This window comes from Rhinopithecus roxellana, chromosome 12 (genome assembly GCF_007565055.1).
Source record: "Rhinopithecus roxellana isolate Shanxi Qingling chromosome 12, ASM756505v1, whole genome shotgun sequence".
Taxonomy (NCBI): domain Eukaryota; kingdom Metazoa; phylum Chordata; class Mammalia; order Primates; family Cercopithecidae; genus Rhinopithecus; species Rhinopithecus roxellana.
This window is the reverse complement of record NC_044560.1, coordinates 82,912,820-83,026,826: the sequence shown is the minus strand read 5'-3', so window position 1 is coordinate 83,026,826 and position 114,007 is coordinate 82,912,820. Positions and strand designations below refer to the sequence as shown.

Genomic DNA, 114,007 nt, shown 5'->3' with positions numbered 1-114,007 from the left:
GTGGCTCAAGCCTGTAATCCCAGCACTTTGGGAGGCCGAGACGGGCGGATCCCGAGGTCAGGAGATCGAGACCATCCTGGCTAACACGGTGAAACCCCCGTCTCTACTAAAAAAAAAAATACAAAAAACTAGCCGGGCGAGGTGGCGGGCGCCTGTAGTCCCAGCTACTCGGGAGGCTGAGGCGAGAGAATGGCGTGAACCCAGGAGGCGGAGCTTGCAGTGAGCTGAGATCCGGCCACTGCACTCCAGCCTGGGCGATAGAGCGAGACTCCGTCTCAAAAAAAAAAAAAAAAAAAAAAAAAAAAACTCAGGTTTTCTGATTAGGCCTACACAGGTAGCCCTAGTTGAGGTTGCAATTTTATTGGGAGACGAGAAATAGAAAAATGGGGCTAGGTGTGGCAGTTCATGCTTGTCTGTAATCCTAACACTTTGGGAGGATGAGGTCAAAGGATCACTTGAGACTAGGAGCTCAAGACCAGACTGGGCAATACAGTGAGACCCCATCTCCACAAAAAATAAATTAAAAGAAAAAAATCAGAGGGGGGGGCCGGGCGCGGTGGCTCAAGCCTGTAATCCCAGCACTTTGGGAGGCCGAGATGGGCGGATCACAAGGTCAGGAGATCGAGACCATCCTGGCTAACACGGTGAAACCCCGTCTCTACTAAAAAAATACAAAAAACTAGCTGGGCAAGGTGGCAGGCGTCTGTAGTCCCAGCTACTCAGGAGGCTGAGGCAGGAGAATGGCCTAAACCCGGGAGGCGGAGCTTGCAGTGAGCTGAGATCTGGCCACTGCACTCCAGCCTGGGCGACAGAGCGAGACTCCGTCTCAAAAAAAAAAAAAAAAAAAAAAAAAAAAAAAAATTAGAGGGGGATAGTAATGCGCACTTGTACTCGGAAGACTGAGGCTAGAGGATCACTTGAGCCCAGGAGGTCAAGGCTGCACTGCCATGACTGTGCCACTATACTCCAGGTTGGGTGATAGAGTGAGACTCTGTCTCTGAAAAAACAAAACAAAACAAAAACAAAAAAAGAGAGAGAGAGAGAAAGAAATAGGCTGGACGTGGTGGCTCATTCCTGCAATCCCAGCATTTTAGGAGGCTGAGGCGGGCAGATTGCTTGAGCCCAGGAGTTCGAGACCAGCCTGGGCAACATAGAAAGACCCCTGTCTCTTAAAAAAAAAAAGAAGAAAATAAAACAAAAACAATGAGACTTATGCAGTATAGTTGACAGAGTGATTTCATAATCATTATTTCATTTATCCTCACAGCAAGCTCCTTGAGGGCAGGGGTGGGTTCTGTATTGTTTACCACCATATTTCCAGCACCTAGCACAGAATATGGCACATTGTGTGTGCTCCATAAATAACTGTTGAATGAATAAACAAAGGAATGAACAGAAAATTGAGTTACACAGAGCAAGGGATATGATCTCCCCTTTTAGAGATGAGGAAATTGAGGCTCTTATTGTTCATATGCCTTTTGAATCATGGGACATATGGCTAGTACATATCAGGCCTTTCTTTTTCTATGACATGCCAGCCCTCCTGTCCCCCACTTTGACACACAGAACCAGGCTATATCTTCAAGACATAGAGGGATCTATCTTCTGGAAGCAGAATGAGGGCCTGTCACAACAAATTGCCAACTTTGGTTGTGTGCCTGGCCCATTTTCTTGTGGGAAAGAAATCAAAAGGAAAACTCTAGGATGAAGGTCAGGAAGGGGCACACTATATTTCCCTTCCTACTGCCCCTGCTTACAGTGAGACCTCATCACTTTGCCCTGTTCTATATTGCCTGCCTCCTCTCTGGCCTCCTGCCTCCAGACTCTCCAGCTCCCACCCAGTATCTCCTGAAAAGCAGAGACCTGTAATCCTAGCTACTGGGAAGGCTGAGGTAGGAGAATTGCTTGAGCCCAGGAGTTGAAGACCAGCCTGGGCAACATGGAGAAACGCTGTCTCATTAAAAAAAAAAAAAAAAAAAGAGCAGCCGGGTGCGGTGGGTCAAGCCTGTAATCCCAGCACTTTGGGAGGCTGAGACAGTCGGATCACGAGGTCAGGAGATCGAGCCCAGCCTGGCTAACACGGTGAAACCCCGTCTCTACTAAAAAAATACAAAAAAACTAGCCGGGCGAGGTTGCAGGCGCCTGTAGTCCCAGCTACTCGGGAGGCTGAGGCAGGAGAATGTTGTAAACCCAGGAGGCAGAGCTTGCAGTGAGCTGAGATCCGGCCACTGCACTCCAGCCTGGGCGACAGAGCGAGACTCCGTCCAAAAAAAGAAAAAAGAAAAAGAAAAAAAGCAGAAACCTTACAGTGTAACTCTTCTGCTTAGCAACTTCCTACTGCCTGCCCTTAGGTAATGCCCAGACATTTTAATCTGGCACACAGACTGGTCCTTACCTGCTTCTTGGGCTACTCCCCACCATGCAATGCAAGCTCCAACCATATTTGGAGAACCACTTTTCTTCAAATATGCTCCTATCTTCTGATGTGCCTTTGCATATGCTGTTCCCTCTGCTTAGAATGCAGTGCCCTCCCTTCCCCACTTAGCCATGAGAACTACTCACTTTTTTTTTTTTTTTTTTTTTGAGACAAGAGTTTTGCTCTTGTTGTCCAGGCTGGAGTACAATGGCATGATCTTGGCTCACTGCAACCTTTGCCTCCCAGGTTCAAGCGACTCTCCTACCTTAACCTCCTGAATAGCTGGGATTACAGGCATGCGCCACCACACCCGGCTAAGTTGTTGTTGTTGTTGTTTCTTTTTGAGACAGAGTCTAGCTCTGTCGCCCAGGCTGGAGTAAAGTGGCGCAATCTCAGCTCACTACAACCTCTGCCTCCTGGGTTCAAGTGATTCTCCTGCCTCAGTCTCCCGAGTAGCTGGGATTACAGGTGCCTGCCACCATACCCAGCTAATTTTTGTATTTTTAGTAGAGACGGGGTTTCACTATGTTGGCCAAGCTGGTCTCGAATTCCTGACCTTGTGATCCACCCACCTCAGCCTCCCAAAGTGCTGGGATTACAAGCGTGAGCCACTACGCCCAGCCTAATTTTTGTGTTTTTAGTAGAGACGGGGTTTTGCCATGTTGACCAGACTGGTGTTGAACTCCTGACCTCAGGTGATCCACCCACCTCAGCCTCCCAAAGTGCTGGGATTACTAAATGTGAGCCACCGTGCCAGACTCTGAGAACTACTCACTTTCAAGACCCAACTCAGCTATCAGCTGTTTGGGGAAGCCTGTTTTTCCAGATAGGGTACCTGTCCTGTCTACTACCACAGGAAGAAATGGACACTAGTTTTCCTTAGCATTTCTTTTTTTTTTTTTTTTTTGAGACGGAGTCTGGCTCTGTCGCCTGGGCTGGAGTGCAGTGGCTGGATCTCAGCTCACTGCAAGCTCCGCCTCCCGGGTTTATGCCATTCTCCTGCCTCAGCCTCCCGAGTAGCTGGGACTACAGGCGCCCGCCACCTCGCCCAGCTAGTTTTTTTTTTTTTGTATTTTTTAGTAGAGACGGGTTTTCACCGTGTTAGCCAGGATGGTCTCGATCTTCTGACCTCGTGATCCACCCGTCTCGGCCTCCCAAAGTGCTGAGATTACAGGCTTGAGCCACCGCGCCCGGCCTTCCTTAGCATTTCACACCCAAATTTGCTCATAATGTGTGTCCATTTCTCCTTGTTGTCTTTGGGACAGTATCTTCCTTATCTTTGTAACCATCCCAGTGTTCAGCACAGTGTCTGCCTCAATAGAGGCACCAAAAATACTTGTTGAGGTGTGTCTCCCATATACCACTGTGAGCTCGTCTGCATACCTTATGGCCAAGAAGGGCTCAGGGAACATGGGCTGAATAGATGAGAATGGCTGAGTGTCCATGTGTCCTCTCCTTTCAGCCTGAACCCTCTATCCTATGCCCATAGGAGGCAGTGACCCTACAAGCAACTGTTTCTACTCTAGCACGTGACCCTGCTCATACACTTTTGCTAGCCTAGGACTACTGGTCCTCCCTGATCCAGCCTCTGTTGACCTTTCCTGCTCCCCCTTTTTTTTTTTAATCCTTCCTGCTCTAAGATCTGCATTTTGTTTACCTTCCCCAAAACACACCAGGATGTTCTAAATCTATGTGCTACTGCATGTGCACTATTACATTTGCCTGCTTCTCTAACTGAAACACCCTTTCCCTCTCTTGTCCACCTAGGAAGTGGCTAATACAATTCAGACTATCCCCTCCTCCAAGAAGCCCAGAGAAAATTAAACATTCTCTCCCCTCTGCTCTGCTGTACCTTGTAACTGTTGGGCTCATCCCAGTGTAGTATTACTTGCTTGTTCGTGTCTTGGCAACCTCACCATCTACCGTAATACCCAGTAAGGAGGGTCTCAGTGACTACACACTGAGAGAATCAAGACATCACCTTCTGCCAGGATAGCAGTGTCATCTTTCAGAGGTTTTTTATTTTTGAGATGGAGTTTTGCTCTTGTTGCCCAGGCTGGATCTTGGCTCGATCTTGGCACTGCACGATTGCAGTGGCACGATCTTGGCTCACTGCAACCTCTGCCTCCAGAGTTTAAGCAATTCTTCTGCCTCAGCCTCCTGAGTAGCTGGGATTATAGGCATGCACCACCCACCATGCCTGGCTAATTTTGTATTTTTAGTAGAGACAGCGTTTCTCCATGTTGGTCAGGCTGGTCTCAAACTGCTGACCTCAGGTGATCCACCTGCCTCGGCCTCCCAAAGTGCTCGGATTACGGGTGTGAGCCATGGTGCCCAACCTTATTTTTATTTTTTTTAAGACGGAGTCTTGCTGTGTCACCCAGGCTGGAGTGCAGTGGTGCGATCTCAGTTCACTGCAACCTCTGCCTCCAGGTTCCAGTGATTCCCGTGCCTCAGCCTTCCAAGTAGCTGGGACTACAGACATGCGCCACCACGCCTGGCTTTTTATTTTTTTTTGAGACTGAGTTTCCCTCTGTTGCCCAGGCTGGAGTGCAGTGGCATGATCGCGACTCACTGCAAGCTCTGCCTCCCGGGTTCACACCATTCTGCTGCCTCAGCCTCCTGAGTAGCTGGTACCATAGGCGCCCGCCACCGCGCCCGGCTAATTTTTTTGTATTTTTTAGTAGAGATGGGGTTTCACCATGGTCTTGATCTCCTGATCTCATGATCTGCCTGCCTTGGCCTCCAAAGTGCTAGGGTTACAGGCGTGAGCCACCGCGCCCGGCCACGCCTGGCTAATTTTTGTATTTTTAGTAGAGACGTGGTTTTACCATCTTGGCCAGGCTGGTCTCAAACTCCTGGTTTCCAGTGATCCACCCACCTCAGCCTCCCGAAGTGCTGGGATTACAGGCTTGAGCCACTGTGCCAGGCCTTTCAGAGGTTTTATGTCCAGCTCTACCACTTCCTAGCTGTGTTACTATGGGCAAGTCACTATAACTCCCTGAGCTCCAGTTCTTCATCCATTGGAGTGACAGTACTTTATTCCTAGGGTTGCCATAAAAGTTAAATTAAGGCAAGGCCTGAAATACACACAGAGCATCATCTGGTACACAGTGAGCATTCAGTTCACAGTAGCTATCACTGCTACCATGGCCTCCAGTGCCTCCTCATCTCTTCTCTACTGAAGAAGGCAGTACCCACAGAGGCTTCAGAAGCCACATGTGGGGGCTTTCTCAACCAGAATCTCACACCTCTGCAATACGTCTCACACACCCGAAGGGAAAGAACCACAGGACACAGGCTTGTTGGGAGTATAAAAATAGGACTTTTTTCCTTATCACATCAATTATCAAAGAAACAGTACGTAACAAAAATACAAAGCTCTGGTGGATTTTTTTGTCTTTTTTTTTCCCCCCTCCCGCTCCTACCCAACAGCCCCTTGCCAGGGAGCCCGTGGCTGAAGCCTGGACACTGTCCCTGAGGTCACCCCAGAGCTCAGGAGAAACGGTGGTCCAGGTCTCTCTGGGGGCTAGCAGAGTATGAGTAGGCCTTGCCCAATACCAAGCGGTCCCGGAGCAGCTTGAAGAAGGCATAGTAGTTGCTGAAGAGGATGAGGGCCAGCGAGATGGTCTGGTGCCACTTTTCAGAGGACATTAGGGAGTACAGCTGGTAGACAATGACAGCGCCCTCCAGCAGCAGGAGGATGTTAAGGATCCGCAGGGGTTTGCTGAAAAAGAACTGTAACCGGAAGGGGGTGGGCATGGCTAAAAGGTGTGTTCCAGAAACCTTCCTCCTGGATAGGGGTTCTGGGTGGGCCAGTGAAGGGGACAGGCTCTTGGGGCCCCATGCAGACATGGGTGGGGAGGAAGACTTTCTGGGGTTGGATGTGGATTTTGCCACCTCATCTGCCTCTGCTTGTGGTATTCCTCCTGATAGGACTGCTGCTTCCCACGTAAGTCATCTAAGATCCTGTTCAACTTCTACCTCCCCTAGGAAGTTTTTCTTGACAGGTTCTGCTTGCTCTCTCAAACTCTTTTTGTGGTCTAAAGTCAACACCTTTAAAAAAATTTTTTTTTGACCAGGCGCAGTGGCCCACGCCTGTGATCCCAGCACTTTGGGAGGCCGAGGCAGGCGGATCACGAGGTCAGGAGATCAAGATCATCCTAACACGGTGAAACCCTGTCTCTATTAAAAATACAAAAAATTTGCCAGGCGTGGTGGCGGGTGCCTGTAGTCCCAGCTACTCGGGAGGCTGAGGCAGGAGAATGGCGTGAACCCGGGAGGCAGAGCTTGCAGTGAGCCGAGATAGAGCCACTGCACTCCAGCCTGGGCGACAGAGCAAGACTCCGTCTCAAAAAATAAAAAATAAAGGCCGGGCACGGTGGCTCAAGCCTGTAATCCCAGCACTTTGGGAGGCCGAGACGGGCGGATCACAAGGTCAGGAGATCGAGACCATCCTGGCTAACACGGTGAAACCCCGTCTCTACTAAAAATACAAAAAGAAAAAAACTAGCCGGGCGAGGTGGCGGCGCCTGTAGTCCCAGCTACTCGGGAGGCTGAAGCAGGAGAATGGCGTGAACCCGGGAGGTGGAGCTTGCAGTGAGCTGAGATCCGGCCACTGCACTCCAACCTGGGTGACAGAGCGAGACTCCGTCTCAAAAAAAAATAAAAAAATAAAAAAAATAAATAAAATCAATCAATCTATCTATCGATAGATTTTTTAAATTTTTTAAATTTTTTTTAATTTTAATTTTTGAAAATTTTTTCTCCCTCATCCACTGACCCTCAATAACATCAACACCTTTTAATGTCATCTCCTGGCTATTGTTGGGGCTGAACAAATTAGAATCCTATGACACAGGCATGGAAAGTTATTACAGACTCTACAGCCTGAATTACCTACTTCACAGGTAGCATCCCTAGCTAGGCTGGAAGCTGCCAAGGGACATGGCAACAGCTCACTCTCAACAGCAAGGTAGAACGCAGGAACTAAAAAAAAATTCTTATCAGTTCAAAAAACTGCACAGTGTCTAGGGATTTTGATTCCACAGGGGCCAAGGTACCTAAATCTCAAGAGCTGCTTACAGGACGGGAGAAGTGGCAGGAAATGGGAGGCCAAGAGACCAGGATGTCAGGCTCAGCTCTGCACCTAACAGGCTGCAATACTTTGGGCAAGTCCCTTTCCTCTCCGGGGCTTGGATTTCTCAACTGTGAAATGAACACATCAGCCCAGGTCAGTGATTTCTCAGGCTGTGTCCTTTGAGCCCCAGGTTTCAAGGGGATCCTTTAGGAGTTACAGGAGGGGTGAGCAGGAAGTGAAGGGGGTTCTAACTCCTCCAAACAGAGCAGCGCCAGGAGGTCCCATATATTGGATTTTGGCCTCTGATTGTATTTTAAAAAAAGCGGGGGGGGGGGGGGGCGGATTTCATAGTGAAAATTTAAAAAAAAAGAGATCACTATTTTAGATAATTTTGGGCAGCCCTTTCCATAGCTAATTCATGAGTCATTACCATTACATCTCAAGTTTCGCAACAAGGCAGCCTTTAACAAGTTAAACTCTCTAAGCTGATTTCAGTATCTAAAAACAGAGATAACCCTAGCATATCTTTCACATACAAGGTTCAGGGGAAGGCTGACTAGGAAGGTGCATGGAGAGTGCTTAAGGACGTGGCTGGCGCACAGTAACAAATAAAGACAGTATTGTCTTTCACTGCCAAGAGCCCCTTCTTTTACTATCATCTTCTCTCCCTCTGTCCAGTGTTCTGAAAGATCTACAACCAAATGAGCTGCAGTTATTTACTTATTTTATTTTATTTTATTTTTTTGAGAATGAGTCTTGCTCTGTTGCCTGGGCTGGAGTGCAGTGGCGTGAACTTGGCTCACTGTAACCTCTGTCTCCCGAGTTCAAGTGATTCTCCCTCCTCAGCCTCCTGAGTAGCTGGGATTACAGGCGCCCACCACCGTGCCTGGCTAATTTTTGTATTTTTAATGGAGACGAGGTTTCATCATGTTGACCAGGCTGGTCTGGTCTTGAACTCCTGACCTCAGGTGATCCGTCCACCTTGGTCTCCTAAAGTGCTGGGATTACAGGCATAAGCCACCATGCCCAGCCGAGCTGCAGTTATTAAGTGACGATTTGTATGGCTGTCCTTGTGCTACATGTGTGCACTGTCTTCCTTTGGATTGGGAAAATACTGAAAATAGCTTTCTCTTGCAATGACATCACATTCCTGCCCTGCAGATCCTCCCACCCTCTCCCTCAGGCCCCAACCGTCCTTCCCCGGGGAGGAGACTCACGTGGAAGCGGAAGTGGGAGACATCAGAGGGGATAGCCACGTTGTAGTGGCCTACGGCTTTGTAGACATTCTTGCTGTGCTTCACCAGCACGCCCTGCGGCCACATGCATTCTTCAGTCCACCTGGAGGCACAGCCCAACAGTGCCCCTTATCCCCAGCTCACCCATAAAAGGGGTACGAGAAGAATGAATGGGCAGGAGGGAATCACCAGGCTCTACTCTCATTTCTATCATTTAGACACACTGACTTTCCTTTTCTGGGTTTCAGTTGCCTCCCCTGTAAAATGGGGTAAGAATCATGAGGAATTCACTGTACTGTGAGTTAGAAGGTCTAGGGCTGACACTAATTACTAAGAGATTGTTGAGAAAATCCTTTTTCCTCTCTTGGTTCCTTTGCTTCATCTGGTCTCACCTCTTGCTTCCAAATGGTCCACCATACAGTTGTCTGAGAGTGGTCTTTGTAAAATACTAAGCTGAGCCTAATCACCCTCTGCTTAAAACCCTTTGTGGGCTTTTTTTTTTTTTTGAGAAGGAGTTTCGATCTTGTCATCCAGGCTGGAGTGCAGTGGCACAATCTTGGCTTACTGCAACCTCCACTTCCCAGGTTCAAGCAATTCTCCTGCCTCAGCCTCAAGAGTGGCTGGGATTACAGGCACCTGCTACCACGCCTGGCTAATTTTTGTATTTTTAGTAGAGACGAGGTTCCACCACATTGGCCAGGCTGGTCTCGAACTCCTGACCTCAGGTGATCTGTATGCCTCTGTCTCTCAAAGTGCTGGGATTACAGGCACCAGCCGCAGCTCCTGGCCCTGCTTAAAACCTTTTGAAGGCTTCCTAGTGCCCGTGGAGTCAAGGCCCCAAGGATTTGGCATGGCCTCTGAGGTCTTGTGTGGCTTCGCACAACCCTCACCACACAGCTCATGCTGTTTCTCATTCCTCCAGCACTCTGTACTGCTTCATGTCTCTCCCTAAGCTGCTCCCTCCAATTGGATTGCCCTTCCCAAAGCCTAATCCTTCTGGTAAGCTCTTCATCATCTTTCAAAACCCAGGTTCCTCCACAAAGCCTTTCTCAAACTCCCCAGAGTTTGGCATCCTTTTTTTTTTTTTTTAATTATACTTTAAGTTCTAGGGTACATGTGCACAACATGCAGGTTTGTTACGTATGTATACATGCGCCGTGTTGGTGTGCTGCACCCATTAACTCGTCATTTACATTAGGTATTTCTCTTAATGTTATCCCTCCGCCCTCCCCCGACCCCACAACAGGTCCTGGTGTGTGACGTTCCCCACCCTGTGTCCAAGTGTTCTCACTGTTCAATTCCCACCTATGAGTTTTTTTTTTTTAGACAGAGTCTCACTCTGCCGCCCAGGCTGGAGTGCAGTGGCGCTCAGCTCACTGCAACCTCCATGTCCCGGGTTCAAGCGATTCTCCTGCCTTAGAACTATAGGCACCTGCCACCACACCCGGCTAATTTTTCTGTATTTTTTGTAGAGACGGGGTTTCGCCATGTTGCCCACGCTGGTCTCGAACTGCTGACCTCAGGTGATCCGCCCGCCTCGGCCTCCCAAAGTGCTAGGATTACAAGCATGAGCCACCATGCTTGGCCCGTTTGGCATCCTTTAACTGTTCCAGCATCTCCTGCTACTGGTCCACATTTCCCAATGCTGGTCATTTATTTCCCTATCTGTATACCTCACTAGGCTGAGAGCCCTTGAACGGGACGATCTAATCCACCCCTGTGTCCCCAGAGCATGCCGTAAGGCCTGGCACAGAGAGGCCCTAGTGAGCATATGAATGAGATGGTGGGACCAGTGAGCTTTCTTATAATGTCCTGTGAGATCTCCCAGGAATCCCAAGGGCCTGGACCAGAGGACTGAAGTCACAGCCTGTAAGCAGCCCCTTCTCAACCCAATGCTCTTGCCTTGTTGATTCACTCATTTAAAAAAAATAGTTGGCCAGGCACAGTGAGGTTACGCCTGTAATCCCAGCACTTTGGGAGGCCAAGAGTGGGCAGATCACCTGAGGTCAGGAGTTCGAGACCAGCCTGGCCAACATGCTGAAACCCCCATCTCTACTAAAAATACAAAAAAAGTTAGCGGGACATGGTGACACAGGCCTGTAATCCCAGATATTTGGGAAGCTGAGGCAGGAGAGTCGCTTGAACCCAGAAGGTGAAGGTTGCAGTGAGCCAAGATCGCGCCACTGCACTCCAGCCTGGGCAACAAGAGCGAAACTGTCTCAAAAAACAAAAAAGAAAAGTTATTGTGCGACTCACAACATGAATGAACCTCACAGACAATATGCTGAATAAAAGAAGTTGGGGCCGGGTGCAGTGGCTCACGCCTATAATCCCAGCTTCACTTTGGGAGGCCAAGGCAGGCGGATCACAAGGTCAGGAGTTTGTGACCAACCTGGCCAGCATGGTGACACCCCATCTCTACTTAAAACATAAAAAAATCGGGCCGGGTGTGGTGGCTCAAGCTGGTAATCCCAGCACTCTGGGAGGCTGAGACGGGCAGACCACGAGGTCAGGAGATTGAGACCATCCTGGCTAACACAGTGAAGCCCCGTCTCTACTAAAAAATACAAAAAACTAGCTGGGCGAGGTGGTGGGCATCTGTAGTCCCAGCTACCCAGGAGGCTGAGGCAGGAGAATGGCGTGAACCCGGGAGGTGGAGCTTGCAGTAAGCTGAGATCTGGCCACTGCACCCAACCTGGGCAACAGAGCGAGACTCTGTCTCAAAAAAAAAAAAAAAAAACCCACAAAAAATCAGTTGGGCATGGTAGCACGTGCCTGTAATCCCAGCTACCTGGGAGGCTGAGGCAGGAGAATTGCTTGAACCCAGGAGGCGGAAATTGCAGTGAGCCAAGATCGTGCCACTGTACTCCAGCCTGGGCGACAGAGTGACACTCCATCGCCAAAAAAAAAAAAAAAAGAATGATTTCATTTATATTAAGTTCTACAATAGGCAAAACTAACCTCTGGTGAAAGAAAACAGAAAGGTAGTTGTCTTGGGGGAAAGATCACTAGGAAGAGCCATGAGGACATTTTCTGAAGGACTGGAAATGTTCTGTATCTTGATGAGGCGTGGATTACATAAGCGTATATACCTTTATCAAAACTCAAAGAATTGCACACTTTTTAAGATTTGTAGGCCAAGTGCAGTGGCTCATGCCTGTGATCCCAGCACTCTGGGAGGTCGAGATGGGTGGATCGCTCGAGTCCAGGAGCTCTAGACCAGCCTGGGCAACATGGCAAAACATCAAACAAAAAAATACAAAAATTAGCTGGACGTGCTGAAGTGGGAGGATCACCTGAGCCCAGGAGGTTGTGGCTGCAATGAGCTGTGATTGCACCACTGCACTCCAGCTTGGGAGACAGAGTAAGACCTTGTCTCAAAAAAAAAGGATTGGCCGGGCGCGGTGGCTCAAGCCTGTAATCCCAGCACTTTGGGAGGCCGAGACGGGTGGATCACGAGGTCAGGAGTTCGAGACCATCCTGGCTAACATGGTGAAACCCCGTCTCTACTAAAAATACAAAAAATCTAGCCGGGCGAGGTGGCGGGCGCCTGTAGTCCCAGCTACTCAGGAGGCTGAGGCAGGAGAATGGCGTAAACCCGGGAAGCGGAGCTTGCAGTGAGCTGAGATCCGGCCACTGCACTCCAGCCTGGGCGACAGAGCAAGACTCCGTCTCAACAAAAAAAAAAAAAAAGGATTGCGCCGGGCGCGGTGGCTCAAGCCTGTAATCCCAGCACTTTGGGAGGCCGAGACGGGCAGATCACGAGGTCAGGAGACCGAGACCATCCTGGCTAACACGGTGAAACCCCGTCTCTACTAAAAAATACAAAAAACTAGCCGGGCGGCGAGGCGGGCGCCTGTAGTCCCAACTACTCGGGAGGCTGAGGCAGGAGAATGGCGTGAACCCGGGAGGCGGAGCTTGCAGTGAGTTGAGATCTGGCCACTGCACTCCAGCCTTGGTGGCAGAGCAAGACTCCGTCTCAAAAAAAAAAAAAAAAAAAAAAAAGGATTGCACATTTCACTGTATGGAAATTTTACCTTAAAAAGAAAGGCCTAGGCCAAACGTAGTGGCTCACGCCTGTAACCCCAGCACTTTGGGAACTCTGGGAGGCCAGGATGAGTGGATCACCTGAGGTCAGGAGTTTGAGACCAGCCTGGCTAACATGGTGAAACCCCGTCTCTACTAAAAATGTAAAAATTAGCCAGGTGTGGAGGTGCATACCTGTAGTCCCAGCTACTCGGGAGGCCGAGGCAGAAGAATCGCTTGAATCCAGAAGGTGGAGATTGCAATGAGCCAAGATTGCGCCACTGCACTCCAGTCTGGGCAACAGAGCATGACTCCATCTCAAAAAAAAAAAAAGGCCTGAGGAGGCAACTGAGTGCTAGACAGGCAAGGGCCCTGAGCTTCGTGAACTTTCAGTCCTGGAATGACAGGCAAGTAACTCAGCAAACACAGTAGAAAACATTAAATGCAATGATCATGGTATTATGGGCCACTGAAAGGAGGGGCCCCTTATAGGAGGGGGCACTGAACCCATCTGGATGGTCAGGAAAGTGTTCCTGGAGGAAGCAAGTGCTAAAAGATGAATAGAAGTTAACGAGGATAGAAAGAATGGAAAGACCATCCCAAGCAAAAGACACATCACTTGCAAAAGCCTGGATGCACAAGTGCATAAAGCATATGACGACCTGAGGAGATCTGCTTGGCTTTACTGAAGAGCAGAGGATGGTTTGGGGCATGGTAAAAGATGAGGCAGAAACGTTTGGCAGGACCCAGCTGTGAAGCCATGTGAAGGACCATGGTGAGCCATGGACAGGTATATCCTCATGTTCAGCTATATTCTATCTTCCTATTCCTCCCGCCCCTCAGAGCCCAAGGCTGAGCCAAGCCTCCTTTTGGCCCAATCAGCAATGCCCAGTCACTTTTCTGGACCTCCAGGACAGAGCCTGAAAGGGACCCTGACTGACATGCATGGCCAACACCAGGAGGCTTAGCTTCTGTGGCCTTGCTTGCATCTCTGCTCCTTGGTGGGCCTACCTCTGCAAACCTGTCCTAGGGGCCTCCTCTCTGCCAAGCCTTGTCCTGGGCCCAAGACTCGGATGTGCTTCAGAGGTGATCCTGGCCTTGAGGAGCTTCCAGTCTAATGGGAGAATACAGGCAGGAAAATTAGTATAACCTGGGGTGAAAAGTACTTTGAAAAAGGGTCCCTGAGCAGTGTGATTGCCTCTGCTCTGGGTGCAGTACCTTCTTGCAGCTAGGTCTCTTTTGCCCACCTCATCCTTCCCTGGCCAGGGTTCAGCATCAACTAGCACAGCACCACATCCTGGCACCAGGCTGATGATTCTAAAGCACACCTTGGGATGGGTCCCTCCACTGCTAAAAATCCTCTATCCCCCGCTGGGCCTAAGTCAAAGTCCAAGCTCTTTTGCCTGGCACATCCACAGGCCTGGTATGGACTGGGTGGAAGTAAACATCTGCTGAAAGAGTTGGTGACGTAATGACCCAGTGGATGAATGAGCAGGTAAGAGAAGAGTGAAGCATGAGCAAGTAAGGCAATGAGTGAATAAACAGTCAGCAAAGAGAAAGTCAACAAGTCCAAGAATTACCATCAGTCCCCTCCCATCTTCAGTACACTGCAAGTTACCCAAGGACAGGGAACATGTGTGTCAGGCCCCACCATACCCCACCCTGGACGCTTGGCCTAATATACAAGACACGCTCAATAACTATTTGCTAACTGAATACGTTAATCAGCAGGTGGACAAGTGACTCCAGACGCTGACCAGAAGGGATGGGATTGGGCCAAGCAGGGTAGGGTGACTCACGGGTGCTGCAGCACGTTGGAGCACAGTGCTGGGTCCACCTTCTGCCAACAGCCCAGATGGGCGGCAGCCTTGTGCAGCAGGTCACAGTAGCTGGCAGGCAGCAGGTGCTGCATGAGGATCACAGAGGTGCTGATGGACACCAGCAGGAAGAGTTCACAGGACCAGCGCTTGTCATAGTAATGTGTGTTCTGGGGGTAGCAGAAGGTGGGTGAGGCCTGGGATCCCCACAATGGCCTTATTCCCTTTCCCTCCCTGATTCTACCTGACTGAGAGGTTAGGACAGTCCTGGGGAGACCTCAGAATAGCCCGAAACCAAGAATCAAACCCAACAAAGAAGGCTTAGGCCCTGTGCCCACTAGTTGGTTTTCTACAAGGAAATTTGCTCCTACTGCCTACCACTCTGAGCCAGAGAACAGGCTCTGGGGTCCAAGACATCTGAATTCAAATCTTGGCTCTTTCGCTTATTTACTATGTGACATTGGGCAACTCATTTACCTTCTCTGTGCTTTAGTTTCATTTGTCAAATGAGGATAGAGCAACTACTAGGCCCAGCGCAGTGGCTCACACCTGTAATCCCAGCACTTTGGGAGGCCTGAGGTGGGTGGATCACCTGAGGTCAGGAGTTCAAGACCAGCCTGGCCAACATGGTGAAACCCTGTCTCTACTAAAAATACAGAAATTAGTTGGGTGTGGTAGTGCACGCCTATAATCCCAACTACTTGGGAGGCTGAGGCAGGAGAATTGCTTAAACCTGGGAGATGGAGGGTGCAGTGAGCCAAGATCACACCACTGCACTCCAGCCTGGGCGACAGAGCGAGACTCCGTCTAAAAAAAAAAAAAAGACATTAAGTTCTCTCAAGCCCACTGCAGTTTGCAGCTGAGGAGGTACCTTCCCAGGAGACCATATAAGCAATAAAAGAGAGCACAGGCTTTTGGGGTCACTCAAATCTGGATGAACACTGGCTTCCTTACTAAATGATAAAGCCAGACATTGTGACATGTCTGTGTCACAACAATTGCTGAAATACAAACTCACTAGTCTTTGAAATCAAGTATTATGAATAACAACGCCATGTCTCCCTCATTGGCTGGGTGATGTTGGACAGGTCACTTCCCTTCAGTGAGTCTAGTTATCTGCACTCTAAAATGGACACAGGCTGGGGCGTGGTGGCTCATGTCTGTAATCCCAACACTTTGGGAGGCCAAGGTGGGTGGATCACTTGGGGCCAGGAGTTTGAGACCAGACTGGCCAAAATGGTGAAACCCCATCTCTACTAAAAATACAAAAATTAGTTGGGCATGGTGGCACATGTCTATAATCCCAGCTACTTGGGAGGCTAATGTAGGAGAATCGCTTGAACCCGGGAGGCGGAGGTTACAGTTAGCCAAGATCGTGCCATTGTACTCACCTGACTGACAGAAGGAGACTCTGTCTCAAAAAAATAAAAATAAAAAATAAGAAAAGTAAAATAAAATGGACACAGGCTGGATGTAGTGGCTCACGCCTGTAATCCCAACACGTTGGGAAGCTGAGGCAGGAGGACTACTTAAGACCAGGAATTCTGAGATCAGCTTGGGCAGCATAGTGAGACTCCAGCTCTATAAAAAATTAAAAAATTAGCTGGGCATGGTGGCTTATGCCTGTAGTCCCAGCTACTCAAGAGGCTGAGACAGGAGGATCACTTGAGACCAGGAAGTTGAGGCTTCAGTGACCCGTGGTTGTGCCACTGCACTCCAGTGTAGGTGACAGCAAGACCCTGTCTCTAAAAATAAAAAATAAAATGGAGACAGTAGTCGCTCTAGTCCTCCAGAGGAGAACAGATGGGAAATCACATCAAAAACAGCAGAGTTAGGCCAGCAGGAGAAATTACATAGGCAGGCAGCAGGGAAAGGTCCCAGCTAGGCCCTTTCCCTCCCTGGTTTGAGCTACGCACCTTCACGAACCAGACAGGCACAAAGGCCACATAGTAGGCACTCAGCATGGAGCTGACGAGCACTTCCTTCATGCGCCAGTTGAAGTCCATCTTGAGGAACTCCACCTCACTGCGGATTAGGCTGGGCGACAGGCAGCAGGCATGGGTGGGCATGGCGTCTGGGCCATACAGCTGTCTCGTGTGCTGCTTCCACGTCTCCCGCAGTGTCAGGAGATAGTCCCGGCTCTTCGCCAGGCCGCTGACCGCCTCCCGGGGCCCCATGGAGGACATGTGGTTGAAGAGGCTTGTCTTGCGGAGGTCACAATTCAGCTGCAGGAATGGAATGTACATCCCAAACCTGCTGGGGAAGACAGTGGTGAGGGAAGGCCTGTCCATGGGCCAGGATCCCAACTCTCAGCCACTGAGGGGATCTTCTTTCCTCCATGGGCCTCACTCAGCTCTTCTGGCTGCCCAGAGGGGAGAATTTACCAGACCTTCCATCCATCCACCCTCCCATCCAATGGCCAGTCATTTAGCACATGTATTACCACTCGGTACGTGCCAAGCACTGGGGGTATAGCAGAAATGCTGACACTGGGGATACAGTAGGAAGCAAGAAGCAAGTCCCTGCACTCACAGCCTAGGGATGACTCACAACAGCAACAGCCCACATTCGCTGGGCATGGCCTATGTTCCAGGCACTGTACCGAATGCTTTCAGGCAAACTCTTTTCTCATAACACTATGCATTAGTACTGTTACTTTGTCCCCTTTTCAGCTGAGGAAGCTGTGGCTCGGAAAGGGAAGTAAATTCCCAAAGCTTACACGATTAGTAAGGAAGTGACAGGGCAGGTGGGGGTGAGGCTCAAAATCAGAACTGTTTGGTACCAAACATCAAGGCACCTACTTAACAAATCATCATGGGTGATTAGTTAAAAAGTGTACAAAGAGGACAAGCACAGTAGCTCACGTCTATAATCCCAGCACTTTGGAAGGCCGAGGTGGGAAGATCACATGAGCCCAGGAGTTCAAGACCAGCCTGGGCAACATAGTGAGACCCTACCTCTACAAAACAAATTTAAAAATTAGGCGGGTGGCTGGGCATGATGGTTCACATCTGTAATCCCGGAACTTTGGGAGGTCGAGGCAGGCAGATCACAAGGTCAGGAGATTGAGACCCTCCTGGCTAACACGGTGAAACCCCGTCTCTACTAAAAATACAAAAAATTAGCTGGGTGTCGTGGTGAGCGCCTGTAGTCTCAGCTACTCAGGAGGCTGAGGCAGGAGAATGGCATGAACCCAGGAGGTGGAGGTTGCAGTGAGCCGAGATCGCACCACGGTACTCTAGCCTGGGTGACAGAGCGAGACTCTGTCTCAAAAAAAAAAAATTAGGAGGGTATGGGCCGGGTGCGGTGGCTCATGCCTGTAATCCCAGCACTCTGGGAGGCCAAGACGGGTGGATCACGAGGTCAGGAGATCAAGACCATCCTGGCTAACATGGTGAAACCCTGTCCGTCTCTACTAAAAAATAAAAAAATTAGCCGGGCGTGGCGGCGGGTGCCTGTGCTCCCAGCTACCTGGGAGGCTGAGGCAGAAGAATGGCGTGAACCCGGGGAGGTGGAGCTTGCAGTAAGCAGAGACGCACCACTGCACTCCAGCCTGGGTGACAGAGCGAGACTACATCTCAAAAACAAAAAAAACAAAACAGCCGGGCGCGGTGGCTCATGCCTGTAATCCCAGCACTTTGAGAGGCCCAGGCGGGCAGATCACAAGGTCAGGAGATCGAGACCATCCTGGCTAACACGGTGAAACACTGTCTCTACTAAAAATACAAAAAATTAGCCAGGCGTGGTGGCGGGCGCCTATAGTCCCAGCTACTCGGGAGGCTGAGGCAGGAGAATGGCGTGAACCCGTGAGGCGGAGCTTGCAGTGAGCCGAGATTGCGCCACTGCACCCCAGCCTGGGCGACAGAGCAAGACTCCGTCTCAAAAAAAAAAAAAAAAAAAAAAAACCAAACAAAAACAAAAACAAAAAATTAGGCATGTATGGTGGTACACGCCTGTAGTCCCAGCTACTCAGGCTGAGGTGGGAGTATCACCTCAGCCTAGAGGTTCAGGCTGCAGTGACCAGTGGTTGTGCCACTGCACTCCAGCCTGGGGGGCAGAGTAAGACTTTGTCTCAAAAAAAAAAAAAAAAACAAAAAACCACACACAAAAAGACTGCACACACAAGAGAGGTATAAGTAACACAAGAGAGGTGTAAGTAATGAGTTGTTATTTAGTTTGCAGAGAAGCACAGCTCAGGAACAAATATTTATGTGTTTATTACGTACCAGGCACTGAAATGCGCCCTTAAACAGAACAAATCCTTCCCCCTGAGCAGCACCCTGAGAGCAGGGCTCAAGCTAATTAGTCAAGGAGTTTTTGTGCGTGGCTGCTATTGTATGAGAAGAAAACTAGATAGGCCCATAGTCTAGAAGAGTAATTATAAAATAGTGGGTAAGTGCCATGCCCATCATAGTAGGGGCTTTTATAAACGTTCTCTTTTTCAGCTTGCGACCTCTCAATTTCCCCAGGTCCTCAGACTTACACATCCCCACAAGGGTTCCTGGCTGCCCCCAGGAGTTAGGGCTGATCACAATGCTACGTATCTTTTTTTTTTTTTTTTTTTGAAATGGAGTCTCACTCTGTTGCCCAGGCTGGAGTGCAGTGGTGTGATCTGGGCTCACTGCAACCTCTGCCTCCTGGGTTCAAGTGATTCTCCCACCTCAGTCTCCTGAGCAGCCGGCATTACAGCCACCCGCCATCATGCCTGACTAATTTCTGTATTTTTGTAGAGGTGGGGTTTCACCATGTTGGCCACGCTGGTCTTGAACTCCTGACCTCCACCCGCCTCGGCCTCCCAAAGTGCTGGGATTACAGGCGTGAGCCACCGCACTTGGCTGACAGTGTTACATTTCAGGAGGCAGAGGTTGCAGTAAGCCAAGATCACACCACTGCACTCCAGCCTGGACAAGAGTGAGACCCCGTCTAAAAGAAAAAGAAAATTTCCTTTTACTTTTTTCTGGGGGTCCCAAGAAGAAATATCTGAGTGTCCCTGGCAAGTCATTTAGCCTCCCCGGGTTTCTGTTTTCCAATCTATAAAATAGGGATGCTACCATTTTTTCTGTGGTAAGGCTAAATAAAATAACTTAGAGAATTGTGGTCAATTCTACTGTACAGTCCAGAATATAAAACCAGAACTGTGGTCAAGAGCATAACCTTTAGAGTCAAATAGGCCTGCATCAAAATCCCAGCTCTGGGCTGGGTGTGGTAGTTCAAACCTGTAATCCCAGCACTTTGGGAGGCAGAGGTAGAGAAACTGCTTGAGCCAGGAGATCAAGACCAGCCTGGGCAAGATGGCGAAACCCTTGTCTCTACAAAAAATACAAAAAGTAGCTAGACTGTATGCCTATAGTCCCAGCTATTTGGGAGGTGGAAGTGGGAAGATCACCTGATCCTAGCAGGGTCTAAGGCTGCAATGAGCTGAGATCATACCACTGCACTCCAGCCTGGGTGACAGAATGAGACCCTGCCTTAAAAAAAAAAAAAAGAAATTCTAGCTCTGCCACTGACTAGCTCTGTGATTTACGGCCAGTTATTTAACCTCTATGAGCCTCAGTTTCCTTAAAACTTGCCCTAAATTACATAGCTTGTATTGATCCCACTCTCAGCAAGGTATTACACTAGTGTTCTCATAAATACTGTCTTTTAGTCCTACAACAACCCCTAGCACAGTTTCCGGCCCAGAACAGATGATTAATAGAATTATGACTAGAAAAGGAAGAGGCCAGTGATTCTATGGGGACAGGAAAAAAGACTAAAATGGGATTCCCGAAATACTCTTCAGGATATCTTGTGGTAATGAGGGGGTGGGGGCACCTATGTGAACATACAAGGGTCTCCACCTAAACTTAAAAGAATCTCACTGGCTTTGTCTCTAAGAAGGACTGCAGATAGATCCTATGATAAATTATTTGGTGACAGACTGCTCTGACAGGTTAGAAGTTAGAAGCAGCTTCATATGCACGATAGCAGATTCCCTCCCATCTCCTCCACCCTACATGAGAGTCTATCAAAGTAGAAAATAACTGTGTTATCAGCAAAAAAATAAAATGGGAGTAGGGGTCATCAGTGCACAAATGATTCTGACAAACTTAGAAAGCAGATGGAGACATGCTAACAGATGAAGCAGCAGCCATTGTCTACAGCATTGCTTTCCAACAGAAAGATGAGTCACATAATTTTTTTTTTTTTGAGACGGAGTCTGGCTTTGTTGCCCAGGCTGGAGTGCAGTGGCGAGATCTCAGCTCACTGCAAGCTCCACCTCCTGGGTTCACGCCATTCTCCTGCCTCAGCCTCCTGAGTAGCTAGGACTACAGGTGCCCGCCACCAGAGTCACAGAATTTAGCCACATTAAAAAAGAGACGGGCCGGGCACGGTGGCTTTTGCCTGTAATCCCAGCACTTTGGGAGGTCGAGGCAAGCGGATCACGAGGTCAGGAGATCGAGACGATCCTGGCTAACATGGTGAAAACCCGTCTCTACTAAAAATAAAAAAATCAGCCGGACCGTAGTGGCGGGCACCTGTAGTCCTAGCTACTCTGGAGGCTGAGGCAGGAGAACAGCATGAACCCAGGAGGCGGAGCTTGTAGTGAGTGGAGATCGCACCACTGCACTCCAGCCTGGGTAACACACTTCATCCCCCCCCCAAAAAAAATAACAATAAAAGAGATGAAATTATTATTATTATATATTTTTTTGAGACAGAGTTTCACCCTTGTTCCCCAGGCTGGAGTGCAGTGGCATGATCTCAGCTCACTGCAGCCTCCCTCTCCCGGGTTCAAGCGATTCTCCTGCCTCAGCCTCCCGAGTAGCTGGGATTACAAGCATGCACCACCACGCCGGCTAATTTTGTGTTTTTAGTAGAGATGGGATTTTTCCATGTTGGTCAGGCTGGTCTCGAACTCCTGACCTCAGGTGGTCCACCTGCTTTGGCCTCCCAAAGTGCTGGCATTACAGGTGTGAGCCACTGCACCCGGCCTTTTTTTTTTTTTGAGATGGGGTCTCAATCCTCTGACCTCTCGAGTAGCTGGTACTTCAGGTGTGTGCCACCATGCCCAACTAATTTTTATCTTTTTTGTAGAGACAGGGTTCTTCCATGTTGCCTAGGCTGGTCTCAAGCTCCTGGTCCCAAGCAATCCACCCTGCCTTGGCCTCCCAAACTGTTGGGATTACAGGTGTGAGCCACTGTGCCCAGTCTTAGTTTCTTTCTTTCTCTTTCTTCTTTCTTTCTCCTCCCTCCCTCCCTCCCTCCCTCTTTCTTTTCTTTCTCTTTCTCTCTCCCTCTCTCCTCTCTCTCTCTCTCTTTCTTTTTGAGACAGGGTCTGGCTCTGTTTCCCAGGATAGAGTGCAGTCGTGCAATCTCAGTTCTCAGTTCATTGTGACCGCCACCTCCCGGGCTCAAGCCATCCTCTCACCTCAGCCTCCCAAGTAGCTGGGACCACAGGTGCAGGTTACCATGCCCAGCTAATTTTTGTATTTTTGGTAGAGATGGCATTTTGCCAAGTTGCCCAGGCTGGTATCAAACTCATGAGCTCAAGCATTCCGCCTGCCTCAGTCTCTCAAAGTGCTGGGATTACAGGCATGGGCCACCATGCCCAGCCTACTTTCTTTTGTGTGTGTGTGTACTAAGTGTTCAGAATCAGTGAGTATTTTACACTTAGAGCACACCTCAACTCATTCTAGCCTATTTCACATATTCAATAACCACAGGGGGCTAGGAGCTATCAACTGGGTGGCACAGGTCTAGAATATGCCATGAGTGAACTGGACTGGAGGTGGGAGCTTATCTACCCAGAGTGACCCAAGAGAGACTCTGGCTTGAAGTGGGCACATATGATAGAAGATGAAGTGAGGAGCAGGGCTGAATAAATAGGATTAAACAATGACCCATGTTTACTTATAAGAGTCAGTCCCGGCCGGGCGCGGTGGCTCAAGCCTGTAATCCCAGCACTTTGGGAGGCCGAGACGGGTGGATCACGAGGTCAGAAGATCGAGACCATCCTGGCTAACATGGTGAAACCCCGTCTCTACTAAAAAAAATACAAAAATCTAGCCGGGCGAGGTGGCGGGCGCCTGTAGTCCCAGCTACTCCGGAGGCTGAGGCAGGAGAATGGCGTAAACCCGGGAGGCGGAGCTTGCAGTGAGCTGAGATCCGGCCACTGCACTCCAGCCCGGGCGACAGAGCGAGACTCCTTCTCAAAAAAAAAAAAAAGAAAAAAAAAAAAAAAAAAAAAAAAAAAAAAAAAAAAAGAGTCAGTCCCTTTATTCCCCTACTCACCTCATACAACACACCCTGAAGGATTCTTTTCTAAAGAAATTGAGTAAACTGAGAATTGAGATCTCTAATGGGGATATCTTAGAGTAAAACCCCCATCACTCCCTTTCTGGCCTACAGAGGCTCAAAGCCTAACAACTGGCACTTCACTCACTCATCCTCAAAGCAAAGCCTGCCAGTCAGTGTGCCCTGCCCATGTACTTAGAGCTTCTAGTCAGAGCTCCCATCCCTTTAAATGACAGAAAGAAAATGCACTCCTGCTACGCAGTCCTTCATTTTTACATATAAAGAGACAAGCAAAGAAGTCAACTATACTTGGAAAACAAGCAGCATGAAACAGAAAAATTGATCCTAGTGAAAAGACAAAATTGAGGAAAATAACAGATTTTTAAAACAAGAATAGTATGCTATGAGAAAAGAACAATCAGCAAATGTAGAGGCCTTAGAGATGAAAAATATGATTGCTGAAAAAATCTCACTAAAAAAGCTAGAAGACAAAGTTGAGGAAATCTCTCCGAAGGCCATGCACATACAGAGAGAGAGAGAGAGAGAGATTATTAGAGAAATACAGGAGAAAAAGACGACCAGTCTATGAGGTCTACCATCTGATGAACAGAAATCCAGAAAGAATAGAAAAAATTGAGAGGAAGTTATTATCAAAGAAATAACAGAGAAAAATTTCACCAAGCTAAAGAAGTACTCAAATCTCCAGGTTAAAAAAGTCCTTAGAGTCCTGATAGAATGAATGACAAAAGTCCCATAACAGACACATCCTTTGAACTTTCAAGTAATCAAAAGATAAACAGAATATTCCTCAATGCTTTCAGAAAGGAAAATACAAGTCATCTACAAAATAATTGGAATCAAACTCACACTGGCATCAGACTTCTCACTAGCAACACTGGATACCAGAGACAATGGTATAATAACTGCAAAAGTTCTGAGAATGTGAATTTGAACTTAGAAATCTACATAGCGACTGGGCACGATGGCTCACACCTGTAATCCCAGCACTTTGGAGGCCACGGTGGACGGGTCACGAGGTCAGGAGTCTGAGACCAGCCTGACCAACATGGTAAAACCCTGTCTCTACTAAAAGTACAAAAATTAGCCAGGCATGGTGGCGTGCCTGTAATCCCAGTTATTCAGGAGGCTGAGGCAGGAGAATCGCCTGAACCCCCCAGGAGGCGGAGGTTGCAGTGAGCTGAGATCGTGCCATTGCACTCCAGCCTGGGCGACAGACTCTGTTTCAAAAATAAGAAAAGAAAAAAAAAGAAATCTACATTCAGCCAAACCATCGATCAAGTATGAGGGCAGAATAAAGACTTTTAGACATGCAAGGACTCAGAACGTATACACCTCCAATGTACCCATTGTTAAGGAAATTACCTGATAATTTATCCCAGTAAAATAAGAAAACCAAGAAAGAGGAAGACATGGGATTCAGGAAGCAGGGGGTCCCACCCAGGAGGGCAGTGAAGGGAAGTCCCAGGCTGAGAGCTGTACAGCAGACCTAAAGAGCAAACACTCCAGACTGCAGGAGGAGGAGGAAGGGCTCCAGGAGGGATGCCTTTGGGGTGGAAGCAGGGAGGAGGAAATGGACTCCAGGCAACAAGCAGTATGACTGAGGGGCTGGATAAACTTGAGAATATGATTAAGGCTCATCATTCTTTTGTCAATAAGAAAAAAGAAAGGCAATTAGAAAGTCCAAGAAAAATAAAAAGCCGTATAAGAAAGTTATAATGTAAATATGAAGCAAACTACAATGTGCTATGATTTTAAGTAATTGATGGAGTGTAAGAAAAACCATTTCACCTTGACACTAGGAACGTTTGTGTGTAGGGGGGTCTGAAACAGGGTCTTGCTCTATTGCCCAGGCTGGAGTGCAGTGGAACAATCTCAGCTTACTGTAACCTCTGGCATTAGCTGGGCATGGTAGCCTGCACCTGTAGTCCCAGCTACTTGGGAGGCTGAGGTGGGAGGATGGCTTAAGCCCGGGAGGCGCAGGTTGCAATAAACTGAGATTGCACCACTGCCTCCTGGGTTCAAGTGATTCTTATACCTCAGTCTCCTGAGTAGCTGGGAGTACAGGCCCTTTAAAGAAGTCCTTTAAGGCTGGGCGCAGTGGCTCACACCTGTAATCCCAGTACTTTGGGAGGCTGAGGCAGATGGATCACGAGGTCAGGAGATCAAGACCATCCTGACTAACACGGTGAAACCCCATCTCTACTAAAAATACAAAAAATTAGCTTGGTGTGATGGTGCACACCCGTAATCCCAGCTACTTGGGAGGCTGAGGCAGGAGAACTGCTTGAACCTGGGAGGCGGAAGTTGCAGTGAGCTGAGATCGCGTCACTGCACTCCAGCCTGGGTGACAGAGTAAGACTCCATCTCAAAAAAATAAATAAATAAAATAAATAAAGAGGTCCAAGACTGTAACTCTGTAACTACAGAGAAGAAATAATCATGTATGCATACTGCTGGGCCCTGAAGTGAATGATATCTGTATACACATAATTATATCAAAGCCACATACTGGTTTTTAATTTTCAGAATCAGACTTAGACCAAGAATGGAAGGCTTAAATGTGGTTACATAGGAGAACGTGAATGTCAAGCTTGACAATATAAAAGTAAAAATACAGCTGCCAGGAAGTGAAAAGAGGAAGAGGGGAGGAAAAGTGGTTGGGTACCTAATATTCTTGTCTTACATAAAAACAATTCAAGATACTGACTATTGTTGATGGAGAAAAAAAAGTATAGGAATACTTATACTATTGACAAAAATAACCAATAGAAAATTAAAAATATTAAAAGCTATCAATTACTGGGAACAGTAAGGATGGGACGGTGAGCTAAATCATCTGTCATTGCAGGGAATCAATATACTTGCGTATGTGTGTATGCGGTGTGTTTGTATATGCATAGAACATTTGTTTCCAGGATATACAAGAAACCAAAAACACTGATGATTACCTCTTGGAAAGGAAACTGGGTGGCTGGGAGGCAGCAGTCAAGGGGAGACTTTTTCATGGTATACTCTTTTAAACCTTCTGAATTTTAACTATGTAAACCTATTATTCAATTCTAAAATAAATCAGTAATTTTTTTTTTTTTTTTGAGACGGAGTCTTACTCTGTTGCCCAGGCTGGAGTACAGTGGTGCAAACTCAGCTCGCTGCAACCTCCACCTCCCAGTTTCAAGCAATTCTCCTGCCTCAGCCTCCTGAGTAGCTGGGACTATAGGTGTGGGCCACCACGCCTGGCTAATTTTTGTATTTTTAGTAGAGACAGGGTTTCACCATGATGGCCAGGCTGGTCTTGAACTGCTGACCTCAAGTGATTCATTCACCTTGGCCTTCCAAAGTGCTGGGATTACAAGCGTGAGCCACCGCGCCTGACCAATCAATAAATTTTTAAAAAGAATAAGCAGGCTAGGCACAGTGGCTCATGCCTGTAGTCCCAACTACTCAGGAGGCTGAGGTGGGAGGATGGATGGCTTGAGCCTGGGAGGCAGAGGGTGCAGTGAGCTGAGATTGCACCACTGCACTCCAGCCTGGGCAACAGAGCCAGATCCTGTCTCAGGGTCTTGTCACTCAGGCTGGAGTGCAGTGGCACTTTAGAATTGGATAATAGGTTTACAGACTCTGTCTCTAAACAAACAAATAAATAAAACCCAGAAAGTAAAAGAGACTGCTATTGAAGAGTGGGACTAAAAATCTGGAGGGTAGAGTTGGAGACTAATGTTTTTCTATTTATTTATTTTTAGAGATAGGGTCTTACTCTGTTGTCCAGGCTGAAGTGCACTGGTGTGATCATGGCTCTCTTTGGCCTCAAACTCACCAGCTAAAGTGATGTTCTCACCTCAGCCTCCCAAGTCACTGAGATCACAGGCATGAACTACCGTGCCCAGCAACGGTTTTCATTATAAGCTTTTTAGCACTTTTGGATTCAATGTTTTACAATAAGTTTATATTTGGTCAATAAACATTTTTAAATTAAATAATGAAAAATAAAGCATAATATGGACATTGGGTGTTATCTGCATCCAGGAAGAAAAGATTCACCAGGTAGTAACCATAAACTGTCAAATTAAGGCAACTCTTTTTTGTTTTTTGAGACGGAGTCTTGTTCTGTTGCCCAGGCTGGAGTACAGTGGTGCGATCTCGGTTCACTGCAAGCTCCGACTCCCAGGTTCACACCATTCTCCTGCCTCAGCCTCCCGAGTAGTTGCGACTACAGGTGCCCGCCACCATGCCTGGCTAATTTTTTGTATTTTTTAGTAGAAACGGGGTTTCACCGTGTTAGCCAGGATGGTCTTGATCTCCTGACCTTGGGATCCACCTGCCTCGGCCTCCCAAAGTGCCAGGATTCCAGGCATGAGCCACCACGCCCAGCCGGCAACTCTTAAGTTCTAATCAGTACAATCCTTTCAAGGGCAATTTGTTAATATCCATGAAAAATGTAAATGAACACATCTTTTGGTGTAGTTAATTCTTCTGGGAATCTACTGTGCAGAAATATTGGACACATATGCAAAGATACATGCCTCATTGTTATAAATAAGGAAAAGCTAGAAACAACTTAAAAGTTTGCCAATAGGCCGGGCACAGTGGCTCATGCCTGTAATCTCAGCACTTTAGGAGACCGAGGTGGGCAGATCATGAGGTCAGGAGATTGAGACCATCCTGGCTAGCACAGTGAAACCCCATCTCTACTAAAAATATAAAAAATTGCCAGGCGTGGTGGCTCACGCCTGTAATCCCAACATTTTGGGAGGCCAAGGCGGGCAGATCACCTGAGGTTGGGAGTTCAAGACCAGCCTGACCAACATGGAGAAACCTAAATATACAAAAATACTACAAATACAAAATTGGCTGGGTGTGGTAAAGCATGCCTGTAATCCCAGCTACTTGGGAGGCTGAGGCAGGAGAATTGCTTGAACCCAGGAGTTGGAGGTTGCAGTTAGCCGAGATTGTGCCACTGCACTCCAGCCTGGGCAACAGAGCAAGACTCCATCTCAAAAAAAAAAAAAAGTTTGCCAGTAGAAGACAAATAAATTGTGAAAACTTCTATAACATAGAATATTATGAGGCCATTAAAAAAATGAGGCAGCTTCCCAGCACTTTGGGAGGCCGAGACGGGCGGATCACGAGGTCAGGAGATCAAGACCATCCTGGCTAACACGGTGAAACCCCGTCTCTACAAAAAAATGCAAAAATCTAGCCGGGCGAGGTGGCGGGCGCCTGTAGTCCCAGCTACTCGGGAGGCTGAGGCAGGAGAATGGCGTAAACCCGGGAGGTAGAGCTTGCAGTGAGCTGAGATCTGGCCACTGCACTCCAGCCTGGGCAACAGAGCAAGACTTCATCTCAAAAAAAAAAAAAAAAGAGGCAGCTGGGCATGGTGGCGCATGCCCATAGTCCCAGCTACTCAGGAGGCTGAGGTGGGAGGATCACTTGAGCTGGGGAGTTCTAGGCTATAATGTGCTATGCCGATGAGGTGCCTGCATAAAAGTTCAGCATCGGCCGGGCGCGGTGGCTCAAGCCTGTAATCCCAGCACTTTGGGAGGCCGAGACGGGCGGATCATGAGGTCAGGAGATCGAGACCATCCTGGCTAACACGGTGAAACCCCGTCTCTACTAAAAAATACAAAAAACTAGCCGGGCGAGGTGGCGGGCGCCTGTAGTCCCAGCTACTCGGGAGGCTGAGGCAGGAGAATGGCGTAAACCCGGGAGGCGGAGCTTGCAGTGAGCTGAGATCCGGCCACTGCACTCCAGCCTGGGCGACAGAGCGAGACTCCGTCTCAAAAAAAAAAAAAAAAAAAAAAAAAAAAGTTCAGCATCCATATGGTGACTTCCTGGGAGTGGGGGATCCCATAATTGCCTAAGGAGGGGATGAACTGGCCCAGGTTAGAAATAGAACAGGTAAAAACTCCTGTGTTGATCAGTAGTGGGAACAGACCTGTGAATAGCCACTGCACTCCAGCCTGGGCAATACAGCAAGACCCTCATCTCTAAAATAAAATAAAATGAGACAGACCCATATGTATTGGCATAGAAAAATATCCGTTATATGATTAAGTGAAAAGTGTGGTAAATTGTACATCATGCATAGCATAATACCTTTTTTGTTTTTTTAAAAACTGCATGTGGCCGGGCACCATGGCTCACACCTGTAATCCCAGCACTTTGGGAGGACGAGGTGGGCAGATCACTTGAGGCCAGGAGTTTGAGACCAGCTGGCCAACATGGTAAAACCCCATCTCTACTAAAAATACAAAAAGTAGCCAGGCATGGTGGTGGGCACCTGTAATTCCAGTTACTTGGGAGGCTGAGGCAGGAAAACTGCTTGAACCCAGGAGGCAGAGGTTGCAGAGAGCTGAGATTATGCCACTGCACTCCAGCCTAAGTGACATAAGACTCTATCTCAAAACAAACAAAAAAACTGCATGTGTGTGTACTTGCGCAGAAAATATTTTGGGAAAATATGCTGCCAGTAATGGACTTCTGGGGGAATAAGACTATGTGGGACTTTCTTTTTCCATGTTAAAAGCTTCTGCAAAGTTTAATGTTTTTATAAGACATACGTGTCACTCTTTTTTTGATATAGGACCTCACTCCAGTTGCTTAGGCTAGAGTACAGTGGCACAATTTTGGCTCACTGCAGCCTCGACCTCCCGAGCTCAGGTGATTCTCCCACCTCAGCTTCCTGAGTAGCTGGGACTATAGGCGTGCCTCACCACACCTGGTTAGTTTTTTATGTTTTTAGTAGACAGGGTTTCAACATGTTGCCCAGGCTGGTCTCAAATCCCTGGATTCAAACAATCTGCCCGCCTTGGCCTCCCAAAGTGCTGGGATTACAGATGTGTGCTACTGCGCCTGGCCACATGTTGCTGTTGTAATTAAAAAGTAGATATAACTGAAGCAAGTGTGACAAGGCTCCCGTGCCAGTGCCTTTTTGGACATGCAGGGTAGAAAGGGGGAGGTGCCAGCTCCAAAGCTCCCCAGAGACCAGGATTGACCCAGCTTGAGGAATTCTGTGAACCAGAAAACCTGGCGGTTGGGAAATGACTGTTAATGCTCAGGCAGCCAGGAGCCTGCCCCAGAAGCAGCCAGCTCAACACCTCACCAAAGTTCTCCCCAATGCAAAGGCCACAAAGGGGCAGTCCTGGGCACATCCCCGACACAGTCCGTCCATCCTCAACAATCTAGGGTCTGGTGAGATGGAGAAAGAGAGTAAAAACAGGCACAAAGACATATACACATGCATATGCAGGCACATACACATGCTTCATGCATAGACACCCACACAGAGACATGAAACCACGCAGCTGTTTGCTGGCACACAGACTCAGGGAGATACCAAGAGATTACACAAACACTGAGATACACAAAGAGAGACAAAGACAAAGGGAAAGAACCAGAGAGAGGGGAAAGGAAGAGTGAAGGAGACAAAGCCCATGCACTCCCTCTTGGGAATGTTCCTTTGGGATATATATGCAGATCTGAGTCCCATTCTGACCTCCCCCATAGTGAGAGCTGGGTAAATTATGCCACCTCAGTTTCTTCTGCAAAAAAAGGCTAATTATCCTGACCTCAGTGGGTGTCACCAGACAATGTGAGAGGATGTTGCTACCTGCCTCCGATCTTCCAGATATGGAGGCCTGGTAAGCCAGCCATGGTCAGGGCAGAGGTCAGGGGCCAGGTGCTGGGCAATGAGGGGTGAAGTGAGGGGTACTCACGGATAGCAGAGGAACAGGAGGTTCAGGAAGGAGTAGGTCCTGAAGAGGTGGATGAGGGATCGGCACAGACTCCAGCCTGTTGCCGTGAGAACGGTGAAGCGGGTGAGGAACAGCAGGATGGAGCGAAAGAGGGAGACCTTCCCCCTCTGAGAAGCCTGGGTCAGGGCAAGATAGGACGGGATGGGGCCTTGGATGGAGGCCGAAGGGGCTGTGCCCAAATCCCACCCAGCATGACCTGTGATCCCACCCAGGGAGAGGTGGCACAGCAGGCTGGGCAGAACCTGGCAAGGTAAATCCTTCTCTTTGATGCCCAGTAAACTCCAAGATGGGATGTAACTAATGTTCTTCAACCAAGTCCAAAGGGAGCCCCAAGGAAATACCCTAAGGCTGAAGGGCTGGGCATGTTTCCTTGGCATCCCCAGGGGAAAAGGGGAATCCCAAAGTCCCTGGCCAGCCTCTAGGACCCAATCACCTCCTTCACGATGGACCCAATGAAGCGGCGGCCCAGAACAATGGTGGTCACCATCAGCAAGTTGAAGTCGATCAGGTGGAAGTTCTGTCAGGGGGCAGAGGCCTGGGGGTCATGTGGGCCCCTTGCCCATATGCAGGCTTTTTTCATACCCACCTCCCCCTGCCCATTTCTTTCCACAGAGACTGTCCCCATTATCTGACCTTCATCGGCCTCTAGCTGAGTCAGGCCAGGAAATTACCTAGAGGAGTAGAACAGGACCCCAAGAAGGGAAGTGGGACAGTCCCTGGGGATAAGAGAGTGGTATGTGAGCCCTCTTGCTCTGCTCACACATGCCCCTGTCCCTACACTGTTTCTGCACTGAAGTCTTTCCTCCCCTTGAAGCACTCATGTATGCCCATGGTTCATCTCCATTACCGGATTAAGACTCAGCTCCTGGTCGGGCGCGGTGGCTCATGCTTGTAATCCCAGCACTTTGGTAGGCTGAGGTGGGTGGATCATTTGAGGTCAGGAGTTCGAGACTAGCCTGACCAACATGGTGAAACCCTGTCTCTACCAAAAATACAAAATTAGCCAGACATGGTGGCGCATGCCTGTAATCTCAGCTACTCAGGAGACTGAGGCAGCAGAATCACTTGAAACTGGGAGGTGGAGGCTACAGTGAGCTGAGATTGCACTATTCCACTCAAGCCTGGGCAACAACAGCGAAACTCTATCTCAAAAAAAAAAAAAAAAAAAAAAAAGACTCTGAGCTCCTTTAGGTAAAATCTTCGTCAGATTCATCTCCGATACACTTACAGTGCCCAATGTGCTACTAAACACACTAGGAGTGTTCAGTGAATCATCATTTTCCTGTTCCTTCAGCACCTTCCATGTTCGGCATGGAGGCAAGTGCACTGTGGTGCTTAGTAGGCGATGCTAAACTGAAACCAAAAGAAAACGCGCACACACACACACCCTTGTTGAGTACCTACCAGGGAGGTGTGGGAGGGTGGGTGGGAAGGTGGATACCACCACACTGTCTTGTAGATGTTGATGTAGTGGACGAACAGTGCTATGAGCTGGCAGAAGAAGAGCTGCAACTCAAACAGAATGCTGGCCTGGACTGGCAGCTCAGGGATCTTGCAATGCTGTAGAGGCACAACCGTTTGGGTGGCCAGAGGGGGGCTGGAGAGGCCCGTTCCAGAACTGCTCCTGGCAGTGAAGAGAGAACAACATCAATGGCTGACCTGAGAATCCTACCAGGAAGGGCTTCTGAGGCAAAGGATTGTGGGATAAGATCAGAAAAGCAGCTCATAGCAAGGACGGGGTCTTCCTAATCCTGTTTGTCAGACAAAGGAACCCGACAAAGCCTTTTCCTATCCCTAATCTTATTCAGGTCTTCCAATACCCCCTAGGAGAGAAAGAATTATTAGGTCCGTCTTACAGATGAGGAAAAGGAGGCCCAGAGAGGGGAGGCAACTTGTCTAAGCCATCAGCAAAACTGGAGCAGAACTGTAATTAGAATCCAGGCCTTTGGATTTATTCTACCATGTCCCACTGCACCTGTCCAAGTGATCACCCTCAACTGAGCTCCCTCTGGGTCTTTTCTGCTGCTCACTCCCCTCTAAGCCCCCACTGGCATCTAGGATTTTACACCTTAGAATCCAGTCAGAGACAGCCCTGTCCACACTGTCCCTGTGAGGCCACAGTGAGGGGTGAGACAGAGAGGTGGTTTACCTGGTGCGGGAACGAACACTGGTCACCGATGCGCTGGAAGTATGGCTTCCACCAGAGCCCCCCGAGGATCCTGGCTCACAGAGCGGATTTCGACAGTAAGATGTCCTGTTGGGACCTCTTCGTCCTCCTGTGGGGCTCAACATAACATAGAGCCTCAAGCCAGGGGGCATATATCAAAGATAACAGCAGTGATACCAGCTACCAGTCACCTAGTATCTCACTTTATCATTTAATCCTGAGACCTATGATCTGGCCTCTTCTTTCATCTTCAGCTTCATCCCCTATCATTCTCTACCTCATACGCACCCTCTACCACCCGCCCCATGCTCTAAACATCTTGATTTTTCTTTCTTCAGCAAGCCAAGCTCATTGCTACCTCTAGTACTTACTGTATCCTATCTGGAAAGTCTTTCCCTGACTGCCATTTCTGAAGTTTTGAAGTAACCCTCCCCATCACTCTCTCTGCAATTTTATTCTTTTTTTCACTACAATTCTCTCTCTGAAATTATCTTATTCATTTGTTAACGTGCTTATTGCTTGTCTGTCCTATCACAATGGAAGGTCAATGAAGTCAGTTACCTTATCTGTCTTTTTCACTGTTATATCCCCTACCACAGTGCCCAGCAAGTATATGTTGATGAGTGAACGAACCCAGCAAGGTAAGTTTTTCACACATTAGGAAACTCAGTTTACACTCTGTCACAGTATCGTGGCTGGGTATTGTGCTCTCAACTCTGGTACACATTGGGCCCCATTCAGACATATGTTTCTGGAGATCTATAACTCTGGGTACCTTTGGGACAGCTTTATCCTCCAGGGCCCCATGATTCAGCTCAAAGGGTATTCTGGGATCTCATGGGCAGGACCCAGGGCCTAAATAAAAGGTCAAGGATATGGCTGGGAGAATGCTGTGGCTGTGGACCGAAAACTGGACCTACTAGGCTGAGCAGTCTAGCCCAAGCTCCCATGCACCACTTTGCACAAAAGTTCTGCACAAAGCTCCTAAGCACCTACAAAAGTCACAACCTGACTGGGTGCGGTGGCTCACCACTATAATCACAGCACTTTCGGAAGCTGAGGAGGGAAGATCGCTTGAGGCCAGGAGTTGGAAACCAGCCTGGGCAACATGGCGAAATCCGGTCTCTATTAAAAACATATATATACATATTTTTAAAAAGTTATAACCTGTTCATACCTCTTCACAGTAACATAACAGCCTGCATTCACATACACCCCATGCCGTAGCATCTCAGCTCGGAAGCGTTTCCCACACTTCGGAGCCAATTTTGGGCCTGGATGTATGCCCAAAATTATAAACCTCCACAAGTCTCTAAAAAGTACCTGGCGAAAAGCTCTGCCCTCCATAAACCCCCAGACCAGAAGCTCTGTTCATACGCTATGATACTTGGCTTAGAAAATCCCACACAAACACCATTAGTCCAGAAGCTCTGCCCACACCCACTCTCCTCTCTTTAGAAGCTCTGCACCCACATAAAGCCCCTCAGCCCAGAAGCTCCGCCTACACACAACTGTCAGTCCAGAAACCCCGCTCACAAGCCAATAAAAGCCCTCAGCCCAGAAGTCCCACTCCAGAATGGGCTTCCTCAGTCTGAAGTCTCCCCGCCCCACCGCCTCCCATGTAAGCCCCTCCAGCCCAGAAACTCCGACTGCACTAACGCCCCAACCCCAGAAGCTCCGCCCTTAGCGCTGAAGCCACGCCCACTGGTAAAGCCCCGCCCCCCCTTTCTAGCCCCGACCAGCGGGTCCTCACCAAAGCCCAAGCCCCCACAGGGATCCGTCTTAGAAGCCCCGCCCACCACCCAATGTCCCGCCCCCACAACAGAGGCCCCACCCCGCAAAACGACAGGAGGGGGGCGGGATCCCGTCTGCACTCGCATCCCCTCCCCCTCCCGTCACCGGGCTCCTGTCCGCGTGGGGCAGCAATTAGCAGCCTGGCCATCCTAACCCGCGCGCCCGCTAGTTGCCAGGCTGAGCCTGAGCTGCTCTGCTCACCCATCTCCTCCCCCCGGCGCTCTCCGTTTCGCCGCCGCAGCTCCTGCGGGCAATATGTCGGAGGCGACGGCGGCCGGGAGAGGACTAACCGCTGCAGCCCAGTCCCGGGTATCAGCCGCGCGCTCCCGCCGCGCCGCTATATTTGCATACAAGGCGGGCTGGAAGCTGGGCGCGCGCCTCTTAAAGGGGCCACCCGGACAGAGGCGGTGCCTGCGCGCTCTTTGTCTCGCGGTCCCTCACGCCCTTCCTGCAGCTGCTGCTGAAGAGACTCAAGAGGGAGGGGAACGGAACCCACCTCCTGCTCTACCCGTGCTTGTCTTCTCCCAGCATCTCCAGGACCGGGGCGGCGGCGGGCGGGGGAGGGTGCGGAGCCGCCTCTCGGCTCCTCTGGAGATGGACCATATCCCTGAGCAGTCCGCGGGCACCTCCACCCCAGCCCCACTTTGCGCTTCATCCTTCTCTTAGGCCTCACTGCGCTTTAGTCTACCCCAGTCAAAACTCAGGAGTCACTTCCCCCCTCCCTCGGCCCCTACATCCTATCTTTGCCTTAGTCTTTGTTAGCCTAAGTCCTAAATATTTCTCACATTTGACGTTACTCACCGTTCTCATTGTCGACACCGTGGTTCAGATCCTAACTCTGCCATTTCCCAGCCTTGAAATCTTGTTTTTTATGCTTTACGATGAGGCCGCTGATAGTCACCGTGTAGGTTTCGATGAGGGTTAAATGAAATAGTGCATGCAGAACTGAGTCTGTTTTAGTGTTAGCCATCATGTTTGGAGAAGCATTCACTAAATGAGATACATTTATTGTCAGTGGGATTTCTTCCCTCACGAGACCTACAAGCAGTTTCAATCATCTTGTAGCTCCATTGCTTAGCACAGTGCTTGGCACCTAATAGCAGTATTCAATTAATTGAATGAATTGGTAGATACTTCATTAATAGATAGTCATAGAGCTTATAGTCAAGTGGGAGGAGATAGACATGAACAAAATTAGTAAATTCTGTAGTATGTTAGAAGGGAATAATTGGTGTGGAGGAAAAACAGGAAAGGGGGATGGGGTTGCAGTTTTAAATAGGGCAGGCAGAGTAGGCTTCAGAGTTGACTTGAGTAAACACATGAAGGAAATGAGTGAGTCAGTCGTGCAGATTTCTGGAGAAAGGGGGCATTTCAGGCGGAGGGAATAGTGCAAAGTCCCTCAGCCAGGAGGGTGTATTTATCTATGTATTTATTTTATTTTTTATTTCATTTTTATTTTTTGAGACGGAGTCACTTGCCCAGGCTAGAGTGCAGTGGTTTGATCTCTGCTCACAGCAACCTCCACCTACTGGATTCAAGCGATTCTCCTGCCTCAGCCTCCCGACAAGCTGAAATTACAGGTGCGCACCACCATGCCTGGCTAATTTTTGTTTTTTGTTTTGTTTTGTTTTGAGACTGGAGTCTCCCTATCTGTTGCCCTGGCTGGAGTGCAGTGGCACAATCTTGGCTCACTGCAACCTCCGCTTCCCAGGTTCAAATGATTCTCCTGCCTCAGCCTCCCAGGTAACTGGGATTACAGGTGCCTGCCACCATGCCCGGCTAATTTTTGTATTTTTAGTAGAGGCGGGGTTTCACTGTATTAGCCAGGATGGTCTTGAACTCCTGACCTCAGATGATCCACCCACCTTGACCTCCCAAAATTCTGGGATTACAGGTGTGAGCCACTGCGCCCAGCCACGATCGGCCAATTTTTTGTACTTTTTAGTAGAGACGGGGTTTTATCTTGTTGGCCAGGCTAATCTTGAACTCCTGACCTTAAGTGACCTGCCCACCTCGGTCTCCCAAAGTGCTGGGATTACAGGCGTAAGCCACCACACCGGGCCAAGAGGGTGTGTTTAAGAAATAAAAAGGGGCCGGGCGCGGTGGCTCAAGCCTGTAATCCCAGCACTTTGGGAGGCCGAGACGGGCGGATCATGAGGTCAGGAGATCGAGACCATCCTGGCTAATACGGTGAAACCCCGTCTCTACTAAAAACTACAAAAAACTAGCCGGGCGACGAGGCGGGCGCCTGTAGTCCCAGCTACTCGGGAGGCTGAGACAGGAGAATGGCGTAAACCCGGGAGGCGGAGCTTGCAGTGAGCTGAGAGCCGGCCACTGCACTCCAGCCTGGGCGGCAGAGCAAGACTCCGTCTCAAAAAAAAAAAAAAAAAAAAAAAAAAAGAAATAAAAAGGAGGCCAATGTGGCATAGGTATAGGTATAAGAGTAGGACATGAGAAGGGATAGATCATGTAGGGCTGTGTGGCTTTTACTTTGAATGAGATGTAGAGTTATTATAGGATTTGAACTTCTATTTAAAATAACTATTCCAGCTGTCTGGTAAGAATAGACTACAGGGGCACCAGGGTGGAAGCAGGGTGACCAGGCAGGAGGCTGTGGCAATGATCTTAGCAAGAGACGTTGATGGTTTGCACCAGGTTGGGTGAGATGGTGAGACATGGTTGAATTCTGGATTTGAAGGTAAAGTCTACAGGATCTGTTGGGCAGAGTATGGTGGCTCATGCCTGTAATCCCAGCACTTTGGGAGACTGAGGTGGAAGGATTGCTTGAGCCCAGGAGTTTGAGACCAGCCTGGGCAACAAAGTGAGACCCTGTCTCTACAAAAAAAAAAAAAAATTTTAAATGAGCCAGGTGTGGTGGCATGCGCCTGTAGTCCCAGTTACTTGGGAGGCTGAGGTGCGAGGATCACTTGAGCCCTGGGAAACTGAGGCTGCAGTGAACCATGACAGTGCCACGGCACCCCAGCCTGGGCAATGTAGCAAGACCCCATCTCAAAAAAAATTAAAACTAAAACAAAACGGGACCTGTTGACAAAATGGATAGGTGTGTGTGAGGAAGAGATAAGGATTACTCCAACGTATTTAGCCTGCACAAATGGAAATATGGAGTCCAATTCAACAAATGTATATTTTTTAAATTATGACAGATTTTACACTAAGTCGGTCCTTCCCTTCAAGGGGAAAAGTGGCCCAGGGATGGAAAACGATTATCCCTGACTCAACAAGCAAAGAAGAAACCAGGACTGGGATTTCTTTTTTCCAGCCATAGAAATTCTGATAGAGGCTGGGTGCAGTGGCTCATGCCTATAATCTCAACACTTTGGGAGACTGTGGTGGGAGGATCACTTGAGTCCAGGAATTTGAGACCAGTGTAGGCAACACCAGAGAACCCTGTCTCTACAAAAAATTTAAAACTTGGCTGGGCATGGTGGATGCGTGCCTGCAGTCCTAGCTACTCAGGAGGCTGAAGGGAGAGAAATCACTTGAGCCCAGGAGTTTGAGATGACAGTGAGATGATCACACCACTGCATTCATCCTGGGTGACAGAGTGAGACCCTGTCTCAAAAAAAGTGGGGGAGGTAAGTCCACTTGTATGGACTGCCATGAATGTGACCCACCCATTACCTGTGGCTCCAGCCCACCTTGTAAGGTGGACTACTCAATTTGCCTGCTCATCTATTCTTCCTCCTTCTCATAAGAACACTGATTTTTCCCTTGGGGAACTACTCTTCCCCTGACTCTCTCAGTCCGTGGTTTGGTGGGGTTGCCTTACTTTGCAGTTCCTTTGTGGGCAGAAGACACAGGGTTGGCAAATCAAAGCATTCCAATATCCCTGCCTCCTAAGGCTAGTGACTTGGGATTGTTGGGGAGTAGGAGGGGATTAGTGACCTGTCAGCCCAAATGAGATGCAGTCCTAGGATCTTTGCTAGAACTATCAGGAAGGAAATTTTTATTCCCCTCTGGGTTGGCTAAGCAAGTAAGTTATAAACTTGGAGGTCTTGGTGGCCATCTTGCCATTTTTTGAGAATAATTTAGCTGACAATGAAGGAAACACAGAAGAATCAAGAAATGCCTAGCTGCAGTGGCTCATGCCCGTAATCCCAGTGCTTTGGGAGGCGGAGGTAGGAGAATCACTTGAGCCCAGGAATTCAAGATCCATCTCTACAAAAAATTTAAAAAATTAGCTGGGCATGGTGGTGCATGCCTGTAGTACAAGCTAGTCAGGAGGCTGAGGCTGGAAGATTCCTTGAGCCCAGGAGTTTGGGGTTGCACTGTGGCCCAGACAATAGAGACCTTGTCTCAAAAGGAAAAAAAAGGTCAAGAGATCAGTAGACATTTCTTTCTTTTTCTTTTCGAGACAGGGTCTTGCTTTGTCGCCCAGGCTAGAGTGCAATTGTGTGTTCATGGCTCGCTATAGCCTCTACCTTTTGGGCTCAAGTTACTCTTCCACCTCAGCCCCCAGAGTTTCTGGAACTACAGATGCATGCGACCACACCTGGCTAATTTTTTTTTGAGTTGGAATTTCACTCTTGTTGCCCAGGCTGGAGTGCAATGGCACGACCTCGGCTCACCGAAGCCTCCACCTTCCGGGTTCAAGCGATTCTCCTGCCTCAGCCTCCTGAGTAGCTGGGATTACAGGCATGCGCCACCATGCCCGGCTAATTTTTGTATTTTTAGTAGAGAAAGGGTTGCTCCATGTTGATCAGGCTGGTCTCGAACTCCCAACCTCAGGTGATCCGCCAGCCTTGGCCTCCCAAAGTGCTGGGATTACAGGCATGAGCCACCGCGCCTGACCCACACCCGGCTAATTTTAAAAAATGTGTGTTTTGTTTTTTGTTTTGTTTTTTGAGAGAGAGAGGGTCTATGTTGCCCAGGCTGATCTTGAACTCAAGTGATCCTCCTGCCTTGGTCTCTCAAAATGCTGGGATTACAGGTGTGAGCGACCACGCCCAGCCAAGACACTTTTTTTTTTTTTTGAGATAGAGTCTCGCTCTCCTTCTGTTGCCCAGGCTGGAGTGCAATGGCGTGATCTCAGCTCACTGCAACCTGTCTTCCGGCTCCAAGCAATTCTCCTGCCTCAGCCTCCTGAGTAGCTGGGATTACAGGCACACACCACCATACCCGGCTAATTTTTGCATTTTTAGTAGAGATGGGTTTCATCATATTGGTCAGGCTGGTCTCGAACTCCTGACCTCATGATCCGCCCACCTTGGTCTCCCAAAGTGCTGGGATTACAGGTGTGAGCCACTGCGCCCAGCCTGACACTTTCTTGATGGCAGCAATTGACGCCTGGATCCAACCATACCTGAAGCTTTTATGGATTTTCTTCTGTTGCAGAAAGCCAGTTTGTGCCTGGTGTTTGACAACTGCAACTGAAATCATCTAGCATCTACAATTCTATTATAGAATCTACCTGAAAGACCTAGGGTTTTTGTCCTTTTCAAATCTGCCTTTTACAGGTTCCCTGGAGAAAATATTTATCTTTTCTTTTGTAAAAAATATTTTTATATCCCACATACAATCATTCCCAATCCCTGGAGAAAATAAGAAGATGGCAGGATTTTGGCTAGGCTCTTGTCTTCCAGACCTGTGACCATACGTCTCAGCTGTTTTGTAACTTTGAAACCCTCACTTCCCCTCCCTGAGCTTTCATTTCCTGATAAAGTTGCTATCTATTGGTCCTTCCAGGAGTCTTAAGTTTTTGAGGAAATGCCACTGGCTCTAAGCCAATCCTGTCACTGGGTACTGGAAGCTGAGGTCTCTTCTTTGGTCATGTTATTCTAGGACCATGGCCAAAAGTTGGCAAATCTGTCCTGTTTTTTAGAGACACAGCCTCACTTTGTCACCCAGGCTGGAATGTAGTGGTGCAATCATGGCTCACTTCAGCCTCCAACTCTTGGGCTCAAGTCATCCTCCTACCTAAGTGTCGCAAGTAATTAGGACTACAGGTGTACACCACTGTGCCTGACTAATTAAAAAAAAAAAAAAAAAAAGGCTGGGTGTGGTGGCTCCAGCCTGTAATCCTAGCACTTTGGGAGGTCGAGGTGGGCAGATCACAAGTTCGAGACCAGCCTGGCCAACATAGTGAAACCTTGTCTCTACTAAAAATACAAAAAAAGGGCCAGGCGCGGTGGCTCACGCCTGTAATCCCAGCACTTTGGGAGGCCGAGACGGGTGGATCACGAGGTCAGATCAAGATCGTTCTGGCTAACACTGTGAAACCCTGTCTCTACTAAAAATACAAAAAATTAACCGGGTGTGTTGGCGGGCCCTTGTATTCCCAGTTACTCGGGAGGCTGAGGCAGGAGAATGGTGTGAACCTGCGAGGTGGAGCTTGCAGTAAGCCGAGATCGCGCCACTGCACTCCAGCCTGGGGGACAGAACAAGACTCTGTCTCAAAAAACAAACAAAATTTTAAAAGTACAAAAAAAAAAAAAAAAAAAATTAGCCTGGCGTGGCGGTGTGCACCTATATTCCAGCTACTCAGGAGGCTGAGGCAAGAGAATTGCCTGAAGCTGGGAGGTGGAGGTTTCAGTGAGCCGATATTGTGCCATTGTCGGGGCAACAGTGCAAGACTCCATCTCAAAATAATTTTGTTGTTGTTGTTGTAGAGATAGAGTCTCACTCTATTACCCAGGCTGGTCTTCAACTCCTGGGCCCGTATGATCCTTCTGCCTGGGCTTCCCAAATAACTGGATTTACAAAATGGAACCATAACACCTGGCCCAAATCCGTCCTATAAATCAGCTTTTTTTTTTTGAGATGGACTTTTGCTCTTGTTGCCCAGGCTGGAGTGCAATGGCACGATCTTGGCTCACTGCAACCTCTGCCTCCTGGGTTCAAGCGATTCTCCTGCCTCAGTCTCCTGAGTAGCTGGAATTACAGGCGCCCACCACCATGCCTGGCTAATTTCCATATTTTTAGTAGAGTTGGGGTTTTGCCATGTTGGCCAGGCTGGTCTCGAACTCCTGAACCTCAGGTGATTTCCGCCCCCCCCCCCCCCGCCTCAGCCTCCCAAAGTGCTGGGATTACAGGCATGAGCCACCGCACCTGGCCTTAAATCAGCAGTTTTCAGCCCAGACTATGAAGACCTCTGGTGGTACACAGAAGTGATGAATCCGCAGGATAAAACACAATGCAGCTTTCTGGAGTGTCAGTTTTATTCAACGGAAATATAAGGCAGAATATTCAATATCAAAATGCAGTCATTAAGAACACATTCTCTGGAGCCATTCAGTGCTATTGAAGCATTAGCTATTTTTATTAAAACATGGATATATTGCGAAGTACAAAGTAAACTAATGTGGGCTGGGCATGGTGGCTCACGCCTATAATCCCAACAATTTGGGAAGCCAAGTTGGGCAGATAACTTGAGGCCAGGAGTTCAAGACCAGCCTGACCAACATGGTAAAACTCCACCTCTACTAAAAATACAAAAATTAGGCGGTGTGGTGGTGTGCACCTATAATCCCAGCTACTCAGGAGGTTGAGGCATGAAAATCACTTGAACCTGGGAAGTCGAGGTTACAGTGAGCTGAGATTGCGCCACTGCACTCCAGCCTGGGCAACAGAGCGAGACCCCGCGTCAAAAACAAGCCGGGTGCGGTGGTTCACGCCTGTAATTCCAGCACTTTGGAAGGCTGAGGTGGGCGGATCACCTGAGGTCGAGAGTTGGAGACCAGCCTGACCAACATGGAGAAACCCCGTCTCTACTAAAAATACAAAATTAGCTGGGCATGGTAGCACATGCCTGTAATCCCAGCTACTCAGGAGGCTGAATCAGGAGAATCGCTTGAACCCAGGAGGCAGAGGCTGTGGTGAGCCAAGATCGTGCCATTGCACTCCAGCCGGGCAACAAGAGCAAAACTCCATCTCAAACAAACTAATGTGAATTTAAGATTGAAGGCGTTGAAAAAAATGTCACCTGCAGCCGGGTCCCAGCCCACCAGCGATGTGCTTTCACCTTCTCTTGCCAGCAAGAATACTTACATCTGATTTTCAATACCAGAGAATCCAGGTGTCTTCATGTACTTCCAAGTTCCTGGGCCATTCTCACTCCATGTATACATTAGTCTCCCCACACAACCTCCCACCTACCAGGCAATCCCCCACCCCCATTCTCATCCATTTGTCTTCCCACATCTTATATTTATTACAAACATATGCAAACTATAGAAAACCCAGAAAATATCGTATTTCTTTAGTTTAAAAAGAGATTGGATTTTGACAGGTAATGTATTTAAGGTAATTAAGATAGAGGGAACTGTCAAGTAGGCTACGTTCCAGAAGGGTGAGTCCAGTTTGGCTTGAGAATAACTGAAGATGAGGCTAGAAAAATAGGTTCAATTCAGATCACTTGATGATCCTGAATGTTACACACAGTAAAGAATTTGGACTTGATTTCAACTCTCTAAGCCTGTTTCATCTGTAAAATTAGGAAAATTACTATGTTGTGAGGATTAATGGAGAGAAGCAAACACATGGGAGAGATATCCTATGTGACAAATGGAGCGGAAGTTATTAGGAGTTGGAGACACAGATTCTTTTCCTTGGTGTAAACTATCCCCACCTCTCAGGGTGGCCTGAAGTTCAGTCTCTCATTTATCTTATTTTTCTGCAATGCACATCTTAACCACCAGAGAGAGCCTGATGCAAAGGAATCTGAACTCCAAGTACAACAGGGAAATTGAGGGGGCCATGGCTGGGCATAAGATGTGGAATCCTGGATACAACTGCAGCGATTCTCAATGGTAGGGTAGGGAATGGATCCCAGTGCCTCCTCTATGGGCCGCCTTAGACCCATCCCAAGGAGAGGGGTGGGGCATGCTGCCACAACCTAGAATTTAGCAGCTAACCAGATGTAAGGTCACCAGGAAGGAGGCGAGGTAGGGAAGGATGAGGGCCAGATCTAGTTTGGGGACCTGAATTTCTGTGTCTCAAGCAAAAGAGACTCTCAATTCTGCTCATAAGCCACAAGGCCCAACTCCTTCCTGGGCTACCCCATGCCAGGCCAGGCCATCTAGCTAGACCTGGGAACTTTAGAGAAAACAGTAGACGGTGCATCGTGGGAAAGGAGGAAGGGGAGACAGTTGCATATCTAAGAGCTGTCTTTAGGGCCACATCCACATGGCATCAAGACCTCAGCCTTTAGGTCTATCAGAAAGGGCAATGGGACCTAGCTTCTCCAATCATGATTCACTAGCCTTGCATCTTAAAGCATTTTTACAAAACTTCCTTTGCTTTCTTGGATTTTTGTTACCGATGTTAAAATGAAAACCTAGGGACATTCAACAGTTTACCTAAGGTCGAACAGCAGCAGCCAAGGGCAGAAGTAGGCCTGTAGGCAAAAGAAGTGGCTTTGAGGGGCCAAGGAAAGGGAAGGCAGGCAGGTAGAGCAACAGCCTGCTTGTTGAGCTGCAAGCATTGACTCTTGGCCAGGCCTCATACCCGCTCCTCCAAGGCCAGCTCTGCTGCCAGGCCCCAGGCTGCCAGCCCCACCTCCACACTCCCACCCCAGTCCCCTGAGAGCCCATCACCTTGGCAACAGCCAGAGAAAGGCCCAACTAAAATATTTATGGCTCAAAACAGCCTAGAGGCTTGGGAGGGGGGAAGAGGAAAGGCTGATGTCATCCCTTCTCAGTTTGCAGGGGAGGTGACTGACATATAGGGCAGCTGGGTGGGTGGGCCAAGCCCAACAAGTCAGGGCTCTCAAAGGAAGATCCCAAGGGCCATTAAGTGGTAACAGGAGGATGAAGGCTGTGACAGGTGACAGGACTGCATAAGACCCACAAGCCTGGGAAAAAAGGAGGAGGGAAACTTCAGGGTTGAGCAGTATTGTGTCTAGAGCCCGTGCCAGGCATTTCAAACACTTCATTTGCTTCTCAGATCCCATTCAGTAGGTAGCAATTCTTATCCTGCTTTGATGGAGTAAACAGGCCCTACAGCTCTTCTCAAAGCAAAAAGAAAAAAAAAAAAAAATTAAACAGGCTCTGGAAATATACAAATGATGAGCTGGGATTTGAATTCAGATGTTTGGCTTCAGCCCTGTAAGCTTTCCTATAAAATTCTGTGGCTCCCCAGTAGAAATCCTAGCAGACTGAGGGTATACCTGTCTAGGAATCTAACACTGGCTCCTCAGCCAGTGACTCAGGTTCTGTGCCTCCATTTATGTATGATGAGGATGCCATCTGATTCCCTAATTCCCTACCCCAAACTCCTCCCTTGTCAGCCCTGGACTCAGAGCATCCAATGTAAACACAGGGTAACAAAGTCATCGAGGCTGGCCTGTGACTTTTCCAGTTTTAGCACTTAAAGTCCCATATCCCAGAAACTCTGTCTTGGGTAAACCGAGATGATCTGTCATCCTAGACGAACCCCTTATGCAAACAAAATGCTTTACTATTTCAAAGCACTTGTGGCTGTGAGAGGTACAAACAGGTCAAAAGAACAGGCCATGAAGTCTGATAGTACAGACCATTAAGTCTTTTTCTAACCATAGGCAAGTTTTTTTATTCTCCTTGAGTCTCAGTTTTTCTCATTTTCCTGGTACATACTAAGAAATAAGTAAATTATTAGCTGTTATTTATAGTAATCAACAATGAAGGCAGTGTAAATCAATTGACTTTAAGGAATCCCTTTCCATTATACTTCTGTTCCTGCTAAGGACCAATCCAAGCTCACTAGAATGCCCCAGGCACAGCTAAAATGCAGATAAGCTCTATTCTCTCCCTAACCTCAGTTCTTCCCCTTGTTCCTTTGTTAGGGTAAATAACCAGAAGGCATTAGGGAAGAGTGCAGTATCAGAGGTCCCTAGCCTCTCAGGAAGCTGAGTATAAATCAACCTAGATATAGGCCAGAGGAAACCAGAAGCCTATCAAAGGCTGACTTTCCAATCCTTCAAGAGAAAATGTCAGAACAAATAGCTGGCCTAGTATAGCTGGAAGAGAGAGCTAGACCGGGGCTTTGGCTCTCTCCCAGAGTTGATAGAAGCTACCAGAGTAGGGCCATTCATCACTTGACCAAACCTTTATTGAGCTCCTCAGGGGCAGATACTTGCTGGGGAGAAATATAGTACAAAGGTGGAATAGAAAAAGCCCTACTACCCTTTATGACCTTTTTGGACAAGGTAAGTAATAAACAATGAAGAGAAAAACAGGTCCAGATGTTAAATAACTTGCTCAAATAAACTGAATCTTCTCACTTGGCTTTCCTCAGTCTTCAATGGAGGGGCGGTGATCACCCTCCTTTGGGAGCCCTCTGGAAGGGTTCAAGGACTCACAGCCCTCTGGAAGGGTTCAAGGACTCACCCGTAACGCAGGTGTGGTAGTGGGGAAACAGAAAATGGTCATAGGGTGTTTCAGCCAATTCTATGGGAGGCTAAAGGGAACCACATAGACTGGGAATGGCACAGTAGGAGTTGCCAGTTCATTCCCATCTAGGAGGCCACGCTAGGGATACCCATTAGTCCCCTTCAACTCTTTAAAGTCTTGAACAGTTTGTTAGCACCACAGTCCCCTGCAGCCCTGAGAACTCCATTCTGGGCCTAAAGACTCTTAAGGGATCCTGACTGGCTTTCTCTGGGTAAATCTGACAGATCAAGTAGAGTGAAAGAAAACTGCTGATCTCCTCTCCTGGGTTTCTCTGTGTTCAGCAAATGCCCTCAGGCCAGCCTTTATATGGCAGGTAGCTCTCCAGGTTTCCGGAGTCCTCTGATAGCTGCAAAGACACAAGGTAGAAAATTAAGAAAGCTCCCCTATTAGGGGGCTTCCCAGCCTCCCACCTGACCAGGCTGCTTCCCTTACAATTGCCCCATCCCACAGCACAACTCTAGTTGTTTCATTCGGTACACAGGTTTCTTGGGTACACAGATGGGTAGAAAACAGAAGTCCACGGCCTATGAATTCTCTTTTTGCTGTCAAGTAATGAAAATGCAGTCTCACACTCAGTATCTCCTGTCCTTGGTCATATCTCAGCTGAGTGATCCAGGGGAGAATCAACAAAACCTTTGGGGGCCTATCCAAGCTTTGAAGCCTCTATAAACACAGGGAAAAAGCTTTCTGCTGTCCTAGAGATGTGAAAAAGATGAACAAAAATCTTTAAAGTCTGTTGAAGAATGGAAATCAGAAGATAGGCATCTTCTTATCACTATTATTGGTAACTCAATGTTAGGCTCAAGGAGCCATGGATGTTATGAAGGATTCATCCCAGCACCAAATACTCAGTCAGGGTGGACTAGAGGAGACACATCTTAAATTTGGGGCACAGGGAAGGGGCTTGATCTCATGCTAAAACCTGTAGCAATGCTCCTTCTTCTTCTTTTTAACGACAGTCTTGCTTTGTCACTCAGGTTGGAGTACAGCGGCAACATCATGGCTCACTTCAGCCTTAGTCTCCTGGGCTGAAGTGATCCTCCAACCTCAGCCTCCAAATACGATCACACACACACACACACACACCAACATCCTTGGCTAATTTTTAAGTTTTTGTCTCCGTATGTTGCTAAGACTGTTCTCAAACTCCTGGGATCCTCCTAATGGCCTCCCAAAGTGCTGGGATTACAGATGTGAGCCACCATGCCTGGCCAGTGCTTCCCGTCTTTTAAATGGCGCTACCATCTCCCTAGCTGTTCCAGTCAGTAACCTGGAACCCTACTATGTTCATTCTATCTCCTAAAAGATATATATATATATTTTTTTGGAGACAGAGTCTCGCTCTTTTGCTCAGGCTGGAGTGTAGTGGCACAATCTCAGCTCCAGTACTGCAGCCTCTGCCTTCTGGGTTCCAGTGATTCTCCTCGCTCAGGCTTCCAAGTAGCTGGGATTACAGGCACGCGCCACCACGCCCAGCTAATTTCTGTATTTTTAGTAGAGACGGGGTTTCACCATGTTGGCCAGGTTGGTCTCAAACTCCTGACCTCAGGTGATCCACCCGCCTCGGCCTCCCACAGTGCTAGGATTACAAGCATGAGCCACTGTGCCTGGCAAAAGTTCTTGAATTCATTTACCTTCTCTACATTTGCAATATTACTCTACTATAGCCCTTTTTTGTTATTGGTAAGACAGTCTCACTCTGTCACTCAGGCTCAGTGCAGTGGCACGATCTCAATTCACTGCAACCTCTACTTCCTGGGTTCAAGAGATCCTCCTGCCTCCACCTCCCGAGTAGCTAGGATTACAGCCACATGCTACCATGCCCGGCTAGACCTTTCTTATTTCTTGCCTAGACTAGCAAGTTTCTTAATAGGTCTCCACAATCATTCTCCACTCATCAGCAAGTTTAAAAATCAGACATTGAATAATTTCATTTTCCACACCCCCCCTCCTCCCATTTAGTTGTCTTCAGCGGGATGTTAGGACTGCCATGTGTTAAGGGACTCTCCTCATATCCTATTCCTTTCACCCACCCTGTGAATTGGAAACCAAAACTCTATGAAACTTTGCTTTTTTAAAGTCAGCCAAGTGCAGTGGCTCACACCTGTAATTCTAGCACTTTGGGATGCCGAGGTGGGAGGACTGCTTGAGGCCAGAAGTTCAAGACAAGCCTGGGCAACACAGTGATACTTTGTCTCTACAAAAAATTAAAAAATAAGCTGGGCGTGGTGGCCCATGCCGACAGTCCCAGCTACTCTGGAGGCAGAGGTGAGAGGACGGCTTGAGCCCAGGAGGTAGAAGCTGCAGTGAGCTATGATCGCTGCAATGAGCTATGTTCACTGTAGTGAGACCCCATCTGGTTTTTTTTTTTTCTTTTGAGACGGAGTTTTGCTCTTATTGCCCAGGCTGGAGTACAGTGGTGTAATCTTGGCTCACTGCTACCTCCATCTCCCGGGTTCAAGCAATTCTCCTGCCTCAGACTCCTGAGGAGCTGGGATTACAGGCACCCGCCACCACGCCCAGCTAATTTTTTGAATTTTTAGTTGAGACAGGGTTTCACCATGTTGGCCAGGCTGGTCTTGAACTCCTGACCTCAGGTGATCCACTCGCCTCAGCTTCCCAAAGTGCTGGAATTACAAGTGTGAGCCATTGCACCTGGCCCCTGAGACCCCATCTCTTAAAAAAAAAAAAAAAAAAAAAAGAGTAAGGTCCAGCTAGGTGGACTTTACACCTATAATCGCAACACTTTGGGAGGTTAACATAGGAGGATCAATTTTGCCTACGAGTTCGAAACCAGCCTGGGGAACATATTGAGATCCTGTCTCTACAAAAAATAGAAAAAATTAGCCACCTGCCTGTAGTCCCAGTTACTTGGGAGGCTGAGGTGGAGGATCACTTGAGCCTGGGAAGTTGAGGGTGCAATGAGCCATCATCTTGATACTGTGCTCCAGCCTGGATGACAGAACAAGACCTGTCTCAAAAATAAAAATAAAAAAGGTCCAGATTCTTTTTTTTTTTTTTTTTTTTTTGAGACGGAGTCTCGCTCTGTCGCCCAGGCTGGAGTGCAGTGGCCGGATCTCAGCTCACTGCAAGCTCCGCCTCCCGGGTTCACGCCATTCTCCTGCCTCAGCCTCCCGAGTAGCTGGGACTACAGGCGCCCGCCAGGTCGCCCGGCTAGTTTTTTGTATTTTTAGTAGAGACGGGGTTTCACCATGTTAGCCAGGATGGTCTGGATCTCCTGACCTCGTGATCCGCCCGTCTCGGCCTCCCAAAGTGCTGGGATTACAGGCTTGAGCCACCGTGCCCGGCCAAAAGGTCCAGATTCTTACCTTGGCTTCAACTTGCTTCAGTCCTATCCTCTGCCTATAAAGTGCTGCTCTATGTCCTTTCCCCAAGCCCTCTGCCTAGCTAAGTCTTCCTTCAGATGTTGGCTTAAACATCATTTCCTCAAGGAAGACCACAGTAGTAGGTTGTATACCCTCATCGCACTGTTCTGTTCTTTGTAGAACTTTACACAATTGAAATTATGTTATTTATGAGATTATCTGTTTTTTTTTTTTTTTGAGACAGAGTCTCGCTGTGTCACCCAGGCTGGAGTGCAGTGGCCGGACCTCAGCTCACTGCAAGCTCCACCTCCCGGGTTCACGCCATTTTCCTGCCTCAGCCTCCCCAGTAGCTGGGACTACAGGCGCCCGCCACCTCACCCAGCTAGTTTTTTGCATTTTTTAGTAGAGATGGGGTTTCACTGTGTTAGCCAGGATGGTCTCGATCTCCTGACCTCGTGATCCGCCCGTCTCGGCCTCCCAAAGTGCTGGGATTACAGGCTTGAGCCACCGCGCCCGGCCGAGATTATCTGTTTAATGTCTATTTCCACAAATAGACTATAAACTCCATGAAGCCAGGGACCATTTTATATCGTTCACCAGCCACTGGATCCCCAGTGTCTAGCACATAGTAGGTGTTTAATGTACAATAGTGAATGTATTTTTAAAAAGAATGAAAGGAGACATTTGTACTGATTTCTGGAGAGAAGCTTAAAAATAATCACATCAGAGCATAAGATATTTCTCTTTCTCAAAGGCAGATGCAGAATGTGTTTGCTACATTCCAACCCCAGAGCCTGAGACCTGAGGAGCAACCATCTTATACCTAAAGCTAGGCCATGAATAGGAACCATGAAGGCTGCTGGAGTTAGAAGATCCCTGGGAATAATTAGCCCTGTATCTGAACCCAAACTCTTCTATCTCAAGTTTTCACACACATCACAATGCCTAGAAGAAAGAGACTGGCTACCCTGAGGTTGACAAGGGAACAGTCAATTTAGGCATCTTAATGCAATATTAAGATCAGAAATAGTACCCAAATTTCTGGCAAGGTGCCCTTTTTAGCTGATTAATCTGGGCTGATAGACTGGCTGTGCCTCACACTCTATCTAGAAACATCTCAACTAAGCTGTCTTTTTTAAGGAGTCCCTGGACAACCCCCCCACCCCCAATTTCCCCTGAAAGTGACAAGGCCTCCTTGAAGCAAGAAGCTCCCCAAGGTCTAAGGATGGGGTTAGCTTGTGTACATGAGAACTCCTATCGGCCCATTCCCTGCCTGAGATGCAAATACAATCACCACAGTACCGGCTAGGAATGAGAAGTACAGTCACTGGTGAGAGGCTAGGGAATCTGTGATCACAGAATGCCAAGAAGCTAAACCTCAGCAGCACAGCTATGAAATTCACATCCCTTTCAGATACACGTCTCTCTCCTTTTAGAAGAGAGAGCTGTACACGAAAGCAGAAACTACATTCAAAACAAACAAACAAACCAAAAAAACAGAGAGAGTGAGCTGCAGTCTGCAGAACACTAGATGAGACTGCATCCTCAGCTTCAGAGCCAGAATAGACAATAGAGTAGAAGACCTCCAGCTCTGGGACTGGAAAATGGATTCTAGAGGTCAGTGAACATTCTTCCCCATTACCTCCCAAAAAGGGTTGAGTCTCCTGCTTGAAGGCAGCCTCCTTAGGAGCTGAGGGCAGCAATCAGGCTACAATAGGACTAGGGTGCAGTGCCCCCAAAGGCTTGTGCTCCTAAGGGGCCTTGAAAAGCCAGGTCTAGCTTCTAGGCCAGGGAACAAAAGAACGGGTAGTTAAGGCAGTGTTGTGTACTTCCTCTCCTCCCTCTAAGCAGCTGCTATCTCAAGACAGCTGTTTGCAGCCTGTCTGCTTGATGCTATTAAATATTCATCAGATGCTTGCTAGCTTTAAACATGCAACGACTATTAATCTGGGGAGCAGGAGGTACATGTGGGTCTGAAGAGAAGAGGGGAGGGGCTCATAAGGATCCAAGTCTTTTTTTTTTTTGAGATGGAGTCTTGTTCTTGTCGCCTAGGCTGGAGTGCAATGGTGCCATTGTGGCTCACTATAACCTCCGCCTCCCAGGTTCAAGCAATTCCCCTGCCTCAGCCTCCGAAGTAGCTGGGATTACAGATGCGCACCACCACGTCCAGCTAATTTTTGTGTTTTTAGTAGAGGTGGGGTTTCACCATGTTGGCCAGAGTGGTCTCAAACTCCTGACCTCATGACCTGCCCACCTTGGCCTCCCAAAGTGCTGGGATTACAGGCGTGGGCCACCGCACCCAGCCCAAAATCCAAGCTTTTTAACTTCAGGAATCTGGACACCAAGCCAGGGGTACCAGTCCTATACACCAAAGCCAGGAACTACTTCGGTATAAGCTGATCATGTGGCCACCCTAGCTAGGTACAGAGAAGACCAGCAGCTGAGGAGGAGCATAAAGACTTCAGTCTAATCTCCATCTCTTGGACTCTATGGTTATCTCAACTTCTAGACATACATTTCTCACTCTGTATGCCACGGATAATCATTGCTGGTACTTGGGTTGTTTGTGAGAATGATACTGTGTAATTCAGGGGTGTCCAATCTTTTGGCTTCCCTGGGCTACATTGGAGTAACTGTCTTGGGGCACACATAAAATACACTAACGACAGCTGATGAGCTTAAGAAAAAAATTGCAGACAAATCTCATCATGTTTCAAGGTTTATGAATGTGTGTCAGGCTGCATTCAAAGCCGTCCTGGGCCACAGGTTGGACAAGCTTGCTGTATATGATACTTCCAGCACAGAATTAGCACATAATTAAGAGCTTAAAATGGAGGCAGGGACCTCATCCATTGAGGACTTTTAACAATTTGTTAAGTGCAAAGTTTCTATTAGTAGACACTCAGGAGTTTTGGTTTCCATTTCACAGGGTGGGTGAAAGGAATACGACATGAGGAGATTCCCATAACATCAGGCAGTCCAGACATCTCATCCTCAAACAACCCAAGTACCAGACAGGAGAGATGAATCTCCTTTCTGAAAAAGGAGGAATTAAAAGGCCTTCAGGCAGAAGGGAAGGCGGGAGGACAACAAGGGGAGAATATCTCCTTCACTCTCCCACAAAGAAGTAGCGCCACTTTACAGAAAGTTTCCTTCCCTTATTTTCCCTACCTTGCTGGCACACTGGTAAACAGATGTGATGTAAGTCTCATGCTTAAGGCATTAAATAGCTCAAACTTTAGAATAAAGTTCAAACTCCTTGACTAATATGTAGCTTCCAAAATCAGCACCAACTTATTCTTCCAATCTCTATTTATAGCTAATATTTTAGTGCTTACTACGTGTCATGTTGAAAGTTTTTTTTTTTTTTTGAGATGGAGTTTCGCTTTTGTTACGTGCAATGGTGCGATCTTGGCTCACTGCAATCTCTGCCTCCCAGGTTCAAGCGATTCTCCTGCCTCAGCCTCCAGAGTAGCTGGGATTACAGGCGTGTGCCACCATGCCCGTCTAATTTTTTGTGTTTTTAGTAGAGATGGGGTTTCTCCATGTTGGTCAGGCTGGTCTCAAACTCCTGACCTCAGGTGATCCACCCACCCTGGCCTCCCAAAGTGCTGGGATTACACACGTGAGCCACTGTGCCTGGCCTGTTGAATGTTTTCTTTTTTTTTTTTTTTTTTTTTTTTTTTTTGAGACGGAGTCTTGCTCTGTCGCCCAGGCTGGAGTGCAGTGGCCGGATCTCAGCTCACTGCAAGCTCCGCCTCCCGGGTTCACGCCATTCTCCTGCCTCAGCCTCCCGAGTAGCTGGGACTACAGGCGCCCGCCAGGTCGCCCGGCTAGTTTTTTGTATTTTTAGTAGAGACGGGGTTTCAGCATGTTAGCCAGGATGGTCTTGATCTCCTGACCTCGGGATCCGCCCGTCTCGGCCTCCCAAAGTGCTGGGATTACAGGCTTGAGCCACCGCGCCCGGCGAATGTTTTATATACATTAGCTCACTCGATCTTCCCAATGATGTTGTGAAGTAAATATTACCCCATTTTACAAATGATGAAATTGAGACTTGAAACTGAGGCAGAATTTGAAAGTAGTCTGCTTAGGCAGGGTATGGTGGCTCATACCTGTAATCCTTACCACTCTGGGAAGGTGCTTGAGGCCAGGAGTTTGAGTCCAGCTTGGGCAACATAGAGACCTGTTTCTATTAAAAGAAAAAAAAAAAAGTCAGGTGGGCATGGTGGTCCATGCCCGTAGTCCCAACTACTTGGGAGGATGAGGCAGGAGGGCAGCTTGAGCCCAGGAGTTCAAGGCTGCAGCGGGCTATGATCACACCACCGCACTCCAGCCTGGCTGGCAAAGCAAGACCTCACCTCTAATTAATTCATTAAATTAGTCTGCTTAAAGCTATAATAAAGTGTTATTATGCTAAACTATCCATTTGTCTGCCTGGCAAATTTTGGTAATCCTTTAAGATGCAACTTAAATGCTATCCCCTTTCTCTGGCCCTCCCTAAGCCTTTCTCAGGCAGCTCCTCCAGGCTCCCTGGTATTCAGTTCTGCAAGAGAACATGATGATACACTATTGTAACTATTTTTTAATTTATTATTTTATAGATATATTAGTATTTTTTGAGGCAGAGGCTGGAGTATAGTGTCATGATCATGACTCTCTGCAGCCTTGACCTCCTGGGCTTAAGCAATCTTCCTGACTCAGCCTCTCAAGTAGCTGGGACTACAGGCGTGCACCACCACATCTACCTTTTTTTTTTTTTTGTAGAGATGGGAGTCTCACTATGTTGCCCAGGCTAGTGCCGAACTCCTGGACTCAAGTGATACTCCTGCCTTGGGGTTACAGGGTGAGCCACCAGGCCTGGCCTATTTAAAATTTTCTGGTCTCAGTTTCATCATGTGTGAAAATGGGGTAACATTTACCTCACTGGTAGAGAAAACTACATGGCACAGAGTAAATAGTCACTACATGTCTGAATTCACAAAATGCAGTAATAATATTTTTTTCAGGATGCATCTTGTATTTGATGTGAAAAGAAACCACTATGTCAGCTTAATTGGCAGCTTTTTTCCTTCCCTCCCTCCCTTCCCCCCTTCCCTCTCCCCTCTCCCCTCTCTCCTCTGTCTGTCTGTCTGTCTCTCTCTCTCTCTCTTTCCAGCACTTAAAGACACAACTTACAATAAGCAGTCTCTTAGGGTCAATGAAATTTGGAATTACAGATGCAGCAAGCTTTCAGCACAGAAAATGGACTTTGCTGTACAAAAATGTTGATATGCACCCTGTCCTAACGTGCTGTGCAACCATGGGGTAGATTACCTCACCTCTTCCAGTATCAGTTGCCTAATCTATAAAAACAGGGACACACAGTAGGCATTCAAATTGGGCTCTTCTCCCTTAGCCAAGCAAAGCTGCCTATTTTCCCTATCTCACTTTCCTCTTCTTTTAAATGTGGTCAAGATCAGTGATGGCACAAACTGAGAACAAAATGAGGGGAAAAAATGAAAATGACTACTTACTAGTAGTACCGCCAGCAAACAGCAGCCTCTGTAGTGTCATACAAAGTACAGAAACATATCAAGAAGACAGTGAGCCCATGTGTTGCCTAACACACTCTAATCCGTATCTTTGGTGGCCACAAAGTCCTACCAGGTGTTAAAGCATCTCTAACCTCATTCTTAGCCTGGGACAGGAGATGGGATTTGGTGGAAGAGAGTATAAAGGCGGGACAAACCCTAAGCCTGTATCTGTACTGTAGGTAAGGAAGGGTCAGAGTATTCCCTCAGTAGTAACTGTCACTGCCAAGTGTCCACCCTGGAGACTATGGACAGTGGTGGGGGAAGAGAGGGCTAGGAAGGGAGGAAGTTGATGGTGGGAGATGGGCATGCTAGAGCGCAGCCTCTGAGTCTCTGGAAAACCACCACCTATGACCAGGCATGGCAGCTAGAACAGCCTCATTCCCATTTTAGCAGCCTGCAGTATAATACAGAAAATAAAGGCATGCTTTGTAGTCACCCATACTTGGGATCAAATCCTAGCTCTATCACTTACAAACTCTCAGTGATGTAAAAATAATCTGATCGGCTATTATTTATTATTGAACAGCTACTGCCAGAAATTGTATTACCACTTTAGGTAATAACTACTTCAAAAGGCAGTAGACCTACATACATCTGTGGTTAACTGATTTTTGATAAGGGCGACAAGACCATTCAATGAAGAAAGAATAGTCTTTTCAACAAATGGTGCAATGGGATATCCACATGTAAAAGAATGAATTTGGGCCAAGCACGGTGGCTCACGCCTGTAATCCCAGCACTTTGGGAGGCTGAGGCAGGTGGATCATGAGGTCAGGAGATCGAGACCATCCTGGCTAACACGGTGAAATCCCGTCTCTACTAAAAATACAAAAAATTAGCCAGGTGTGGTGGCACGTGCCTGTAGTCCCAGCTGCTTGGGAGGCTGAGGCAGGAGAATCACCTGAACCCAGGAGGCACAGGTTGCAGTGAGCTGAGATCGCGCCACTGCACTCCAGCCTGGGCGACAGAGTAAGACTCTGTCTCCCAAAAAAAAAAAAAAAAAAAAAAAAAAAGAAATTAAACAGAGTCCCAGTATGACCCAGAACCCAGGAATTCTTCTACGTATATACCCAATAAACTGAAAACATGTCCACACAAAAACTTATATGCACATATTCAAAGCAGTATTATTCGTAATAGCCAAAAAGTAGAAACAATCCAAATGCTTGTCAATGGATGAATGAATAAATGAAACGTAGTATATGCATACAGTGAAATCGCTTTTAACAGTAAAAAAAAAAAAAAAAAAAAAAAAAAAAAAAAGAACAAAGTACTGATACATGCTACAACATGGATGAACCTTGAAAACATCCTAAGTGAAAGGAAGCCAGTCGGCTGAGCATGATGGCTCACATCTATAATCCCAAACTTTGGAGGCCAAGGTAGGCGGATCACCTGAGGTCACAAGTTCCAGACCAGCCTGGCCGACACAGTGAAACCCCACCTCTACCAAAAATACAAAAATTAGCCGGGCATGGAGGCGCGTGCCTATAATCCCAGCTACTCAGGAGGCTGAGGCAGGAGAATCGCTTGAACCTGGGAGGCAGAGGTTGCAGTGAGCTGAGATCATGCCACTACACTCCAGCCTGAGTGACAGAGCAAGACTCCATCTCAAAAAAAAAAAAAAGGAAGCCAGTCACAAAAGACCACTTATTGTATTATTTCATTTGTATGAAATTTCATTTGCATGAAATCATACAGAAAGTGGTCTTCTGTGACTGGTTAAACCCTTGGTCTTAGTCTTCTGGAGGCTAAACCCTTGTCATCTTTAGTGCATATTCACAGCAGGCAAGTCTATAGAGACAGAAAGCAGAGTAGTAGCCTATGGCTGGAGGGGATAAATTGGTGGGAGACAGACAAAAGGCATGGGGTTTCTTTTTGGGTTGATAAAGACATTTCAAACAGACCATAGTGATGACTGAATGACTCTGTGTATATACTAAAAACCACTGAATTGTACACTTTAAATGAGAGAACAGTATGGTATATTAATTCTATCTCAATAGAGTTGTTATTTTAAAACTCCCCCAAAACTCTAAACTTCTTTGCCACTAGGACAGTTATGTCTGTCCAAAAAGAATCACTTAAAAATGCTAACACGGCCAGGTGCGGTGGCTCATGCCTATAATCCCAGCACTTTGGGAGGCCGAGACGGGCGGATCACGAGGTCAGGCGATCGAGACCATCCTGGCAAACACGGTGAAACCCTGTCTCTACTAAAAACGCAAAAAAATTAGCCGGGCGTGGTGGCGGGCGCCTGTAGTCCCAGCTTCTCAGCAGGCTGAGGCAGGAGAATGGCGTGAACCCCGGAGGCAGCGGAGCTTGCAGTGAGCGGAGATCGCACCACTGCACTCCAGCCTGGGCAACAGAGCAAGACTCTGTCTCCAAAAAAAAAAAAAAAAAAAAAAAAAAAGCTAACATGACCTTTAATTTATACTAACAGAAGCTAACCAGAGGTTGCAAACTGGTAGGCTAAAGGCCACATTTGGCATGCAGGAAATGTATTTTATTGGGACCAATAATATTTCAAAAACTTTCTACCCAGGCTGGAGTACAGTGATGTGATCATAGTATACTGTAACCTTGAACTCCTAGACTCAAGTGATCCTCCTGCCCCTGCCTTCTGAGTAGCTAGGATTAGAGGTGCAAGCCATCATACCCAGCTAATTTTTTTACTTTTTGTAGAGACAGAGTCTGCTATGTTGTCCAGGCTGGTCTTGAACTCCTGGCCTCAAGTGATCCTCCCACCTCAGCCTCCCCAGGTGTTGGGATTACAGGCATGAGCTGCCGTGCACAGCCAAGCCAAGAAAATTTTTAGAGATGGGAAAGACACAGCAATGAAAACAATCTTCAAATACCTGAAAGGATATTGCTTCAGGGGTCCAAAGCAGATTCAGTTTAAATTACTGAGGTATAGGTCTCATTCAAAATGAGAGATAAAATATTTAGAGCCATCTCTAATGAAACGGGCTGCTTTTGGAAGTAATGTTTCCTATGCATAGTATGAAGTACTATGTTACATGCTATCAACTGGATGAACCAAACACTATGCAAAGTCAAAGAAGCCAATTCCAAAAAGCATATATTATATGATTCCATTTATATGGAATGGTCAGAATAGGCAAACCCACAGAAAGATTAGTGGCTGCCAACAGCTGGGGAGAGAGGGGAGTTGGGAGTGACTATTAGCAGATACAAGATTTATTTTTAGAGTGATGAAAATATTCTGGAATTAAATAGTGGAAATGGTTGCACAGTACAAATATACTTAAAACTACTGCATTGTACACTTTAAAACTGTAAATTTTATGCTGTGTGAATTTTTCCTCAAAACAGAAACAAAGGTAGAAAGGGACCAAATGAGATACTTATTAACTCTGTTAGGATATTATGATGCACACAGTGATAAATGTCAGGTATTATCATCAACTTCATTTGATGATAAATGAGGCACTGAAAGGGTTTTGTTTCTGACTAAGGTGACAAAGGCTCACATGAACCAGAGCCAGGACAGATACCCAATCTTGATCTTGCCTGTCTCTAAAGCTTACAGAATTGTAATAGAAATTCACAGGTTGGCCGGGCGCAGTGGCTCACGCCTATGATCCTAGCCACTTTGGGAGGCTGAGGTGGGCGGATCACTTGAAGCCAGGAGTTCAAGACTAGCCTGGCCAACATGGTGAAACCCCATCTCTAGTAAAAATATAAAAATTATCCAGGCGTTGTGGTATGTGCCTATAATCCCAGCTACTCAGGAGGCTGAGGCAGGGGAATCGCTTGAACCTGGGAGGCAGAGGTTGCAGTAAGCTGAAATCACACCACTGCACTCCAGCCTGGGCAACAGAGTTGAGACTCCACCTTAAAAAATAATAATAATAAAAAAATAAACAAACAAACAAACAAATAAATAAATAAAGTTCACAGGTAGCGAGTGACAGAATTTTACAGAAAACACTTGGGTCAATGGGCGAAGCTACACGTCCAGAACAGGCAGAACACCAGCAGGCCTGGGTCCACAAACAACAGAACCTGCCTTTCCAAGCACAGTCCTGATGAAAGGTTTCACCCAACTTCTAATCCATTTTTCTTCTTCAGACTACCCTAGGAAGAGTTGAGACTAAATTCTCTACATTCAGGGATTCCCCCCTGCTAAATTTCCTAGCCATTCATGTGACCAACATCAAACTTAGGACTTGTCAGGTGCCCAGAAACTTGTTCAGCACACATGCCCCTCCTTAAAGCTTCCAGATCTCTCAGAGGCTGAGAGGTAGGTTTGGAAGAAAAAGAAATTCCAAGAAGTCAAATTTCACTCTGAAAGGTTCTATGTGCCTTTGGCTTACCTAGTTAGGCCTTTCTCCTCAGTGTCATCCTAATCCTAACACCTCACTCAGAGCAGAAAGAAAAATCAGTCAGTTAGTTGCTTAATGGCTTCAATTAACAGGAAAGTTCACTGTTGTCACAGCCCCCAACTACACAAACCAGGGAGTTAAACTTTAGGAAAAGTGTTCTGTAGGCTCCATGTCTTTTCTTCTATACCACAATTATCCCTATGAAGGATCTCCTAAGTATAAGAAATACCCTTTCCCTAGACTAAGGACAGTATAGTACAGGGTTAAGATGACAGGTTTTGGCAACACAAATCTTGGGCTTGAGTACTAGCCATACTAATTATGTGACCCTGGGAAGTTACTTAACTTCATTAGGTCTAAGTTACTTCTGTAAAATATGGGTAAAATTGTTTCTCGTCTGCCCAGCATCCATTCCCTTTCCTAATAACTCCCTAACTGCCTTTTGAGGAATTGGTTTTTTCTTATGCATGTGACTCAGCTAATCCAGTCTGATATTCCCTCTCTAAAACCTGAATCTTGAGGCTGAAAGAGACCCGACATAGTTTGAGTTGTGCCCAAGGAGCCAGTCCTTGTTTCAAGATCGTTCCTTTGGTCTACCACTGTTGTCCCAGTTCCCTGTAGCCACTACATTTCCCACACCAGATTTTTTAGCCTTCACACTAAACGCTGAGCCCCTAACACCTTTCTAATAAAGTTTCTTATTTACATTAGCCACTTCGTTGCTTGCAACCAATGAACTCCAAGTGGAATACTGTCTCATCAGGTTATTAACAGGATAAACAGAGTGGGATTCAACAGATCCAAGTTGATCTTGTCTGGCCTTATCAACCATTAGATGTAAATTCAGTATGGACATGTAAGTGTGGTCATGTTGTAAATAAGGTACAAATGACCACAAGAAAGATTAACCCATTGACCACCTTATAGGCCACCTCGTAGCATAACTGTTTTACAGTTATGATACAGTTACATGGTCTTTAATAGAAAGCCACCTTAACATACCTGACATGGGTCTTCACTACCCATTCTAGTCCAGGTAATGCCTCAGGAGTTTTCAATCACCTGAAAATGGAGAAACAACAGATCAGTCTTTTGAAGAGGAAGTTTTTTTAAAGATATACAAAATGAAAGATAAAGAGATCCTGCATGCAGTTTACACATTACAGGAGAAACATGCAACTTTTAAGAAATTTTAAGTAAAGTTTCATTGTGAATATCAATATGGGGACCTACAGGGACTCATCCTTACACAGTTTTAAATAGCTGAGCAGAAAGCTTTTGGGGTGCAGCAGGAGGTCTAATCTACAGTCATTGAAATTTTACAATGTGTCATTTAAGATGTCAGACTTTGTGCCCAGGTTACATTACAGTTCACTTGTGATGGGCAGGATTATTAAGAGTTATGGCTAATTTATGCGGCAACATATGGTTTTTCTTTTTACAGCTATTTTTATTAAACAAGTTTTGCAAAGTTTTAACATTAAAATTAACAGCTAAAGAATTGTTTATGCAAGTTGCTGTCACAGTTTATGTAAAAGAGAAATATGTGCTATTAAAATCAGACATTTAGGTTACCTTTGGTTTTTTGCGATGCATGTTAGCTTTACACATCCTGATTCTCTTGCGATAATTTTCCTTTAAAAAGGGGGGTATAGAGTGATCTCTTTTCATCAAAACAAGACATAATGCCCTGAAAGCTGACTTCAAACCATGGTTGAAAATTCAGTTATTTACATTTTATCACAATCTACAAATACATTTTTTTGTTGGTGTGTTTTAAAAAGAAAAAAAATGTCCATCATGCACTGCTGCAGGCAGCTTGGCACTTCAATACAAGAGGATTTTTCACCCCCGAGCAGTTTAGGTGGCTCTCGTAGGGAAGCCATGAGAACCCTGAGAATCAGCATAGAGTAGAAGAGGGACCAAGCAATTCCATCACTTCCTCTCTCAGTCTCTTATGAGGGGGTTCAGAGCCAGCCTATCATGCCAAATCCTGCCCCAGCCCAGCTGAGTTATCAGCATTTCTGGGATTCAAAGAGAAACCCTCAAGGGCACCCAGAGTTGGCTGAACTGTCATGTCTAAAGGCAGGTGCTGTCCCCTTCTGAGCTCACACAAATTATTTGGTGTCACACTTTAGAGCCACCTAGGGGCTCTACAGAAGGTGCAAACCAGGCTGGCTCGCACTTTTAAATATTGAGACCTATGTATGGAAACCAATCCAAGTTTCAGCTCAGTTGAGTTGAAAACTCTCCATAAATTAGAATTTTTGATAGGATTGGATACAACTACTTCCAACAACTTCCAGGGGGTGAAAAAGCTTTGGTTATTTTTAAACTAAAACTTAACAACTCCATCAACTTTTTTTTTGGTAAACTTAAAATAAAATCCCCCCCACCACTTTTAAGAATGTTTCCAACTTTTAACAAGCCCATTAACTTTAGAGTTAATTTAAGTTTATTTGAAAGAGAAAACTATTTTATGGTCCACCCAAAAAAATGACAATTCATCACATTTACTTTGATTAAAAAAGGACTAAACTTTATTGACAAACTGCTGCAGACATTTTGACATAAGTTTAAGCTACCTATTTAGGCAGACTTACACATGTAGCATTTAACCTTCCGAGAACAAAATGGGAGGACGGTACAAATCCAATTAGGACTTTAACTTATGTACAAAGTGGATTTTGATTCCTTTTTCATTCAGCTGCAGTGTCCCTTTTTATATCATGCTAGTGTTGAGACATACTTGACTAACTTGGGAACAGTTCGATATTGACAACCGTCAACTTAAGAAAATCATCGGCTTTTTGGCTCCAGCGTCCAAGTGAGCTTTTCATGGAGTGCAGAATCTCAAATGGACAAAATATTTTCTTTTTAAATACTGAAAATTTAATTATTAATCCTATGACTGAAAGATTCATGGCTAAAAAGCTCTGCATCAAACTCAATTCAGGAGGCCTTCCCTCCCCACCACCATCAACCTCTTCAAAACCTACTCCCTCCCCCTAAGTATCTCTCAACACAGTATGTCTGGGGCTAGATTTCAAAACCCACGTAATGAAAAAGTCAGTTTTACAAGCCTAATTTTGTTGTTGTTTTATATCAATTAACGTTAAAAATTGCATCAACTATTTAATTCATGAGGATCTTTCGTATTAAAATTTAACCTTAAGATTCAACCGCCATGTGCTTTTATAAAGGAAACATTTTTTTGAGACGTCTGAGCTCACTTTTACATGGTGGTGCCTACTGTCGTTAACGTTTGTGATTTTAAATCTTAAACAGCCCTGAATTTTGAAATGTAGCCTAGTTTGGGATTCTGCAACTACAACTTTACGGGATGCCTCAAATCAAAACTAAGAGAAAGTTAACAAGCCTTTACTTCAGAACCTTTAAGCAAGCAAAGTCACTTTTGAAACTAACAGGTTTGTGTTTTTTTTTTACTCAACTTCTTTTTTTATTATAAAAGGTACACTTCTGTTTATATTTAAACAACAAAGAAAAAAGCATCTACACACTTAAAAAATTAATTCAATATTCCTAAATCTATTTTAACTCATTTTAAAATACTACGTACAGAAGCCAGAATGCAGAGTTAAGAATGGAATAAGGTGGGGAGAAGAAGGGGACCACGAAGAAAAACACTTAGACAATTACTTGTCTGTTGTGGGTAAAGCAACAGGAATCCTGGGAGATACAAGAAATCAGTAACAACTTTGCTCATAACTCTTATTTTCCCCTCATGTTTGTTTTTAATAACGTCCATATGGGTGCTCTCTGTATGCTCCCTTCACTGGCCTAGCAGGAGGGGCCTTCAGCGACGGCCTGGTCCCATTCCAGTCGTCCTGGCCTGTGGGGAAAACAAAGACAGTTTATAAACCATGTGGCACTTACGGATGAACAGGGATAGGTCACATAGTAAAGATCACCAAAAACACTGCGATTCTTCTAATGTCTTGACACTTCCCCTGATGTTCCTTGCTTTCTACTTGGCTTGGCCCTATTGGGCAGTCTGGGCAATTTTTCAGTTTTGAGTGGAAGGACAGAAGGGAACAAATCCAAAAAGGCTGCCATTGACTCTGGAGTAATCTCCCACAACGAGGTTCTTCATAGACAAACGTGATCTATACTCCAGTCCCCAAACCTGGAGATACCCAACACCTTGCTTGACATAGTGAGGAAGTCAATCTTATGAGTCTGCAATGGCCTTTCCTGTTTCCAAAACAATTTGGCAGTCAGCTCAGGTAAGGTGGGAAAACTTCTCGAAGTCTTTCAGATTAGAAGCAGGCAGCCAGCCCCACTTCCACACAACAGTAAGTCATGTTTCCTTATGGAGAAGTGTCCTCTAGCTCTCTGGGAAAAGCAAGCAAGGGCCACTTTCCATGGGGCCCTCCACCAGCAGAGCTGATACTGCTCGCTCTGGTAGAGGGATGTGCAATCAAATGCTGCACTGACAGCACTGTTTAAGATAATTCCAAGGCCGGGCACGATGGCTCACGCCTGTAATCCCAGCACTTTGGGAGGCCAAGGCGGGCAGATCATGAGGTCAGGGGTCCGAGACCAGCCTGACCAACAGGGTGAAACCCCATCTCTACTAAAAATACAAAAATTAGCCAGGCATGGTAGTGCATGCCTGTAATCCCAGCTACTCAGGAGGCTGAGGCAGGAGAATCGCTTGAACCTGGGAGGCAGAGGTTGCAGTGAGCTGAGATTGTGCCACTCCACTCCAGCCTGGGCAATAGAGCCAGACTCCATCTCAAAAAAAAAAAAAAAAAAAAAAAGGTAATTCCTTATCTCCTTTCTTAAGTCGACAGTTGAGAGAAGCCAGACAATGTGGTTCACATCCTCAAATGTTTCTCCTTTGTGACAGGGAAAAGCCTGAGGAATATGATCACATATTTCTAGAGGTGACCTCTTATGAAAATAAATTGCATTTAAGCTTATTCTTCCCACACCTTACACACACTAGTTCATCCTGAAGTATTTTTCCAGATGCCTGTATTCACAAGTATCTGCCTCCATCTTTATAGGCCTCAAACTCCTATATAGATCTAAAGTCACACAGAACCCTAATTATACCCCTAGTATAACACATATGTCCATCACTTTCCAAGTGGCTTCTGGGTATCAACAAGACAATTTCTTTTTCTTTTTTTCCTGACGTATACAGATCATCCTGGACAGTTTATTTTTCTAATTCTGTTAATCAAAGCAGAGATCAGAACAGATTAACTGTGGCAACATCATATCAGGAGCACAAAGAAAAGCCTGCCTCTTTCAGTTTGGTCTTTTCTCCAGCAAAACAGAAATGCAATTTAGTCAAACACATACAGAGGCCCCACTGTACTGCCTCACTGATGGTGGGAAATACTTGGGTGCAATCACACTGCCCTTCTAAACAGTGGTATATGAGCAGAGCAAAGCCGTGTTAGTGATTGGCAACTGTCCAGTGCTATTTCGCTAAAACTGGTAAAAACAGTTTCCCTGGGCAAGCAGCTGATTGGCTACTTCATACTGTGCTGAGTTGGGCTCAGCTTGTCTGTCTCTGGGAGGCCCTAAGGGGCTCCTCTTTTTCAGCTAGGGATAAGGGGAGATTGTCAACCAGTATCTTAGTGTGAATTGTCAATTGCTGAGCCCCTGCCAAGGACTCTCTAGAAGTCCCTCAGGTATGCTGAAAATACCTCACACTGAAAAGGTAGCTCTAGCTGCATCCACTGCCACATAGTATTCCCAATGAGGCCTATTAACACAGGGCCATAACTGGCTCTTGAGGGCACACATGAGCAATGTGTTTTTAACCAAACCTCAGGGAAGGCAGCCTTGTCCTGATGCTGCTGCAGCCTCCATAGCTCTCTTGGGATCAAGGACTGTGTTGAGATGTCTTCAAGCCAACAAGGAGCTTGGTGTCAGTACTGTCCTGATTTGGCTCTCACCCCGACAGCCTCTAATCTGATTCTAATAGGCACTATTTCTTTTTTTTGAGACGGAGTTTTGTTCTTGCTGCCCAGGCAGGAGTGCAATGGTGCGGTCTCAGCTCACCGCAACCTCCGCTTCCCAGGTTCAAGTGATTCTCATGCCTCAGCCTCCCAAGTAGCTGGGATTACAGGTGCCTGCCACCACGCCCGGCTAATTTTTTTGTATTTTTAGTAGAGACAGGGTTTCCCCATCTTGGCCAGGCTGGTCTTGAACTCCTCACCTCAGGTGATCCACCCACCTCAGCCTCCCAAAGTGTTGGGATTACAGGCATGAGCCACCACGCCTGGCCCTAATAGGCACTATTCTTGCCCCCCAACCTGGTCTGGCTAGCTGCTTGCCATCTAGGTCCCTTTCAGCTGACATCTCCTTTACAATGACATTCTTTTCAATTAGATCTAAATTTATTTTTTTTAATGAAATGGGGTAGATGAATACAGTTGTGTATGATTAAGTTCTTGTTATCTACCAAAGTGGCCTAGAAATTGGCAGCAAAGGCCCAGAAATACAACCCAGGTCTGGCTATTTCCCTGCCTAAAGTAGAAAAAAATCAACATTAGCTTATAAGTCTGCTGCTCCAATCAGGCCAAGCTGGTCTTGAGCCCTCGTTTAAGACACACCCTACCCTTCCAAGAATAGTGATACCCCACCTCACTTTAGCAGTCCCTCTTTCTACCATGTACTGCAAAATTTAAGTAACCGTGGAACTCTCACTGTCACATCTAGCAAATTCTTGGCCTTCTAAAGGTTTATCCTTAGGTGTGTTTGCCTGACTCTCAATACTTTAGTCACCAGCATTCTCCCAGGCACTTACTTGTACATTCTGCCCCACCACAGAGATAAAGACATACCATAAGCTTCATAAGAATCCTGAACCTCCCCATGTCCATAGTCATAATATTCTGAGTCCCTGAAAGCCAAAGACAGAGTGTTAGGAAGCTACAGAGTAACTATGTTTTAGTTTCACCTTTCTCTCAAATACTTCCACATTTCAGTCATTTTACTATGTGTATTTCAGGAAAATACTTATTCTGCCCCATCCCTAAACCACAAAATATTTCCAAAATATGTATATACTATGTACTTATAAAATAATTATGACAACTACTGCAAAGAAAAATGGATACCACAGAATATAAAGTGAAAAAGCACAATCCTAAATCGACCCTCTTAATATAGCGTACATATACATGTACTCATAGGGCTCACCAGAAGCAAAAAAGAACTGTTTTATCACTGCTGTAGAATTCTGGGACTCTTTTTCAATCAATTCACAGGTAAGCTATATATATGGACACACAAGGAAATGGTCTTAAAGAGAAATGTAGAAAAGAACTTAAGTTATGGTAGTGGAATTCAAGTTTCTTGTAAAATTTTATGCAACTTTAATGTGGTTTTGATATTTTAAAATAATAAATAAAAATAATGTAAAGGCATTTCTTCTTGTTTCCATGTAGTCACAGCTTGGAAATTTTTCATCTGTTACTCTCAGGTTCTAAATTAAAATTTAAGGTTCAGTTATCCAAATTTACAAATCCAAGTGTGTGCTTCACAGATGTCAAAAGCAGAGGAAAGCATTGCATGGTGGCATGCACCTGTAACCCCAGCTACTAGGGAGGGCTAAAGTGGGAGGACCGCTTGAATTCGAGTTCAAGACCAGTCAGAGTTGTGGGGGTTGCGCAGGAGATACCCTCAAAAGGTGAACTATTCTGCTCCTTAGGGTTGTGCTGTCTAAATCTCTGTTCCTCCAACTCCCTCCATCCATCCTTAGGACACAAAACAGTGCTTATACTGCCTGACTCACCCTTGACTCTGGCTGTAATAGCCTTCGTAGCCTTCGTAACTTTGTTCTGCATATGTATCATCATATCCCTAGAAGAACAACAACAACAACAACAACAACAACAAAAAATAAAATAAAAGATCAAAATCATAGAGTAGGAAAGGTAATTACATCCCATGGGAGTAGGTAGGCTTCTGAATTAAAAGGACATGACATTTCCCTCCAAAATGTTAATGCCTAACTATAGGATAGTCAAAAGAGAAAGGGTTACTAAACAAAGAAAACCCAAACAAATATGATATGCCATAGCACAAGTGTGGGCAGGAAGTACAAAATCGAGCGTTAGTATTATCAGTACTAGTAATAAGAAATTCATTATAAAACACTACATTAAGGTACATCTTATTTCTTGTTTAATCTACAGGTCTACAGTAAAACCATGCTTAAAATGGAAAAATCTTCTAATAGTTCAACATTCACTGCAAGAGAAGAGGGCAGATTGCAAATCTTACAGGCAACCCATGACACCCACACAAAGGACCGAGGCCCTGTCATTCAATTTCCTTTGGCAGCCTTCTAGGTATTGGGAAAGGGCACATTGTTCAAATTTCTTACATATTCTTCATATGTTTCTGGTGCAGGAGGTGGAGGCAAAGGTATCCTCTGGATGCCTGCTGTCCGTGCTCTTGGTGCTGGAGCACCCCTCACAGTAGGTGGGGGTGGCACGCCTCGAGTCACTGTGGCACCTCTGGTGATGGCTCCCCTTACTGGTGTACCACGTACCAAAGCCCCCCGAGGTGGTCCAACACCACGGCCCCTACAAAATGAAAGTTTATTTTAAATGGAGCTTTTTATTAACAGACCACTTTTATGTTCTGATTTGTTTATAAATTCTGGAGTTAAGCAGATTTCATGAAGCCTTAACTATTATTAAAGCACAGAGGAATGTACAGGGTAAAGGACCCATACTGCAAGATCCCCCAGGTCCTACAGTGGACCAGTTCATCACTGCACTACCTTGGGTAGGTCTGGAGAGTCTGAATACTCCATAAATGTCAGTCACAAAAGGTAGAATTTTAAAGTCAGACCATTAAAAAATGCTACGACTGTCCAAAATTAGAAGACCAAAAGTTTCAGCTAGACTGCAGCACTTGGCTATTGTCAAAGTGCCCAAGAGCTAGAACTTTTTTTTTTGAAATGGAGTCTTGCTCTATCACCCAGGCTGGAGTGCAATGGCATGATCTTGGCTCACTGCAACCTCCGTCTCCTGGGTTCAAGCAATTCTCTTGCCCCAGCCTCCTGAGTAGCTGGGATTACAGGTGTATAGCACCACACCCAGCTAATTTTTGTATTTTTAGTAGAGACGGGGTTTCACCACATTGACCAGGCCGGTCTCAAACTCCTAATGTCAGGTGATCTGTCTGCCTTAGCCTCCCAAAGTGCTGGGATTACAGGCGTGAGCCATCATGTCTGGTTGTAGAATTCTATTCTTGATGCAATGTACAAATCCTGAGACCCTTCCTAAGCGAGACATAACAGCACCACTAAAAGAGATGATACTAGTAGTCAAATTTATATCTTATTTCTGGGTGTCTCCATTATTTTTACCTGGGAACAGGTGGTGGAGGAGGTGCAGCTCCTCGGCCTCTCACTGGCACCCCACGTCCACGAGAGGGTTCAGGTACTCCATTCAAGTAGGACAGCTCTAGAAATTGCTCCTGGCAGATATCATCCATCATGTCCTGGGAATGAAAGATACAACAAGTATTGTGTGATATCTATAGTTTCTACTGAGAAACCATCGGCCCATGGGAGCCTTGAATTCTAAGAACAGCTTTGAGAGCCCAGATGAGGTCTCACATCATTCATTCTCTGAAGTCAAATGGCACCCTACCTGTCACCTCTTTGAGAAAAGTCTTGATGGCAAACCCCTCATTATTCATAATGTGCTCCCTGCCTAGCTCTCTGGATCACTTCCATTCGTTCTATATATATATATAAAACCTCCTCACAAGCCAGACTGAACAACTTGTAGTTCAGAGCCTGGCATACTCTTACACATCCATTCTTTGCAAATAGTTTCCTCTTTCTGGAATAATAAAAGCCACTACCATTAATGGAGCTGTATGCACTTGGCTCTATATAATAAACTTTATATAGACTTTTCAGTTTTATCTTCAAAATGTCCCTGAAGTAGGCAGATCTCCACATTTTACAGTTAAGAAAACAGACGCAAGGAGTATACATCAACCAGCTTAAGAACACAGAGCTAATAAATGGCAGACTCTAGATGTGAATTCGGAATTACCTGTCTCAAAATCTAGGTGTTGGATCAACAGGCTTTTTTGTCCTTACACTGTCTTTTTTGTCCACCTGAGGGATTCTTAACTCATCCTTATAAGACTTGTCTAAATAAGTGTCTCTTGAAAAACTTTCTCTTGATGCCACCCCTACAACTCCTCTTTTCTCAAAGTACCACGTATTCCTACATGCAAGCACTTACCGTATCATTTTAGAATTGTCTGTCACTAAACTGTAAGCTCTTCAGGAGCCATTTTTGTAACTTTACACCCAAGCATAGTATCAGACATCTGACAGATATTTAAGAAATGTTTGGATGAAAAACCTGAAGTTCAGAAACATGAAATGATAACCTGTCCAGGAAGACACAGAGAGACAGACATACATGGTCCAGTGCTCTTTCTACTGCACTGTGCAGCATTACTGGTATAGTTAATTGTTCTAAGGGGAGAATGGAGGGCTCTGGTCACAGATGCAAAAATAATCTCACTTTTTTTTCCTCCACAAGAGGGAAAAATCAAGCCAAATGCCATTTGCAAATCTTTTCACACTTCCTGTTGAGAGCCATTCAGTTTTAATACTTCATGCATTTTTACATATCCCAGGTGTATACAGATTCAATAGATGATGCTAGTCTTTGATGCCCCGCTCAATTGTCCGGCTCCTCCTATCTTACATATTACTGCTGCTTGAGACTCACACCTTGGAGAATCAAGTAACTAATGCCAGACCATTGCTCAGACTCCTCCAACTACCACAGCAACACTGAGGAAACCCATGTCTCCCCTGCAGGCATCTTTTTCAAAAGATTCACTTACATGGAAGCCTCATAAACCTAACCCTTCTGAGGAATATGAGGGAGACTAACAATAAAGAGAGGAGATGGGTATTCCCTCTGCAGTCCTTTGGAAATTGAATGCTTGGGTGATCAATAGAACACCCCAAAAAGAGTAAAAAGAATTCCCTTGAGTAAGATTAACCAGCTGTGTTTTTCTCTAGGATATGTTAAATGGTCTGTTTCATGTTGAACATTCTAATGAAGATGAGGTACTTGAAAGCAAAGCAGCTGCAAAGACATTTGAGACTGTTGGCATCCTTGGAGTTCAGCATTACGGGTACAAAATGCCTAAAAGTTTTGTTTTATTTTTTTTGGAGATGGAGTTTCACTCTTGTTGCCCAGGCTGGAGTCCAATGACACAATCTCGGCTTACTGCAACCTCTGCCTCCCGGGTTCAAGCGATTCTCCTGCTTCAGCCTCCTGAGTAGCTGGGCGCCACCACACCCGGCTAATTTTGTTTTAGTAGAGACGGGGTTTCTCATGTTGGTCAGGCTGGTCTCGAACTCTTGACCTCAGGTGATCTGCCCACCTCGGCCTCCCAAATTGCTGGGATTATAGGCGTTAGCCACCGTGTCCGGCCCACGCTGCCTATAAATTTTTGCTGTATCAATTTCACATCCTCTGACACTACATTTAGTTCCAACTCCCTCATTTAACATTCAAGAAAACCAAGGACTGTATCTTACCTCCTCTTAGTTTTCTGATGAACACATGACACTTACTCAATTCTAGTTGAATAATATTCCAAATCCTTCATAAGCTTCCAGATTCATCCTTGTTATTAAATATTCAACAGTAGTATGTTAACTCTGACAACCACCCGGCCTTGCTAAAAGGCAAAAATAGTACCATTTCCTATTTATTCAAAGTAACATTCCAACCAAGTATTCAAAGATAGTAATAAGCAAGATAGATAAACTGGCCTGTCCCATCTCTATCTAGTCCTCAGTTATAGTCTGAAAAAAGCTGCTCACCAATCTGTGAAACATCAACAGTCAGCCTCTTCCAAACCAAACTCATCCTCAGCAAACTCCTCCAGGAAAGAAATCCCTGAGTGTGCTCAGGTCAGAATTTAACTCAGTAACACTAGATGCTATAAGCTGCTTACTGCTAGCCTCTACTCTCTACAGCATAAACTTGAGTGCAGGGACGCACCTTAGTCACCTTCCTAACACAATCTCCTTGTTCCACACTACTACCAAAATACTCAGCTAGGTGAAGACCCTGTTAAACCTTAGTTAACCAAGTATCAGAATGCAGGCACATTGTGGACCCGAGATACTGACAACAGATACCGGTACACAATGACTACCACATTAGACAAGGAGGGACAGAGTGGCCTTGGAGCATAATGTTCGGAGAACTAGGTACAAGCAATGAACTACCTCAGGAAAATGAACATAAATGCAGAATTTGGTATACATACAGGTTATGCAGAGACCTTAGTTAAGAAACCCTACCTTCACAACAGCATAAGATCCCAGCTCTCTTTTGCTCAGAAGACACAGGATATGGATTTCCTTACCGGTACTAGAAATTTCTTGACTTCCTCCATGGCATGGGCCATAAGAGCATAAGCCTCACATGGGGGTCCAAAGACTTCAATGAAGACATGCAGATCCATATTCAAGTGGGCATATTTGGGGTCTCCACCTTTGCGTAGCTCTTCCTCCTATGGAAAAATGCAGAGAAACGTCACACCACATGGACTAGCGAGAAAACAACACCTTTACCTCTAAGCCAAAGAAACAGCAAGAAACATCCCCAATGTCTAAGAAAAACAGTAAAGTTTAATTGGTATGAGCTGAGAAGAATTAAAAAAAAAAAAAAAAAAAAAAAAAGAAATAAAAATAGTACAGTTTAAGAAAGTAAAACAAGCAGCCAGGCATGGTGGCTCATGCCTGTAATCCCAGCACTTTGGGAGGCCGAGGTGGGTGGATCACTAGGTCAGGAGTTCGAGACCAGCCTGACCAACATGATTAAGCCTCACCTCTACTAAAAATACAAAAATTAGCCAGGCATAGTGGTGCTTGCCTGTAATCCCAGCTACTCAGGAGGCTGAGGCAGGAGAATCACTTGAACCCGGGAGGTGGAGGTTGCGCCATTGCATTCCAGTGTGGGCAACAGAGCAAGGCCCCGTCTCGAGAAAAAAAAAAAGTGAAACAAGCTCTGAAGAACAGTAATTTGCACAGCTAAACTTGCACATGGTCTGCTGCTAACAGTTAACTGTCATCTTAAATCCCTGAGATATCCACTGGAGCTCTTACTAAAAGCATAAAGAAGAAAAACTTAATTCTAGTCTCTATTCAGATAATAGCTGTGTGCCAAGCATTTGTTTTTAAATCTCAGGTAGAGCGGTTAATCACCACGAGCTCTGCTTATCTGCTTATATGGTCTAGGGAGTGCTAGGGGAAGAAAGAAGTCAGGACAGAGAGAAGAAAAGCTCATGTAAATCTCATTAGCCAGAACAACACACTTCAGCCCTAACTATATGCATCTAGTAAGAAATGACCTGAGAAAACAAACACGTGTCCATTAGGCTACATAAAAGGAGGGTTGAAAGAATAGGTTTTTGGACTGTAGCAGGCATATCTCATCAAATAAGGTGACCCCAGAAGGCTAAGACCATTCTGTTTCGGTGAGAAGTTTCTTGTCACAGAGTACACAGTGTATGCGGCTATGGCATGGGAAAAGACTCATTAGATTCTGTAGTCCAGATTACTCATGGTTCCTTTTGGAATACATTCTTTTAGTGAGCCTCACATTCCAGCTGGCTATAAAACAAACCAACTAATCCTCAAACTCATCTGCTCTCACAACACTATTGTTCTCACTTTTCCAGGTTACAAAAAAAGGGGTGTGCTGTTTGCATTTTAGTGTCTTTTGTCTGCTTTAGACTAAGTTTTAGTATATCCAGCTCCCCTTTCAAGTTTTCACAGACAATCCTACCAATGCGCAAGATGCTACTGCTGTGTCCATTACTATGCAGTCAAAAGTCCAAAAGAAAACTATCACCAGGGCATACCTAGGCTCTTCCAGGGTTGCCAAGCAAGTAAATTAACTTGGTGTATAATCTCTTGCATCCAATGCAAACTTAAAGGAGCCACATTCTGTACATACACAAAATTCTTGCCTCTATAAGGGATCCATACTGCATTCTGGGCAAGCAGAAGGCATTAGGATGTCCTCTTGCCTCACTAATGTGAGCTTACCTTGGCTTTGTCTCTCATTGAGCCCTTTCCCAGCACAGAGATCTTTGCACCAGTCTCTTCCTGCAGTCTTTTGATTGTATTCCCTTGGGGTCCAAGAATCTTTCCTACAAAATTGAACTGACAGAAAATAAAGGATTTCTAAATATATATGCTACTATATAAAAACATCTCCACATAAATTACCTCATTTGATTTTAAACAACCCTGCAAAGGTAGAGTATTACCATTCCCATTTTGCTGAAGGATGCTGAAGCCATATTAATAAAGTGATTAGCTTAAGATTATGAAACTAGAAAGTGGCAGGTTCCTAGACCTGAATTTGGCTTTTCTGATGTATTCTGGCGCTCTCCCATAATATACTAAGACCTTTACTATTTTATTTTTTACTTTATTTTGAGACAGGCTCTCACTCTGTTGCCCAGGCCAAAGTGTAGTGACATGATCATGGCTCACTGCAGCCTCGACTTCCTGGGCTCAAGTGATCCTCCTGTCTCAGCCTCTGGAGTAGCTGGGACTATAGGTGCTTATCACCATATCAGGCTAATTTTTGTATTTTTTGTAGAGATAGGGTTTCGCTATGTTGCTCAGGCTGGTCTTGAATTCCTGGGCTCAAGCAATCTGCCTGCATTGGCCTCCCAAAATGCTGGCATTACAGGCATGAGCCACTGTGCCTGTTTATGCATGCCTTAACATACATAAACATTGTTAAGGCAGTGACCTTAGAACAGAAAAGACTATATAGCACCCTTTGATAGCACGCTGGATAAACTAAATGTAACTAATTGCTTTCCTTAAAAAAAAAAAAAGGAAGAAAAAAAGAGCATTTACTTAGAAGTAAACTTTTAGTAAGAAAATAAAATTAACTTCATCCAATTGAGGATTTGTATTATATTTCCTTTTATTTAGATTTCAGGTTAGTCTTTTGACAGAGAGCAACTCTTCAGGTTTTATTTTTTCTTTGAACTTGTAGCCTAAGCAGTCATTAAAGAAAGAAACTTTTTGACAATAAAAAGATTATTACATTTCCTTCCTGGCTATAATTATATTATTAGTTAAGAACTTAGATATTTCAATTGCCAGAAACAGGTACTGCAAGCATGAAAGAGAAGCTTCACAGGCTTAAGTTTCTAAAGCATCACAATCCCCAGGAGTCCATGACTCTCTCATAACTATAAAGATAACTCAAAGGTGCAAGGCACTTTTTGCCTTACCTTGGGATACTGCTTGACAGGTATCAGCACTCGCTCTTTCAGTTTCATGTTCTTATGAGAAAATAAGTCCAAGTAATTCTCTTCATCGTCCTTTTTTGAGTCTCCTTTCTGAATCTTCTCAATTTCTGAATAGGAAAAACAATTTAAATTTTTGCTCTGGTAAATAAAAGCAAATTTTGAAGTCTGCTTAAAGCAATAACATGAAGTACCATATAGTGAGACCAAATAGTACACATGAATGTGCCAATTTCAGAAAGAAACTAGCTGAAAGTACTAAAGTTATATGAAGTTGATTAGAAAGCCCAAAGCCTGTTTCTAATAAAAGCAGTGTGCTCTTCTAACCTCACCTGAAGCCTCACGTGAGAATAGAGACATTTAAATGTTTCTTAAACCGATTTAACAAAATTAATTGGGTGAGATGGGGAAAGGAGAATAAAGAAACAAACAAAATATCAAAATCTGCATCAAGACAAAATATAATCTTACCTTGAAAAAAACAAAAGTCAATAATCTAAATATACAATGGATAGTTCCATTAAAGTTCCACGGTGACATTAGTACTCTAGATACTAGTCCTTAAGAGTCTGAAAGACCTTGTTCTTACTCTGCTACTCACTAGTCATGTGACGTAAGAGAAGTTAATAAAATATGTAGATATGCCTAATTAAAGCCAATTTTTCATAAAGTACTTAATATATCGTCACCATTATCTAGCCCAAATTCAGCCAATGTCTAAACGATACAAAATGCACCAGGTACTTTTTTTTTTTTTTTTTTTTTTGAGACGGAGTTTCGCTCCTGTTGCCCAGGCTGGAGTGCAATGGTGCCATCTTGGCTCACTGTAACCTCTGCCTCCTGGGTTCAAGCGATTCTCCTGCCTCAGCCTTCCAAGTAGCAGGGATTACAGGCATGCGCCATCATGCCCAGCTAATTTTGTATTTTTAGGAGAGATGGGGTTTTTCCATGTTGGTCAGGCTGGTCTTGAACTCCCGACCTCAGCTGATCCACCTGCCTCAGCTTCCCAAAGTGCTGGGATTACAGGCGTGAGCCACCGCGTCCAGCCCAGCCACAAGGTACTTTCTAAAAAAACATTTTATTGAAGTATAACTGATATGTAAAAACCTATACATAATTAATGTATACAATTCATAATGAGTTTGGAGATAAGTATACACCCATGAAACCATCACCACCATCATGGTCACAGACATATCCATCATCACCCAAAAGTACTTTCAATTCGCAGGTTAAGACAGTTTCATTAGATAGAAACTTGGCATATAAAAAGATTTCCTACCATTAAGGAACTTCATTCATTGAGTGACTGCAAGTGTTTAAGTGCTTCCTATGGTATGGAGAGGCAGACGAAGGGAGAGCTATAATAGGTACAATCGTTAACCACTATGGAAGACTTACTAAGAGCCAGGCATCTGTCTTGCAAAGCACAGGAGATACAACAGAGCAAGTCAGACTGGTCTCTGTTCTTCACTGTTTATATACTGGAGTTCCCAGACTATAGGGGTGGCAGTGAAGTATAGTTAAGTGCTATAACAGGAGTTCTAACAGAGATGAGGGAAAAGTGCCCAAGGAATGAGCAGCAACTGAAAGCTTGTATGATCCACTGAGAATGGTTAAAATATATATACTCCCTAAAATCCGTGGAATATTCTAAATATCAGAGAATAATAGTATTCCCATGTTCTAGAATTTTAAGACTAGGGTTCCCAAACTTCTTCATGCATCAGAATCACCTAGAAGAGGGCTTATTAAACTAGACTGCTGGGCCTCAAACCCAGTCTGGGATTTGTGTTAGGAATTTGCAATTCCAACAAGTTCCCAGGTAATTCTGATACTGCTGTCCAGGGATCATACTTTGAAAATCACTGGCTTAAAGTATAAACATACCCTACGTCAAACACGTTTTGCAAATCTATACCCTTAACAGTTTTTATTTATTTACTAATTATTATTATTTTTTGAGACACAGTTTCGCTCTGTCACCCAGACTGGAGTGCAGTGGCACAATCTCTGCTCACTGGAACCTCTGCTTCCCGGGTTCAAGCGATTCTCCTGCCTCAGCCTTCCAAGTAGCTGGAACTACAGGCATGCACCACTATGCCCGGCTTTTTTTTTGTATTTTTAGTAGAGATTCACCATGTTGGCTGGTGTGACTTCAAGTGATCCACCCACCACAGCCTCCCAAAGTGCTGGGATTACAGGTGTGAGCTACTGCACTGGGAGGTTTTATAATAAATGTTTAGAGAGGTGCAGCTGTGAAATATATAGATGAAGCAAAGTAACTGACTCAGACATGCTATATAGAATTAGAATTTCAGACTGAAGGCTTGTTTGTTAAAAAGCCTAATTTCAGATGCTATACTATACCATGAACTAATAGAGCACATAACTCTCTGGTTTTCTGACAAAATTGCTGACGAACTGTAAATATACTTAATTAAAACCTTTAATCCTACAAGAAGAACTGTAAATGACAGTGCTCTTCACAATCTTATGTTTCACTGCCTGGAATAGAAAACAAATTTGACCTTACAATTAATAGAGTAATGCTTCATTCAACACTATACTTGTGAGGGTAATCCTAACCCTAACCCTTACTGTTTGGTGGCAGATTCTGACCTCTACCTCTTTTCCCCTGCTGCTAATATTAACTTTTTCTGATCAATCTTTTTGAGCCTACTGTACCTGACCACACCACTTTCTAAGTTCTCAGACTGGAAAACTTAGGTACTCAATCCTCGAAGTCCTAGAAGAACAAATATGCCATAATTCTGATCTGAGAACATCACCAAGGAGTTTTTAATAACATGGAACAGGCCGGGAGTGGTAGCTCACGCCTGTAATCCCAGCACTTAGGGAGGCCAAGGTGGGCAGATCACCTGAGGTCAGGAGTTCGAGACCAGCCTGGCCAACGTGGTGAAACCCCATCTCTACTAAAAAAAAAAAGATATATATATATATATATATATATATATATATACACATATAGGCCAGGCGCGGTGGCTCACGTCTGTAATCCCAGCACTTTGGGAAGCCGAGGTGGGCGGATCACTTGAAGACAAAAATTCGAGATCAGCCTGGCCAACATGGTGAAACTCTGTCTCTGCTAAAAATACAAAAATTAGCCAGGCGTGGTGGCATGCGCCTGTAATCCCAGCTACCCAGGAGGCTGAGGGAGGAGAATCGCTGGAAGCCAGGAGGCAGAGGCTGCAGTGAGCCGAGATTGTGCCACTGTACTCCAGCTTGGGTGAGAGGGCGAGACTCCATCTCAAAAATATATATATAGGCCGGGCGCAGTGGCTCACGCCTGTAATCCCAGCACTTTGGGAGGCCGAGGTGGGCAGATCACCAGGTCAGGAGATGGAGACCATCCTGGCGAACATGGTGAAACCCCATCTCTACTAAAAATACAAAAAAGTCAGCTGGGCGTGGTGGCGGGCACCTGCAGTACCAGTTTCTTGGGAGGCTGAGGCAGGAGAATAGCGTGAACCCGGGAAGCGGTGGAGCTTGCAGTGAGCGTGAGCAAAGATCACACCACTGCACTCCAGCCCGGGCAACAGAACGAGACTCCATCTCAAAAAAAAATATATATGTGTGTGTGTGTGTGTATGTGTGTATATACGTATATATATGTGCGTATATATACGTGTATATATGTACATGTGTGTATATATGTGTATATACGTGTATATACGTGTGTATATATGTGTGTGTATATATGTGTATATATACGTGTATATATACACAGACACACACACATAATTAGCCAGGCACGGTGGTGGCTCACACCTGTAATCCCAGCTACCTGAGAGGCTGAGGGCATGAGAATTTCTCGAACCCAGGAGGCAGAGGTTGCAGCGAGCTGAAATCATGCCACTGTACTCCAGCCTGGGCAACAGTGTGATACTCCATCACAACAACAACAAAAAAAATGTGGAACAAATTAGATACTTCATTTTATCTATGTCGCTTTGTGCTTCCTAGGCTATCGAGTTAGACCTTTCAGCTGTATTTTATACCACTTTCCAGAAACCTTGGTCAGTGCAAGATGACTCAAAGTTTGTTAATCTGTTATACTCCTACAGGAAGGTGTGTTTACATGCAATGTAATACACTCTGTGAATTTAAGGCCTTTCATTTTTTCATTTCTTAAAGACCACTGTGATAATATAAGACCTTTCTATAACATGGATTCTTCTATTTTTGAACTAGTCAGATCTTAGAATCCTTCTGTCCAATGATTTCACAACTTTTTAGAGAACAGCAGTAGCCAGGCATGGTAGCTCACACCTGTAATCTCAGCATTCAGGGAAGCTGAGGCAGAAGGATCACTGGAGCCCAAGAGTTTGGGACCACAGCAGGCAACATAGTGAGACCCCTTCTCTACAAAAAAATAACAAACTAGTCAGGCATGGTGGTATGGGCCTGTGGTCCTAGCTATTCGGGAGGCTGAGACAGGAGGATAAGGAGTTGGAGGCTGTAGTGAGCCAAGATCATGCCACTGCTCTCCAGCCTGCGTGAAAGAGTAAGGCCCTGTCTCAAAAAAAGCAAAGCAAAGCATTTTTAGATAATTTAGAGAAGGATCATTTAAATAAAACAGAGGGTTGAAAAGAGAATCTGAATTTTAACCTACAAAGCAAAACACTGGTTGGGCACAGTAGCTTGTAATCCCAGTGCTTTGGGAGGCTGAGGCAGGATGACTGCTTTGGGCCCAGGAGCTTGAGATCAGCCTGGGCAACACAGCAAGACCCTGTCACTACCAAAAATAAATAAATAAATAAATAAATAAAATATTTTTTAATTAGCTGGGTGTAGTGGTACATGTCTATAATCCCAGCTACTCAGGATGCTGTGGTGGGAAGATTGCTTGAGCCCAAGAGTTCAAGGCTGCAGTGAACTATGATGACGGTGCAACTGCACTCCAGTTCAGGCGAGGAAGGGAGAGAGGAGGGAGAAGGGAAGGAGAAGGGAGGAGAGGGGGAGGAAGGGAGAAAGGGAGGAAGGGAGGGAGAAAGGAAAGAAGGAGGGAAGAGAGAGGGGGAACGAGGGAGTGGGCAGGGAGGAGATGAAGGGAGAGAGAGAGAGGGAAGAAAAGGAAGCAAGCAGAAGACTAAGAAGCTACTTGAGCTTTCAAGAAGGGTGGAGGGGGCCAGGCGCTGTGGCTCACGCCTGTAATCCCAGCACTTTGGGAGGCTGAGGTGGGTAGATCACCTGAGGTCAGGAGTTCAAGACCAGCCTGACCAATACGGTGAAACCCCATCTCTACTAAAAGTATAAAAACGAGCTGGGCGTGGTGGTATGCTCCCATAGTCCCAACTGCTCGGGAGGCTGAGAGAATTGCTTGAACCTGGGAGGCGGAGGTCACAGTGAGCCGAGACTGCGCCACTGCACTCCAGCCTGGGTGACAGAGCAAGACTCCGTCTCACAAAAAAAAAAGGGGGTAGGGGGTTCCTTGTTCTCTTTTTTTGAGACACGGTCTCACTTTGTCACCCAGGCTGGAGTGAGTGGCACAATCATGGCTCACTGCAGCCTCAACCTCCTGGGTTCAGGCGATCCTCCCACCTCAGCACCCCCAGTAGCTGCAACCACAGGCATGTGCCACCATGCCTGGCTAATTTTTTTTTTTTTGTAGAGATGGGGTCTCCCTATTTTGCTCAGGCTGGTCTTGAACTTGTGGGCTCAAAAGATCCTTCCACTTCGGCCTCCCAAAGTGCTGGGATTATAGGCGTGACCTACTGTGCCCACCTTTTTTTTTTTTTTTTTTTTTTTAAAAAAGAGATGGGTTCTCTACTGCCCAGGCTGAAGTACAGTGACACCATCATAGTTCAGTGCAGCCTCGAACTCCTGAGCTCGAGGGATCCTCCCACCTCAGTCTCCTCAGTAGCGAGGACTAAAGGTACATGCCACCTGACCCAACTGGGGCTGAATATTTATTTGATGCCTACTATATATCAAATACCATAGAACTATTACCTCACTAATCCTCAAAAATAACTCAGTGAACTGAATTATCTACATCTGAGGAAACAAAAACTCAAAGAGATTAAATAACTCAGTGAACTGAGTTACTTACATCTGGGGAAATAAAAACTGAAAGAGGTTAAATAACTATCTCTAGGTCATAAAATTGTTAAAGTAACAGATTAAGAATTAAAAACCCAGGCCTGGCTAGGCACAGGGGCTCACATCTATAATCCCAGAACTTTGGGAGGCCGAGGTGGGAGGATTGCTTGAGCCCAGGAACTTGAGACCTGCCTGGGCAACAGAGTGAGACCCCATCTTTACTAAAATGTAAAAAAAAAAAAAATTAAATTAAATTAGCTCAGTGTGGTGGTGTGTATCTGTTGTCCCAATTACTAGAGAGGCTGAGGCAGGATGATCACTTAAGACCAGGAGCTGGAAGCTGCAGTGAGCTATAATGGCACTACTGCATTCCAGCTTGGGTGACAGAGTAAGACCCTGTCTCTAAAAAAAATTTAACAAAAAGTTTTAGAAAACCCCCAAAACTCAGGCCTTCTTTTTTTTGAAACGAAGTCTCACTCTGTCGCCCAGGCTGGAGTACAGTGGCGCAATCTTTGCTCACTGCCACCTCCACTTCCTGGGTTCAAGCAATTCTCCCTGCCTCAGCCTCCCGAGTAGCTGAGATTACAGGCGTCTGCCACCATGCCCAGCTAAATGTTGTATTTTTAGTAGAAACAAGGTTTCACCATGTTGGTCAGGCTGGTCTTCAACTCCTCATCTCAGGTGATCCGCCCACCTTGGCCTCCCAAAGTGCTGGGATTACAGGCGTCAGCCACCACACTGGGCCTCTAACTTTTAATTTCATGCTTTTCCTATTGTCTCTTGATGAGTGTGTGTTTGTGGGGGGCACACTTTATTTAAGCAAGGAAGAGCTGATTTGTATAAAATTTTGGGAAGTACAATTTACACCCTCAGGCACTGGCATGTAGCCTAAAGGTAATAAAGAGGCTTTATGGGTGTCTCAGATGTTCAGTGGTCTGATGGTCTTTCTTTTTTCCTTTTCAACTCTGTATGTCTCTCCTTGTCCTTGCTTTCCCTGGAGAGCTAGAGTAGACTGAAGCGTGAAGAAAAAAATCAAGGAGGAGTTTCCTAAAAATGGTTCAACCTCAAGCAAAAGTACTTTCTAGATAACCCTTTTGAGAACTGACTTCTTTAAGTAATCTCTGCTTGGGTCTCTGGAGACCTTGGATGTCCCAAGAGCCACAGAAAACAAAGCTGAGGTGTAAACAACACAAGAGGTGACCCATTTGTTTCCTGGCCACTTAGAATAATCATATCTTATCCACTGCCTTCTATGTGTCAGGAATTTTGTATTTATTATCTCACTTCGTCTTTGTAACCAGTATTATCTTCATGTGACAGATGAAGAAACTCAGGCTCAGAAAAGTTATATAACTTGCCCAAGATCTCAAAACCAATTAGTGACATAGCAGACACTTAAACCCAAGTCACTTCTTATACCAAAGAGAGTAAATTCAATTAACCTTTTGACATTTCCTTCATCTTTTACTATAACTTAACCTTTCCCACCCCCCCCCTTTTTTTTTTATCCCAACCAGACTGCAAGCTTCCATGATGCTTAATACGTCTCTGAGGAAAGAACATGGGTTTTGAAGCTAGACAAAATGGGTTTGATTCCCAGCTCTCCTACATGCTTGGTGTATGACTTTAAAAGAGAATGTTAATAAGAAAAATGGTAAGAAAAAAAGAGAGAGGGCGAGAGAGAGATGTAATGTATTAAAAAATGTTAATACTAGAGAAGTTTGGGAAAATTACATACAAACTTTATCAACCAGGCTGGGTTAACTAAAAACAAATTACTACAAATATATCATTAACTGAACTTTTTTTTTTTTGAGAGAGGGTCTTGCTCTGTTGCCCACACTTGAGTGCAGTGCACGTTTGAGTGCAGTGGCGCAATTTCAGCTCACTGCAACCTCTGTCTCCTGGGATCAAGTGATTCTCCTGTCTCAGCCTCCCGAGTAGCCGGTGACTACAGGCACGTGCCACCACACCCGGCTAATTTTTCTATTTTTAGTAGAGGCAGGGTTTCACCATGTTAGCTAGGATGGTCTCGATCTCCTGACCTTGTAATCAACCCGCCTTGGCCTCCCAAAGGACTGGGATTACAAGCGTGAGCCACCGCGCCCAGCCAACTGAACGTTTGATATGGTCTGCATAAGGAATAAGACAATGGTCAAGATTTTCTAAGGTGTCCAGAGCAAGTGTTTCTAGGAGAGCAAGATTCTCAGCAGAATTGATCTACAAGGTCAGGGTTCATTTCATACCCCCCTCTAGCCACCCAATATACTTGGTTCTACACTTCTAAACACAGCACTTCTCCTTTGCCTGTTGTTTAACAATCTCTGGATTCTTTCCACTGCTGAGCATCTATAATTCTTAGTACAGAACAATGCTTGATACACAATAGGGATCTACAACCATTAACCAAATTAAAGAAATATACTGGCTGGGGCGCGGTGGCTCACACCTGTAATCCCAGCACTTTGGGAGGCCAAGGTGGGTAGATCACGAGGTCAGGAGATTGAGACCATTGTGGCCAACATGGTGAAATCCTGATGGGGTTTAGTTAAACCCTTTAAAGATTTAAAGATTTACTCTAGCTAAATCTAAAAATTGGGCGTGCTGGTGTGTGCCGGCGTGTGCCTGTAGTCCCAGCTACTCAGGAGGCTGAGACAGAAGAATCGCTTGAACCCGGGAGGCAGAGGTTGCAGTGAGCCACGACTGCATTACTGCAGTCCAGTCTGAGTGACAGAGTAAGAACCTGTCTCAAAAAAAAAAAAAAAAAAAAAAAAAAAAAAAGAAGTAGTAGTTAACACCCTCAACTTCCCTTAAACAACTCACATAACTTTATCATCCCCAAATTTATAATTCTCACCGTTTCTGTTGGTATCATCTTTTGGAATCAGAAGTCCAGTAAGCTTACTATCACGAAACAACTTCATTCGTTCTATTTAACAAATTACTGTTTCAAGCAAGAGCACAAGGCCAACAGGTTCTTTATCTTTTTTGGAATCATGGGTCCCTTTGAGAATTTGATGGAACCTACTGATTAGCAACCCAGAAAAAAACACAAACTCACAATATATTATATACAATATTGGCTATGGGTATAGAAAGTTTGGGTATTGGTTTAAGAAAAAAAATCCCCCAAAGGCCTGTTAAGAGCCCTTTCATAGGGGCTCAATTTTTACATTCCAGGACAGTAGAATACTCTGCCATACCGACTATGGTCTCCCAAATCTTTTCCTTAGTGCACAATTTTGAGCTTAGAGCTTCGTATCTTTGAAAAAAGTTTTCTTTTTTTAAATTTTAAGGCAATTGTAGATTTATGTGCAGTTGTAAGAAATAATAGTGATCCTGTATACTTCAGTTTTCCCCCTAACATTTTGCATATCTGTATCACAATCAGAACATTAACATTAAAATAAGAAAATTTGTTGTACAGGTTTCATAAAAAAAAAACAAAATAAATTAAGAATTCATTGACTTTATTAGGATTTCACCACCTTTACACGCACTTATTTGTTTGCTTAGTTCTATGCAATTTAATCAGATTCATGTGACCACCACCACAGTCAAGATACAGAACAGTTCCATCGTGAGGATCCTTACCCTTTGATAGCCAGTCACCGTCTTCCCTCATCTCTCACCATTGGCAACCACTAATCTAGTCTTCATCTCCACTATTTCGTTTCTTCAAGAATGTTATATTCATGAAATCATACAGTACGTAACCTTTTGAGACTGGCTTTCTTTACTCAGCTTAATTCTCTTGTGATCAATCAAGTTGCTACATTTATTAACAGTTCCCCCCCCCTTTTTTTTTAAACTGCAGAGCACTGTTCCATGGTATGGGTGTGCCAGTTTATTTACCTACTGGAGGCATCTGGTTTGTTTCCAGTTTTTGGCTACTACAAATAAAGCTGCTGTGAACATTCATGTACAGGTTTTGTGTTAACTTGAGTTTTAATTTCCCTGAAATAAATACCCAAGAATGCAACTGTTGAACTACATGGTAAGCACATTTATTTATTTATTTTTGACACAGGGTCTCACTGTTGCCCAGGCTGCAGTGCAGTGGCACGATCTCAGCTCAAGGCAGCCTCGACCTCCTGGGTTCAAGCGGTTCTTCCACCTCAGCCTAAGACCAATCTCCTGGGTTCAAGGGATCCTTCTGCCTCAGACTCCCGAGTAGCTGGGACTATGGGTGTGTGCTGCCATTCTCAGCTAATTTTTAAATTTTCTGTAGAGACAAGCTCTCACTGGGGCTCAAGCGATCCTCTCACCTTGGCCTCCCAAAGTCCTGGGATTACAGGCATGAGCCACCAGACCCAGCCAATAAGCACATCTAGTTTCGTTAAAGACAAACAAACAAACAAAACCTGCATTGGTCTGGGCGTGGTGGCTCACACCTGTAACATGGGCAGTCTGAGTGTTAGTACAGTGGGAGGCCAAAGCAGGAGGATCACCAGGTCAGGAATTCGAGACCAGCTTGGCCAACATGGTGAAACCCCGTCTCTACCAAAAATACAAAAATAAGCCAGGCATGGTGGCGAGCGGCTGTAATCCCAGCTACTCGGGAGGCTGAGGCAGAATTGCTTGAAACCAAAAGGTGGAGGTTGCAGTGAGCTGAGATCGCGCCACTGCACTCCAGCCTGAGTGACAGAGTGAGACTCCGTCTCAAAAACAAAAACAAAAACAAAACTGCATTATCACAGACAAATGTATACTTAATGATATTCTGCTTAATCTTACTAGGCTTTGTTTTACAGAAATAGTATTATACCATATGTAGTCTTATGGGATGTACTTTCTTCATACAACATTAGATTTTGGAGATTTCTCCATGTTGTTGCCTGTAGTTCATCCATTTTCACTGCTGTACAAATACTTTCTTTTCTTTTTCTTTTCTTTTTTCTTGAGATTGAGTTTCACTTGTTGGCTAGACCTCAGCTCACTGCAACCTCTGCCTCCAGCGATTCTCCTGCCTCAGACTCCCAAGTAGCCAGGATTATAGGCACCTGCCACCACACCCAGCTAATTTTTGTATTTTTTGTAAAGACAGGGTTTCACCATGTTGGTCAGGCTGGTCTCGAACTCCTGACCTCAGGTAATCCACACGCCTAGGCCTCCCAAAATGCTGGGATTACAGGCATGAGAAACTCTGCCCAGCCAAATATTTTCTATTGTAAATCTATCACATTAGCCAATGAATGGTGAAACAAGTTGCAACATTTTGTGAACAAGGCACACCATTTTATGAACCAAGTACTCATGTATAAGTTTCTTTGAGCACATTCCTAGAAAAGGTGTTCCTGGTTTTTTTTTTTTTTTTGACAGAGTCTCGCTCTGTTGCCCAGGCTGGAGTGCAGTGGCACAATCTCCGCTCACTGCAACCTCTACCCCTAAGGTTCAAGTGATTCTCCTGCCTCAGCCTGCTGAGTAGCTGGGATTACAGGCAGGTGCCACCACACCCAGTTATTTTTCATATTTTTAGTAGAGACTGGGTTTCACCATGTTGGTCAGGCTGGTCTCGAAAGCCTGACCTCAAGTGATCCACCTGCCTCGGCATCCCAAAGTGCTTGGATTACAGGCATGGGCCACCACACCTGGCCTTACTTTCCAGGTTTTTTGCTTGTTTTTTTGAGATGGAGTCTCACACTACTGCCCAGGCTGGAGTACAGTGGTGCGATCTGGGCTCACTGCAACCTCTGCCTACTGAGTTCAAATGATTCTCCTGCCTCAGCCTCCAGAGTAGCTAGGATTACAGGCACCCACCACCACGCCTGGGGAAATTTTTTGTATTTTTAGTAGAGAAGGGGTTTCACCAAGTTGGCCAGGCTGGTCTTGAACTCCTGACCTCATGATTTGCCCGCCTCAGCCTCCCAAAGTGCTGGGATTATAGGCGAGAGCCACCACGCCCGGCCCTTATTTTCCAGTTTTAATAGCAGGTTTTGCTAGCCCTGTAGGATGAACTGGGAAGGTCTTAATGTATTTCTAGAGAATATTGTAAATAAAGGAATTAACTATTTTGAAGTTTCAACAGACTTTGTAAAATGTTTTCCACTTCTTCCATCCTTTTGAAGGATGGATTTTTGATTATCCCTCCAAGATCTTTTGCAGATTGCTAATCTATTCAAAATGTTTATTCTTGAGTCACCTATACTAACTTATATTTTCCTAATTGTAGAAAGTAGAAAAAGAGGCCAGGTACAGTGGTTCATGCCTGTAATCCCAGCACTTTGGGAGGCCCAGATGGGCGGATCACCTGAAGTCGGGAGTTCGAGACCAGCCTGACCAACATGGAGAAACCCAGTCTCTGCTAAAAATACAAAATTGGCCGGGTGTGGTGGCACACGCCTGTAATCCCAGCTACTAGGGAGGCTGAGGTAGGAGAATCGCTTGAACCTGGGAGGCAGAGGTTGCGGTGAGCCAAGATTGCGCCATTGCACTCTAGCCCGGGCAACAAGAGCGAAAATCCGTCTCCAAAAAAAAAAAAAAAAAAAAAAAAAAAAAAACCAGAAACAGAACACTGACATATATAACAGCATTTTACTTAGTATATAAATTTATTAACACAATAAGGTAAATTATTTCTCTTCCAGAAAACAAAGATGGATGATTGAATCCTTATGTCTGCAAATACATTCGACTGTCGTCACTGCTGAATATCAATCTGCTTAACACAGAAGTCTATATTCAAAATCTACATCCTTCAAAATTTTGTCTTTTTTTTTGATACTTTCAAATACACTTTTTTTTTTGGTCACCTATCATCCCAGTTAGATTTGAATATTTTGTCCAATGATAGCCTACTTTTAAAGTACAATTTGCAGCAGGCACTATAGTTAGGGAATGGGGAAGGTGTGTAGACTGACTAAAAACCCTGGTTATGCTGCTTACTAATTTTGTTACCTTAGGCAAATTATTAATCTCTGGGTGCCTTGGTTTCCTCATCTGTAAAAATGAGGATAATAACAGTTCTCACTTCACAGGTTAAATATTTAATGTAAAGTGCTCAGACCTCAAACATGAAATCTTAGCTATATTTTTCTTCCATGTGTTCTTTTTTTTTTCTCTCCTTTTTTGCGATGGAGTTTAGCTCTTGTTGCCCAGACCGGAGAGCAATGGCGCAATCTGGGCTCCCCGCAACCTTCGATTCCCAGGTTCAAGCGATTCTCCTGCCTCAGCCTCCAAAGTAGCTGGGATTACAGGCATGTGCCACCACGCCAGGCTAATTTTGTATTTTTAGTAGAGACGGGGGTTTCACCATGTTGGTCAGGCTGGTTTCGAACTCCTGGCCTCGTGATCCGCCCGTCGGGGCCTCCTAAAGTGCTGGGATTACAGGTTCCGCGCCCGCCCCTTCCATGTGATCTTACCAGAGCCTAAATACTACTATTCTATCTTTTCAAAGTCTCACTTCCTCACAATGGGTTGTGACTTCACTGCAATCCCCTTGCAAGATAATTCAGAAATACCTTAAAAGCCAGGCTCAACATACACTAACACTTATCCATGCTAGAAAGAATTCATACATCCCAAACCAACATTACCTCAATCACACTTCTCCAATTTCAGTTGTGTTAAAAAAAAAAAAAAATCCACAAAGCCCAGGTTAAAAATAAAGAGCACTCTCCTAAGCAGTGAGGGAAGACTGAAAATTCTAAGTAACTTTTAAGGATCAATAGTTTTTGACAGTTATCTTAAGAAAGCATAAAAGATGAACACCACACTGGTAAAGATCCCTTACCTTACAGTGTTGGGAGACAGAGAACAAAGGGAGGGAGATAATATTTTCATAATGAACTGTCCATTATATTAACCTTTCCACAGAGTCCAACTACTCATTCAGTGTTGAAGGATGTGAATTTTTACTTGCTTACTAAAATTTAGGTATCATAAGAAATATTTATTAAAATAATGTTTTAACTAGAAGCGAACGTCAGACAGCTTTAGGGAAAAATCAGAGCGACTAGGTGATTGGCTAGTGCTGATCAGGAAAAGAGCGCTAATCTACAGAACAAAGGCTCTCATTTCTAATTTATTTCATTACTGAATCAAAAATGTAAAAAACAGCAACAAAAATACTAACTCTTTCAGTACAAGCATCATGCCACTTCTCTCAATTTCTGTCCATCTCGTTGGGAAACGTTATGTGAACTATGCGGGAGACCCTATCATCCCATTTCACTGTCTCTAGGGTTATTTCACTCCTTCTCCAATGATAGTGAACACACGGTGTAAAATGAAAGAGGGCAACCTTCAGGCTCAGTAGCAATTCTTACTTTATCAGCCTTAGTCGGAAATCTGATTCGGAAACCTCAAGCTACGATCCCATAAATCGCTCCTTCCTCCCAGCAACTTAAGCTGCGGCTACCGCTAAGTCCGGCTCGGCCCCAGCGACAGCGAGGCGCTGGACAGGGCATTCCAGCCTCACCTCACCTCACCTCGGCCCTTCCTCCCACGGTCCCTCCCCGCTCTGGCTGTCTTCACCTCCTACACCTTGGTCGAGGCGCTCATCGCCACCCGCGATCAAAAAGGGTTTCCCTTCGGGGAAGGGGGAAATACAGGTTAATTTCTGGAAGAATCTGTGCGCCCGGCAGCCGCAAGAGGAGGGAGGAGGGAAGAGTCGGGAAAGGGGCGGGGAGCTCAGCACCATCCATCAAGACGTTAGCGCTAGGAGATCGCAAAGTCGCCTTTGGGCCTCCACTGCAGCCTAGAAATTCTCCCACGCACTCCGGGCTGAGGTGGGAATGTGGAATCCAGGCTCCCAAAGATGAGGATGACACCGGAGCTCCCGACTGCCTCGGTCCCGAGGGGGCGGGAAGCGAGAGGAACAAAGCCAGGGCCACTCATGCCCCAGGATGGCCGGGCGACCCAGAGGGACCCAGGAGGCCCCCTTACCTGCCGTCAGCAGCTGCATGGCGTGAGTGAAGGACGGGTCGAGCGAGTCCTTCTCGGCCATGAGTTCTGGCAGGTACTTGTTCTCCGGCTCCATCTTCACCGAGGCTGTGGCCGACGGGGGCAGCAGCGGGGTCGGCGCTGGCCCGCCCACTGTCGCGTCGGGACCCGTGGCTGAGGGCGGCAGCAGCGGTGGCGGCTGCGTAGCGGGCGAGGCCCGGGCGCCCCCGCGGGACCCCCCTCCGCCTCCCCGGGACCGGTGAGGCAGCGGCGGCTGCCGAGACGGCGTCTGACGCACCGAGGGGTGGGCACCGGAGGGGTCCATGGAGCCGCTGCGGCCCGAGGACCGGCTCATGCGCGCGGCGGGGTCGTCCCGGCGCTGCATCGGGGAGAATGTGCGAACCAAGGAGCGAAAGAGCGACGCGGCAGCGACGGAGGCCCGACCGGCGGTTGGCGGGGGTGGGAGAGCGGGAGCGGTAGCGACCGAAGCCGACCCGAGCGACCCAGCGAGAGAGAGCACCGGAAATGAGGCGGCGCGCGTGCGCAGCCAGTCACCGGCACCGCCCTTGGGTTTCTCCGCGGAGAACAAAGTCCCCAGTCCGGCCACGGCGCCTGCGCACCGCCGCGGCGTCCGAAGAAATCGCTTCCCGACTCTGGCTTTCACTCCGCGCCTGCCAGGCCAGAGCTTGACGCGCATGTGCGGGAGGCCGCCGGTTCCGTTCGTTTCCTTTTCCACGTGACTCGGCGCTAGCGTGACACGTGTCTCCTCCCTCTTCTGGCCTAGTGCGTGGAGGGGGCGGGAGCTGTGGAATGTCTTTGTCTGCGCGCGGGCCCGCGGAGTGTGGGGCGGGAGACCTGTTACTCGCGGGGCCACGCCCTCTCCAACGGCTGAGCAGCAGAGGGAGGCTGTGGGGAGTGGGGTGGGGAGGGAAGTGGGGTGGGGGGCGGTCACCGAAGTAAGGAAATAAAAGGAGACTGCCTTGAGGGACACGGAAAGGGGAGGGAGAGAGAATTGAGACCGCCTGGGGAGGAAGAAAGGAGGGAGAAAAGAAGGCTGAGGGAGAGTCCGATGCAGAAGGGGAAGTTGGGGAAGGGAAACCTGGAGGGAGAAATTGAGAAAGGACGGCTCGGTGGAAACTCTGAAGGCTACTGGAGGACATGAACTAAGAGGGATGGCTCGGATCAGAGATCTGAAGTCTAGCAAAGAAAAGGGCCCCAGACATAGGGAACACAAGAAGTCGTTTCCAGTATATATATTTCCAGTATTACATATATTCCAGTCGGTTCTAAAACGGTTGCCGTTGTTGGTCAGGGAAATCTTAAGCAGCATTTTAGCTCTTTTTATATATTTTACTGCTTTCTCTGAATTCTGTTTTGTTTTGCCGTGTCATTGCCAATTAAGTGATTCTTCCGCCAAAAAGTGGAGTAGAGACCAGATCCATAATCCACGTTAGTTGCATCATTAGGGTGGCTCCTCCTACCACTCCAGACTTGCTCAAAGAGACCCTTGCCAGTACTCTCAAAGGCCAGATGGACAGTCTCCCACGGCGTTCTCCACATCCTGGAGTGCTATATGCAGGTGGAGCCTTAGGTCCCTACTTGTCCCATAAGCCATCAAAAGCCTGGTGCTGTCTCTAACTTTTCGTTCCCTCCACAGAGTTTTTTCTTCTTCCATTTAAAGCACTCACTCCCATCTCTTTTTCTTCTGGATCAATTCTCCTAATGAGCCCACACTTCAAAAGTCTTTGGGGCCTCGTGCGGTGGCTCATGCCTGTAATCCCAGCACTTTGGGAGGCCTAGATGGGAGGATTACTTGAGGCTAGGAGTTTGAGAGCAGTCTGGACAATGTAATGAGACCTCATCTCTACAATAAAAAAGTTTCCACGGTGCTCGGTGGCTCACGCCTGTGATCTCAGCACTTTGGGAGGCCGAGGTGGGCGAATCACCTGAGGCCAGGTGGAGACCAGCCTGGCCAACATGGTGAAACCCCGTCTCTACTAAAAATATAAAAATTAACCGGGTATGATGGTGCATGCCTGTAATCCCAGTTACTGGGGAGGCTGAGGCAGGAGAATTGCTCAAACCAGGGAGGCGGAGGCAGCAGTGAGCCGAGATCGCGCCACTGCACTCCAACCTGGGCAACAGAGCGAGACTCCGTCTCAAAAAACAAAACAAAAAAAAAAACAAGGAAAAAAGTTTCTTCGGAAATTGTCTTCTGAGTGCCTGGAAACTGTTGATTTTTGGATGTGAAACTTAGAACCCTTTAGAGAACCTAAAGGCCTTCTTGGGTTAAGGGAGAGGATTTACCAAGTCACCCACAGAAATGAAAACAAAACACACATATCCACGTAAATTATATATATGTAACATAAAATATAGCCTGGATGCGGTGGCTCATGTCTGTAATCCCAACATTTATGGGCAGATCACCTGAAGTGAGGAGTTCCAGACCAGCATGACCAACATGGCAAAACCCTGTCTCTACTAAAAATGCAAAAACTAGCCGGGCGTGGTGGCGGGCGCCTGTAATCCCAGCTACTCGGGAGGCTGAGGCAGGAGAATCGCTTGAACCCAGGAGGCGGAGGCTGCGGTGAGCTGAGATCACACTACTGCACTCCAGCCTGGGTGACAGAGCGAGACTCCTCCTCAAAAAAAAAAAAAAAAAAAAAAAAAAAAAAATATATATATATATATATATATATACATTTACTTTGAGGTTCCAAGAAGTGACTCTTGTCCTCAGTCAAGTAGGAAAAAAAATATTTTTGAGTGCTTGTAATGAATGAAATGTGATGAATGTCAAAAAGATAATTGAAAATTAAGTGCAGGCCAGGTGCAGTGGCTCATGCCTGTAATCCCAAGGCAGGAGGATCGCTTGCATCCAGGAGTTCGAGACCAGCCTGGGCAACATAGTGAGACCTCATCTTTACAAATAATAAATAAATTAGCTGGGTGTGGTGGCATGCACCTGTTGTCCCAGCTACTTGAGAGACAGAGGTGGGAAGATTGCTGCTTGAGTCTGGGAGATTGAGGCTGCAGTGAGCCACTACTGCCCCCACTGCACTCAGCCTGGATGACAGAGTGAGACCTTATCTCAAAAAACAAAACAAAACAAAAACAAAAACAAAAAAAGGGCCAGCGCAGTGGCCCACTCCTATAATCCCAGCACTTTGGGAGGCCGAAGTGGGTGGATCACCTGAGGTCAGGAGTTCAAGACCAGCTTGGTCAATACAGTGAAACCCCATCTCTACTAAAAACACAAAAAAGCCGAACGCGGTGGCATGCGCCTGTAATCCCAGCTACTTGGGAGGTTGAGGCAGGAGAATCACTTGAACCTGGGAAGTGAAGGTTGCAGTGAGCCGAGATTGCGCCACACTGCACTCCAGCCTGGGCAACAGAGTGAGATTCAGTGTCAAAAAGAAAAAAAGAAGCGAAAAAATTAAGTGCTGTTGGAGTTCAATGCAGAAGATAGATTTTGGCCAAGGGAGGGTAAGTTCCAGGCGAAGAGAAGTGGAATAAATGAGCAGAGATGAGAATGTGGGAAATGTGTTCAGGGAATGGGAGTAATCCAGTGTCAGACTTGAAGGAATAGGTGGATTGAGAGAGCAACTGCATGAAGAGTGGGGAAGGGGCAAGGAGAATTTATAGTTCCCTTGCAACTCATTTCCACTGCCGCCCTTGAGGATCCTGCTTGAGTGGTGGTGATACAAATGGCTGAAGCGTCCTTGCCCTGTAATGAGATGCCCAAATAGAGATCCCTTGGGCTGAGTCTAATAAAACTTTGATAAATGTATGTCTGAGAAGGAGCTGGGTAGTGGTATCTATGGCCTTTCTAGACTAGAATAAACAGTTGCTGCATATGCATAGCAAAACATGTTGTAGCCATAACTATATACAATTTTAAAAACACTGGAAACAGAACAAAAAAATAACCCTCAGTCTTTCTGGGTGCTTGCCACATCTTTACTTGCTTTCCCTGAGAGTAGGCTGAGCGGGAGAGATGCGCTCTTCTTCCAGGTGAGAACCCTAAAGGTAATCTCAGGCCCTGAGTGGTTGAGGTTGCAGTGTACGTACCCACTAAGTGATGCAACAGCGTTCTATTTTGGGGTCCTTCTCGGGGCGTTGGGAAGAGTAATGTCTGCCCTGAAAGCCTAGAAGTCTGGAGTTTATTTTGTGTTGACCACAGTATGCTGCCCTAGGTCCACCTGAAAGGTAGCAGCCATGTGAAAAGACTGAGGTTGGAGTGGGGCAAATTCAAACAACCCGGCAATGCCTTGTCCTCACTGTGTATCATTTGGAAGACCTCTGAAACTTAGTTTCCTCTTTTATAAAGTGGGGTAATGACATCTACCCTGAAGGCTTGTTATGAACATTAACAAATACCAGTGTAAACCTCCTCATAGTAAGGCTCATAAGCAGAAGTAATCATTATTATGCCCTTCAGTGCCTGATGAAGATTTGTGGGTGCTTTATGTTGGCTGTGGATCTGAAAGTCCTACTTTCTGATCTGTATCATTTGCACTGAGTATAGCTAGGCTTGTTTTCCAGGGAGGAGGAGGTTCCAAAGAGAGAAAGTTTCTTCTACCCTTAATCCAGTTACTATGGTATAGGGTACAGCAGCAGTGCATAATGGTTCAGATGGAGATTGGTAGCTCTGCCTCTTACCTGCTGAGTGATTGTGCACAGTGTTTTGCTTTGCTACATTAGTCAGGATTCTTTAGAATAAATATGGTATATAGATAGATATAGACATTTGAGAGGGGACTTGTGAGGGCAATTGGTTCACATGATTATGAAGGCTGAAAAGTCCCATTGGAGGCTTTCTGCAAGCTGGAGACCCTGGAAGGCCGGTCATGTGGCTCGGTCCAAATCTGAGATCCTCAGAACCAAGGAAACCAGTGGTGTGATACTCAGAGGGTGAAGGCCTGAGAACCCAGGGGCTGCTGGTGTAAGTCCTGGAGTCCAAGGGCTGAAGAGCATGGAGATCTAATGTCCAGGGACGGGAGAAGAAGAGTGTCCTAGCTCCAGGAAGAGAAACAGGAAATCCCTTCTTTGCCTTTTGTGTTCATTCTGGGCCCTAGCCAATTAGCTGGTGCCCGCCCACATTGAGGGTGGATCTCTACCACTCAGTCCACTCACAGGCCACTCTCCTCTGGGAACACACTCACAGACACACCCAGAAATCATGCTTTATCAGTCCTCTGGGTATTCCTTAATCCAGTGAAGTTGACACCTAAATTAACCATCACACTAGCTCAGACTCCTTTTCCCTCTCCTTGATGAAACAGAGATGGCTGGGCGCGGTGGCTCACACCTGTAATCCCATCACTTTGGGAGGCCAAGGCGGGTGGATCACAAGGTCAGGAGTTCGAGACCAGCTTGGCCAACATGGTGAAACCCCATCTCTACTAGAAGTAAAAAAATTAGCCGGGTGTGGTGGCACCACTTGTAATCCCAACTACTGGGGAGCCTGAGGCAGAAGAATCGGAGGCGGAGCTGCACTCCAGTCTGGGTGACAGAGCAAGACTGTCTCAAAACAAACAAACAAGAACAGAGGAGATAACAATGTCTGCCCCAGGGCTGTTAGGGTTAACTGTGATAGTATCTATAAAGCACTTAGCACAGAGGCTGGCAATTAGTAGGTACTTCATAAGCAATATTGGTCATTGTTATGATCACCACACACATTTATTGAGTACCCTACTGCAGACTTTCACTTTCACATGACTCACTAAGGGAATGACTGAAAGGATTGAAATTTGCCTAGAGCTCCTGAACTGTGTGATCTCAGCAGGTGGGAGATCTGCAGGCCCCATCTACCTCTCCTGCATCACAGCCAGTTCCCAGGAGACAAAAGGCCCCAGCCCTGGGCGGGAGAGTTTCTCTTCCAAGAGTGTAGTTCAGGCGGCACGGTGGCTCACGCCTGTAATCCCAGCACTTTGGGAGGCTGAGGTGGGTGGATCACGAGGTCAGGAGTTCAAGACCAGGCTAGCCAAGATTATAAAACCCTGTCTCTACTAAAAATACAAAATATTAGTCAGGCGTGGTGGCGGGTGTCTGTAATCCCAGCTACTCGGGAGGCTGAGGCAGAGAATTGCTTGAACACATGAGGTGGAGATTGCAGTAAGCCGAGATCACACCGTTGCATTCCAGCCTGGGCGACACAGCAATACTCTGTCTCAAAAAAAAAAAAAAAAAAAAAAGTGTAGTTCATTTGTTCAGTTTTAAACACCACTTGGCGCCACATATGTGGAGGGAAGGGGAAGGAGATGGGGAGACCAAAATTCAACATTAGAGAAAGTCCCTACTCTCAAGGAGACAAATATGTAAATCAAGTTGCCATGTAGAATGAAAGGTGTTGTAACAGAAGACTGCAGACACACATGGGCATGCACAGGAGGGAGTGACTGACCAACTGCCCAGATGAGGTAGGAAAGCTGGGTATTTGGGAAGTGGCCAGGTGGAGGGAGGGCCAGGGCATTTAAATGTTGGGAATTCAGCAAAGCTTGGTCCTGTGCTGGTACTCCCTCCTCCATGTTTACAGCTCTGGAATTCAGATCTCTAACTCAAACTTTTGAATTCCAAATCCAGAAAGCCAATTGCATCCCTGACATCCTCATTTGGATATCTCAGAGGCTCCTCAAACTCAACATGTCCCCAGTAGAACCCAAACTGCAGGCATTAGCAGTGCTGCTTTGGACCCTGCTCTTTCATGGGACTTTTCCTCTCTCCGGCCTGCTCCAGCACAGAAAGAAAGAACACAGGGCTAGCAGAATTGAAGGAGTCGTTCACTTTGAGGCTTGCCCTTTGCCAGCCTCATAATAGTCTGAGTCCTGCCCACAGGGTCATCAGGCATTCCCACAGTAGGCACCTTTGGTAGAGGTAGAAGGGATCAGAGCAAGGCTGATGTGACCAGTGACAGCCTTGTGTGAAAAGTCCCTAGAGAAATCCCAGAAATACTTGGAGGAGACTTTGCTGGAGCAAGAAAAGGAACTTGGGATGATTAGCATTCATGTGACTTTGTTTGAATCCACAGACTGCTGAGGCTTGTGTGATGTTTGGATTATAATCGTCTTTTTTTTTTTTTCTGCCTGTCCTGCTAACCAGAAAGTGAGCTGCTTGCCAGGTGCAGTGGGTCACGTCTGCAATCCCAGCACTTTGGGAGGCCAAGGCAGGCAGATCACCTGAGGTCAGGAGTTTTTAGACCAGCCTGGCCAACATGTTGAAACCCCATATCTACTAAAAATACAAAAATTAGCCAGGTGTGGTGGTGGGCATCAGTAGTCCCAGTTACTCGGGAGGCTAAGGCAGGAGAATCGCTTGAACCCAAGAGGTGGAGGTTGCAGTGAGCCGAGATTGCATCATTGCACTCCAGCCTGGGCAACAGAATGAGACTCCATTTAAAATAATAATAATAAATAAATAGTAAATAATAATAATAAATAAAGATTACCTAGGCATGGTGGTGGGCACCTGTAATCCCAGCTCTTTGGGAGGCTGAGGCAGGAGAATTGCTTGAACCTGGGAGGTGGAGGTTGCAGTGAGCCAAGGTCGCGTCATTGCACTCCAGCCTGGGCAACAAGAGCAAAACTCTATTTCAAAAATGAATAAGTAAATAGGCTGGGCACAGTGGCTCATGCCTGTGATCTCAGCACTTTGGGAGGGTGAGGCGGGTGGATCAGCTGAGGTCAGGAGTTTGAGACGAGCCTGGCCAACATGGCAAAACCCCATCTCTACTAAAAATACAAAAATTAGCCAGGTGTAGTGGCACCTGCCTTTAATCCCAGCTACTCAGGATGCTGAGGGAGGAGAATCGCTTGAACCTGGGAGGCGGAGGTTGCAGTGAGCCGAAATCGCGCCACTGCGCTCCAGCCTGGGCGACAGAGAAAGACCGTCTCAAAATACATAAATAAATAAACAAACTCACACTCTACCCTTTGCCTTCACCACTGACCTGCTCCTCCTCAGTGTCTGTATCTTAGGGAACAGCATCCCTAACTCACTACACACGCTGGATATCTGAGACTTGTTCTAACTTCCCTCCTCTGCCTCATCGCTCTACCCCCACCACATACAAACCATTCTTTTTTTTTTTTTTTTTTTTTTTTTTTTTTTTTTTTTTTTTTTTGGGGGGGCGGAGTCTCGCTCTGTCGCCCGGGCTGGAGTGCAGAGGCCGGATCTCAGCTCACTGCAAGCTCCGCCTCCCGGGTTTACGCCATTCTCCTGCCTCAGCCTCCTGAGTAGCTGGGACTACAGGCGCCCGCCACCTCGCCCGGCTAGTTTTTTTTGTATTTTTTAGTAGAGACGGGGTTTCACCGTGTTAGCCAGGATGGTCTCGATCTCCTGACCTCGTGATCCGCCCGTCTCGGCCTCCCAAAGTGCTGGGATTACAGGCTTGAGCCACCGCGCCCGGCCACAAACCATTCTTAAGTCCTTTGTTGCTTACCTCGTAAATACTGAAAATCCCATCCACATTTCTCTGTCTTTCCTGCCTTTGCCTCCATCTGAAGTGCCATAATGCCTCTCTTGAACTTCTGCCACCTCTGACCTGGTCCCCTACTTCCACTCCTTTTCTCCTTTTCTGTTTTCAACCCAGAAGCCAGAATAATATTTTTCCTATTGCCTTTAGGATAAAGACCCCAGTCCTGTTAACATGTTTGACCTGCCCCTACCTGCATGCCTGACTTTTCTTTTTTTTTTCTTTTCTTCTGTCTTCTCTTCTCTTCTCTTTTTTTGAGATAGAGTTTCACTCTTGTTGCCCAGGCTGGAGTGCAATGGCACAATCTCGGCTCACCACAACCTCCGCCTCCCAGATTCAAGCGATTCTCCTGCCTCAGCCTCGCTAGTAGCTGGGATTATAGACATGTGCCACCATGCCCGGCCAATTTTGCATTTTTAGTAAAGACAGGGTTTCTCCATGTTGGTCAGGCTGGTCTCGAACTCCTGACCTCAGGTGATCCGTCTGCCTCAGCCTCCCAAAGTGCTGGGATTACAGGCATGAGCCACCACACCCGGCCTCTTTTCTTTTTTTATAGAGATCGGGTCTCACTGTGTTGCCCAGGCTGGAATGCAGTGGCGCCATCATAGCTCACTGCAGCCTCCAACTCCTGGCCTCAAATGATCCTCCTTCCTCAGCCTCCCAAGTAGCTGAGACTACAGGTGCCACTGTGCCCAGCTACACCTGGCTTTCGTACCTCATCTCATGCCATTCTCCTGCCTGGTTCCTGTGCTTAGCAGCCCTGGCCTTTTTCAGTTCCTCAAATAAGCCAGACTCCTGCTTCCTCTCAACCACACCCATTCTGGCTCCTTAACCTAAAACTCCAATCACTGTCCCCCTTACTCCAGTCTAGTCCCTCGTCTTTTCTTTCTTTAGCTCCTCTTCTTTTTTTTAGCTACTGTAATTCCTATATAGTCTTCAGATTTAGTCAATTGCCACTTCTTCAGGGAAGGTGTCCAGGCGCCCTAGTGCAGGTCGGCTTAGTTCCCTTTGTTACCTGCTTTCATGGCTCTTTCCTAAAACAGCATCTTTTAAATTTACCTCTTTGGGACTGGATGTGGTGGCTCATGCCTGTAATCCCAGCATTTTGGGAGGCAAAACTGGGTGGATCACTTGAGCTCAGGAGTTCAAAACCAGCCTAGGCAACATGGCGAAACCCTATCTCTACCAAAACAAAACAAACAAACAAACAAATTCTCTGGGCGTAGTGATGTGAGCCTGTGGTACCAGCTACTTGCTGAGGTGGGAGGATTGCTTGAGCCCAGGAGGTAGAGGTTGCAGTGAGCCGAGATCATGCCGTTGTACTCCATCCTGGGTGACAGAGTGAGACCCCATCTCAAAAAAAAAAAAAAAAAAAACCAACAAGAATTTACCTCTTTGTGATTATTTGAGTAACCTCCATCTCTACAACTCAAATGTAAGCTCTATGAGAGCAGGAACTTTGTTTCTGGTGTTTAAGGTTATGTCCCCAGCACAGTGCTGGGCTGGATTGGCTAATCAGTAAATATTTGTTGACTCAATGAATATCGATAGGAACAGCACGTGCAAAGACAACAAAACATTACAAAACTTGGTGTGGGTCCCTGGAATGGCAAGTTGCAGTATATGATCTAGATTTGGGTGAGTTGGGAGGGGCTCATGGAAGATGGCAGGAGATAAGGCCAAAAGGTAGTCTGAATCTTGATGCTCAGACAAGGAAATAGAGTGCCAGTGGAGAACAGTGAGATCACGTGGTCAGAGGCTGAAAGGAGTGAAGAACACCACGGCTCACAGGTTAGATTTAGCCTGTGCATATGTTTTAAAATTAGGCCTATCTAGGCTGGGTGCAGTGGCTCACGCCTGTAATCCAGCACTTTGGGAGGCTGAGATGGGTAGATTACAAGGTCAGGAGTTCAAGACCAGCCTGGCCAAGATGGTGAAACCCCATCTCTACTAAAAATACAAAAATTAGCTGGGCGTGGTGGCAGGCACCTGTAATGCCAGCTACTTGGGAGGCTGAGGCAGAGGTTGCAGTGAGCCAAGATTGTGCCACTGCACTCCAGCCTGGGTGACACAGTGAGACTCCGTCTCAAAAAATAAAATAAAATTAGGCCTACTTAATTGAAAAAATTGAATTAGTTGCCAATACTTAAACATTGGGAGATTTCACATTTTTTTTTAAAGTTCTGGATTTCTAGTTTTTCTTGAAACATCAGATATTCTAGGGACATACCGGAGCTCCGGGCTCATACTCCTCCAAGCAATAACTAGCTTCTGCCTTTAGATGGCACTACCTCTAACTTCCCAGGTGTTTATGCTACCAGCCTGCCTCTTTAAGCGTTTGATTGAGATAGTGATCGTGTCCTAGATGATTCCGGTGGTGGAATGGGAGACGAGACTGCAATGGCATTCAGAGGAGCCCAGGGAGAGAAGGGAGTTCACCCTCAATTAGGAGATATGTAGGCCCAAGGGACACTACATTTGGGCTCAGTTAGGCTCAGGCCTGGGGTTGGGGAGGCGGATAATATTCAGAACTTAGGGCCACCCTTTCACGTCAGAAGCTGAGTCTGGGCTCAAAGATAATGTAAAAGCAAAGGAATTCACTGTGATGCTAGTTGATCTGAGAGCAAGCTTTGGAATTTTAGCAAAATAAATGCCACCTTCTGGGCCGAGGCTCACCTCTGTCCTCTTTATGCCTCAGAGAGATAAAAGATGAATAAAGCTGTGGACCTCACTATAGAAGAAATTGGCAGTCTTGAGGGAAAGGAAGACATTTAAAGAACTAAATAATAGGCTGGGTGCGGTGGTTCACACCTGTAATCCCAGCACTTCGGGAGGCCGAGGTGGGTGGATCACCTGAGGTCAGGAGTTCAAGACCAGCCTGACCAATATGGTGAAACCCCCGTCTCTACTAAAAATACAAAAATCAGCTGGGTGTGGTGGCAGGCACCTGTAGTCCCAGCTACTCAGGAGGCTGAGACAGGAGAATTGCTTGAACCTGGGACCTGGAGGTTGCAGTGAGCTGAGATTGTACCACTGCACTCCAGCCTGGGTGACAGAGTGAGACTCTGTCTCAAAAAACAAACAAACAAAAAACCTAAATAATATATGCAACATAATAGAATGGAGAAGCATTCATTCATTCAACAAATATATTTTGAACATGTACCATGTGCTAGACACTGTGCTCAGTCCTGGGGACATAGTCATGAAGAAGACAGACATTGCACCTGCCCTCATGGCCTCATGGCGCTTATACTAGGTGGTGTGGGAAGTAAGGGGATGATAGAATTAATTCTTTTCTTTCTTTCTTTTTTTTTTTTTTTTTTGAGACAGTCTCGCTCTGTTGCCCAGGCTGGAGTGCAGTGGTATGATCTCAGCTCACCGCAACCTTAACTTCCCAGGTTCAGGTGATTATCATGCCTCAGTCACCCAAGTAGTTGGGATTACAGGCGTGCGCCACCACGCCTGGCTAAGTTTTGTATTTTTAGGAGAGACAAGGTTTTGCCATGTTGGCCAGGCTCGTCTTAAACTCCTGACCTCAAGTGATCCACCCGCTTCGGCCTCTCAAAGTGTAGGAATTACAGGCGTGAGCCACCATACCCAGCAAATAATGGAATTAATTCTGAAGGAAGTTTACATGGGGTGGGAATTCTGGAAGGCAAATATTTGAGCAGGGCCTTAGAAGGAAGAATACAATTTTGCTAGGGACTGGGGTAAAAGATAGAAGGTCTATTCTGTCAGAGGAAAGAACAGAAAGAGGGGCACAAACTGGTGAGAATCTGTGAGATGCTTGAGGAATAGCAAAGTTATCAGGCTGGAGTGATTCTTGTAGGAGAGAAGGAAGCAATTATTTAGACCCTGACATGCCTTCTAACCTAAATACCATTGTGTTTTTTTTTTTTCTAGAAATTGAATTATTCACAATGGAACTGTTTCAAAAATCACTAAAATGAGAAAGCAGTCCAAAAGTGAAAACACTGTTGTCTTAGTGTATAAAGTTTCACTGTGGGCCAGGCATGGTGGCTCACGCCTGTAATCCCAGCACTTTGGGAGGCCAAGGCAGGCAGATCACCTGAGGTCAAGAGTTCGAGACCAGCCTGAACAACATGGTGATACCCCGTCTCTACTAAAAATACAAAAATTAGTCAGGCATGGTGGCGTGCACCTGTAATCCCAGCAACTAGGGAGGCCAGGGCAGGGGAATCAATTAAGCCCAGGAGGTGGCAGTTGCCGTGAGCCAAGATCACACCACTACACTCCAGCCTGGGCAACAGAGCAAGACTGTTTCAGAAAAAAAATTAAAAAGTTTCACTGTAAAACAAGATGATCTTTTAGAAGTAACATAACACTTCTAAATGAGAGGAGTCTGAATTTCTCTTTGCAAATTCCCTTTAGAGCCTAAAATGTATTCTTCAGAATATTGACACAGGTGACACATTTTATTTATTTTTATTTTTGAGACAAGGTCTCATTCTGTTGCCCGGGCTGGAGTACAGTGGCGCAATCATGGCTCACAGCCTCAAACTCCTGAGCTCAAGCAATCCTCCTGCTTCAGCCTCCCCAGTAGCTGGGACAACAGGCACGTACCATCATGCCCAGTTAATTTAAATTTGTTTCTTTTGTAGAGATGAGGTTTCACTGCCGTGACCAGGCTGATCTTTAACTCCTGGGCTCAAGCAACCCTCTGCCTCAATCTCCCAAAGTGCTGGGATTACAGATGTGAGCCACCATTCCCAGCTGTGAATCTGATTTTTTTTCTGCAACTTTTTTTCTTCATGCCATCTTGTCTAAGAGCTTGTGTAACTTTTGAAGTGATCCTGAAGTCAATTCTAAAAGATGAGGTCCCAAAATACCTTTGAGCAATATGGCACTGTCAGAGCAAGGATAGACACAGCGCCCAATGTGACTATTTCAAGGGCAGCATTTGTTCCATTCATGAGGCATGCATACATTCATTCATCCAATGAATATTTATTACCTATCTACCTAATAGATGCCAGACATTGTACTGGGTGTGGGGTAAGCAGTAAACAAGATAGAGAGGGTTCCTGCTTTTGTGCTGCTTTCTGCATAGGGGAGACAGATAAACACCAAGTACACAGGGTAGAAATAATTTCTAGAAAGATGATAAAATGGCCGGGCATAGTGGCCCATGCCTATAATCCCAGCACTTTGGGAGATTGAGGCAGGCAGATCACCCAAGGTCAGGAGTTCAAGACCAGCCTGGCCAACATGGTGAAACTCCATCTCTACTACAAATACAAAATTTAGCCAGGCGCCGTGGTGTGTGCCTATAATCCCGGCTCCTCGGGAGGCTGAGACAGGAGAATTGCTTGAACCTGGGAGGCGAGGTTGCAGTGAGCTGAGATCGAGCCACTGCACTCCAGCTTGGGAGACAGAACAAGACTCCATTTCAAAAAAAAAAAAAAAAATGATAAGATACTGTGGTAGTGTGACTGAGAAGGGATGGGGTTGCTACTTTAAGCAGGATGGTCTGGGAAGGTCTCTCTCAGGGGTTCCTGATGGGGGAGAAGAAGCCAGCCATGGCACGTACTAGGGGAAGAGCTCTCTGGACAAAAGGTGCAGCAAGTGCAGCTGCCCTGAGGCAGGTACTGGTTGAGTGAATCTAAGAAAAAAAGAAAGGCCGTATGGCTGGAGAAGTCAGTGAGCATAACAAGTAGAAGTGAGGTGGGTGAGGTAGGTAGGGTCAGAATGCTGCACGGCCATGTAAGATGTGCTGAGCTTTCTCTGGCTGTTGTGTAGAAATTGGGAGAAAAACAAAAGCATGAGGACCAATTAGGAGACCACTACAGTAAATATGCAACAAGTATTTACTTATTGAGCATTTACTATGTGCCAGAAGTATGCTAGAGGCTAAGAATATGATGGTGAGTAAGATGTGGGTTCCTATCCTCAGGATACTGATGACGGGGGCGGGGGGGAACTCAGATAAGTACGTTGGCAATTGCAGATCAGTGTGGGTAAAATTATAAGAATAAGGTTAAATACAAGGTGTTATAGGAGTACAGAGGAGGATCACCTAACCCAGTCTCAGGTTAAGGAATGCTTCCTGGAGGAGGTGTCATCTAGGCCGAACTTAATTGACCTCAGGTGTTAGTCAGGTAAAGGACTGGAGAAGCGCATCCGACGCGCATGAGAGGGTGTAGAGGGGAGAGAGAACTTGGTTGTTTGAGGACCTACCTGTAGTTCAGCCTGGCTGGATCTTACAGGTTTATATCCTGTTAAAAAAGAGATCAGTCTAAGTTTATTTTATTATTTTTTATTTTTTGAGACAGAGTTTAGCTCTTGTCATCCAGGCTGGAGTGCAATGGTGTGATCTCGGCTCCCTGCAATCTCCACCTCCTGGGTTCAAGTGATTCTCCTGCCTCAGCCTCCCAAATAGCTGAGATTACAGGCACCCACCACCACGCCCAGCTAAGTTTTGTATTTTTAGTAGAGACAGGGTTTTGCCATGTTGGCCAGGCTGGTCTCGGAGTCCTGATCTCAGGTGATCTGCTTGCCTCAGCCTCCCAAAATGCTGGGATTACAGGCGTGAGCCACTGCACCTGGCCATCCACTGTTCCTGGCCTATTTTATTCTTATAAGCCTCTTAAGTTTGCATAGGAAAGGCATTCAAAGGTTTCTCAGCAGTGGAATGACATGGTTCATGGTTGGGCCTGCCCAACTCTCACCTGCCTTTCTCCCTAATCTCAAGTTAGTCTTAACAATCAACTGCTGAGCTGAAACTTTGAACCTGATACTACACTCAGTGTTGATAAAAAGGAGAGCATAGGCCGGGCGCGGTGGCTCAAGCCTGTAATCCCAGGACTTTGGGAGGCCGAGACGGGCGGATCACAAGGTCAGGAGATCGAAACCATCCTGGCTAACACTGTGAAACCCCGTCTCTACTAAAAAATACAAAAAACTAGCCGGGTGAGGTGGCGGGCGCCTGTAGTCCCAGCTACTCGGGAGGCTGAGGCAGGAGAATGGCGTGAACCCGGGAGGCAGAGCTTGCAGTGAGCTGAGATCCGGCCACTGCACTCCAGCCTGGGCGACAGAGTGAGACTCAGTCTCAAAAAAAAAAAAAAAAAAAAAAAAAAGGAGAGCATATTGGTCCTACTGAGTAGCTAGGACTACAGATGTGCACCACCATGTCTGGCTAATTTTTGTATTTTTAGTAGAGATGGGGTTTCACCATGTTGGCCAGACTGGTCTCGAACTCCTGACCTCAAATGATCCACCTGCCTTGGCCTCCCAGAGTGCTGGGATTTTAGGTGTGAGCCACCGTTCTCACTTCCTACCTAGGTGAAAAGGAACAAAGGAGGGAAAAATCAATATGTTTTTAGTCTCTGAGTATTGGAACAGGACTACCCGGAAAACTGCCTGAGACCACTTACATGCTATCATCAGTGAGGCCACAGCCCAGGAATAGAGTGTAGTAAACAGACTTGAGGCCTACTTTGACTTTTTTTTTTTTTTTGAGATGGAGTCTTGCTCTGTTGCCCAGGCTGGAGTGCAGTGGTGTGATCTCGGCTCACTGCAAGCTCTGCCTCCTGGATTCACGCCATTCTCCTGGCTCAGCCTCCTGAGTAGCTGGGACTACAGGCACCTGCTACCATGCCTGGCTAATTTTTGTATTTTTAGTAGAGACGGGGTTTCACCGTGTTAGCTGGGATGGTCTCGATCTCCTGACCTTGTGATCCGCCTGCCTTGGCCTCCAAAGTGCTGGGATTACAGGCGTGAGCCACCGAGCCTGGCCTTTCTTTAAGTTTTTTTAAATGAACTTTTGGAAAATCTAATTTTTCAAAACTTGGGACTAGTCAGTTGATTGTGTGACCCAATAAGCTGACTCACTAGGCTTGTCCCTAAGCTGTAGGGGGATGTGTATAAAATGGATACCTTATCAACATGATTGGTCTACATTTCTTGGGATAGCAGTTCACTATCTGTGCCAAGCTCACTAGGGCACTTTTGACTCTAAAATACTTTTTTTTTCTTGTTTTTGAGATGGGGTCTCACTCTGTCCCCCAGGCTGGAGTGCAGTAGTGCAATCTTGGTTCACGGCAGCCTTGACCTCCTGGGCTCAAGTGATCCTCCCAGCTCAGCCCCTCTGAATAGCTACAACTATAGGCACCTGCCACCATGCCCAGCTAAGTTTTGTATTTTTTGTAGAGACTGGGTTTTGCCAAGTTGCCCAGGCTGGTCTCAAACTCGTGGGCTCAAGCGATCCTCCCACCTCAGCCTCTTGAAGTGCTGGGATTATAGGTGTGAGCCACTGCGTCCAGCTTGAGATACTTCTTTTGACAGGATAGGCTGATCCTACTTCTCTTCACATTACATTTACTTACTGGGAACTTGGAATTGCAGGAATAAGAAATAATGATAGCCAACATCTATATGTGTTTAGTTATTTAATTCTTACAACAGTCCTCTGAAGCTGGTACTCTTATTCCCATTTTACAGCTGAGAAAATGAAAGCACAAGGAGGTTAAGTCACTCGCAAGGTTACTGCAGATTTGAATTCAGGTAGTCTAACTCAAGAGCCCAATTTTTTTTGTGTTTTTTTTTTTTTTTTTTTTTTTTTTTTTTGAGATGGAGTCCTGCTCTGTTGTTCAAGCTGGAGTGCAAGTGGCATGATCTTGGCTCACTGCAACCTCTGCCTCCCAGGTTCAAGCAATTCTCCTGCCTCAGCCTACTGAGTAGCTAGGACTACAGGTGTGCACCACCATGTCTGGCTAATTTTTGTATTTTTAGTAGGGATAGGGTTTCATCACGTTGGCCAGGCTGGTCTCGAGCTCCTGATCTCAAGTGATCCGCCTGCCTTGGCCTCCCAGAGTGCTGGGATTTCAGGTGTGAGCTACCGTGCCCAGCTGAAAGCCCAAATGTTTTAAGCATTATCATAGGTGTGACTTACTTAGGGATTTAAAGACAAACATTTAATCATAAACCCTTAAAACTGGCAAATTCTGGCCCCTAGTTCCGTAAAATGTGGTTTACCTATACTGACTTCAATGATTATACAGTGGTTTCAGTGTCCTACAAGATAAACTTACAACTCATTAAAACAGAATTTCTTTGTATCATGTTGACCTAAGTGAAAAATTTATTCTAAAACTATTTTTATTTTAAATATCTATGATAAAATTTAAATTAAGCATTTGTGCTTTCTTTCTGAAAGTTTTATCAAGTGTTTTTTTTTTGGGGGGGGGGGAAGGGAAATGATCCAACCTTCTAAAAAATGACCTAAAGGAAACTTAAGTTGGAGTCGTCTTTTCCTCTTGATAAATTTTCCTGTTATAAGCAGAGACTTCTGAAATCTTTCATTCATCTTAGAACCCAATACCTATAATGCCTAGTGAGTAATAACTATTAGAAACCACAATTGCTAATATTTTTAAAATAATTTAGTATATGCCAGTCTCTTTGTAAGCCTTTAAGTCTGGGAGAAAGGACAATAGTTACACCCACTTTATAGAGAAGAAGAAACTGAGGCTCAAAAAGTTAAATAATCCGCGCACGTCACATACGTGGTGAACTAAAGCTTGAAATCCAGGGCTGTCTGATTTCAAAGTCCAAGCTCATAGCTCCCAAATAATTGTGGAGATTTGCTCTATGAAACACTTATTTAAATGCATGAGGTTGATTACTATAATGAGGGTGTTTCTCCCAGAATTTTGAACATGAAGTCAGACTCTTTCTTTCATCACACACTGCTACTCAGTTTAATCATAGATATCAGATCAAATTATGAAATGGGAAGCATTAGGGGCCATCGTCCTTTTTTCTTTTCTTTTTTGTCAGGGGAAGCAGGGCAGGGCAGAGTCACTCTGTCACCCAGGCTGGAGTGCAGTGGCATGAACTTGGCTCTCTGCAACCTCCACCTCCCGGGTTCAAGTGATTCTCATGCCTCACTGGGTCTACAGGCATGTGCCACCACACCTGGCTAATTTTTTGTATTTTTAGTAGAGATGGGGTTTCTCCGTGTTGGCTAGGCTGGTCTCGAACTCCTGGCCTCAAGTGATCTGCCCACCTTGGCCTCCCAAAATGCGCAGGCGATAGCCACTGCACCCGGCCTCATTATCTTTTTTTTCTTGACCAACACAAAACCCACTTGACACTTTGTTGATGTGTTACAGAGCGTATCACAGTTTATGAATGTCACAGAAATAATTACCACGTTGTCATTTGCAATTGAGCAAATTTAAAACATCTCTGTGAAAAATGCTGAAATAGGCCTAGCGGACATACTCTTATCTGTGTGGGGTGAAGCCATGAGAGCAGGGATATGAGCGATAATTAGGCATCAATTGCATGGCAAAACCCAAGTATCTGAGGTAGGGGTCTGCCCTGTATAACGTAAAAAGAAAATTACAAAATAAGGGTGATTGTGGTTTTCTTGGTTTTGTTTTTGGTGATGAGAATATAAAATGTTCTCAAATAACCAGAATATCCCTTGAACACTTTCATAGAGAGGTGGTAAAATCACCAGCGAAAATTTCCAGTTCAGATGTCACACCTTAAGAACTCTGGATAGTGTAGGAATGGCTTAGGAAGTCACAGCCAGCTGATTCCTGGGAATGCCATCAAGGAGACAGCAACCTGAAAGTTGAGGTGATGTCAGTTGGGCATGATGGCTCACACCTGTAATCCCAACACTTAGGGAGGCAAAGGCAGGAAAATAGCTGGAGGCTAGGAATTTGAGAACAGCCTGGGCAACATAGTGAGACCCTGTTTCCACAAAAAGAAAACAAAAAAGAAAAACAAGTTTTGTAGTGATGTCAAAGGATGTGGCATATGCCTTAAACAAGTCACCAGTATACAGTGCCGTCTGTATTCAGGGTAGGAGTGGAACTGATCTTTCTCACATTTCTACTTAATAACTCAGATTTTTTTTTTTTCTTTTTGTCCCTGTGACTCTGGGTTCAGTAGGTTTGGAAGTCCTATTTCCTAAGGGAGTAACGCTTCCTCCAGGGAACACAGACATTACATTGGTTCTATTAATTTGGAAGCTGAGACTTTCCAGTAGTCATTTTGGACTCTTCATACTACTGAACCACTGGCAGATAAGGAGTTTATACTATTGACTAGGGTGATTAATCCTGCATGGAAATTAGGTTGCTGCTACCAACAGGGGAAAGAATACTTGTGTTTATTCCCAGTGGATTCACTAGCGTCTTAGTACTCCCATACCGAATAATTATCAATGTAAAACTATAGCAAAGCAATAAAGACAGGACCACTTATGGCTTGAATCCTGTGGAAATGAAGGTTTGGTTCATTCCACTGAGTAAAGAATTTCCTCTGGCCAACATGTTGGCAAAGGGTGAGGGGAACATGGACTAGAGAGCGGAAGAAGGCAGCTCTGAGGACCAGCTCAGCCTCATGACCATCTCACTGTGACAGGGTCTGTAGCTACAGTGGATGCTTTTTTTTTTTTTTTTTTTTTTTGAGGAGTCTTGCTCTGTTGACCAGGCTGAAGTGCAGTGGTGTAATCTCAGCTCCCTGCAACCTCCACTTCCGGGTTCAAGCGATTCTTCTGCCTCAGCCTCCTGAGTAGCTGGGACTACAGGTGCGCGCCACCTCGCCCAGCGAATTTTTATATTTTTAGTAGAGACGGGGTTTTGCCATGTTGGCCAGGCTGGTCTCGAACTCTTGACTTCAGGTGATCCACCCGCCTTGGCCTCCCAAAGGCTAGGATTACAGATGTGAGCCACCACACCCAGCCACATTTTAAATTTTTTCTGGCAATGATTACTTCCTTCCAACATAATAGCTCCTGCCTGTGGCCCCTCTTCCATGGCTTGGCGTGCCATTGGGTTCAAGGAAACTGCATTTCCTCCCCTTGCCTTTTTAAGCAAGTGCAGTCGTGGTGGCTTCCTGCTATTGCTAGCCTGTGGCTGCCTCAACCTCCCATTTTGGCTCCCATAACTCTACCCATATCTCTTGAATATTCCCTTCATTAAAGTTTCTTGAATTATCTGAGTTTAGTTCAATTTCTTGCTAAGACCCTGAATGATAGATCAATCATTTAATGGTGAATTGCAAAATTACTGAAATAAATTTGAGTTTATTATTAAAAATAAATTGTGCCAGGTGCGGTGGCTCATGCCTGTAATCCCAGCACTTTGGGAGGCTAGGGGCGGGGTGGATCACCTGAGGTCGGGAGTTCAAGACCAGCCTGGCTAAGATAGTGAAACTCCATCTCTACTAAAAATACAAAATTTGCCGAGTGTGGTGGTGGCTGCCTGTAATCCCAGCTACTTGGGAGGCTGAGGCAGGAGAATCACTTGAACCCAGGAGGCAGAGGTTGCATGCAGTGAGCTGAGATCGTGCCACTGCACTCCAGCCTGGGCGAGACTGTCTAAAAAAAAAAAAAAAAAAAAGAACAAGTAGGAGGAATTGCTGGGCGCTGTGGTTCATACCTGTAATCCCAGCACTTTGGGAGGCTAAGGCGGGCTGATTGCTTGAGCCTAGGAGTTCTGAGACCAGCCTGGCCAACATGGTGAAACCCCATCTCTATAAAAAATACAAAAATTAGCTGGGCATGGTGGCATGCACCTGGAGTCCCAGCTACTCGGGAGGCGGAGGCAGGAGAATCGCTTGAGCTGAGAGGCAGAGGTTGCAATGAGCCGAGTTCATACCATTGCACTCCAAGCCTGGACGACAGGAGTGAAACACTGCCTAAAAATAAAAGACAAACAAAAAAAACCGAATGAGTAGGAGGAATATGAATTAGAGAAAGAGGAGAGGATAAAACATAATTACAGAATATCTTATTCTGTTTTTAGATTGCTGTCATACCTCCTTCATGGCTGCCCCTGTAGTTTGTTGATAGAATTTTTTTTTAGAAAACAAATCTGTATTGAGTCCCTGCTCTATGCCAGTGTAACAGATACCAAGGCAGTGCAGGTCATAGTTCCTGCTCTCAAAACATGCACAGTCCCAATGGGGAGTTAAGACATCTCAGAACAGTTAGAGACAGCTCATGATTAAGTGCCAATGAGTTTGGCCCATGAAAGAGCAGAAAAAGCTGAGTACATTGCCAAGGTTTGATCCCGGGAGCCTTGGAACAGTGGCAGCATTTATAAAAATGGAAAGTTGGAAAAAGCAAGTGGTTTGGGAAGCAGATATACCTATAGTGAAATATCACAGTCTATATAAATTACTATTTGGCTATGCAAATGAGCAAGGCTGCAAGAATAATGTTTAGACTGCAGGGTGCCAGGACCTGTAATAATTCCTACCTTTCTAGGTGGTATGCCAAGTATTGTGCCATGTTGTTTGCTTACATTATCATTTAATCTTCACCACAGTATAAGGCCTTTATGACTCCTATATTTTGGATGAGAAAAATGAGACTTGGAGTAGGTGGGTTGCTTGCCGAGGTCTTACAACCAGTGGGAAAGTGACAGATTAAGATTTGAACACAAGTCTGTTCAACTCGAAACCACTGTGCTGTGTCATCCAGGAGGATGTGGGAGAGACCATCTCTGCCTTCAGGTATACATTGAAGGCACAGGCAGGTGATCCAGCAGGCACTGACGAGTTCCTCAGACAGTCAGCTCTTCACCACCACCACCCCTACACCCCCAATACCATGAAAGGGAACTCAGAGGAATTGATCACTGTTGACCAGAGTGGTCAGGGAAGGCTTCAGGAAGGAGTTGAGTTTTGAGCCAGGCCTTGAAGGATGAAGGATGGAAATTTGAATAGGAGAGCAAATGGAGGGAAGAAATTCCAAGCAGAGGAGGATACAAATGTGAAGGAGAGGAGATGGACATGGTGGATAAGGGATGTACAGAATGGAGGGTCTGGACTGGGGCCTGATGGAAAGCCAACGCTAGAAAATCTAGGTATGGAAGGCCTTGAATGCTCTTGAATCTACTATAGGAAGGAAAAAGCCTTAATAGGATTTTGAATAGAGATGAAAGGGTGAAAGAAAAAGACTATCTGATGGTGAGCTTCAAGTGATATTTTTGGGAAGGTTGCGATATTCAGAATGGATGGGAATTGGACGTTTAAACTAGATCAGGCCTGAGTTGACATTGGCAAGAGGGAAAATGGAAAAGAAGGAGATGGACATGAAAAACGTATTTTGAAGGAAAAAACAGAAGGGCAATTGACTGGATTCAGAAAGAGAGGAAAGTAAAAAGAAAAGTATCTGAGATTTTATGTTGGGGTGGCCAGGACAATGAGATCAGGAGGAATGGCAGGCTGAGCTTGGTTTTGGTGACCACATAGTCTTTCTTTTGGGGAGAACAGGTAGAATTTGGGGGCTACAGGACTGTGGAATAAGCCAGGGAGGCTGAAGATACTGTGAAGAAGGGAGGAGAGAGAAAGAAGCAAAGATTGGGGTATTGGAGTCAAGAACACCAAGGGGGAGGAGGTCTCAGTGGTAGCCACCAGGGTCAAACAGTAGAGATGACAAGAAGAATAAGGACAGGAAAGAGACCACTGGCTTTGAAAAAAAATCAATATGCTCCTCCACAGTAAATCACTTTAAGCAGACTGTCATGTCTCTGTAAAAACTACCAAACGAAAAAGGTGAAGGATGCCAGAAAGAAGGTGATGATTCGGTACCAACAGCAGCTAATATTTCCTGAGTGGCTTCTGCATGCTTGGGCCCTGGTAATAACTGGACTTTATCCTGTTGACAAGGTAGTTGTTATCGATACCTTTCTACAGAGGGAAACTGAAACCAAAAGAAATTAATTAACTCTCCTAAGGTCACATAAGGCAGAAATAATGAACACAGGATTTCACACCAGGTCGGCATGGTCCTAAAGTCCCCACCACACTCTATCTCTCTGCAGTGTCCATACTACAGTGTGTACTGGTAGCTCCATAATAATAATATGGGTGGGGCGTGGTGGCTCACGCCTGTAATCCCAGCACTTTGGGAGGCCGAGGCAGGAGGATCACGAGGTCAGGAGATCGAGACCATCCTGACCAACATGGTGAAACTCCGTCTCTACTAAAAATACAAATATTAGCTGGGTGTGGTGGTGTGTGCCTGTAATTTCAGCTACTTGGGAGGCTGAGGCAGGAAAATCGCTTGAACCAGGGAGGCAGAGGTTGCAGTGAGCTGACATCGGCCCACTGCACTCCAACCTGGTGACAAAGCGAGACTCCGTCTCAAAAAAAAAAAAAAAAAAAAAAAGGCCAGGCGTGGTGGCTCAAGCCTCTAATCCCAGCACTTTGGGAGGCTGAGGGTGGATCACGAGGTCAGGAGATCGAGACCATCCTGGCTAACACGGTGAAAACCTGTCTCTACCAAAAATACGAAAAAAAAAAAAAAATTTATCCAGGCGTGGTGGTGGGTGCCTGTAGTCCCAGCTGCTCTGGAGGCTGAGGCAGGAGAATGGTGTGAACCCAGTTGGCGGAGCTTGCAGTGAGCTGAGATTGCACCACTGCACGCCAACCAGGGTGAGAGCACGAGACTCCGTCTCAAAAACAAATAAATAAAAAAATAAAATAAAATAAAATAGAAAATAACAATAATAGTATGGACAGTGACCATTTAGTGAGCACTTCCCGGGCACCATGCTGCACTAAATAGTTTACATATACTAATTTCATTCCCATGGCAGCCCTTTGAGGTAGGTATTATTAATCTCATTTTGCAGATGAGAAAATTGAAGTGACACCATTGAAGTCACACAGCCAGAAACTTGTTGCAGTGGGCTATGTATGAAGCTATGGGTTTCTATTGCCTCCTCAGAATTTTTTTTTTTTTTAGAATGAAATTCTTGCTTGCTCCAGGCTGGAGTGCAGTGTTGTGATCACAGCTTACCACAGCCTTGACCTCCTGGGCTCAAGCTATCCTCTCACCTCGGCCCCCAAGTAGCTGGGACCACAGGCATGTGCCCCCACACCTGGCTAATTTTTTTTTTTTTTGTAGAGATGGGGTCTTACTTTGTTACCCAGACTGGTCTCAAACTCCTGGTCAAAAGTGATTCCCCCGCCTTAGCCTGCCAAAGCACTGGGATTACAGGTGTGAGCCACTGCACCTGGCCCTTCC

At 46.0% G+C, this 114,007-nt stretch overlaps 2 protein-coding genes across 7 annotated transcripts; both read right to left on the bottom strand.

Moving 5' to 3' along the window:
• Nucleotides 1-5,718: 5,718 nt before the first annotated feature.
• TMEM39B (transmembrane protein 39B) lies at nt 5,719-35,810 on the bottom strand. Of its 5 annotated transcripts, none has more exons than XM_030913153.1 (9): nt 35,386-35,810; nt 32,773-32,899; nt 32,028-32,247; nt 31,057-31,140; nt 30,585-30,739; nt 16,491-16,827; nt 14,557-14,744; nt 8,714-8,834; nt 5,719-6,154 (listed from the first exon to the last, which is right to left on the bottom strand). In XM_030913153.1, the coding sequence occupies exons 4-9, from the start codon at nt 31,108-31,110 to the stop codon at nt 5,912-5,914; spliced, it is 1,098 nt and encodes a 365-aa protein (XP_030769013.1). In that variant the 5' UTR covers nt 31,111-31,140; nt 32,028-32,247; nt 32,773-32,899; nt 35,386-35,810; the 3' UTR covers nt 5,719-5,911. The 5 variants fall into 5 exon arrangements, with proteins under 5 accessions (XP_030769013.1, XP_030769015.1, XP_010352182.1 ...); XM_010353880.2 differs by lacking the exon at nt 35,386-35,810 and adding an exon at nt 34,786-34,938 and having other exon boundaries at nt 5,722-6,154; XM_030913154.1 differs by lacking the exon at nt 35,386-35,810 and adding an exon at nt 33,566-33,644 and having other exon boundaries at nt 5,722-6,154.
• A 9,798-nt stretch (nt 35,811-45,608) lies between these two features.
• Nucleotides 45,609-90,190, bottom strand: KHDRBS1 (KH RNA binding domain containing, signal transduction associated 1). 2 transcript variants are annotated; one of them, XR_746877.2, is made up of 11 exons: nt 89,511-90,190; nt 74,544-74,668; nt 73,333-73,449; nt 71,646-71,792; nt 68,590-68,723; nt 67,597-67,798; nt 67,003-67,070; nt 66,050-66,108; nt 62,883-63,075; nt 60,225-60,284; nt 45,609-46,317 (listed from the first exon to the last, which is right to left on the bottom strand). XR_746877.2 is itself a non-coding variant. In XM_010353869.2 (9 exons), the coding sequence occupies exons 1-9, from the start codon at nt 89,890-89,892 to the stop codon at nt 62,978-62,980; spliced, it is 1,332 nt and encodes a 443-aa protein (XP_010352171.1). In that variant the 5' UTR covers nt 89,893-90,190; the 3' UTR covers nt 61,740-62,977. The 2 variants fall into 2 exon arrangements, 1 of the variants encoding a protein (XP_010352171.1); XM_010353869.2 differs by lacking the exons at nt 45,609-46,317; nt 60,225-60,284 and having other exon boundaries at nt 61,740-63,075.
• Nucleotides 90,191-114,007: the final 23,817 nt, after the last annotated feature.

What these genes read in the sequence shown, in the direction of transcription:
- KHDRBS1 (XM_010353869.2), bottom strand. Translation starts at nt 89,892, where the DNA reads ATGCAGCGCCGGGACGACCCCGCCGCGCGCATGAGCCGGTCCTCGGGC. An exon ending in CATGCAGCTGCTGACGGCAG is followed by an intron (nt 74,669 to 89,510) that starts GTAAGGGGGCCT and finishes TTTCCTATTCAG; the next exon opens with AAATTGAGAAGATTCAGAAA. An exon ending in CCTCCACCACCTGTTCCCAG is followed by an intron (nt 67,799 to 68,589) that starts GTAAAAATAATG and finishes TTCATTTTGTAG; the next exon opens with GGGCCGTGGTGTTGGACCAC.
- TMEM39B (XM_010353880.2), bottom strand. An exon ending in CTCCTGTTCCTCTGCTATCC is followed by an intron (nt 16,828 to 30,584) that starts GTGAGTACCCCT and finishes CTTCCCCAGCAG; the next exon opens with GTTTGGGATGTACATTCCAT. An exon ending in TGCCTGTCTGGTTCGTGAAG is followed by an intron (nt 14,745 to 16,490) that starts GTGCGTAGCTCA and finishes TGCTACCCCCAG; the next exon opens with AACACACATTACTATGACAA.